The sequence below is a fragment of the Mytilus trossulus genome, chromosome 12 (assembly GCF_036588685.1).
Source record: "Mytilus trossulus isolate FHL-02 chromosome 12, PNRI_Mtr1.1.1.hap1, whole genome shotgun sequence".
Lineage (NCBI taxonomy): Eukaryota > Metazoa > Mollusca > Bivalvia > Mytilida > Mytilidae > Mytilus > Mytilus trossulus.
The window spans coordinates 58,405,381-58,549,559 of record NC_086384.1 but is presented as its reverse complement, the minus strand read 5'-3'; the positions used below and the strand labels follow the sequence as shown (position 1 = coordinate 58,549,559).

The window sequence follows — 144,179 nt, the reverse complement described above, 5'->3', positions numbered from 1 at the left end:
AAAGTGATATGAACGCTCCATATGAGAGTTATTTCCCCTTATGCATTTGATATAAGTGATATGCATTTCTATCTTGTAAACCATAAGTGCTAGAGACCTAGGATCTTTTGATTTGAGGTCCTTGGTCCAAAAAAATGAAAATTAGGTCAAGGTCAAAGGTCAAGGTCATATTCAAATTTTTGAATTTGGCTTAATCTCTCTTATTTCCTTAAACTGTATAAGATAACGACAAATTATTTTACCTAAATTGTTTGTTGCGACATGTCGTTACACGTAAATTTTGATTGCAAGGGTACGTTGAACGTAAAAGGGAGTTTTCTCCCCTCTTGATTAAAAAATATGCGTATGGTGATATAACTCATTAACCAACTATAAATAAGGCTTATAGTCTTTTGATTTGAGGTCCTTGGTTTGTGACCTTGAAATTGAGGTCAAGGTCATAGGTTAATTGGACGTTCCATATTTTGACCATCTCTTTAAATTCATATAAATACATCATAAAGCCATAGGAAGTAATATTATTAACTGATTTTTACTATATCAATATCAAAATAGATCTTTACTAGTGGAAAGACCTTCAATTGTTCTCTGAACAATTGGTTTTTAATTTTAATTTTTTTTCTTTGCTCTCAAACGTTTCATACGTTGTACCCACAGATGTAACATCGAATAACTACTTTTTTTATAAAATTTTAATCACACTTCAATAACTGATTGACAACGGATATATTAATCGAAAATTCGCTTGAATACAGAAATATAAAAAGAGAATCATGAAATATCTGCAGCAATTGAAAACAAACGGCGGCATTTGATTTCGCATATTTAATCAAGCTTCATTCCCGGGGAGCGCTTGGGTATATCGACTCTTGAGAATGTTTTTGGGGGATATGTTAAATTGAAAGGAAAGATAATTTAATGAAGAGCACGCATTAACTAACAAAACTGACAGAGATTAAAATGTTATTAGTAATTGCACTTATTCCAACAAATCCTCAGAAATAAACAACATACAAAAAGATATACCATCTAATCGTTACTATTCTTTTAATGCTAGTGATGCATAACGAGAAGCACAAGTCGATATTAAAGAATCGAATGACGAAATGGAAACAATCTCATTTAAAACATTTAAAGAAAAGTACTGTTGTTATACACAGCTACTTTTGCATAGGTACTTTTTCTGTACTAAAAATCTGTAGTGCTGGAAATCTACTTTTAATATTCAGTACTATATTGCTACTTTAAAATCATTGTTATATTTAGATACCTGTATTTTACAGTACTTAATTTGTACTTGGAATTTAGGTACTACAGATTTTGGGTTACTACCGTTACATTTTCAGCATTTTGAAAGTTTTCTATTTCAAATCTCTTAAAATCATGATTTTCAAACATGGAATATTGTAATACTTCTGTACCAAAATATTTAGTACAAATAGTACTAAATATTAAAAGTAAATTTCCAGTACTACATATTTTAAGTACAGAAATAGTACCTAATAGATGCAAAAGTAGCTGTGTATCATTTAGAATAGGTTGATACATTGGATAACATTAACATATTATCGAGTAACGTACACGTAAAGTCGGCGAAACTGCTCAGATACACAATTATTCATGGTCGTCTATGGGGACCTAGATGTTAACAAAAGTGTCGATCTACTTACCCGTGCACCTTAAATTCAGACGCCAAGCCGACTAAATACCACAGAGCATTTGTGAAGTTGTCTTCATTCGACCTAAGGAAAATGGTTAATAAGAAACTTTTAAACTTGAATGACTCCTAGTATAAAACGTGATGTAAAATTTTACAATAACTGTCCGTATGGTCTTTTAAATATGTGAAATCAAAATGATTGAAAATAATCTCTTTGCATTTCGATATCCACATCATGTCGTAAATATTGCTGAAAGAGCTTTTTTATCTTTATTAATTTCGAGACTTTCATGTAAAGTAATGCATTTGTAAAGTAGCCACGAATAAAAAAAAGAAAATTAGTCAAACAAGTGCAACTAATGTATCAATGTTTTCAACCTTTAGATAACCGACATAATATATAAAAATTTACGGAGTTAGAAGTTCGACCTCATGTTTCTTACGGTAATATCACCGAATACAACTTTTAGTAATATTTTAGAATAAACCTGAAAATTTAACCAATCTGCACTCGGTTGATGATTTATCACTATCTATCCGATTTAAAGCATGTGTCACGATACATGTAGGAACCGATAACCGCTATACTATCAAAGTTGACGTGCCATAATTTCGACCTCATGTTTCTTACGGTAATGTCACCGAATACAACGTTCAGTAACATTTTAGAATAAAGCTGATTAATTTACTTATTGCGCTTAGTTGACGATTAATCACTTTTCATACGATTTGAGCTTATTTCACGATACAAGAAGGAACCGAGGATTCTTTAAGTAGAATGTGTGTTTGTTTAATTGTAATTTGTCATTGAACACGACGTTGTCTGTATAATTCGCTTAATTGTATGACATTAGCCGCCTTAGCTATATATATATATCATTCTTTTCTTTCTCTGAATTACTAAATGATATCCAGGTAGATTGATGATATTTTCATTTATCCATTTACAGCTCCTAGAGAATTTGAGATAGTTGAATGCACTGATTGTTCAATAACCATTGAATGGTTTGTTGATGTTCAAGACGAGTGTCTTTCGTATGAGCTTGAACTTCGATCTCCATAGGAACATATAACCTGCCTGTCAGGACTTTCTCTTCTAAAGATGTAATGGAAGGGGAAAATGGACAACGCATGTACATACTTCAGAATCTGCTACCTGAAACATGTTATGAATTTAAACTGCGTTTTGTTTATAAAGATGTAAAAAGCCATCATTCGGAGTCTAAAACCAAGCAGACACTAACTGATTGATACCGGATATATTAATCGAAAATTCGCTCGAATATAAAAATAGAAATAGAGAATCATGAAATACCTGCATCAAAACGGCATTTGATTTCGCTTATTTGATTAATTTTTATTCCCGGCGAGCGCTTCGGTGTGTCGGCTCTTGAGAATGTTTTTGGGGACATATAAAATTGAAAGAAAAGACAATTTAATGAAGAGTACTAATTAATTAACAAAACTGACAGAGATTTAAATTTGATTAGCAATTGCATTTATCCCAACAAATCTTCAGAAATAAACAACCTAAAAACGTTATACAATCTAATCTTTACTATTCTTTTGATGCTAGTGATGCATAACAAGAAGCACAAGTCGATATTAAAGAATCGAATGACGAAATGGAAACAATCTCATTTAAAACATTTAAAGAAAAATTCTGTTGTTCAATCATTTGGAATAGGTTGATACACTGGATAACATAAACATATTATCGAGTCGGAGAACAATTAACGTACACGTAAAGTAGGCGAAACCGCTCAAATACACCGTTATTCATGGTCGTGTATGGAGACCAAGATGTTAACAAAAGTGTCGATCTACTTACCCGTGCAGCTTAAATTCAGACGCCAAGTCTACTAAATACCACAGATCATTTGTGAAGTTGTTTCCATTCGACATATGGAAAATTGTTAATAAGAAACTTTTAAACTTGAATGACTCCTAGTATAAAACGTGATGCAAAATTTTACAATAACTGTCCGTATGATCTTTTAAATATGTTAAATCAAAATGATTGAAAATAATCTCTTTGCATTTCGATATCCACATCATGTCGTAAATCTTGCTGAAAGAGCTTTTTATCTTTATTAATTTCGAGACTTTCATGTAGAGTTATGCATTTGTAAAGTAGCTACGAATTAAAAAACAAAGAAAATTATTTAAACAAGTGCAACTAATGTATCAATGTTTTTAACCCCAAGATAACCGTCAGAAGTTCGACTTTATGTTTCCTACGGTAATATCACCGAATACAACTTTTTGTAATATTTTAGAATAAACCTGAAAATTTAACCAATCTGCACTCGGTTGATGATTTATCACTATCTATCCGATTTAAAGCATGTGTCACGATACATGTAGGAACCGATAACCGCTATACTATCAAAGTTGACGTGCCATAATTTCGACCTCATGTTTCTTACGGTAATATCACCGAATACAACGTTTAGTAGGATTTTAGAATAAACTGATACATTTACTAATCTGCGCTCGGTTGATAATTAATCTCTATTCATACGATTTAAGCTTATTTCAAAATACAAGCAGGAACCGAGGATCCTTTAACATGTTTCAGGAGAATGTGTGTTTGTTTGATTTTAATTTGTCATTGAACACGACGTTTTCTGTATAACTCGCTTAATTGTATGACATTAACCGCCTTATATCATTCTCTTCCTTCTCTGAATTACTTAATGATATCCAGGTAGATTGATGACATTTGCATTTATCCATTTACAGCTCCTAGAAAATTCGACATTGGTGAATGCACTGATTGTTCAATGACCATTGAATGGTATATAAATGACCAAGACGAGTGCCGATCGTATGAGCTTGATCATCGACATCCTCAAGGAACAGATAAACTGCCTGTCAGGACTTTCTCTTCTAAAAATGTAATGGAAGGGGAAAATGGACGACGCATGTACACACTTCAGAATCTTCTACCTGAAACATATTATGAATTTAAACTGCGTTCTGTTTATAAAGATGTAAAAAGCCATTATTCGGAGTCTAAAACCAAGCAGACACTAAAACTAGGTAGTGAAAGCTTTTATTGTTATTTAAAATTAATCGATTGTTTAACGTGACAAATTGATATGTTTTGACACCATCCGGATTCTTTTTTTTTTTACAAGTCTCAAATTTAGCTATGGCAGTTGTTCACCGTAAATGTATATCGGTTTAAATTTTAAGAGATTTTACATACATGTAATACCGTTGAAGTTTTTTGATTTTTTTTTCTTTGCTCTCAAACGTTTTATATTTTGTACCCACAAATATAGCACCGAATAACAACTTTTTTTTTAATTGATATCACGCTACAATAACTGATTTATATTGGAACTATTAATTGAAAATTCGCTAGAATACAGAAATAGAAATAGAGAATCATAAAATATCTGCAGCAAATGAAAACAAACGGCATTTGATTTCGCATATTTGATTAATGTTCATTCCCGGGGAGCGTTTTTGTATGTGGGCTCTTGAAAATATTTTTGAAAATATGTAAAATTGAAAGCAAAGATAATTTATTGAAGAATGTTATTAGCAATTGCACTTATCCCAACAAATCCTCAGAAATAAACAACCTAAAATATCCATACAATCTAATCGTAACAATTCTTTTGATGCTAGTGATGCATAACCTAAATAAGACAGACTAACTTTCCAACAGAGACTTTTAAAGATCAGCAACTGTTACCAAATTCCGCAAATGGAAAATAATAATACAATGAGACTTTCCAAAAAAAAAAGACAGAGAATCTAAGACTCATGACATCAGACAGGCAAACAGACTTTCAGATTAAACAATTGTGCTTTAGACCAGAATACATGCCAGTACCATAATTCATGAAAGCTAAGGGTTGGTTTATATGGTCACAAATACAACTGACAATAAACAAAAAAATGTTTTTTCTTTTCGTTTTTACGTAATTTGTACCTGAAATAAACTTAATCTTGACCATTTAAGATTGAGATATAATGATTGATTGTTGATTGTTGGTTGCATGTTAAGGACATGTTAAGGATATCAAACTAACAATACATCGGAGGTCGGGATGAAGGTCGGGGATATTTAGTCTGCCACGGGAAAACGAGGGTATATTGGATAGGGACAGAAATTTAACCTTACCACTGGCCACCTACGAACCGCTCAAAGCAAGTATTACTGACGTGCAAAGATCGAGACACTCGCTTTACACTGGGCTTCAGGTCTAACGTCCCCAATCTGATCGGACGTGACTGCGTACTAGATAAATCCCGCACAGTCGAATGGACGCCCATCTTTGCAGGGATTTTACTGTCGGTCGGAGGAAGACCTATAGGGACCATATTTCTATTCTCCTTTCACCCTTGTGGAAGTCATAATGATTATGTGGATTATTTATTTTCGTGGATTGCATGTCATTGTCGTACATTCGATTCAACGTCATAATTCTGAACTGAGGTGGACGTGTATATATACATCCCACATAACTACATGAAAACCTCCGAGGCGACACCTTTGTTCTTAAACAGAGAGATTTGCGCCGATTTCTCTATCGTGGTTAGTTGGGGGCTCATCGAAAGACAGCATGTACTAAGATGTGCATAATTATAATATGTATGTTCTCCCCAATCATTAAAAACAATATTTATCAAAAAATTTTTTCACGAAACTTAACATCGGCCACAACAATATGCAGATACATGTTTCAAGACTTTTAAGGTCATAAAAAGATCAATTTATGAATTGTAGTTTGCTTTACGTTCAGTGTTAAATATTTCATTCATTTTCAAGAAAACAAATTCGGAATACTTTTAAAATGCAAGTACTGTAAAGTGAAATAATTTAAAATGGAAAAAACTGCTCCACTAGTCAACACAGTTGATGTGTTTCGACCCATTCAATTCGGATGATTCTTGTCTTTACAAATAAAATGCATGCTAAATAAAGTTAAAGGTAGTAAAGACCACAAATGGAGGGAAGGTGTCTCAACATGGGACTGTTGATACAGACGTGCAGCGCAGCTGGTACTTTAAAAATCCCTTTTATACATTAACATTTCACGTCCCATAAATTTAATTTATTTCATAACACATGTATTACCCGTTCAAATAATGCTTAGTTATCAGTACATTTTTTTTTTTAATTTTTTCAAAAGTGGAATCACATGTATACAGATATTCAATAAAAAGATAAAAAATATATACCAATTTACATTTTACATGTTTTACCTGGGTAGAAGTAAAAAATACCAAGCTCCGAGGATAATTCTAAACGGAAAGTTCCTAAGCAAAGGTCAAAATAAAAAGCACATACACATCAAACACATCAAACGTATGGATAACAACCCACTGATATATTTGATATATAAAAAACCACCTATCCTAGCGAAACCTCTTGTAAATCCTTAATATAGAAAGAGATCCCCCTTTTTTCCGTTATTCGGATAAATGAAGTCAAACATATATTGTTACCCCGATTTTATTTTTTGTCCATGGATTTTTGAGTTTTGAACAGCGGGATACTACTGTTGCCTTTATTTACTGTATTGGTGAATCAAGTGCATAACTGTGCTCTGCTCTACATGTTTCTGTTTATCAATATCTGTCATTTTACACTTTTTATTTTAACTTTTGTACGATTTTCTCTGAATAATACGAGTTCAAAGTGACAATTATTCAACTAAATAGTTAACACTGGAGAGAAAATTTGAGGTGGTGAAACAAATCAATTATAATACAAAATATAGAATTATTTGTTTCAACTTTAACTGTAAATTGTAAACTGCATTATAAATAAGATAATCGATTGGTGAAAATAACCAATTCAATCCTTGATTATTTATTTTAGAAAATGAACCAAACAAAGAAGTTCAGGATCAATCATCTGTCAAAACCAACCTTCCTAATTCTGTTACTTTGCGCAAACAGTTAACTATAAAAAATGAACATCAGTTCATTTCTAGCTGTATCAAAATAGACAATATATTCGTGTTCACCGACTGGGGTAATAATAACCAACTTATTATTTGTAATTCAGACAGTACTGATATTCATCACATTCCTCTGTCCTGTATACCACGTTATATAACAGACGTAGACAGTAGTACTGTAGCCGTATCCAGTTTAGGCAGTACCATACTGATAATAAATATATCTACACGTTCTGTCACAAGTACAATCAAAACCAGTGGTTACTGCTACGGAATATCATATAATGATAATGATAATAACCTGTACGTTGTTATTAAAAGGAGTATAATACATGTGATGGAACTGACAGGTAAAGTAATACGTACTATACCGGTACCTTCAGACGGTATCGACGGCATTACAGTAGACAGAGACAGGTTGGTCTGTATAGACAAAACATCAATATACTGCTGCTCGTTATATGGAAAACTAATGTGGAACTTTAAAAATGATAAATTTCAAGATTTAACTAGTGTAACAACAGATGATGAGGGGAACGTCTATGTGACTAATGCGAGGACACACACTGTAATAAGTGTATATGATGATGGTCAACATCACATAACACTTTTTACTAAATCAAGTGGATTGAGAGACATGCGTGGAATTTATTTTGACAAAAAAGAAAATAGTCTGCTTGTTTGTAATGATTGGGAAGCTTTTCTTTTTGACGTCAAACAACAATAGAAATAAACATGAATACATCTTTTAGACTATGAGGTTATATGGATTCGGATCTGTTTGTGTATTTCGTCATAAAAAAACACCTTCTGTTTACTTTTGTTTTATTTACTATCTACCTTTTTAAATTGATTGTCAAGATCTGTACAGTTGTAGTCTGTGTTTAGGTAAAAGACAATATTAACACATTTGTTATGTAGATGTTTGGTGTGCTCAACGCTTTGTGTGTGACAACAAATCAACGTTATATGGGAATGTAAAGTAATGCTGCAGATATGTGTTGTTCTTTGATACACATCCACTAACTGTGTGATGTTTGAAACAGGAAACAAAATTCAAATTATATAGCATGATATCTTTTAAAACTATATATACATTGTTTAAGAGGATATTATTATTCAAGTCATAAGCATATCCTCAGCATTATTTTTGGTATTCGAAACAAACATTCTATACAAATGTGTTGGTTTTAAATAAAATTGAAACAGATTAATAATTATATTGTGTTGTTGGGTTGCTGTCTCATTGACAGGTTTCCGTTTTTTATCCTGGAAGATTTACATTCAATATAGACTGCCCATTTGTTCTCGTACTGAATAGGCATGACATATTTGCCACTATTATAACGCTATTAGAAGTTCTATTTATATTAAACTGTATGCAATGTTTTGAGTGAATTATAGTGTTATAGTGTTCATATTTAAAAAATAGGGAAATATATATAAAAAAGAGGATGATGTATGATTGCTAATGAGAAAACGCTCCACAAGAACCAGAAATGACAAAGAAATTAACAACTATAGGTCACCGTGAGGCCTTCAACAATGAGCAAAGCCCATACCGCATAGTCAGCTATAAAGGACCCGAAATGACAGTGTAAAATAATTCAAACGAAAAAACTACTGGCCTCATTATATATATAAAAATGAACGAAACACAATTATGTAACGCATACACAAACGACAACCACTGAATTACAGGCTCCTGACTTGGGACAGGCACATACAAACATAAGGTGGCGGGGTCAAACATGTTAGCGGCATCCCAACCCTCCCCTAACCTGGGACAGTGGTATAACAGTACAATAAAAGAACTGACAAAAATCAATTGAAAAGGGCTTAACTCATTAGATTGACAAAAATACTAATGATGGTGTCCGGGAACGTGTACATCCAAACAACAAAAAGACACTATGAACAGATCTGAGAGTACTTGCAGTTAAGTGACAGCTAGTTCAAAGCCGCTAACAACTAGTAAAAAAAATCATGCATCTGAGACTAAATTATCAATCTGTACACATCCAGCATCCAATGGATTTAGTGTAAAAACGTCATAAACAGTCAGAGGAAAACGACTTTGTGCAATGCCAAGATACAGGTATCGACAGATTATAGATCTATAAATGTGTATATGTAAACCTTACTTAGTAATGACCTTAAGGTTCAGATAGCAAGCAAGCTAACCAAAGATATTACCTTTACCTACACCCTCAATGCAATCGGCTGTAATTTGTTAATTTGATTCAGATTTGTTTACATAGAGTCATTCGAAATGAATTTAGGGGTTTGTGCTATCAACCGAATACAAATTCAACTTAATCAATTATGATTTGTATCACAGAATTAATACAATACTATCTTAAAGGTTCAAAATTTGTTTTTAACTAAATGCATATAGTTGTTCATGTTTGTAATACATGATTGGCGCTTAAAGAAACAGCTATACATGCTATTTGTTGAACATTTTGCATACGACGTGTTGTTAATGGCTCATTTTAGTGCATCCTTTAAGAACCCGCAACTATTGTTGTATGTACATATTATTAATTTGATCTTTTTGAAAAGTTGTATGTTTTTTGCAATAAAGATTATGATAGAAAATTCAATCATATGTGTGTATGTCTTTAATCCTATACTCTACTCAATATAAAAACTTAAAAATTTAAGTTTGTCCTTATTATTCTTCAGTTCATTGTCCCTTATATCATTAACAACAACCAAACCCAACCTCATGTCGGTTTTTGTTGACATAAATGTGCGAAGAACCTCAATTTCCTCATGTCTGGTCCTATATTTGCCACTAAACGTTGTAGAAACCACCTTAAATATTTCACATCCTTGCGCAAACGAAGACCAGAGAAAGAAACAACAATTTATTTTTAACGACCTTGACTGGCTATACAACCCTTGCACGGTCGGAAGAGAAAGAAAGCCAAAGTTGTATACGTCAATGACATCATACGCCAACGAAAAATGATATGTGAAATATACGTCAGTGATAAAGTACATCATGACCACAAAACATAAGAAAAAAGATGTGATATATGTGAAGGAGTCAGAAACAAAACGACAAAAAAAGGAAAAAGGTTTGTCATCGATCAAATGTATTCGTTCAGTGTATGTTCACTTGAGTTAATATGTCGTGTGATTGAGTTAAGACATGTCAATTCATATGTTATAGTGTGCAATTGTTTGCACCTCTCCTTAGTCAGGAATCATCTGATTTACAATATGTGTCGATTGTTGTCGTGCTTCATACGCATTTCTCGATTTTTCTTAAGATTAGACCGTTGGTTTAAATTGATTTCAACAAGTAAGCTCCGTGTTGAAGACCGTACTTTAACCTATAAAGGTTTACTTTTTAAATTCTTGCTTTGATGGAGATTTGGCTAATTGGCACTCATACCACATCTTCAATGAGACTAAACCCTTACGACGCAGACAATAAAGAAGATGGTGAATGTACGTCAATGAGACTATACCCTTACGACGCAGATAATAAAAAAATTTGGAATATACGTCAAGGAGACTATACCCTACCGACGCAGATGATTAAAATATTGAAAACAACACGTTATTAATTTCTTGCGTCCGAACCGCTTTTCTGGATTTACCTTCATCAGGAACGCTCAAAGCCAAACATTTGAAATCCGAAGATGTATAAGTACCGAAACCGTTGAAGACATGTGTAATATACGTCAATGAGACTATTCCCTTACGACGCAGATAATAACAAGATTGGGAATATACGTCAAGGAGACTATACCCTACCGACGGAGATGATTAAAACATATGCAATATACGTCAATGAGACTATACCCTTACGCCGCAGATAATAAAAAGATGTTGAATGTAGGTTAATGAGAGTATACCCTTACGACGCAGATGATTAAAACATATGTATTATACGTAAATAAGACTATACCCCATACGACGCAGATAATAAAAAGATGTTGAATTTACATCAATGAGGCTATACTCTTTCGACCCAAATAATAAAAGGATGTGGAATATACGTCACTGAGACTATACCCTTACGACGCATATGATTAAAACATATGTAATATACGTCAATGAGACTATAATCTTACGACGCAGATAATAAAAATATTTTGAATATACATACATGAGTTATACCCTTACGACGCAGAAAAAAAACTATGTGGAATATATATCACTGATACTATACCCTTACGATGCAGATAATAAAAAGATGTGGATTATACGTCAATAAGACTATTTCCTGGAACAGATAATAAAAACAATGTGGAATATTCGTTTATGAGACTACTGTGGATTCATTATTATTCGTTGAATACCAATGCTCGTGGATTCCGTGGGGACAGGAGAACAACGAGTTCCAATGTTCAACGAACTACAGATTTTCTAAAGGAATGTATACAGAATTTGCCAAAACAACGAATTTACATATCCACGAATATGCAAGTTTTCATCTATCAACGAAAACTGGTACCCACGAAAAAAAATGAATCCAGAGTATACCCTAATGACACAAATAATAAAGATATGTGGAATATATGTTAATAAGAATATACTCTTACGACGCAGATATTAAAAAGATATGTAATATGCGTCAGTGAGGCTATACCCTAACGATGCAGCTAAAAACAGTTGTTGGATATACGTCACTGAGACCTTACCCGTAAGAAGCAGATTATACAAAGATGTGGGGTATACGTAACTGAGAATATACCCTTAAAACGCAGATAAATAAAAGATTTGTAATAAATGTGAATGAGACTATACCCTTATGACAGATAATAAAAAAAGATGTGGAATATACGTCTTTGAAACTATACCCTTATGACACAGATAATAAAAAGATGTTGAATATACGTTACTAAGACTATACCCTTACGAAGCAGATAACAAAAAGTTTTGGAATATTCGTCAATAAGACTATACCCTTACGACGCAGGTAATAAAAAGGCAAATGAAATACAACATTGTCAACACAAGGACTAGCAGTGAAACAGCTACGTTTTTTTTAATGTGAAAAGGGTAAACGAGACATCTCATAGAATATCATGTATCATAAATCAATGACAAAGAAATTATAGCACAGATGTGTCATGTAACTCATTGGCAAATATACAAACAATGTGGCATTAACGCCAATGGTTGATTGGTTGTTGCTTAAGGACCAGTGGAACACTATTACATTTTCAGACGTAAACAAATTTGCAGTACAAAAGGTAGGTTTTAAAAAAGAAGCAGTCGAAGTGTTCTGGCTGTCTCTAAAAATAAGAATAAAAGCGGATTAGTACATAATTGCCACCGACATGTACGAATGTGCAGAGATCATGGTGTTAACTGGACATATTCGTCAATGGGACAGTAACCAAACAAGTCAACGTCGGGTGCCACATGTGGATCAAGGTCTGCTTACCCTTCCGGATTACCTGCTATCATCCCTTGTTTTTGGTGGGATTTGTGTTGTTTATTCTCAGTTTTCTATGTTGTGGCATGTGTACTATTGTTTGTCTGGTTTTTTTTTCATTTTTAGCCATGGCGTTGTTAGTTTGTTTTAGTCTTATTCGTTTGACTGTCCCTTTGGTATCTTTCGTCCCTCTCTTTCACACAAAGAGCAGCATAAGATACTAGGGGGACAGTCACACTCATAGATTGAAAATAAGCTAATAATGCCATGGATAAAAAAAAGACAGACAAATAATAGTAAAGAAAACAACATATCAAAGTAAAGACCAAACAAACATGTGTTCCGGAAGGATAAGCATATCCTGTTCAACATGTGACACCCGTCGTGTGGCTTAGATAATTACAAATCCGGTAGATAATCTAATTTGGTAGGTCACATTCGTGATAATTTTGGGAATGGTATTATAGTAACAACATAAGGAACATATATGATATCATTTGTGAAACGGTTATTCCATAACGGTCAACCAACTCGTGATGGCGTCCGTAAAACTTACGAAGGGATTACTTCAACTTCACCATTTGGAACTCTTCGTTATCTTCCTTGTGAGCAACAAACCTCTATCAAGGAAATTTCGAAATCATGATAGGAAACGCAAGCCTAGGAATATCGTATCAATTAAGGGATATACACTCCGTATACAGGTGTTGCTAAAATGTTACTACATATAAATAGAAAGTTTACAATTGGGAAGCTAAACTGTTGCACTAATACGTCAACTAGACAATACTTGAAGGACACAACAAAAACGTGGCATATAGGTTTTTGTAGCATTTACTTATATAGGATGTGTCGTATATATCAATGACACATTTCCCAATTGACACAAATAAATGAAATACGACATATACGTCAACCAGACCATACCTTATCGACACCAATAATAAAGGAAATATAGGGTACTGTCTTATCGGGTACTGTACCACTGTTTTCGCTATATATGAAATGTTCGTCAATGACACAGCATCTTAATGTGGACAAGTTCAATTATATACATATTATCTATTTGATATTATTCCCAACTTTGTACTTAGTTTATAACTATTTTACGCTATACTATAATGCTCTTATCATATTGAACATATTTTGTGTTATATGGTTCAATGAATCCAAATTAGTCTATTTGGGCTCTTTAATATTAACTCACCACTGGCTATTGGACAAACTACTTTATTTAATAGTTGTTTTATCTGGTTTTATCTAGTTAAACAGTTCACCGTTTGACTATTTTGTATTGTACTTTTTAACTATATTGTCAATGCAGAAAAAGCAACAACACTAACAACATTAAGAGCCGTAGCCAGCATTCTAAGGTATTAACATTTAAGAGGTTTTTTTTCAAATTAGGTTACGGTTAAATGTTTTTGACTTAGATATTTTATTGAGTTTCATTTACTTTGCTTATTGTATTTTAAACTTTATATTTTCTTTTTTTTATCTGCAATTAACTTTCAATGTTATATAGTATTTTATATAGTAGTATGGTCAACTTACTTTAGTGAACAGTTTTCATTAGCATTGATTAACAAATTGTTTACATTCAGAGTGGTCATTTAACTGTATTTTGCATTATGTTTTATTTGCAATTGTGTAATTAAACGTAATAAACATTATTTGCTACAAAATGATATATTCATATGCGTTTATATGTAAAGTTGTATTTATTTGTCATTATCTGTTAATTTCAGATCTATCGTTGCCTCTATTCTATGTTATATTTATTAAAATATATGAACGTTCTGTATTCAATTTATCTGAGCCTTATTCCACCTGGTCACATTAAAGACAAAAATATGATGTTGCATATTCGTTCTTGGGACAGGACCATAACGTCACAGATCTATAACAAGATGCTCCGCATGGCGCAGCTTTATACGACAACAGAGGTCGAACCTTGAACAGTTGGGGTAAGTATGGACACAAGCTTGATACAGCTCTAAATTTGGATTGTGATTAAATAGTTGACACAACATAGGTTTCTGACACAGAATGAATGTGTTATAAGAACTTAAACTGAAAAACTTGAAAATTTAAAAATGGACATTTACCTATTAGCTCCAAATTTCTAAATACATGGTTAGATTCAGCATATCATAGAACCCCAAGAATTTAATTTTTGATGTAAACAAATAATGCCCAATTTTAGACCCTTTAGACCTCAATGTGGACCAATTTGATAACCGGGCCCAAATATTAAAAAATCTAAATACATTGTTAGATTCACGTGACATGCCCGTCTTTAAAATGGTTCCCCATACTGGTCGTCAGAGAAACTGTCGTACACTAGTACATGCTTTATCAAAGACGTAAAACTAAGTAGCTTGTGAGATGGGCTAATACACTTATTGATACATGTAAAGCCTTTAAACGGTCCCAGTGTTGTAGTTCGAGTTGACCCGGGCCAAGGATTTTGCCCCTTTGGTGATGATTCATATTCAAAACAACTCAATTTATCAATTGGAATCGGCCGTGTTAAAAATCGGAGCAAAAATCCAGTTGCCGATAATGCCATCGCTGTGCTCGAAGACGAGTTACTTCGTGAGGAACAGGATCATTCTCCTCTATCTGAAAATACACTAGTTATTGCTACTACATGTACTACACATGCACAATTGGCAATTTCTGACATGAACCTTATTCGCGCACAGCACGAGGCACGAAATAAAAATCACGGATTTAGCGAAATTTCTTAATGCAGTCGACTTTGTCGTCAGACCCTGATATTACTATAGGGGATTAGGTTTATTTTTAAATAACGAAATGTCAAAGATCCAATCGCGAGATCGGTTCCTTGTTGTAGCGCGTGATGGTGAACGGTCGTTCATCAAAATATTCGCAGGCAATCATCTCCGCGCCTCGTCCTACAAAGTAAAACTTTCGGAATGTTATAAAGTTTTAAGCACTATAAGTGTCCAGAAAAATCCGAGATATTCTCAGAACGTGTACAATCGGTAGTCGGATTCAGATGACCATGGCGAGGATAGCCTTCCTGGGACTATCCGTGACCTACCACCAGATCGCGCGGAGCCCCCGCCTATTCTTATTTGCGAAAATATCGACGATGATGAAAATCAGGACGAGCCAACTGCGCAACCTGACAATAGTTTCGAACATGACTTGACACTTAGTTACCCGAGCACTGCACAAGATAATAAGCGTGTTCTCCGTAAGCGCTCCGAATTGAAAACGCCATCGTGGTTTATTTTATTTCCTTTTAAATTTAATGCTCACTCGTCACCTTGGGTTAATTGTTTACTTAGAGATACGTCATATTTCTTTCTATGATTAGTTTCAGATACTTATAAATTAACCAGCATTCAAGTCATAAATGTCATATTAACTTCTCGACATAATCACATATCAGTGTTTCAGCTTAGTCGTTTTCACAGGGCGGTCCGTCCCCCTTCCCCATGTGCTGCTCTGTGCCCTTTTTTTTTTATGTAATCATGATGTTTGGACAAGTTCTCTATCCCAGCAGCGATTCATCGCTACCACCATTCATTACATGGAGAATTAGCAAGAAAGTTAAGAACAAACCACAATAAAACGAATTGATTTTAACATTAAACATATAATAGATATAGGAAGATGTGGTGTGAGTGCCAATGAGACAACTCTCCATCCAAATAACAATTTAAAAAGTAAACCATTATAGGTTAAAGTACGGCCTTCAACACGGAGCCTTGGCTCACACCGAACAACAAGCTATAAAAGGCCCCAAAAATATACTTTCTTCTTAAAAAAAAACCTGAATCACATCATGTCGTAGTTGAAACATTTGTACTTTAGACTTATTGGATTGACAGGTGATCACGGCCAACACTCGGCTAACCGAGAGATTGGTCGGTTAATCTATATTGAGAATGCGGTTATATCGGCGGTTGGTCTGTTAATCGGTTTGGCTATAGTCTGTTAATCAGGTGTTATCGATACAAATCATTGGACGTTCAGTATGTTTCATTGAATAACTATTTAAATATATTTTTATCAAAAAAAAATATTCATGTCTGACAAAACAATTCAATGTACTGAATCCAGTGGTGTAATTATTTTGTTTCTAGCTTCGATAAACGATCTATTAAATGACAAGGCGGGTTACTCATCAATGAATTTATACACATTTTACACACACGGATGTATAATACCCGGTCTGTTAATTGGTCTGTTAAGAGTTATGAATGGCAAAATAAAAAGCATAATTTTATTGCTATATGGGGTGTTATCGGATCAAATGGGTAGGCTTAAGACGAGCGGCTAAAATATACGGAAACAACACATGAACAATAAAACATACAAAAAATACGGAAACACTACAGGAACAATGAACAATTTAGACAATGGAAATTGAAAAGTGTTAAAAATGGTTTCAAAAAGTGTAATATTAAAGTAATATTAATTGCATCCAAGAATGGTCTCAAATATCATGTGGATTTTGTGTAATTGTCATGAATGACACCAATTTGTCATCTACATTGGCAACCAGTGTATAAATCAGAGATACACGTCGTGATGTAACTAAACATCAGTAAGTAAAATATGTTGGGGTGCTAAAATAGAAAGAATAATGAGTAAGATTAATTAAATGTAGAGAAAAGTGACATAACAATTAAAAAAATACAGATTAAAAAAAAAAAAACACCCAAATCCGGACTCTCATGGTATACACGAGAATCTGGATGGAGACGCAGAATATCGAATAATAGATAAGGACAGTAGAGAGTGACGCAATGCTACAACAGAGAGAGACAAATAATAATTGTTTAAGAATACAGACATGAAACACCCCTGGGTGTTGAAACAGTAAAGGATTGCGATGTACTCAATTGGTGACAAAAGCTAGAAGTTTACTTGCGGACAACTGCAGTTCTCCTCTGCGCTTATGTAGAAAGGAACTAAACGGAATAAAATTAATTAAAACTTAAGATAACCGAATGTAGTTGCATTCGCCCCTTTCCATTTACTTCTTTAGAATGATTTCTAAACAACATATGATTAAGTAATAGAAGAAAAGAACCAATTGAATGATGCTGACGAATTAGGGTTTAACGTCCAGTGACAAATATCATGTGCATATGTTAACTACAATATGTTATATGTAGTATGTGTTGTATTAGAAAGACACTTCAAGTCGGATTTTAGAACGTGCTACTCTGAACAGACACAAAAATTAAGGCTGATTGCAAACTTTAATAATAAATTCATGTATATTGTAACGGCCAATCCATATCACGCTATATTGAAGTGACACACCCTCCAATACAATGCAAAGAAAGTCAAAAATAAAAATGCTCTTACTAGAAGGATACTGTTGCACCGTATTGTCATTTTTTTTACAAAACCAAATTTCATTCTTAAAGTCATATTTAACCCCAAACTAAAAAAATATGCATATGTTTTTTATAACTAAATGGATAGTGTTCATTATAAACGTTATGTACATATACTTTTTCTGAAGAAAATTCTTTAGTTTGTCCACATTTAGAAGACTTGCTTAATTGCTTGCTTCCTCGTAAAAATCCGGTCATCGCAAAACGCACGGATCACTCATTAAAATAAAAAAAAAATATCTGATTATAAATGTAAAACACGTGCTCAATATCCATGCTTCTTTGTTGATTGTTTACTATAAGGCGACAATCGGTAAACTACGGCTTTAAAACACGACAATTAAATAGCTGCCATCTTTTACCTTATAACAAAGAGAAAAACAAATAATTATATGATATATTTGCGTAACAAATGACAAAATCGTGCACAGAAGACTAAGTTTATGATATATACATGCATTGGATCAAGAAATGGATAAACATTATGTTTCACCAGTCACTCGTTTCATATGACTTTAACTTTTTCAATGGGGAAAAAAAGGTAGCAAAACTATTGTTGTGGCTAAAAAACTCTCAACTGACAAATTATTAATTGTCCAACCCTTTTACAGACAGATTTCCTAAAATTAAAAACAACGAATACGATAAATTGTATGAACTCGCAGACCTTTTGTCTGAAATAGATTCAGTTAAACAGAATGAAAAATATAAATTAGTTTTGGCGTACTTCGACGCTTCATATGGAGTTAATGAAATTGTAACAACACTGCCATATGTCATGCAGACTAGATGGATTGACCACGCCAGCAAGTACAAGCTCAACAATTCAGTGATGTATCCACCATTTAGAACTTTTGCAGAATTTATTCATTCTTTAGCAGTAAAAAGTAAAAACACAAAAATACTGAACTCCGAGGAAAATTCAAAAAGGAAAATCAAAAATCAAAAGGCAAAATCAAAAGTCTAAACACATCAAACGAATGGATAACAACTGTCATATTCCTGACTTGGTACAGGCATTTTCTAATGTAGAAAATGGTGGATTGAACCTGGTTTTATAGCTAGCTAAACCTCTCACTTGTATGACAGTCGCATCAAATTCCATTACATTGTCAACGATGCATGAACAAAACAAACATACTCAAAGAGTAAAAATGTCAAAAATAGGGGTACAACAGTCAATATTGTGTTATCATCTTAATATCACTACATAAACAACAAATTTTAACAAAGTAGCACAAAAAGGCATACATAAAATTTAACATTCTCATTTTGCTTTTCTTATACGGCTGAATGTATCTATGTAAAGTCTACCCATAAATGAAAGAAGGTTTTTATTACTGGTGTAAATTTCCGCGTTTGAAATTCGCACATGTAGACATAAAAATAATTTTCTAGTTCTGGTGGGTATATTAATGGAATCCAATCAGAAAAGTTCGGATTGTTAATGGAAATAACATCATCAATATATCTGAAAGTGAAATTAAATAACCTGGCTTCTTTGATCTTCTTGTTTTTGACAAGTGTCTGAAGGAACTCCGATTCATATGAAAATAAGAAGAGGGCGGCAAGGAGAGGCGCACAGTTCGTTCCCATAGGAATGCCGACAATTTGTTGAAAAAATCTACCTCTAAATTCAACAAATATGTTGTCAATAAGAAACTCCAGCATACTGATCACTTGTTCCTCTGTGTAGTATGTTTTACCCTTTTGTTCCTTATTAACAAAATATGCCTTATGGTATCCCAAAGTGATAAATTTATAGCGTATGCTACCATTTTTATTATGAAAAGCATTGTGAATTATTTCTATTAGACGGGTTTTCAATTTCACATGGGGAACGGTTGTATACAAGGTTGAAAAATCAAAAGTTTTAATAGAACTAATTTCAGAAAAAGACCGAGATTTAAAATTATCCAGAAGTTCTTTAGAGTTTTTTCAGAATCCACATATGGTTAATACCACTACGTGAGTAAACAGTTTCACAGTATATCTGAAGACCCTCTTTAACTGCGGACAGAATTTTAGTCAATCTAATGGACAATTCTTTAGTAGAACAAGCAGATGAGCCGGCAATGTACCGTTGTTTGTACGGAATTTTGTGAAGTTTAGGTATCCAATACAAACAAGGTAAGTCGTCCGATTTGTTGTTCAATGCAATATTCATAAAAGCCATGAAGGACTTATGATTCGCCAAAATCTCATCCTTGTCAAATGATATGTTTTTGTATGTGGGATTACCTGAGTGTTCATTTATTCCTAATTCTTTTATAAGACACTCGTAGTAATACGATTTACATACAAAGACAATATTATTTGAAGCTTTGTCCGCAGGAACAACAACATACTTATCTTGAAGAGATGATAGACATTTCACAGCCTCTTTGTCACTGAAAATGGACTTAGGTCGATCATTCACACAGTTTTTCAACTTATGAATGCGACGTTTTATCAGAGACCTGATTGTTTTGACCCATTCTGACAAAGTGTCCAGTTGAACTTCTTCTCGCTTAGCACATGCTCTGGCGTAGTTCTCAATGGAATCCATAATTATTTTGAAGTTATGGTTCCAATTGATGTGTTGGGGTTCTTTAAACTTAGTGTTGAATTATGTTTAGATACCCAGTAGTAACATGGCCAGAGGGGCTGTAATTTTAAGGCGAGTTAGAACAGTCACATGTCAGAGGTTTATTTAGGTATTGTTCTAAGTCAAGGTCCTGTAATGCTTGTTTATAGTTAAATATTTTGGGTGCAATGGTTTTGGTGTAACTGTAGGATACAATAGGAATAGACTGATTTTGAAAATAAATAGGAATTTTAGATGTTAGCTCCTTGTGATGTAGAACGTTGCTGATGTTGATTGTATCAATTCCTCTATTGTTAAAGTGAACAGGAAGGAATTTCCTCTTTTCCTCATGTAAAGGTTCCGATCTTACTGGTTTAAAGAGACGGAAAAGAGCTACATCACAAATAGTTTAGTAAAGATGAACGACCCAAGTTTTAATTTTCAACAGACTGAATCCGGTAGTAACCGAAAAGATCCTGAAAAGCAGAAGTTTAACAATAGAAATGCATTAAATAGACAAGTATTAAACACAAAAAAGACTAAAGTAGAAAATCAGAACTCAAATGACTTTAAGTGTCCAGTACACGAAGAAGGGAAACATAGTTTAGTAGAATGTCGATCATTTCCTACCAAACCCCTTGCAGAAAAAAGGGAGATAATAAAGAAACATGGTATTTGCTTTAAATGTTTAAAAGGCAAGCATCTGGCTAAAGACTGTTCAGCACAGGTTAAATGCGAAAAATGTGGAAACTCATCACACTGCACAGCGTTTCACATCGAACGTCAGGGACCATTGTTAGATAATGGCGAGGAACGAAAGAAGATAGACAATGATATCCCAAAAGTAGGATCATTATGTACAGAAATTTGTGGCGACGCAAATCAGTTTAATGGAAAGTCATGTGCAAACACATTACTGATAAACCTATATCCAAAGGGAAAACCAGAACAACGTGTTAAAACATATGCCATATTTGATGACCAAAGTAACAGGTCTTTAGCTACCTCTGAATTTTTTGATACTTTTAGCGAACACTATGATACTATACAGTATACCTTGTCAATGTGGTCAGGAAAATCTGCACAGTCTGGGCGTCGTGCCACAGGATTCATATTTGAATCATTCGATAGAAATACTCAACTCGAGTGCACATCACTAATAGAGTGTAATGACATTCCAAATTCCAAACAAGAAATAGCTACACCTGCTGTAGCCAGACAGTATAGTCATCTAGAGTCAATAGCAGAATTTATCCCTGAATTGGACCATGACGCCAACATTTCACTTCTTATAGGAAGGGACATGATAAGTTGTCATCACATTTTGGACCAGATAATTGGTAAAGATGATGAACCATATGCTCAGCGCCTACGGTTAGGATGGACTATTATTGGAGAAGCATGTCTTGGTCTAGTGCATACGTCTGATGTCATAACTGTCAACAAAACATCAGTTTTACCAAATCAGGAAATAACCCTGAAACCTTGTGAATATAACTTTAAGGTCAAGGACACAAAACTAGAACAAAAATCTGAATATAGTGATATATTCGAACAGACTGAAGAAGATAATGAAGTGGGATTATCCCGTGAAGATAAGGAGTTTAAATGGAAAATGGAGTAAGGAAGGAATCAAATGGTAACTTCAGTGCACCTCTGCTTTTTCGCAAAGATGGTACAACACTAAGTAATAACTATGAACAAGCACGAAAAAGAGCAGAAAACTTAGGAAGGAGTCTAAAGAGGGACCCGAAAAAGTAAGAGGATTTTGTTCAGTTCATGGAAAAGATACCTAAGAACAACCATGCAGAATTGGCACCCCCTATCAAGGATGGGGAAGAAGTATGGTATTTGCCTATTTTTGGAGTCTACCATGCTAAGAAACTGTCTAAAATAAGAGTAGTATTTGATTCGTCGGCAAGGTACCATGGGATTTGTCTAAATGACGTACTGCTTAAAGGACCAGACTTAACAAACAATCTAGTTAGTGTATTATCAAAGTTCAGAATAGGTCAGTTTGCAGCTATTGCTGATGTGGAACAAATGTTTTTTAACTTTGAAGTTCAGGAGAATCACAGAAACTTTCTCAGATTTATTTGGTTTAAGGACAATGACATTGAAATGCCACTTGTAGAGTATAGGATGCGAGTCCATGTGTTCGGAAACTCTCCGTCTCCATCAGTTGCAAATTAGTGTTTACGAAAGGCTGTTTGTAATCATGAAGGAGAAGAACCGTGTGACAACGTATGTAAATATGTGAAAGAACACTTCTATGTTGATGATGGACTACTTTCTAGTGACAGTGAAAAAGACATTGCTAGTCTTATTAAAAGAACACAGGATAGACTAATGACGGGTGGTAATATTCGATTACACAAAATCTTATCGAATAGTAACAAAGTGCTTTCTTTCTTTCCACAAAAAGACTTAGCAAAGAATATTACGGAAATAGACTTCGATTCTGACGCATCTTGTTTACAGCGTAGTTTAGGCTTAAGCTGGGACGTCATTCGAGACATATTCACATATCAGCTATCAGCAGAAGAGAAACCTTACACAAAAAGAAGAGTACTCTCAGTCATAAATAGAATTTTTGACCCTATAGGTTTTGTAGCGCCTGTAATCTTAGGAGGGAGAATTATAATGAGACAAGCTTTACAGAACGCAAGTGTAGAATGGGATGATCCATTACCAGAATATTTGATGAATGATTGGCAGGTCTGGAAACAATCATTAAAGGACTTAGAAACATTAGAAATCCGAAGATGTTTCACTGAAACATATGTAGGCGACTGTTCAAAATGTGAACTCCACATCTTTTCAGATGCAGCCAAAGATGATATAGCCTCAGTAGCTTACATTTGCACATTCAATAACAATGGACATTCTCAGTTGGGATTCGTATTAGGAAAATCAAAATTAGCACCTAACCATGGTCACAGACTTGAGTTGTGTGCAGCCGTTCTAGCAACAACACTATTGAGTCATTCATTCAGAAGACTCTTGATATACCTTCATCTGCCAGATACTTTTATACAGACAGTCAAGTGGTCCTAGGTTATCTATATAATGAGACTAGGCGATTTTACGTGTATGTCAGCAGTCAAGTTGACCGAATTCTGAAGGTTTCTACAAAATTGCAATGGAACTATGTGCCAACAAGCTACAATCAAGCAGATCATGGTACAAGACCATTGGAAGTTAACAGTCTAAGACAATCAAAATGGTTAAGATGGACAACAGAATACTTACACAATCTTCAACTCGGGAAAAATTGGGAAGTTGAAAGCCGCAATCTATGTAAGGTTGATATTGTGCTCATGATTGATGATACTCTGCATAGGAATCAGTGGTTAACAGGAACTATAGTTGAAGTTTATCCGAGTTCAGATGGTTTGGTTCGTAAAGCATTAGTACGTGTCATCAAGAATGGCGAACCAACAACTTACATTCGTCCGATTTCTAAACTTGTGTACTTATTTTCTGATTAGAATCAGTTTGTGAATGAATGAACAATTATAAGGATGTTGAAATCATTTATTATCAGACAATTGTAGAAATTATGGTTTGAATTTGTTTGTTTCTTTTTAAATGTAGTGATTTTGTTATGTAAAAATCAGGCGGGGAATGTAGTGTTTCACTTTTTTGGTATAGAGTTATCCTTCTTTGTACAGGTTTAGAGTAAACGCATTTTGGGGTAGTTCCCATCCCCTTTCCATAATAGCTCTCAAAATTCAGCCATAGAACACGTTTTCAGTTCGATCAAAACAAAATTAGAATAATAGAAGTCCCCCACAGAGTAAGTTTATTTCCCTGCCTGATTATATTTTTATTATGTATTTAGAAGTATGCACAAATAGTGCAAGGTATACATTTTTGTGTTTTCAACCCGTAAATAAGGGTTCTATTTTTTTGGTTCATACGAACTGAATTTCTAGCTTGGTCAAGGCAATACACACTTTGTAAACCTATATAAAAGTATTTTAAATACTTACCTTCATAGACAAATATATTTTTTAGGTGTTTTGCATTTATTTTATTACACACACAAAAGTAAAATTCTCTGTCGAGGTTACCAACCATTATCTTTTCTTTCATGTAGTGATAGGCACACTTACACACTAGGAATTGTTGGTTATGCATATTTACACCTTAGGAATGCTTATATGCTAGTTTGTAGTCATGGTTTAGGCATGCATATATAAACATGTAACATATTTATAGGCACATGTTTTATAGGACACTTTGCAAGTGTTTAACTAGGATTTAGATGTGTGAGCTTTTGTCTGATTGATTGATTGCTTTTGCAAATGTACTATTTCTGTTCTAAAAATATGTATTATACTTTTATTATTTATCAATTATGGACTTTTAACGACGTTAATCCGTTATGAATGGACCTGTTTTGATTATATTGAACAATGACCAAAGTTATATATAATCTAACAGGTCCAAATATAACGTGTTGACTGATTTAAAGTCCTTTTTTTTATATTTCATATGAAGTTCATAGCGTAAATTTGTTTCTTCTTAGATTATGTGTTTCTGTTGTGTCGTAGTTCTCCTCTTATAGTTGATGCGTTTCCCTCAGTTTTAGTTTGTAAACTGTTTTTTTTTTTAATCGATTGATGAATTTCAAACAGCAGTATACTTCTGTTGCCTTTATTTGATAAAAAATTGACTCGCTGTTACTTTCTTTTTTTTAAATGATATTGACGCTATGTTAATATTTTTAGTCAATATCATTTCTTAATATAAATAAAGTCAACAGTAGTATACCGCTGTTCAAAACTCGTAAATCCATGGACAAAAAACAAAATCGGGGTAACAAACTAAAACTGAGGGAAACGCATCAAATATAAGAGGAGAACAACGACACAACACCGAAACGCAACACACATAGAAACGGACCAAGCATCAGACAAAATCCCACTAGAATAACAAATATAATAACGTCGAGTCAATATGACAAAATACAAAACAGACTACATAATACAGAAATATATTGATAATTCATACATGTTACACTCCTTATTAACAAGGTGTTACATAATGATTATTCCAGTAAGGCACATCTCATGTTAACAAGCGATGAAATTGACATCGGAGTTACAAGTTCTTTTTAAAAAAGTGCTTGACATTTTAATCACACACTCCTTCTGTGTATATCTACTACTGGCTACTTAACATATGGTATCAACATGTCTAATGACGGCTATACTAACTGCATTTTTCATAAAACTTTAAATATATCAGAAAGGCTTGTGAAGTCAGTATTATTAAATTCTCAAAAGTTTAAAATATTCGGGAGATAACTCGTGTTTAATTAACAATATTGTTGGTCGGCTATAAAAAAAATCAAAGTACTTAAGTAAAAAAGGCCTTCAAATTGTGTCCAACAGCTTATATTTTATAATACAAATATGCAGATAACCAGATGCAAGACTTATCGGGCTGTATGTGCAAATTTTGGAAGTGTTTTCTTACTTTAACCAGCAACCGAGCATGATTTGATGAGTTCGGGTCAAACTTATCAATGTCGGTTCAAATATACACAAAGAAAAAAATTAAGCACCCCTTTATATATTGCATGAGATTTTTTTTACCAAAATGTTGATTTGAATATAAATATAGATTTTGACAAGATCATTGTTTTTTTAAAAAAGATGTGAACATACAGGTTTGACCGGTTATTAAGATATCGACGTATCATGCACGTGAACCATGCCTCCCATGCAAATTACAAAATACAGTGTCCCCGCGTTGCATATTTGAGTATATTATTCACAGTCTGTGAACATGGTACGAAGACGAATATCGAAGGCTCAAAGATGGCAGATTATCGGCATGCGGTCATCAGGGTTATCTTAAAAAGCTATTGGATATCAGATGGGCCTCCATTATACTGTAGTCAGCAGGCTTGTGCGGAAATACATCCTAACCAATAACGCTACAGACTTGCCAAGATCCGGTAGACCATTGGTAAAATGCTCGAAGACAGGGCACTGCAACGCCTTAGACGAATGTCATTCGCAACAAGTCCTGTTCTTAAAAGAGAATGGTTTCAACCAGAACATTGAGGAACCGGTTGAAATCAGCAGGACTGAGGACACGAAGGGTAGTCAGACATGCCATGCTAACTGACCGACATCAACAACTGCATTTGGTATGGTGCTTAGCTCGTCGTGTTTGGAACTTGGGGAACTGGCGCAAGATCCATTGGTCAGAAGAGAACCGGTTTCTTCTGCATGTAACAGATGGAAGATTGAGAGTTTGGAGACATAAAAATATAGCATATACCCCAAGACTGTTCCTTACGATGGAATCTCTGTGATGGTATGGGGATTCATCTCTCATGACTGCAAATTGAACTTGGTCACTACTGTAAACCAACTTATTTTCGCGGATACTTTATTTCGCGTTTTACCCTTTGTAAACTAATTCGCGGCTATTTAATTTCGCGATATTCTAATTTCTGGATATAGATTAATAAGGAAAGATCTAAGTTTGACATATTCGCGACGATTTATAATCGCGTTCATTTTCTACTTGCGAAAGTCGCGAAAATAAATCGCTCTCGAAAATAAGTTGGTTTACAGTATAAGAGAAAATCTTAATGGTGATCAATACATCAGAGATGTTCTTCGCCAGTAGTTTTACTGCATTTTGATAACCACCCATTACCTGTGTTTATGGATAACAACGCTAGGCCGCATCGTTCAGGGTGGTTACCGCATTTCTGCAAAGCGAAGCAGTCACTGCTCTTCTATGGCCTGCCTTTAGCCCGGATTTAAATCCGATAGAGCATATTTGGGACACGTTAGGCCGTCGGGTACAGGCAACCGAACCACCTGTACAAAACTTACGTCAGTTGGAAGTAGCGTTGCACCTGGAATGAAGACGACTTACTGGAGTGATGAGACGCAGGTTGAGGCCTGCATCCATTCACGTGGTTGTTTCACCCAATGTTGAATACTGAACTATGGAGAACGTAAACAGACTTGTAATGGACGTTTTCTAAGTGAAATGACATCAGTATCATGCGTACTTAAAATAGACACTGTTTAGTGTTAAAACTGGACTCGTTGTTGTGTTACAATCTATTTATTAAATTATCATTTGTGTTGCAATTTGTTGTGTATTTCTTAAAGTAAATGATATGTCCTTACAGTCTGCATTACTAATTATGGCACCAATTGTCCCAGGATCCCATGTCCGATGGCTACTTACAAAACATGTAACATGATGGTATCTAATAAGGGCTATGCTAACTGCATTTTTAATAGGGTTGCGAATATATCAGAAAGACTTGTGAAGTCAATGCTATTATATCCTCAAAAGTTATAATACAAATATGCAGATTACTGGATAAAAGACTTATCGGGTTGTATATGCATCTTTTGGGAGTGATTTCTTAGTTTAACCAGCAACCGGGAGATGACTTGATGAGTTCGGGTCAAGCTTATCAATGTCGGTTCAAGTATTATGTCGCTGATATACCGAATATCACAAGTAGAATTCCAGTTCCACTGATGTTTTGGTACAGAAATAGTTCCTAAGCAAACGAAGCTGATATAAAAAAAGTATATATACTTAAACGAAATTTCACAATACATAATACAGAAATATATTGATAATTTATACATGTTACATTCTTTTTCAACAAAGTGTTACATAATACTTATTCCAGTAAGACATATTTCATGTTTACATGCGATGAAATTGAAATGTACTTTAAATAAAAAAAAAAAAGGCCTTGACATTTTAATCCCACACTCCTTCTATTTATATCTACTACTGGCTACTTTCCGTATGGTATATAATTAGCTATAACTACATTTATCATAAAGTTGTAAATATCATCAAAAAGACTAGTGAAGTAAATACTATTAAAATTTAAATTATGATTTCGTGTACGTGTAAACTAAATTTCGTTGTAGAGGAGTCTTAATACAGCACAAATAACATTTTACAAAAGACAAAAAAAGTGCAAAAGTATATTTATACATAACGTATTTGACTTAAAGGTAAAAAAACTGGTGTTCGTTTATTAAACCATGTGGACTGCCATTGACAATCGCCCAATAAATTGATCACAAGTTTAAAAGGGTAGACATTGCCAAAAAATAACAATAAAACGAACCAATGTAAAATATTTCGGATAACAGATATCCTCCATCAGTATTATCAGGATGTGATATGAATCATGTTAATCTATTCTGATTATAAAAAAATCACAATCTTGAAATGTATACAAAAAACAACAGTTTAAGCGAACATCAGAGACGCTGGTACAATTTAATAATTTCAAACACGACACAAAGACTGCAAAATAAAGGCAATAGTATACCGCTGTTTAAAACTCGTTAATCTATGGACAAAAACAAAATCGGTGTAAAAAACTAAATTTGAGGGAAACGCATTAAATATAAGAGGAGAACAACGACACAACATTAAAATGTGAAACACACAAAAACGAATCATTAGACAAAATTCGATGAGAATAACAAAGATATGCCAAAATATAAAATAGTAATGTGCGATATGAACTGATACCATTCCAGGACTTCAAATTTGACGACAGTTAAGACGTTACAACTGCGTGGAAATACAGTCCGAATAAACTGCCCTGACCAATTGAAGCTGGTATAATAATTATTGTTTGCAACGGTAGAGCGTACTGCGTATTCAAACATCCAAAATAAGTAGCGGTTTGATATATACTGATTAGAAAAATGAGTAATAAATATTGAGTGAGGTTAAATAATTGAACGTGACTGCATTCTGATACACCCCTTCCAATCCTGTAATTTAAACTAGTATAATGAAAACAATCCGAAATACACTGCTAATTTTGCATAGGTACTTTTTCTGTACAAAAAATCTGTAGTACTGGAAAATTACTTTTAAAATATAGTACTATTTTAGTACTTTAAATTTATTGTAATATTTAAGTACTTGTTTTTTACAGTACTTGATTTGTACTTCAAATTTTAAGTACTCAATTTGTACTTTAATTGTGTAGTACTAAATGTGTACCTCAAATATTAGGTACAAATCAAGTACTGTAAAAAACAGGTACCTAAATATTACAATAAATTTAAAGTACTAAAAAAGTACCATATTTTAAAAGTAATTTTCCAGTACCACAGATTTTTTGTACAGAAAAAGTACCTATGCAAAAGTAGCAGTGTAGGAAGCGATTTTTACGGCATTGCCATTTCTTTTCTCTAGGAAAAGTCTTGAGAGATATCTGCACCACGTTGTTTTATGAACCTTTAGTACATGTATGCCCTGCTGACTGCACATTTTGGGGTCGATTAGACTTGTAGTTTCAGAGTATAACTGATAAGAAGGATGTGGATTTTTTTTCCAGAGGAGATGTAAGAACAATATTGAAATTCAATTCTTCTTGAATAATTGATCATAGGTCTTTCTTTCCATATTGTTTTAATGAAACTGTCATAAATAAACGGTCATACATATTGATTGATTGGTTGGTTGGTTGGTTGGTTGGTTGGTTGGTTGGTTGGTTGGTTTATTACTTAAACACTTGGGATAGGGTCTCTTGAAGCAACCGGAAAAAACTGAGATCTTGAACCCCGTATTGAACACACGAGACGGAAACATGCACTGATTTATTGATTGATTGATTGATTGGTTGGTTGGTTGGTTGGTTGGTTGGTTAAACATGTTGATTGGTTGATTAAACACGTTGGTTGGTTGGTTAAACACGTTAGATAGTGTTTCTCGAAACAAGCGAGAAAGAAACTAATGAGATCGTGGACTCCATATTAAACACATGAGACGGAAACATGCACCGATTGGTTGGTTGGTTGGTTGGTTGGCTAAACATGTTGATTGGTTGATTGAACATGTTGGTTGGTTGTTTGGTTGGTTAAACACGTTTGATAGTGTTTCTTGAAACAAGCGAGAAAGAAACAGATGAGATCGTGGACTCCATATTAAACACATGAGACGGAAACATGCACTGATTGGTTGATTGATTGATTGGTTGGTTGGTTGGTTGGTTGGCTAAACATGTTGATTGGTTGATTAAACACGTTGGTTGGTTGGTTAAACACGTTGGAAAGTGTTTCTTGAAACAAGCGAGAAAGAAACAAATGAGATCGTGGACTCCATATTAAACACATGAGACGGAAACATGCACTGATTGGTTGATTGATTGGTTGGTTGGTTGGCTAAACATGTTGATTGGTTGATTAAACACGTTGGTTTATTGGTTGGTTGGTTGGTTGGTTAAACAACACGTTTGATAGTGTTTCTTGAAACAAGCGAGAAAGAAACAAATGAGATCGTGGACTCCATATTAAACACATGAGATGGAAACATGCACTGATTGGTTGATTGATTGGTTGGTTGGTTGGCTAAACATGTTGATTGGTTGATTAAACACGTTGGTTTATTGGTTGGTTGGTTGGTTGGTTAAACAACACGTTTGATAGTGTTTCTTGAAACAAGCGAGAAAGAAACAAATGAGATCGTGGACTCCATATTAAACACATGAGACGGAAACATGCACTGGTTGGTTGGTTGAACACGTTGATTGGTTGATCAAACACATTCATTTGTAAGTGGGGGTAAAAAAAGGGGGGGGGGTCCTAGGGATTTTTTTTTTATATAAACGGAACAGAATGGTTAAAATTGTCGTTTTACAATTTAAATCAATTGCTTCTAAAAAAACAATTGTAAACGGTCTTGCCCCCCCCCCCTTTTGAAACATGATTGATTGTTATGTGTGTGTGTGTGTTTGTTTGTCTGTCTGTTTGTTTGTTTGTCTGTTTGTTTCTGTAAGGGGTCTATATTATTCCGGGGAAGTTTCATGTTAAGTTCGGAAAGTTTTTATTTTATTTCAGGTCCAGCGCGCGCGCCAGATTGAGGAGACATCACGTGACGCGGGTTGATAATAACGAAAACTCAGTCTTTTTATTTCTTTTCAGGTGGAGACGTTGAACAGACAACATCTATAGAGATGGAATGTGCACAATGTAATTTCTTTTGTCATTGTAGGAAATTGACATTTCGGTCACAGTTCATCCGGTGTAACTTTAAAACACGCGTTGCATGCTTATTTTCTTGTAATGTACATTTTTCAGCACCAGTTTGTAACACAGATAAGTATTTTAATCTAGGAGCGAACATTTTATTTTAGAATTTCACTGAGATTTACGGCCCTGCACTGCTAATTTTGCATAGGTACTTTTTCTGTACAAAAAATCTGTAGTACTGGAAAATTACTTTTAAAATATAGTACTATTTTAGTACTTTAAATTTATTGTAATATTTAAGTACTTGTTTTTTACAGTACTTGATTTGTACTTCAAATTTTAAGTACTCAATTTGTACTTTAATTGTGTAGTACTAAATGTGTACCTCAAATATTAGGTACAAATCAAGTACTGTAAAAAACAGGTACCTAAATATTACAATAAATTTAAAGTACTAAAAAAGTACCATATTTTAAAAGTAATTTTCCAGTACCACAGATTTTTTGTACAGAAAAAGTACCTATGCAAAAGTAGCAGTGTAGGAAGCGATTTTTACGGCATTGCCATTTCTTTTCTCTAGGAAAAGTCTTGAGAGATATCTGCACCACGTTGTTTTATGAACCTTTAGTACATGTATGCCCTGCTGACTGCACATTTTGGGGTCGATTAGACTTGTAGTTTCAGAGTATAACTGATAAGAAGGATGTGGATTTTTTTTCCAGAGGAGATGTAAGAACAATATTGAAATTCAATTCTTCTTGAATAATTGATCATAGGTCTTTCCTTCCATATTGTTTTAATGAAACTGTCATAAATAAACGGTCATACATATTGATTGATTGGTTGGTTGGTTGGTTGGTTGGTTGGTTGGTTGGTTGGTTGGTTTATTACTTAAACACTTGGGATAGGGTCTCTTGAAGCAACCGGAAAAAACTGAGATCTTGAACCCCGTATTGAACACACGAGACGGAAACATGCACTGATTTATTGATTGATTGATTGATTGGTTGGTTGGTTGGTTGGTTGGTTGGTTAAACATGTTGATTGGTTGATTAAACACGTTGGTTGGTTGGTTAAACACGTTAGATAGTGTTTCTCGAAACAAGCGAGAAAGAAACTAATGAGATCGTGGACTCCATATTAAACACATGAGACGGAAACATGCACCGATTGGTTGGTTGGTTGGTTGGTTGGCTAAACATGTTGATTGGTTGATTGAACATGTTGGTTGGTTGTTTGGTTGGTTAAACACGTTTGATAGTGTTTCTTGAAACAAGCGAGAAAGAAACAGATGAGATCGTGGACTCCATATTAAACACATGAGACGGAAACATGCACTGATTGGTTGATTGATTGATTGGTTGGTTGGTTGGTTGGTTGGCTAAACATGTTGATTGGTTGATTAAACACGTTGGTTGGTTGGTTAAACACGTTGGAAAGTGTTTCTTGAAACAAGCGAGAAAGAAACAAATGAGATCGTGGACTCCATATTAAACACATGAGACGGAAACATGCACTGATTGGTTGATTGATTGGTTGGTTGGTTGGCTAAACATGTTGATTGGTTGATTAAACACGTTGGTTTATTGGTTGGTTGGTTGGTTGGTTAAACAACACGTTTGATAGTGTTTCTTGAAACAAGCGAGAAAGAAACAAATGAGATCGTGGACTCCATATTAAACACATGAGATGGAAACATGCACTGATTGGTTGATTGATTGGTTGGTTGGTTGGCTAAACATGTTGATTGGTTGATTAAACACGTTGGTTTATTGGTTGGTTGGTTGGTTGGTTAAACAACACGTTTGATAGTGTTTCTTGAAACAAGCGAGAAAGAAACAAATGAGATCGTGGACTCCATATTAAACACATGAGACGGAAACATGCACTGGTTGGTTGGTTGAACACGTTGATTGGTTGATCAAACACATTCATTTGTAAGTGGGGGTAAAAAAAAGGGGGGGGGGGGGGGGTCCTAGGGATTTTTTTTTTATATAAACGGAACAGAATGGTTAAAATTGTCGTTTTACAATTTAAATCAATTGCTTCTAAAAAAACAATTGTAAACGGTCTTGCCCCCCCCCCCCCCCCCCTTTTGAAACATGATTGATTGTTATGTGTGTGTGTGTGTTTGTTTGTCTGTCTGTTTGTTTGTTTGTCTGTTTGTTTCTGTAAGGGGTCTATATTATTCCGGGGAAGTTTCATGTTAAGTTCGGAAAGTTTTTATTTTATTTCAGGTCCAGCGCGCGCGCCAGATTGAGGAGACATCACGTGACGCGGGTTGATAATAACGAAAACTCAGTCTTTTTATTTCTTTTCAGGTGGAGACGTTGAACAGACAACATCTATAGAGATGGAATGTGCACAATGTAATTTCTTTTGTCATTGTAGGAAATTGACATTTCGGTCACAGTTCATCCGGTGTAACTTTAAAACACGCGTTGCATGCTTATTTTCTTGTAATGTACATTTTTCAGCACCAGTTTGTAACACAGATAAGTATTTTAATCTAGGAGCGAACATTTTATTTTAGAATTTCACTGAGATTTACGGCCCTGCACTGCTAATTTTGCATAGGTACTTTTTCTGTACAAAAAATCTGTAGTACTGGAAAATTACTTTTAAAATATAGTACTATTTTAGTACTTTAAATTTATTGTAATATTTAAGTACTTGTTTTTTACAGTACTTGATTTGTACTTCAAATTTTAAGTACTCAATTTGTACTTTAATTGTGTAGTACTAAATGTGTACCTCAAATATTAGGTACAAATCAAGTACTGTAAAAAACAGGTACCTAAATATTACAATAAATTTAAAGTACTAAAAAAGTACCATATTTTAAAAGTAATTTTCCAGTACCACAGATTTTTTGTACAGAAAAAGTACCTATGCAAAAGTAGCAGTGTAGGAAGCGATTTTTACGGCATTGCCATTTCTTTTCTCTAGGAAAAGTCTTGAGAGATATCTGCACCACGTTGTTTTATGAACCTTTAGTACATGTATGCCCTGCTGACTGCACATTTTGGGGTCGATTAGACTTGTAGTTTCAGAGTATAACTGATAAGAAGGATGTGGATTTTTTTTCCAGAGGAGATGTAAGAACAATATTGAAATTCAATTCTTCTTGAATAATTGATCATAGGTCTTTCCTTCCATATTGTTTTAATGAAACTGTCATAAATAAACGGTCATACATATTGATTGATTGGTTGGTTGGTTGGTTGGTTGGTTGGTTGGTTGGTTGGTTGGTTTATTACTTAAACACTTGGGATAGGGTCTCTTGAAGCAACCGGAAAAAACTGAGATCTTGAACCCCGTATTGAACACACGAGACGGAAACATGCACTGATTTATTGATTGATTGATTGATTGGTTGGTTGGTTGGTTGGTTGGTTGGTTAAACATGTTGATTGGTTGATTAAACACGTTGGTTGGTTGGTTAAACACGTTAGATAGTGTTTCTCGAAACAAGCGAGAAAGAAACTAATGAGATCGTGGACTCCATATTAAACACATGAGACGGAAACATGCACCGATTGGTTGGTTGGTTGGTTGGTTGGCTAAACATGTTGATTGGTTGATTGAACATGTTGGTTGGTTGTTTGGTTGGTTAAACACGTTTGATAGTGTTTCTTGAAACAAGCGAGAAAGAAACAGATGAGATCGTGGACTCCATATTAAACACATGAGACGGAAACATGCACTGATTGGTTGATTGATTGATTGGTTGGTTGGTTGGTTGGTTGGCTAAACATGTTGATTGGTTGATTAAACACGTTGGTTGGTTGGTTAAACACGTTGGAAAGTGTTTCTTGAAACAAGCGAGAAAGAAACAAATGAGATCGTGGACTCCATATTAAACACATGAGACGGAAACATGCACTGATTGGTTGATTGATTGGTTGGTTGGTTGGCTAAACATGTTGATTGGTTGATTAAACACGTTGGTTTATTGGTTGGTTGGTTGGTTGGTTAAACAACACGTTTGATAGTGTTTCTTGAAACAAGCGAGAAAGAAACAAATGAGATCGTGGACTCCATATTAAACACATGAGATGGAAACATGCACTGATTGGTTGATTGATTGGTTGGTTGGTTGGCTAAACATGTTGATTGGTTGATTAAACACGTTGGTTTATTGGTTGGTTGGTTGGTTGGTTAAACAACACGTTTGATAGTGTTTCTTGAAACAAGCGAGAAAGAAACAAATGAGATCGTGGACTCCATATTAAACACATGAGACGGAAACATGCACTGGTTGGTTGGTTGAACACGTTGATTGGTTGATCAAACACATTCATTTGTAAGTGGGTGTAAAAAAAGGGGGGGGGGGGTCCTAGGGATTTTTTTTTTATATAAACGGAACAGAATGGTTAAAATTGTCGTTTTACAATTTAAATCAATTGCTTCTAAAAAAACAATTGTAAACGGTCTTGCCCCCCCCCCCCTTTTGAAACATGATTGATTGTTATGTGTGTGTGTGTGTTTGTTTGTCTGTCTGTTTGTTTGTTTGTCTGTTTGTTTCTGTAAGGGGTCTATATTATTCCGGGGAAGTTTCATGTTAAGTTCGGAAAGTTTTTATTTTATTTCAGGTCCAGCGCGCGCGCCAGATTGAGGAGACATCACGTGACGCGGGTTGATAATAACAAAAACTCAGTCTTTTTATTTCTTTTCAGGTGGAGACGTTGAACAGACAACATCTATAGAGATGGAATGTGCACAATGTAATTTCTTTTGTCATTGTAGGAAATTGACATTTCGGTCACAGTTCATCCGGTGTAACTTTAAAACACGCGTTGCATGCTTATTTTCTTGTAATGTACATTTTTCAGCACCAGTTTGTAACACAGATAAGTATTTTAATCTAGGAGCGAACATTTTATTTTAGAATTTCACTGAGATTTACGGCCCTGCACTGCTAATTTTGCATAGGTACTTTTTCTGTACAAAAAATCTGTAGTACTGGAAAATTACTTTTAAAATATAGTACTATTTTAGTACTTTAAATTTATTGTAATATTTAAGTACTTGTTTTTTACAGTACTTGATTTGTACTTCAAATTTTAAGTACTCAATTTGTACTTTAATTGTGTAGTACTAAATGTGTACCTCAAATATTAGGTACAAATCAAGTACTGTAAAAAACAGGTACCTAAATATTACAATAAATTTAAAGTACTAAAAAAGTACCATATTTTAAAAGTAATTTTCCAGTACCACAGATTTTTTGTACAGAAAAAGTACCTATGCAAAAGTAGCAGTGTATGCAAGAGTCTAGTACTAAATGAGAGTTCGTAAAGTGCTAACAGACTTGCTTGGGAAAGGTCATTAAAGAAAAGTCCCTCATTTTCCCTACCATCACTTGAATCCAAAATACCAAAAAAATAATTTGAAAAAAGCAATCGGGTTTATGCACAAGTTTTCAATAAAACACGAGGATAAACTTTACATATCCAATGCTCAACACACATTTTGTAGACTCAAGTGATATGGCTGAACATTGTATCAATATCAATAAATAAAAAAAGTTGTCAAACCGGTCCTCAAATTATTTCTTCAAAATATGCAATCCATCATTTAAGTGCCTCTTAAAATATATGTTGCCTATCATTTGCATACATTAAATGAGTCACGTCATTTGTATTTTTTTAGTTGTTATGTTAATGTGTTTCAGTTGAGATCTTTTAAATTGACACGTGATAGAAAAGAAACTTGATCAGCATATAATGTTAATATAAATTGATGTTTTTCACTGAGTTACATATGTACATACAGTTATGTTCCAGAATTACAATATGTCTGCATGGAAATCTGTTGGTATAATTTTCATCATATTTGTTGTGGCTATAGAGGCTAGACACCATAAAAGACGTCGTTATTCCTGTAAGTCATTTCTTATCTTATTTCAGTTTTCAATATCAACTGCAGTTTTCAATACAAATTGAAACATAAGTATTAAAAAAAACATATTTTATATTTTATTTACAAAGATAAAATCATATAAGGAGAGTCACTGGTTCATTTCTTTTATAACAATTTGTATGTATAACATTTAAAAGAAAATGCACCAACGAGAGTCGCAAAATGATAGCAAGGAGTCTGTAAAAAGTAGAATCACAAACGCACTGAACTTCGCATAAAATTAAAAAAAAAAAGGAAAGTTCCTAATCAAATGACAAACTCAAAAGCTTAAACACATGTTTTATAGCTAGCTAAATCCCTCACTTGTATACAGTGATGTATTGTGTGTCGTTGGTTGCAGTTTATAGCATCTCTGCTTTTGTTTTTCCACTTGAAACCTTTGGTTCTAGTTTGAACGATTTAACATTTTGTCACGCTGGTGCTTGTTGTCGCTAACTATTTACATAATGAATTGTTCTGACTATTGAAGGCCTAAATCTACATCATTCGGTCTTTAGGGATATTTGAACGATGACAATCCTACAATATCTTCTTTTATGAAGCTTTTTGGCATAATAACTTTTGTAAGTATCGATTATCAGGTTGTCAGTATGTTGACGATGTTAATATCAGCTGTGAGTCACAAAATGACGTGTTTTGTAGAGTGATCGCAGCGAACGAGACACAAAAGCATTCATATTGTGTCGAACAGCTAATATTATATATATAATATAGTATTTATAATACCAATATGCAGATAACCTAATATAAGACTTATTTGAGTGTAGTTGCATCTGTTGGGAGTTTTTCCTTATTTCAACCAGCAACCACAAGATGACTAGATAAGGTCGGGTCAAACTTATCAACGTCGGTTCAAATATTATTTCGCTGATATACTGAATATCAAAAGTAGAATTCCAGTACTACTAACTTTTGGTACAGAAATAGCTCCTATGCAAAAGTAGCTGTGTATTAAAACATAGATATAATATTTATGGTATAAGTTACTTTTTATGTCATATAAGATATATATATACTTATACGAAATTTCACAATACATAATACAGAAATATATTGAAAGTTTATACATGTTACACTCCTTTTCAACAAGGTGTTACATAATAATTATTCCAGTAAGACATGTTGCATGTTAACAAGCGTTAAAATTGAAATCGGCGTAACGCGTACTTTAAGACAAAAATGGCTTGCCATTTTAATCACACACTCCTTCGATTTATATCTGTGAGACTCAAATCTATGATGGGTTCCAAATCTATGGCAGATTCCTAATCTATGGCAAATAAGATGTCATGCCATTCCAATTATATGGCAGATTTTTAAAAATCCTAATCTATGTCAAGTTTTGTAACTTCCTAATCTTTTGCGATATTTTATTGTGTCCACGTCTATGGAAAATAAATTGCAACAAGTGAACATGTACGACAACGGAAGCATGTCTATAAACATTTGTGAAATAAACAGTAAATACTAGTCAACAAAATAATGGCGGCAAAAACACGTAAATGATGAATTCATAACATAAATACAGACTTCAAGATTGAAATGATGTGCCTTGTAAAAATAAACATTTTCTAATCTGTGCATTTATTTAACCAACTAGTAATGAAGGTCAATGAACGTTATGTCCCTTAACAAACAAGAAGGTGGATTTTTAATAAATAAAAAAAGGGGAAAAAATAAAAATGAACAGTTTGAACGTTCAAATAATGTGTTATTCATCGTTATGGCCTCTTTTTTATTTTATGACAATCTAAATAAAATTGGTATCCGTTAATTTCATGTTTCACTTTATAAACTTTGCCAACCGTAGACAGTTAAATGTTTACTTTAATAACTCCTTTTCTGAAATATCCGCTAGTGAAAAAGCTCGGTGTCCTTGTTCATAGCGGACTTCGACCGGTACAACACATTGTGTCCCTTTTCTGGCGTATGGGTCGCATCTTCATGTAAACAATCGTCAAATTGTTGTCATCTAGAATGCTGTTCAAATCTATGGGTTCTGCCATCGTTTGCGGCGGTGACGATGTAATATGGCGTTATTGAATTGTGACGTTATATGTTAGATCTGCCATAGATTTGGAGAAAACAAAAATCTGCCATAGATATAGGAAGATGTGGTGTGAGTGCCAATGAGACAATTCTCCATCCAAATAACAATTTAAAAATTAAACCATTATAGGTTAAAGTACGGCCTTCAACACGGAGCCTTGGCTCACACCGAACAACAAGCTATAAAGGGCCCCAAAATTACTAGTGTAAAACCATTCAAACGGGAAAACCAACGGTCTAATCTATATAAACAAAACGAGAAACGAGAAACACGTATATATTACATAAACAAACGACAACTACTGTACATCAGATTCCTTATAGATTTGAGTTGTTTGACGTTTGTAACGTCATATATGCCATATATTAGGAATCTGCCATAGATTTGGAACCCGCCATAGATTTGAGTCCTACATATCTACTATTGGCTACTTTCCATACGGTATATTATAAAGACTATAACTGCACTTGTCATAAAATTGTAAATATCCAAAAAGCCTTGTGTAGTAAATATGATTAATTCTTTAAATTATAATTGCGTTTGATAAAAACCGCCATCTTTATACGTATGTGTGTAAAACAAATTTCGTTGTAGAGGAGTCTAAAAACAGCACAAACAACATTTTTCAAAGGGCAATAAAGTGCAAAAGTATATTGTAACAAAACGCATTTGACTAACAGGTCGAACAACTGGTGTTCTTTTTAGTCAACCATGTTCACTACAATTGACGATTGCCAAATAAATTGATCACAAGTCTAAAAGGGTTTTTACATTACCAAAACATAACAAAAAACGAACAAATGTAAAATATAACAGATAAAAGATATTCTTCATCTGTATAATCACGTTTTGAAATGAATCCTGTTAATCTATTTTGATTATAAAAACTATCACAATCTTGAAATGTAAACAAAACATCCAGTTTAAGAGAACATAAGTGAAGCTGATACAATTCAAAAATTCCAAACACGACAAGAAGACTGCAAAGATAGGCAAAAGTGTGTATAGTAATTTGCTTTATGAACTAGTACCACTCTAAAACTCCAAATCGACCACAGATAAAATTTTACAACTGCGCGGTAATACAGTCCAAATAAACAGCCCTGACCGATCTAAGCTAGTATAATATTTTAAATTTTACACGGGTAGAGCAGATACAACATGTACTGCGTATTCAAACATCCAAAATAAGTAGCAGTTTGATAATGATTACAAAAATGAGTAATAAATACTGCATTCTTATACATCTCCGCCAATCCTTTTATTAAACTCGTATGTTTAAAACAATCCTAAATGTGTAAAAGTCCAGTCCAAAAACGAGGGTTGGTTTCGGGCCGACAGACTTGCTTGGAAAAGGACATTGATGAAAAATCATAGAACGAGTCACTCATGTTCCCTACCTACCATCAATGATTTTTCGGCTATCACTTGTATCAAGTAAAAAGTAAAATCAAACAAATACTGAACTTAGAGGAAAATCAATTCGGAAAGTCCATAATCACATGGCAAAATCAAAAAACAAAATGCATCAAAAACGTATGGACAAGAACTGTCATATTCCTGACTTGGTACAGACATTTTCAAATATAGAAAAAAAGTATTTGAAGCTTTTTAAAGTGTTTTCTTATTTTAACCAGCAACCAGAAGATGACTTGATAAGTTCGGTTCAAACTTATCAAAGTCGGTTCAAATATTATGTCGCTGATATACTGAATATCAAAAGTGGAATTATAGTACTACTGATTTTTGGTACAGAAATAGTGCCTATGCAAACGTAGCTGTGTAAATAAATAAAGATATAATATTTATGGTATAAGAAATTTAACTTATATAATAAAAGTATATACTTAAACGAAATTTTACAATACATTATACAGAAATATATTGATAATTTATACATGCTACACTCCTTTTCAACAAGGTGTTACATAATAATTATTCCAGTAAGACATTTTTTCATGTTTACAAGCGATGTCATTTAAATCGGCGTAACGTGTACTTCTAAAAAAATGGTTTGACATGTAAATCCCACACTCCTTCTGTTTATATCTACAACTGGCTAATTTGCATATGGTATATTATAAGGACCATATCTGCATTTGTCATAACGTTGTACTAGTGTTTAATGAATAATATTGTTGGTCGGCTTTAAAAAAAAAAACATTTTGAACTTAATCAGCAATGCCACTTTCATATGTTTCCAAAAGTTTGTTCAATGTTCTTTTATGTATGTTTCTTGTGAAAGGAGGAATTATACAAACCATACATACCGATAGAGAAAATAAATATTTCATGAAAACCTAGGAGTAAAATTAAAGGACTAAAAAGAAATGGAAACCGAGTGGATAGGGTCGGAAAAGCAAAAGAAGATATAAAAAGGGACAAACAATACTTTCGCCTTCCTTTTATTCATTTGTAGCAGAAGTCACAAATGTCCTAGAATAACGAAATTCTTTGAAGAAAACATGGATATATGACGTTCAATCCATATTATAAAAGTAACAAATGATACTATATAGAGTCAGTTTTTTCAGGGACACGACACCTTAAACATAATCTTAAAATAACATACATGATTATTCTTCAAACAGAAAGTTGTATCCTGGAATTAGTACGCACAATCTAATGGTTTTATTTCATATTGGGGCAATCAGGTAACATAAAGATTTCATATTTAAATGTTTACTAAACTTAGTATTTTCTGATGTATATTTTAAAGCGAGGTCATGTGATGATGTAGCTATAATAGGAGCCGGTATAGCTGGAACATACGCTGGATGGAGACTCAGAAACCTAAATAAACACATAACTGTGTACGAATACTCTAACAGAGTAGGAGGAAGATGTTACACGATGAAATTTCCAGATATTCCTGACATAAATATTGAGCTCGGCGCTATGCGATTCTTTGCAACACGTAAGATTAAAAAAAGTATAGAGTCAAATTTAAAAAAAAAATCATCAACTAAAATTATAATTCTAAATTTCAGCTTCTTTATATTCGGAAAGAACAATTCATTTTTTTTTCCTTATAGATCATCGGTATATGTTTTCCCGAGCAACATTTTCTTATACTTTGCCAAAATGAAAATTTACACTGCTCTTTACAATTATATAATAAAAAGGATGGTTCACCTTGTTATTGTTCGTTAGGCGTTGAAAAGTGTTTATTGAGTAGGAAATAACAAAAATAAAATAGAAATTTTTTGATCTGCAAGGGGGGATAAACTGTTGATACATTTGAATAAATAATCACTATAACATTGCATTATCTAATTAAATATTGAAATTTAGTTATCAAAATAATGCATTGATATGATTTAAACTGATCTTACTACTTATTACATATTTTTATATAATATGTATATTTTCAGCACACAAATTACTGTATGATACAATACGAGAACTAGGACTTCCGGTTCAAAAATTTGTTTTAGGCAGTGGAGCATCAGCTGATACTACTGTACACGTACGCGGAGCACATCTTCGATACAAGGATTTAGGGGGTACCAGTACTCCTTACAAACTACTTCCGAATGAGCAGAAACCAGTTAGTCAACTTCAATGGTACATTTTACCTAAGTTGTTGCTTACATTTATCAGATCTGTATCCCTGAATAAGTTTTAACTATCAAATGTAATCATGAACAATTGAAATAGTTCACTTGTCCGACCTTTGCAGAAATACGTCATTAATTAGAAAACTTAAAGAAATGCCATAAATTAGAAAACAACACGAACTCCTAATCAGGTAGTGAAATCAAGTGCTCCGGAAGGGGTAAGCATTTCCCGTACCGTATACGGCACCCATCGTGTTACTTCTTTGTTCAGTTCGGTAATGATCTAAGTTATTAAGACTGCGGAAGAAAATCATATTTTGATTCTGACACACTTTTATCATTATTTGCCAATCAGCTCATGATGACGACCGTAATATTTCTTGATTGATGATCTTAATTTAAAATTATATCATGCCCATTCAATATAATAATTATACTAATTTATGAATAAATGATACCTTTAGATATTCAAAGTACCCCATCATAAATGTAATTCAATTATACTTTATATTTTGTACAAAACTTTGATGATAAAAAATAGTTGGTTATTTACTTATCAAAATCTGTTGTAAAAATTTCAGGAAAATGTTTACGAATTATACCGACGTACTAACGACTAATGTCCCTGAAGATGATAAACGATTTCAAATTAAAGATGATGATGGACTTCAAATGTACAAGCAAAGGTAATATCTTATTTTGTTTTATTGATATCAATTATTCAAAATTAATGCGTGAGTGATGGTGAATAAAACAAAATGTCTGAAATATAATAGTTCAAAAGTGTCAAAATCAAGGAAAGTTAAGCATCAATTTAATGAATTAAGAATGTTAGATCAAAAATAATATAAAAGATCCGACTTAAAAGGATCTATTGTTTATACGTCCGTCAAACCGCAGCTTAACTATAGAATCAATTTCAAGACGTTTCTACACAAAGATCAACAAACAATATTTGGGCGAGTTTGAGTGTGACAAGTTTTTCTTTTAATGTGTTTTAATGTGTTATGAGGTCTAATAAACACCTATTTCCACTTCCGTTAGAAAATATGTTAAAAGAGCAAATACATAGAGAGAAAATGTATAGGACCAAGAATAAATACCTATTTCAATTTCCGTTAGAAAATATATTTATAGAGCAAATACATAGAGAAAAATGTATAGGACCAAGAATACACACCTATTTCAACTTCCGTTAGAAAATATATTAATAGAGCAAATACATAGCGAAAAATGCATAGGACCAAGAATAAATAACTATTTCAATATATTTCTCAAAGATCTTATTTTTGAGTCTTAAAACAATAATTTGATGGGGATGTGAATTGTCATAACCCCTGCCTTGACTGACAGATGGAATGATCGGCATTTAATTTAGATGAATATATTAGAGAAGAAGAACTAATTTCTGCCCAAAAAAGGTTTTATCTACTCTTTGGTCGGGTTGTTGTCTCTTTGACACATTCCCCATTTCCATACTCAATTCTGTTTGTAATTGAAGAGAAAATGAAATTTAACTGTCATAGAGACTTTCCTTTTCTTCGGTATTTATGTGATTTTACGTTTTATCCTCCAACTGTTAATCTTACTTTATAATGTAAGAATCGTACATGTTTTTGACGAAAGGAAAACTCATTAATTTTAAAAGCTTTAATAAGTATATCAGTATGTCAGGGGAAAAACCCGGACCGGAATTAAAACGAAAATAACAGTCGAACACACGTGAGTGGAAAATATTACTAAATTGCATTTCATATTTGTGTTCTATTTTTGTAGTATCAATTCGTTGTACCATAAATTCCTTAGCTCAGAAGCACAGAATTATATCAGAGACACAGCTTCCTTCATTAGCTTAGGTTTAAGTGCATCGGCAAAGGTTAATACATCGCCTCCGTCTCATGCAGAGAATGAAGTTTTAACAGTTACATCAGGATTTAGTTCTATACCTGAAAAGCTTCTTGAAGAGTTCCTTCGGGCGAGTCGAAGGTGAGTTCAAAATGAGAAAGGTGATAGCAACATCAAAGTAAAACTGAAGAAATCATGATCAAATATAAAAACAATAAAACGACAACTGTCCCAAAATCATCACACATAAAACTAGCGAATGAGAAAACGAACACAAATAAAATTCTAAGGTAAACTTTAATGTTTCTCTATAGTGGCAAACAGATCCTGATTCACTCATGACATTCCTTCAAATCTTATATGTAGAAGTTAGATCATGCTTCACTCATGGAACTCGTTCAAATCTTAGATGTAGAAGTTAAGATCCTGCTCCACTCATGGGACTCGTTTAAAGTCTTATATGTAGAAGTTAAGATCATGCTTCACTCACGGCATTCGTTCAAATCTTATATGTAGAAGTTAAGATCATGCTTCACTTATGGCATTCGTTCAAATCTTATATGTAGAAGCGAAGATCCTGCTTCACTCATGGCACTCGTTTAAATCTTATATGTAGAAGTTAAGATCCTGCTCCACTCACGGCACTAGTTCAAATCTTATATGTAGAAGTTAAGATCCTGCTTCACTTATGGCATTCGTTCAAATCTTATATGTAGAAGTTAAGATCATGCTTCACTCATGGCACTAGTTCAAATCTTATATGTAGAAGTTAAGATCCTGCTTCACTTATGGCTTTCGTTCAAATCTTATATGTAGAAGTTCAGATCATGCTTCACTTATGGCATTCGTTCAAATCTTATATGTAGAAGTTAAGATCATGCTTCACTTAAAGCACTCGTTCAAATCTTATATGTAGAAGTTAAGATCATGCTTTACTCATGGCATTCGTTCAAATATTATATGTAGAAGTTAAGATCATGGTTCACTCATGGAACTAGTTCAAATCTTATATGTAGAAGTTAAGATCCTGCTTCACTTATGGCATTCGTTCAAATCTTATATGTAGAAGCGAAGATCCTGCTTTACTCATGGCACTCGTTCAAATCTTATATGTAGAAGTTAAGATCATGCTTCACTTAAAGCACTCGTTCAAATCTTATATGTAGAAGTTAAGATCATGCTTTACTCATGGCATTCGTTCAAATATTATATGTAGAAGTTAAGATCATGGTTCACTCATGGAACTAGTTCAAATCTTATATGTAGAAGTTAAGATCCTGCTTCACTTATGGCATTCGTTCAAATCTTATATGTAGAAGCGAAGATCCTGCTTTACTCATGGCACTCGTTCAAATCTTATATGTAGAAGTTAAGATCCTGCTCCACTCATGGAACTAGTTCAAATCTTATATGTAGAAGTTAAGATCCTGCTTCACTTATGGCATTCGTTCAAATCTTATATGTAGAAGTTAAGATCATGCTTCACTTATGGCATTCGTTCAAATCTTATATGTAGAAGTTAAGATCATGCTTCACTCATGGAACTAGTTCAAATCTTATATGTAGAAGTTAAGATCCTGCTCCACTCATGGAACTAGTTCAAATCTTATATGTAGAAGTTAAGATCATGCTCCACTCATGGAACTAGTTCAAATCTTATATGTAGAAGTTAAGATCCTGCTTCACTCATGGCATTCGTTCAAATATTATATGTAGAAGTTAAGATCATGCTTCACTCATGGAACTAGTTCAAATCTTATATGTAGAAGTTAAGATCATGCTTCACTTATGGCACTCGTTCAAATCTTATATGTAGAAGTTAAGATCATGCTTCACTCATGGAACTAGTTCAAATCTTATATGTAGAAGTTAAGATCCTGCTCCACTCATGGAACTAGTTCAAATCTTATATGTAGAAGTTAAGATCATGCTCCACTCATGGAACTAGTTCAAATCTTATATGTAGAAGTTAAGATCCTGCTTCACTCATGGCATTCGTTCAAATATTATATGTAGAAGTTAAGATCATGCTTCACTCATGGAACTAGTTCAAATCTTATATGTAGAAGTTAAGATCATGCTTCACTTATGGCACTCGTTCAAATCTTATATGTAGAAGTTAAGATCATGCTTCACTCATGGAACTAGTTCAAATCTTATATGTAGAAGTTAAGATCCTGCTCCACTCATGGAACTAGTTCAAATCTTATATGTAGAAGTTAAGATCATGCTCCACTCATGGAACTAGTTCAAATCTTATATGTAGAAGTTAAGATCCTGCTTCACTCATGGCATTCGTTCAAATATTATATGTAGAAGTTAAGATCATGCTTCACTCATGGAACTAGTTCAAATATTATATGTAGAAGTTAAGATCATGCTTCAATCATGGCATTCGTTCAAATCTTATATGTAGAAGTTAAGATCATGCTTCACTCATGGCATTCGTTCAAATCTTACATGTAGAAGTTAAGATCATGCTTCCCTCAGGGCATTCGTTCAAATCTTATATGTAGAAGTTAAGATCATGCTCCACTCATGGAACTAGTTCAAATCTTATATGTATAAGTTAAGATCATGCTTCAATCACGGCATTCGTTCAAATCTTATGTGTAGAAGTTAAGATCATGCTTCACTCATGGCATTCGTTCAAATCTTATATGTAGAAGTTAAGATCATGCTTCACTCATGGAACTAGTTCAAATCTTATATGTAGAAGTTAAGATCATGCTTCACTTATGGCACTCGTTCAAATCTTATATGTAGAAGTTAAGATCCTGCTTCACTCATGGCATTCGTTCAAATCTTATATGTAGAAGTTAAGATCCTGCTTTACTTATAGCATTCGTTCAAATCTTATATGTAGAAGTTAAGATCCTGCTCCACTCATGGAACTCGATTAAAATCTTTTATGTAGAAGTTAAGATCCTGCTCCACTCATGGATCTCGATTAAAATCTTATATGTAGAAGTTAAGCAACATCTTGGCCGATACCCTTATTAGTTCATTAACTTTATTATGTAAATTTCTCCTTCACACATCATTATCTCACACGTTTTCATTTGTCAGTTGAGCTGTAGATAAAACATTGTGTTTGGAAAATATCGTAAATTTAAGTAAAACATCGCGTGAATAACACAATAATAACTGATCATGTGTTTTTGTAATATCAATGTAACGATCAAGTGTACAACTGAGCGAATGCAGATATTTCATTTTATTTTACTAAATTGATGAAACAACTTATATTTTCGTTCCATGAAACGAAGCAAATATAAGACAAAAGCCAACAAGGAAAAATCAATTCTCAAATTCATTGCATCTGAACTAAATTAAAAATATATATGTAATATATTTAAACAACAGGCACAATGTTAAGCTGAATCACCACTTAAAAGCAATTAAGAAAATGAGAAATGGTTATTACAACTTGTACTTCGAACGTACGATTACAAGAAATGGACGGACAAGCATTGTAAAGGTAATTGATGTATCAAAATACTATTTAAATGTATAATGGAAAAACTATATTGGTTTTCAAAGGTATCAGGATTATAATTTAATACGCGAGACGCGCATTTCGTCTATATACGATTTCATTAGTGACGCTCATATCAAAAAGGTTTAAAAGCCATAAAACATGTACAAGTTAAGACTTTAAGAGCATTAAGGACCCAAATTCCCAAAAGATGTCCCAAATACGACTAAGGTAATCTATTTCTTGGATAAGAAAATCAATAGGTGTTTAGAAGGGGAAAAAATTTTAACAGGAAATTTATCAAAATGACCATATAATTGGTATTCATGTCAACACCGAAGTGCTGACTACTGAGCTGGTGAAATGTTAACTAGCAATGGCATCTTATAAAACAATATTAATTTATATAAACTCATTATAATACAAATGTGTAAAGGAGTATGTTCGATAAGGTCCTAAAATGGCCCCCTTTTTTAGCGTAATTTTCAAATTCGGATTTATTGACCAATATCACGAGAAATTATAGCTAATACATTGACTAGATAGGATATAAGCCATTTTGTTGAAAATTTTACTTTGCTGCGTTTCATTATGACGTCACAAGTTGTACTCATATTGATTTTTCACGATAAAATCAATGAAAATGGGTAAATTGCCATAGATGATTGGACAGGAAACATAGAGCGCATATGTCGACAAAAAAGATCTTTTAAAATAACATTTGTGAAGACATTTCACATGTCTTATTAGAATATTAAGCTTGTCGATGCCTGCGCTCTATGTTTCCTGGTCCTTCATTTGGTTGAAATCCAGCTGATTTGGTCAAATTTCACCAAAATTCCTTATCTTGACCTTTTTGGAAATAAAAATCAACGTGTTAGAATTAAACTTCGACAAAAACAGTTCTGTTTAACTTTCTCACATGTCTTTAAGGCAACTTTAAACATTAATTGTCTTGTAACTATGAACTTTGTAATTGGGGCCAAATATGGCCCTTACCGAACTTACTCCTTTTGTCTTATGCATAGTCCGTTTCTGTGTGTGTTACATTTTTATGTTGTGTCGTTGCTCTCCTCTTATATTTAATGCGTTTCCCTCAGTTTTAGTTGGTTATACCCCGATTTTTTGGTCCATCTATTTACGAGTTTAAAAAAGTGGTATACTCCTTGATTTGTAAACTTTGTGTCGCGTTTGTTGTTGTTTTCTTAACGCTACAAAAGTAGAAAAATACATTGTTTAATAAGACCTTATTTACCCTTTTTTTTAACTTTCAATAACTGAATAATGCATGTACATGTTATTTGTAATCAGACTTTTTACAAACGTAGAAACAAATACTTCGTTTAATCTGTTTGAAGTTAGAAACAAATGTAGCGTTTTAGCAAACAAACGACAAGCAACAAGGCGCATTTGTAGCGTTTGCATAGTTTGTCAAATTGTATGTCAACTTTACAAACGTATTTTAGAAACAAATAATCAACACATGTGCGCGCTTAGTCGTTTGTGTAGTTTGTGTTAGAAAGTCAACGCCTACAGTTTGTTGTTCATCTTGTGTTAGAACAAACGCTACCATTGCTTCTAACTTCACCATGATTGAACGTTATTTTTACTTTTAAGTCTGTTTACCAACAACACGTGGATGCGTTATCATGGTTATTGAAAGTTCAAATAGGGTCAGTAAACAGTGATTAAACGATGTGTTTGTTTCTACATTTGTAGCGTGTATATAACAAACGCCACATAACGTTTAAGAAATTTTGGTTAGCAATGAATGCACTCTGAATTAAAGTACCATATTTCATACCCTTAATAAAAACAAAGGTATATGGTGAAATGTACACAACATTTTACAATCAGAGCTGCTCATGAAACCACCTGTGTTAAGCGAGTAAAAATGTTGTGTTACCATAATCTAAAGTTCGGGTCTTATAAATTTCAAATAAATTGAACCTGTATTAGCCGTGATTGATTTTCACACGGAAGGCAGATACAGAACCACTGACATTGGTTACTTATACATACAATACTCTTGTTTTCACTATAAAGTATATTAAACAATATGCAAATACATTAAAATAAATGTTTTGTTTTCAGAATAAACCTTTGATAAAGAAGTGTGCTAAAAAGATCATCCTTGCAGTCAATAGATTATCACTTGAAAGGCTGAACTGGAAAGGTTTGCACCAACCTCATATCAGAGAATACATAACCAAATCAGTGAAAGATGTCAGCGCTGGGAAACTTTTTCTAGCTTGTAATATCCCTTGGTGGAGAAATTCTCCGGTTTACTCCAAATATGCTATATCAGATACCCCATTAAAGCAAACTTCCGATTTCGGTACATCAAAAGCTAATCCTACAAAGTCCATACTACTACCCATGTACACCGATAGTGAAATGTCATACTGGAACGAACTAATTGAAAGGGAACATGGTAATATAAATAATAGGGATGTGGTCTTCTCCGTTGGAAAAGAAATTGTCAAAGTTACAAACAAATATTTGTCTGCCATATATCGACTTCCACTTTCAGACATACCACCACCAATAAATGGAATTTTCGGTTATTGGCAGAATTATCCATATGGTGGGGCGTGGCAGCTATGGATGCCAGGATATATATGGCCGGAAGTTGAAAAACAGATGACAAAACCGTCAAAGAATGATGATGTGTTTGTAGCTGTAAACGCATTCAGTTCTCGCTCTTCGTTCTCTAACTCAGCGTTGCAAGTAGTGGAGCTCGTTATGCCATATTTTGGTTTAAAATGTAGAGAGTAAAACTATTACTTTATTTTTGTAGTATGTGCTTTTTCCTTTTCAGGACTTTGCAATTAAGAAATAAAACCTGTTCGTCATAACTGTGTTGTAATGAATTCTTTTAATCTGAAATGATGAACCAAATATATAAACTAAATTATTTGCACTTAAAGATCTATAACTGCTTAAATTGCACCCATAATTTTCTTTTATTCTCATTTTTAAACGATATATTAAAGCAAAGAGAAAAGAAAGACGAAAGATACCAACAGGGACAGTCAAACTCATAAATCTAAAACAAACTGACAACGCCATGGCTAAAAATGAAAAAAATACAAACAGAAAAACAATAGTGCACATGACACAACACAGAAAACTTAAGAATAAACAACACGAACCCCACCAAACCTAAGGGTGATCTCAGGTGCTCCGGAAGGGTAGCAGATTCTGCTCCACATGTGGCACCCGTCGTGTTGCTTATGGGATTTCAAATCCGGTAAATAGTATAATTCGGTTGATCACGTTCATGAGGAACATATCCGATATCATTTGTGAAACGGTTATTCCATAACAGTCAACCAACTCGTGATGGCGTCTGTAAAATTTACGAAGGAATGATTTCAATTTCACCATTTGGAACTCTTGGTTTAATAGCTTCCTTGTGAGCAGTAACCCTCTATCAAGAAAATCGTGATAGGAAATGCAAGCACGGGAATATCGAATCAATTGGGAGATATATACCCCGTATGCAGGTGCTGCTGGAATGTTGCTACTGTTGCCTGTCAGATTTGCTTTAAATGCTTTGCTTTGGTTTTTGAGGTTTTAGCCAAACACTGGATTTTACCTCATGTTTTAGCCATGGCAGCCATGTTTTATTAAAGAAACAGAAAATAAAACACAAACTTTATTCTAGATAACCCAAGGGCCATTCAGCTCAAATTTGGTTTGAATTGGTTCAGTAGTTTTAGAGAAGATTTTTTAAAGTTAGAAAATATGATAAACAAATTGTGTAAAATTGTCCTTAAATGGCAAATACCCTTTAAGGGGTCAATTAAAAAATTTTGTCATACGAATCTATTTGTAGAACCTACTTTGCTGAACATATTTGCTTATCGTTACAATTAATACTATTCAATATAATAACCAAAACCTCCAAAATGTCCTTAGGGTGGTACCTAACACTACAGGGAAATAACTCTGTAAAATCAGCTACACGTTTTTAGTACGATGTATTGTTAAAGGCCAGGAAAAGAGTATAAATAGCAGCCTATGAACGAAATAGTGGTAAATTGAAATTTCTTTGCCACATTCATATCAGGGACATATTTTTTAAAGAATAACCTTGTTCAAAGAGTGATTTTTAGAAAAAAAAATTGTCACAGAGCCTAGAACTGAACTATATATTCTGTTGCAAGAAAAATAAAAATTATTAACTAATTCTATTTTGTTATATTCCTAAAACAAATCATGAAGCAGAGGAACTTTTCATTTGAAATATACCTTGATTGATAGCTGGGCGGATACATATTGTTTTTGTTTACACAGGAAGTAGATGTTGCCATGCATGCAGCCATGCTTCCATGCACAATATCAACAAAGACCTTAACTGTTGTGATAAATTCATTCCATTCCTATTTAATCCTCATATCCATTTTATATTTCTTTCATAATTCAAAGAACCAAATAAATATGCAGCTAATTTGCCCAAAAATGCAATTAGAGTCATAATATTGAATTTTATCCAGTGACAATCATTTTCCCTCCAAAACTGTGTTATATACAGAACAAAGGATTTCGATATAATTAATAAAACATCCTGCAGGAGAATACAAAAAAACTATTCCCACATGTTTCCCATATATGAAAACCCACCAGGATTAGGAAACCAACAACGCTCAAGTGTCACAACACATTTTGGCATAATGTCTTTCTTGTGCCAGTCAAATATTTGGCTTCTGTGGTCCATGGTCATGGCATCTGCTTTCATAAGCATATATCTATCACCATTCCAGGCACTACGATGGAGAGGCATAGTCCAAAATCTTTTGTTGTGTTCCTTTCTCAAATTTGAGTGTCTTTGATGGGCTTCTTCTGACTGACCATGCCACCACATTTGTCTGTATTGATCATCAGTAATGCATGGCTTACAAAAGCAATATCTGCATTCTCCTTTGTACGGGTCTTGCTGTATAACAAATTCAGGCTGGTCATTGTCTTCATCATCTTCATCTTCATCATTATTGTCTGTTTGAGTACTCTGTTCTGTGGTCATTTGTAGATTTTGTGCATTCCCGCCATTTTCAATAGCAACAGTAGAGTCATCAAGAATTTTAATTTCCCAATCATTATGCCCAAATAAATGTTTTATAGTTTCTAATTGAAGATCACTTAATTCCATAGTAACTTTCTTATCACTCATTTTTAGGATTATTTAGAAAGCACACAAACAAAATATTTATACTGACTTCAAAGATAATTTGGTCTTAATTTTATCCCCAGGTTATTTGTACAGAAAGTTGCTGACTCTGCAGGTGACCTCATAAATTTGTTCAATAGATATAAACAAGTCCAGAGGCAAATAGGGGATTGCATGTCAATTCCAGAGGCAATTAGGGGATTACATGTAGTTATTCACTTAGCAAGAAATTAAATACTATTTTTTTACAACAAATCACAGAAATTTATAAAAAATAAAATAAAAATTAATTTATTGAAAAAGCCATGTAAAGATCAAAGAAATTTGCATAGATCACTTTTATTTATACAAAAATCAATTATTATAAAACCTTCAGACACATTTTTCTAAGTTGATACTGAATATCATGAAACATAATCTACTAATAATTTCATATCCAATATCTGCTCATTCCTTCAGTTTCTTTCATGGTCAGTCATGGCTACTGAGAAACAAAATTCTTCACGAAAACGTCCACCCAATTTTAGAAGAGAAATTCCTGGTGACGAAACTGTCAAAAGTAGAATTTTGGAAAAACGTCAAAATAGTAAAGGGTTATTTGACTTCAACTTTGAATAAGCCAGCTAACAATAGTTTAATTATAGAGAAACTTTTAGACTTTTGGATTAAACAACAACTTGGAAGTGACAATTCGAAAGAATTTCATTCATTTCCATCCACCTATTTCCAAACAAGAAGCCAGGATGTAGACCAAGGATTATTTGTAACTGCAGAAAAATCTTTGGAAACATATGGAGAACTCTTTTAGGCACATACCAGTATGTGTAATGGAAAGCTAAAAGTATTTAAAAGAACTATGAAAGGACATGTAGCATCTGTAAGACTGATGTGTACCAAGGAGAAATCACATTCCTGTGTATGGTCGTCATCATCTTACCTTCCGAATGATGAGTTCTTGGTCAATCACAGGATTTGTCATGCATTTTATAGCAGTGGACTTTTGTCAGTTCATTACACTAGATGTGTTAATGGGGTAGGAATTGGCTTTAAAGAGAGAAGATCGAAATAAACAATTTAACCCTGTCAGATTTGCTGTAAATGTTTTGGTTTTTTAATTATAAGCTTTCTTTAAGTTTTTTAAATTAAAAACTGCATGTTAACCCCTTTGGTTGGTTGTCCGGGTCACCGGACAAAGATTTTAAATAAGACTCCCCAATAATGATTTTGACCATGTTTGGTTAGATTTGGCCCAGTAATTTCAGAGCAGAATATTTTTGTAAAAGTTTACGAACAACGGTGATATTTCAGGTGAGCTAAAAAAGGGATATAAAAATTTACATTATAGAAAGCGTTGGTAGCTAAAAGAAAAAAATCACACGAAGAATTCGGTAGCAAATTCTGTCATGTGCAATCAATATATACTGATTTATGGACAAATGATACCTCCAGGGATTCGTTTCACCCGTCATAAAAGTAATGCAATTATATAGTTTTTTTTAACCCTTTTCTAACATTGAATAACCATCAGTTTGTTCATAGCAGCACTATTATATTTTTATAACATTGTGGAGCAGGATCTTCTGAGCACCTGATTTTTGGTGGGACTTGTGTTGCTGAGTCTTTAGTTTTTTTATGTTCTGGTGTTTATCTGATGGTCTTTTTTTTTTTAAACTGTTTTGCTGTTTTTTCTGGTGCTGTTGCTTGTCTGTTTGTCTAATTGTTTTAACCATAATAGCATTGTCTGACTATGCAGTATGGGCTTTGCTCATTGTTGAAGGCCATACGGTGACCTATATTTGTCCCTTTGGTATCTTTTGCCTGTTTTCTGTGTATGAATGATTTTTTTTTTGATTTTTTTGTCTAGTTAATAGAACAACGATTTCAACATTTGTTCAAGTACATCTTTGTACTTTTAAAGTTCAATTTTCATTGCAAATTGTCCTATTTCTGATTTTGCTGCTAGGAGTAATACTGAAGCTGAAGGTTAACACCAACATTCAATAAGTAGACAAATGTCACATAAAAAATCTCCAAAACTACTGGTTCATTGATATCTGCTTGTTTAATTTCCAGTAGCAAATATTATATATATTTTCAGGACCAAAAAAAAAAATCAACAATTAAACCAATAGGTACATTTTATTTTAACAGGAGATAGGCCTTGTAATGCATGAAATGAGGACTGCCATTGCAAAATAATGGTGGATTGGATAAGGAAAGAAATATTGCTTCGCAACAGGTGAACAAGACGGAAACTTTATCGAGTTGTTCCTGTTGTTCATGTTGTTCATTTTGACAGTGATATTGTTGGCTATTTTCAAAACTACCTCTACCCTTTTTTTATTGGAAAAATATGCATCATTATCATCAAATTTGGAAATTTTATATAAACCAAGAATTTGACTTAAACTTCAATTGACATACCCATTTTTTTAAGATTTAAATCCTGCTTTAAAATAAGACTACATTTTGTCAGTGATGGTACATAAATAGACCCTCATATAGTCATTTTAGGCATGAAAAATGTTTAAATGAGTGTTTTTCAGTTTGTTTTCATTAACAATTTCCACTGAGACTTCACTGTTTGGGAAAAAAGTTATCTTTTTGGGAATAATTTTAATTCATTTTTTTAAATTGGGATTCTTCTCCAGAGGTAAAAAGCCTTTTTCTCCACTAATTTAAGGCAAACAATATCACTGTCTGATTTTGTTGTTCCTACTGTTGCAACAATTTCGTAATGCCCAAATATGTCAGGAGTTCTGTTGAAGCAATATTGATTGATAAAAAAATATGTGTCATTTGGTCTCTTGTAAAGATTTATCTCATCAGCCTTCATACCACTTCTTCTTTTTTATATGACAGACAGCAAACCCACAACAAGACTGAAATAAGGGTCTGACATCAACGACTTATCATAAATTACTAAATTTTAATTAGAAAACTATGAATGTCTAAAAAAAGTATGGTTATTTTACATGTTCGAATACAAAATCCTAATTATCAACTGTTCAACACTTTCTTCTGATGCATGTCTTTCAATACACCCTCTGTCACCTCTTTACCTTTCCTTAAAATCTTCTTATGAAGGAGAGATAAGAACAGCTTCACCTGAAAAATAGGAAGCAATCTATATAAGGTAAAAAATTGAGAAAATTGTGATTAATTGCTTTTTGCAAATGTAAAAGAAGGGTGAAAGATGCCAGAGGAAAAGTCAAACTCATGAATTGAAAATAAACAGACAACGCCATGGCTAAAAATGAAAAAGACAAACAGACAAATAATAGTACATATTGAACACAACATAGAAAACTAAGGCCAAAGCAACACCCACCCTCTGAAAAAATTGACGATGATCTCAGGTGCTTTAGAAGGATAAGCAGATTCTGCTCCACATGTGGCACTCATTGTGTTGCTTGTGTTATTACAAATCTGGTAAATACTCTTATTTGGTAGGTCAAATTCATGAAAAGGGAAGGGGATTGTAGTTACGACGTAAGAAAGATATCCAATAGCATCTGTGAATATAAAAAAAAAGATGTGGTATGATTGCCAATGAGACAACTATCCACAAAAGACCAAAATGACACAGACTTTAACAAGTTTAGGTCACCGTAAGGCCTTCAACAATGAGAAAAGCCCATACCGCATAGTCAGCTATAAAATGCACTGATAAGACAATGTAAAACAATTCAAACGAGAAAACCAGAGATGCCAACCCCATTCGACACAATTAGTAACAAACTATCAAATTTTCAGTATTTTTGGAAAGTTTTCAGTAATCAATCATAAACTTGCATTTACCAATAAAAATTGCTGACGAGTGGTTGCAAAATGTTGTGCACTAAAATTTGCCGTTCAACATGTTGTTTGTAGTATGTATTCCATTCATTTATTGTTCAGATGTTCTCGACTCGTACATTTTCGTTTTGTCAAGGAGAAGTAGAGAAAGGGGAAAGCTTCTTCATAAAATGCAAGTTTGCCTCTTCGGAAATCAGTTAGTTCCCAACAATAGGTTGATAACTCTTGAGAAACCGGAAGCATTACATTGGCGTTTTCTAAAAAGCGGACCATTACGAAAAAGTAATGATAAAAATCCGCGTTTTACAAATTTGAACGGCGATGATTTGGAATCCGTTTACTTTTCGAATTTTACCGTAATAGCGTAGTTTTATCGCAAAATCGGAAAAACTACAGAAAAATCGTAATGGGTGGCATCTATGGAAAACTAACGGCCTTATTTGTGTAAAAAAATTTGTAAGGGTTCCACAGAACCCAGTGTCTCGCCTACTTTTGCTGAAAATTGCAGGCTCAACAAAAATGAGAAAAAAAAAATTAATAAAAATAATTCTCTTGATAGTATATCTTATGATTGTTAGAAGCTTCTGTCCAAGTTGTATGTAATGTTAACTGAAAGAAAATCTTAGTCCATTTAAAAGTAAAATACAGAAAAAATGGAGTATTCCTTTCACAAAGTTTACTTCTGGATACTATCTTATTATCATAAATAAGCTTCTGTCCAAGTTTGGTAAAAACACAGGATAGTTTAAGAAAGTTATTAAAATTTTATATACTTTAACCACAGAGTGAATGTAATGTTTCCCTGCAGAAAAAAACTAAGTCCATTTAAAAGTTAAATATGGATAAAATGGATTTATCTTTTCACAAAAGTTACTTATGGATACTATCTTATGATCATAAACAAGCTTCTGTCCAAGTTTGGTAAAAACCAAGGATAGTTTAAGAAAGTTATTAAAATTCTAAAAACTTTAACCACAGAGGGAATGTAATGTTTCCCCGCAGAAAAAAACTAAGTCCATTTATAAGTAAAATACGGAAATAAAAGGAATTTAATATTTACAAAATTTACTTCTGGATACTATCTTATTATCATAAATAAGCTTCTGTCCAAGTTTGGTAAAAACACAGGATAGTTTAAGAAAGTTATTAAAATTTTATATACTTTAACCACAGAGTGAATGTAATGTTTCCCTGCAGAAAATCTAAGTCCATTTAAAAGTTAAATATGGATAAAATGGATTTATCTTTTCACAAAGTTTACTTATGGATACTATCTTATGATCATAAACAAGCTTCTGTCCAAGTTTGGTAAAAACCAAGGATAGTTTAAGAAAGTTATTAAAATTCTAAAAACTTTAACCACAGAGGGAATGTAATGTTTCCCCGTAGAAAAAACTAAGTCCATTTATAAGTAAAATACGGAAAAAATGGAATTTTATATTTACAAAATTTACTTCTGGATACTATCTTATGATCATAAACAAGCTTCTGTCCAAGTTTGGTAGAAATCAAGTATAGTTTAAGAAAGTTATTAAAATTTCAAAAACTTTAACCACAGAGTGAATATTTGTGGACGTCGCCGACGACACCGACGATGACGACGGGATGTAGGATCGCTTAGTCTCGCTTTTTCGACTAAAGTCGAAAGGCTCGACACAAATGAATTTACAGGCTCCTGGCACATACATAAATAATGTGGCGGGGTTAAACATGTTAGCAGGATCCCAACCTCCCCCTAACCTGGAACCTCCTTATCTTTTGCCTTGATTCTCTACTTTGTTATTTTCTTTTCTTACCTGATCAGGTGGTAGCAGTGTATTGAAATAAGCAGGTAATTTCTTTCTACTGATATTCCCTCCCTTAATGATTTCCTCTAACAAGGCCAGGTAATTATTTCTTACCTGATCAGGTGGTAACAGTGTATTGAAATAAGCAGGTATTTTTTTTCTACTGATATCCCCTCCCATAATGATCTCATAACACAGCCAGGTAATTATTTCTTACCTGATCAGGTGGTAGAAGTGTATTGAAATAAGCAGGTAATTTCTTTCTACTGATATTCCCTCCCTTTATGATCTCCTCTAAAACAGCCAGGTAATTATTTTTTACCTGATCAGGTGGTAGCAGTGTATTGAAATAAGCAGATAATTTCTTTCTACTGATATGCCTGCCCTTAATGATTTCCTCTAACACAGCCAGGTAAGTATTTCTTACCTGATCAGGTGGTAGCAGTGTATTGAAATAAGCAGATAATTTCTTTCTACTGATATTCCCTCCCTTAATGATTTCCTCTAACACAGCCAGGTAATTATTCCGGTTTTTACCTGATCAGGTGGTAGCAGTGTATTGAAATAAGCAGGTAATTTCTTTCTACTGATATTCCCTCCCTTAATGATCTCCTCTAACACAGCCAGGTAATTATTTCTTACCTGGTCAGGTGGTAGCAGTGTATTGAAATAAGCAGGTAATTTCTTTCTACTGATATTCCCTCCCTTAATGATCTCCTCTAACACAGCCAGGTAATTATTTCTGTTCTTACCTGATCAGGTGGTAGCAGTGTATTGAAATAAGCAGGTAATTTCTTTCTACTGATATTCCCTCCCTTAATGATTTCCTCTAACACAGCCAGGTAATTATTTCTTACCTGATCAGGTGGTAGCAGTGTATTGAAATAAGCAGGTATTTTTTTTCTACTGATATTCCCTCCCTTAATGATTTCCTCTAACACAGCCAGGTAATTATTTCTGCTCTTTCCTGATCAGGTGGTAGCAGTGTATTGAAATAAGCAGGTAATTTCTTTCTACTGATATTCCCTCCCTTAATGATTTCCTCTAACACAGCCAGGTAATTAGTTCTTACCTGATCAGGTGGTAGCAGTGTATTGAAATAAGCAGATAATTTCTTTCTACTGATATTCCCTCCCTTAATGATTTCCTCTAACACAGCCAGGTAATTAGTTCTTACCTGATCAGGTGGTAGCAGTGTATTGAAATAAGCAGGTAGTTTCTTTCTACTGATATTCCCTCCCTTAATGATCTCCTCTAACATAGCCATGTAATTATTTCTTACCTGATCAGGTGGTAGAAGTGTATTGAAATAAGCAGGTAATTTCTTTCTACTGATATTCCCTCCCTTAATGATCTCCTCTAACACAGCCAGGTAATTATTTGTTACCTGATCAGGTGGTAGCAGTGTATTGAAATGAGCAGGTAATTTATTTCTACTAATATTCCCTCCCTTAATGATTTCCTCTAACACATCCAGGTAATTATTGCCTACCTGATCAGGTGGTAGCAGTGTATTGAAATAAGCAGATAATTTCTTTCTACTGATATTCCCTCCCTTAATGATCTCCTCTAACACAGCCAGGTAATTATTTGTTACCTGATCAGGTGGTAGCAGGGTATTGAAATAAGCAGGTAATTTCTTTCTACTGATATTCCCTCCCTTAATGATCTCCTCTAACATAGCCATGTAATTATTTCTTACCTGATCAGGTGGTAGCAGTGTATTGAAATAAGCAGGTAATTTCTTTCTACTGATATTCCCTCCCTTAATGATTTCCTCTAACACAGCCAGGTAATTATTTCTGTTCTTACCTGATCAGGTGGTAACAGTGTATTGAAATAAGCAGGTAATTTCTCGGTGCCACATGTGGAGCAGAATCTGCTTACAATTCCGGAGCACCTGAGATCACCCCTACTTTTTTTGGTGGGGTTCGTGTTGTTTATTCTTTAGTTTTCTCTGTTGTGTCATGTGTACTATTGTTTTTTTGTTTGTCTTTTTCATTTTTAGCAATGGCGTTGTCATTTTGTTTTCGATTTATGAGTTTAACTGTCCCTTTGGTATCTTTCGTCCCTCTTTTACACATTAAATTATACTTTTTGTGTAGGGCTATTCTTTCTCTTTCATGAGTTTTAAGTGTAATAGTTTTTCAATGACATTAGTAGCGCCGTTTTTTTGTATCCATGGTGTTGTTGTTTGTTTGTTCAATTGATGAATTTATCTACCTTTGGCCATCTAAGAAAATATGCCGCCTTGTAAACACAGATCGTCATTTTCTTAAATGGTTGTCCCACTGTCTGTTTCTTTCTGCTAAGCTCATAAAAAATTACATATCACTGCTTAATGACGTCAAATATTTTGACCTGGCATAAATAACTTAGACCAGGACATATCACCGACGTCATAATGAATTCTCCAGAGATGAAAGGTTTGACCCAAACTTATCATTGAAGAAACATAGAAAATTGTTACTTTCAAAGTTCAATTTCCTCTGCAAATCGTCCTATTTCTGATTTTCCTGTCAAGAGTTAAACTGAAGCTTCAGGTTAACACGAATATTCCAAGAAAGACAAAATACAAATATCACACAAAAATTCTCGACAACTACTAGTTCATTGATAGGTGCTTGTATAATTTCCAGTGGCAAATATTTCATATATTTTCAGGACGAGAAAAAAACTCAACAATTAAACCGACAGGTACATTTTATTTCAACGGGATATAGGCCTTGTAAAGCATGAAATGAGGACTGCCATTGCAAAATAATGGTGGATTGGGAGAAATATTGCCTTGCAACAGGTGACCTAGACGGAAACTTCATCAATTGTTCATTTTGTTCCTGTTGTTCCTGCTGTTTCTGTTGATTTTGTTGTTTCTGCTGTTGCAACAATTGTATAATACTCGAACATGTCAGGAGTTGTATTGAAGCAATATTGGTTGATAAAAAAATATGTGTCATTTGGTCTCTTGTGAAGGGTTGTCTCATTGGCAATCATACCACTTCTTCTTTTTTATACGACAGACAGCAAACCCACTACAAGCACTGAAATAAAGGGTCTGACATCAATAACTAATTAGAAATTACTAACTTTTAATTAGAAAACTATAAATGTCTAAAAAGTATGGTTATTTTACATGTTTGAATACAAAATCCAGATTATCAAATGTTCAACACTTTCTTCTGATGCATGTCTTTCAATACACCCTCTGTCACCTCTTTACCTTTCTTTAAAATCTTCTTATGAAGGAGAGATAAAAACAGCTTCACCTGAAAAATAGGAAGCAATCTTTCTAAAATCTTCTTATGAAGGAGAGATAAGAACAGCTTCACCTGAAAAATAGGGAACAAAAATTGAGAAAATTTAAAACTAAGGACTAAGCAACACCAACCCCGCCAATAATTGAAGATGATATCAGGTGCTCCAGAAGGATAATCAGATCCTGCTTCACATGTTGCACCCATTGTGTTGCTCATGTTATTACAATATAAAAAAGAAGATGTGGTATTATTGCCAATGGGACAACTATCCACAACAGACCAAAATGACACAAACATTAACAACTATAGGTAACCGTTTGGCCTTCAACAATGAGCAAAGCCCATACAGCATAGTCAGGTATGAACGGTCCCTATAAGACAATGTAAAACAATTCAAACGAGAAAACTAACGGCCTTATTTATATACAAAAATTTAATGAAAAACAAATATGTAACACATAAACAAATAACAACCACTGAATTACAGGCTTCTGACTTGGGATAGGCACATACATACATAATGTGGCTGGTTAAACATGTGAGCGGGATCCCAACCCTCCCCTAACCTTGGACATTGGTATAACAGTACAAAATTATAACAAGAGTGCACACACTGAAATGTCTAGCCTTCTTAACTAATCATTGATATTATGTTGATAGTCGTAAGTATAAAGCTTTATTACAACTGTCACATAAACTTAAAATTAACCAAGATAGCTATACAAAGACCAATGAACCATGAAAATGAGGTCAAGGTCAGATGAACCATGCCAGGCAGACATGCACAGCTAACAATGCTTTCACACATTAAATATAGTTGACCTATTACTTATAGTTTAAGAAAAATAGACCAAAACACAAAAACTTAACACTGTGCAATGAACCGTGAAATTAAGGTCATGGTCAAATAAAACGTGCGGGACTGTCATAAAGATCATAAAATATTTCCATACACCAAATATAGTTGACCTTCGGCATATAATATTAGATTAAAAGACCAAAACTCAAAAACTTAACTATAACCACTGAACCATGAAAATAAGGTCACGGTCAAATGACCGCTGCCCGCTAGACATATACACCTTACAATCATTCCATACAACAAATATAGTAGACCTATTGCATAAAGTATAATAAAAACAGACCAAAACACAAAAACTTAACTTTATCCACTGAACCATGAAAATGAGGTCAAGGTCAAATGACATCTGCCCACTAGACATGTACACCTTACAAGCATTCCATACAACAAGTATAGTAGACCTATTGCATAAAGTATAACAGAAACAGACCAAAACACAAAAACTTACTTATAACCACTGAACCATGAAAATGAGGTCAAGGTCAGGTGACACCTGCCAGTTGGACATGTACACCTTACAGTCCTTCCATACGCCGAATATACTAGCCCTATTGCTTATAGTATCTGAGATATGGACTTGACCACCAAAACTTAACCTTGCTCACTGATCCATGAAATGAGGTCGAGGTCAAGTGAAAACTGTCTGACGGGTTTGAGGACCTTACAAGGTACACACATACCAAATATAATAATCCTATTACTTATAATAAGAGAGAATTCAACATTACAAAAAATCTGAATTTTGTTTTCAAGTGGTCACTGAACCATGAAAATGAGGTCAAGGACATTGGACATGTGACTGACGGAAACTTCGTAACATGAGGCATCTATATACAAAGTATGAAGCATCCAGGTCTTCCAGCTTCTAAAATATCAAGCTTTTAAGAAGTGAGCTAACGCCGCCGCCGCCGCCGCCGCCGAATCACTATCCCTATGTCGAGCTTTCTGCAACAAAAGTTGCAGGCTCGACAAAAACCAAACTATAACTACTCAACCTTGAAAATGAGGTCAAGGTCAGATGACACCTGCCAGCTAGACATATATACCTTACCATCATTCTATACACCAAATATAGTTGACCTATTGCATACAAAATAAGAAAAACAGATCAAAACACAAAAACTTAAATATACCCACTAAACCATGAAAATGAGGTCAAGGTCAGATGACACCTGCCCGCTAGACATGGACACCTTACTATCATTCCATACAACAAATATAGTAGACCTATTGCATAAAGTATGAGAAAAACAGACCAAAACACAAAACTTAAATATAACCACTGAACCATGAAAATGAGGTCAAGGTCAGATGACACCTGCCAGTTGGACATGTACACGTTACAGTCCTTCCATACACCGAATATACTAGCCCTATTGCTTATAGTATCTGAGATATGGACTTGACCACGAAAAACTTAACCTTGTTAACTGTTCCAAAAAATGAGGTCGAGGTCAAGTGAAAACTGTTTGACAGGCATGAGGACCTTGCAAGGTACGCACATACCAAATATAGTTATCCAATTACTTATAATAAGACAGAATTTAACATTACAAAAAATCTTAACTTTTTTTTCAAGTAGTCACTGAACCATGAAAATGAGGTCAAGGACATTGGACATGTGACTGACGGAAAGTTAGTAACATGAGGCATATATATACAAAGTATGAAGCATCCAGGTCTTCTACCTTCTAAAATATAAAGCTTTTAAGAAGTGAGCTAACACTGCCGCCGCCGGATCACTATCCCTATGTCGAGCTTTCTGCGACAAAAGTCGCAGGCTCGACAACAAACTATAAAAATCAGTTGAATTATTTCTTACCTGATCAGGTGGTAGCAGGGTATTGAAATAAGCAGGTAATTTCTTTCTACTGATATTCCCTCCCTTAATGATTTCCCCTAACACAGCCAGGTAATTATTTCTTACCTGATCAGGTGGTAACAGTGTATTGAAATAAGCAGGTAATTTCTTTCTACTGATATTCCCTCCCTTAATGATTTCCCCTAACACAGCCAGGTAATTATTTCTTACCTGATCAGGTGGTAGCAGGGTATTGAAATAAGCAGGTAATTTCTTTCTACTGATATTCCCTCCCTTAATGATTTCTTCTAACACAGCCAGGTAATTATTTCTTACCTGATCAGGTGGTAACAGTGTATTGAAATAAGCAGGTAATTTCTTTCTACTGATATTCCTTCCCTTAATGATTTCCTCCAACACAGCCAGGTAATTATTTCTTACCTGATCAGGTGGTAACAGTGTATTGAAATAAGCAGGTAATTTCTTTCTACTGATATTCCCTCCCTTAATGATTTCCCCTAACACAGCCAGGTAATTATTTCTTACCTGATCAGGTGGTGGCAGTGTATTGAAATAAGCAGGTAATTTCTTTCTACTGATATTCCCTTCCTTAATGATTTCCTCTAACACAGCCAGGTAATTATTTCTTACCTGATCAGGTGGTAGCAGGGTATTGAAATAAGCAGGTAATTTCTTTCTACTGATATTCCCTCCCTTAATGATTTCCCCTAACACAGCCAGGTAATTATTTCTTACCTGATCAGGTGGTAACAGTGTATTGAAATAAGCAGGTAATTTCTTTCTACTGATATTCCCTCCCTTAATGATTTCCCCTAACACAGCCAGGTAATTATTTCTTACCTGATCAGGTGGTAGAAGTGTATTGAAATAAGCAGGTAATTTCTTTCTACTGATATTCCCTCCCTTAATGATTTCCTCTAACACAGCCAGGTAATTATTCCTGTTCTTACCTGATCAGGTGGTAGCAGTGTATTGAAATAAGCAGGTAATTTCTTTCTACTGATATTCCCTCCCTTAATGATCTCCTCTAACACAGCCAGGTAATTATTTATTACCTGATCAGGTGGTAGCAGTGTATTGAAATAAGCAGGTAATTTCTTTCTACTGATATTCCCTCCCTTAATGATCTCCTCTAACACAGCCAGGTAATTATTTCTTACCTGATCAGGTGGTAGCAGTGTATTGAAATAAGCAGGTAATTTCTTTCTACTGATATTCCCTCCCTTAATGATCTCCTCTAACACAGCCAGGTAATTATTTCTTACCTGATCAGGTGGTAGCAGTGTATTGAAATAAGCAGGTAATTTCTTTCTACTGATATTTCTTCCCTTAATGATTTCCTCCAACACAGCCAGGTAATTATTTCTTACCTGATCAGGTGGTAGCAGGGTATTGAAATAAGCAGGTAATTTCTTTCTACTGACATTTCCTCCCTTAATGATTTCCTCTAACACAGCCAGGTAATTAGTTCTTACCTGATCAGGTGGTAACAGTGTATTGAAATAAGCAGGTAATTTCTTTCTTCTGATATTTCCTCCCTTAATGATATCCTCTAACACAGCCAGGTAATTATGTCTTACCTGATCAGGTGGTAGCAGTGTATTGAAATAAGCAGGTTATTTCTTTCTACTGATTTTCCCTCCCTTAATGATTTCCTCTAACACAGCCAGGTAATTATGTTTTACCTGATCAGGTGGTAGCAGGGTATTGAAATAAGCAGGTAATTTCTTTCTACTGATATTCCCTCCCTTAATGATTTCCTCTATAACAGCCAGGTAATTATTTCTTACCTGATCAGGTGGTAGCAGTGTATTGAAATAAGCAGGTAATTTCTTTCTACTGATATTCCCTCCCTTAATGATTTCCTCTATAACAGCCAGGTAATTATTTCTTACCTGATCAGGTGGTAGCAGTGATTTGAAATATGCAGGTAATTTCTTTCTACTGATATTCCCTCCCTTAATGATTTCCTCTAACACAGCCAGGTAATTATGTCTTACCTGATCAGGTGGTAGCAGGGTATTGAAATAAGCAGGTAATTTCTTTCTACTGATATTCCCTTCCTTAATGATTTCCTCCAACACAGCCAGGTAATTATTTCTTACCTGATCAGGTGGTAGCAGGGTATTGAAATAAGCAGGTAATTTCTTTCTACTGATATTTCCTCCCTTAATGATTTCCTCTAACACAGCCAGGTAATTAGTTCTTACCTGATCAGGTGGTAACAGTGTATTGAAATAAGCAGGTAATTTCTTTCTACTGATATTCCCTCTCTTAATGATTTCCTCCAACACAGCCAGGTAATTATTTCTTACCTGGTCAGGTGGTAACAGTGTATTGAAATAAGAAGGTAATTTCTTTCTACTGATATTCCCTCCCTTAATGATCTCCTCTTACACAGCCAGGTAATTAGTTCTTACCTGATCAGGTGGTAGCAGGGCATTGAAATAAGCAGGTAGTTTCTTTCTACTGATATTCCCTCCCTTAATGATTTCCTCTAACACAGCCAGGTAATTATTTCTTACCTGGTCAGGTGGTAGCAGGGTTTTGAAATAAGAAGGTAATTTCTTTCTACTGATATTCTCTCCCTTAATGATCTCCCCCTATACAGCCAGGTAATTAGTTCTTACCTGATCAGGTGGTAGCAGGGCATTGAAATAAGCAGGTAATTTCTTTCTACTGATATTCCCTCCCTTAATGATTTCTGCTAACACAGCCAGGTATTTTTTTTTACCTGATCAGGTGGTAGCAGTGTATTGAAATAAGCAGGTAATTTCTTTCTACTGATATTCCCTCCCTTGATGATTTCCTCTAACACAGCCAGGTAATTAGTTCTTACCTGATCAGGTGGTGGCAGGGCATTGAAATAAGCAGGTAATTTCTTTCTACTGATATTCCCTCCCTTAATGATCTCCTCTTACACAGCCAGGTAATTAGTTCTTACCTGATCAGGTGGTAGCAGGGCATTGAAATAAGCAGGTAGTTTCTTTCTACTGATATTCCCTCCCTTAATGATTTCCTCTAACACAGTCAGGTAATTATTTCTTACCTGGTCAGGTGGTAGCAGGGTTTTGAAATAAGAAGGTAATTTCTTTCTACTGATATTCTCTCCCTTAATGATCTCCTCTTACACAGCCAGGTAATTAGTTCTTACCTGATCAGGAGGTAGCAGGGCATTGAAATAAGCAGGTAATTTCTTTCTACTGATATTCCCTCCCTTAATGATTTCTTCTAACACAGCCAGGTATTTTTTTTACCTGATCAGGTGGTAGCAGTGTATTGAAATAAGCAGGTAATTTCTTTCTACTGATATTCCCTCCCTTGATGATTTCCTCTAACACAGCCAGGTAATTAGTTCTTACCTGATCAGGTGGTAGCAGTGTATTGAAATAAGCAGGTAATTTCTTTCTACTGACATTCCCTCCCTTAATGATTTCCTCTAACACAGCCAGGTAATTATTTTTTGCCTGATCAGGTGGTACAGTCCTTGGATGGTGTAAACTTCCCACTAACACCATACACCATAACACCATACACCATACACCATTACACCATACACCTTGTACCATTACACCATACACGTTACACCTTTGCACCATACACCTTACACATTACACCATACACCATTACCCATTCTATCTACACGATCCAAAATTACCCATATTGCAATTAAATTTCCAATATTAAGATTATTATTATTGTTTATGTTTACAATTTGCAAAATCAAAATAAAAAAAAACTTCGTTTTCAACTAATGAAATGTCGTACACCATCATTCACACCATTCTCGATCACACGTTCCACAATCACACCATTCCCCATACACCATTACACCATTCCCCTTACACCATACACCATAACACCATACACCTTACACCATTGCACCATACACCATACACCATTACACCATACACGTTTTTTGGGGAAGTTTACACCATCCAAGGGCTGTAGCAGTGTATTGAAATAAGCAGGTAATTTCTTTCTACTGATATTCCCTCCCTTGATGATTTCCTCTAACACAGCCAGGTAATTAGTTCTTACCTGATCAGGTGGTAACAGTGGATTGAATTAAACAGGTAATTTCTTTCCCTCTGATATTCCCTCTCTTAATGATCTCCTCAAACACAGCCAGGTAATTATTTCTTACCTGGTCAGGTGGTAGCAGTGTATTGAAATAAGCAGGTAATTTCTTTCTACTGATATTCCCTCCCTTAATGATTTCCCCTAACACAGCCAGGTAATTATTTCTTACCTGATCAGGTGGTAGCAGTGTATTGAAATAAGCAGGTAATTTCTTTCTACTGATATTCTCTCCCTTAATGATCTCCCCTAACACAGCAAGGTAATTATTTCTTACCTGGTCAGGTGGTAGCAGTGTATTGAAATAAGCAGGTAATTTCTTTCTACTGATATTTCCTCCCTTAATGATTTCCTCTAACACAGCCAGGTAATTAGTTCTTACCTGATCAGGTGGTAACAGTGTATTGAAATAAGCAGGAAATTTCTTTCTTCTGATATTCCCTCCCTTAATGATCTCCTCTAACATAGCCAGGTAATTATTTCTGTTCTTACCTGATCAGGTGGAAGCAGTGTATTGAAATAAGCAGGTAATTTCTTTCTACTGATATTCCCTCCCTTAATGATTTCCTTTAATACAGCCAGGTAATTATGTCTTACCTGATCAGGTGGTAGCAGTGTATTGAAATAAGCAGGTAATTTCTTTCTACTAATATTCCCTCCTTTAATGATTTCCTCTAACACAGCCAGGTAATTATTTCTTACCTGATCAGGTGGTAGCAGGGTATTGAAATAAGCAGGTAATTTCTTTCTACTGATATTCTCTCCCTTAATGATCTCCTCTAACACAGCCAGGTAATTATTTCTTACCTGGTCAGGTGGTAGCAGTGTATTGAAATAAGCAGGTAATTTCTTTCTACTGATATTTCCTCCCTTAATGATTTCCTCAAACACAGCCAGGTAATTAGTTCTTACCTGATCAGGTGGTAACAGTGTATTGAAATAAGCAGGTAATTTCATTCTACTGGTATTCCCTCCCTGAATGATTTCCTCTAACACAGCCAGGTAATTATTTCTTACCTGATCAGGTGGTAGAAGTGTATTGAAATAAGCAGGTAATTTCTTTCTACTGATATTCCCTCCCTTAATGATCTCCTCTAACACAGCCAGGTAATTATTTCTTACCTGATCAGGTGGTAGCAGTGTATTGAAATAAGCAGGTAATTTCTTTCTACTGATATTCCCTCCCTTAATGATCTCCTCTAACACAGCCAGGTAATTATTTCTGTTCTTACCTGATCAGGTGGAAGCAGTGTATTGAAATAAGCAGGTAATTTCTTTCTACTGATATTCCCTCCCTTAATGATTTCCTCTAACACAGCCAGGTAATTATGTCTTACCTGATCAGGTGGTAGCAGTGTATTGAAATAAGCAGGTAATTTCTTTCTACTGATATTCCCTCCCTTAATGATTTCCTCTAACACAGCCAGGTAATTATGTCTTACCTGATCAGGTGGTAGCATTGTATTACAATAAGCAGGTAATTTCTTTCTACTGATATTCCCTCCCTTAATGATTTCCTCTAACACAGCCAGGTAATTATTTCTTACCTGATCAGGTGGTAGCAGGGTATTGAAATAAGCAGGTAATTTCTTTCTACTGATATTCCCTCCCTTAATGATTTCCTCTAACACAGCCAGGTAATTATGTCTTACCTGATCAGGTGGTAGCAGTGTATTGAAATAAGCAGGTAATTTCTTTCTACTGATATTTCCTCCGTTAATGATTTCCTCTAACACAGCCAGGTAATTATTTCTTACCTGATCAGGTGGTAGCAGTGTATTGAAATAAGCAGGTAATTTCTTTCTACTGATATTCCCTCCCTTAATGATTTCCTCTAACACAGCCAGGTAATTATGTCTTACCTGATCAGGTGGTAGCAGTGTATTGCAATAAGCAGGGAATTTCTTTCTACTGATATTCCCTCCCTTAATGATTTCCTCTAACACAGCCAGGTAATTATTTCTTACCTGATCAGGTGGTAGCAGGGCATAGAAATAAGAAGGTAATTTCTTTCTACTGATATTCTCTCCCTTAATGATCTCCTCTTACACAGCCAGGTAATTAGTTCTTACCTGATCAGGTGGTAGCAGAGTATTGAAATAAGCAGGTAATTTCTTTCTACTGATATTCCCTCCCTTAATGATTTCCTCCAACACAGCCAGGTAATTATTTCTTACCTGATCAGGTGGTAGCAGTGTATAGAATTAAGCAGGTAATTTCTTTCTACTGATATTCCCTCCCTTAATGATCTCCTCTAACATAGCCAGGTAATTATTTCTTACCTGATCAGGTGGTAACAGTGTATTGAAATAAGCAGGTAATTTCTTTCTACTGATATTCCCTCTCTTAATGATTTCCTCCAACACAGCCAGGTAATTATTTCTTACCTGGTCAGGTGGTAACAGTGTATTGAAATAAGAAGGTAATTTCTTTCTACTGATATTCCCTCCCTTAATGATCTCCTCTTACACAGCCAGGTAATTAGTTCTTACCTGATCAGGTGGTAGCAGGGCATTGAAATAAGCAGGTAGTTTCTTTCTACTGATATTCCCTCCCTTAATGATTTCCTCTAACACAGCCAGGTAATTATTTCTTACCTGGTCAGGTGATAGCAGGGTTTTGAAATAAGAAGGTAATTTCTTTTTACTGATATTCTCTCCCTTAATGATCTCCTCTTACACAGCCAGGTAATTAGTTCTTACCTGATCAGGTGGTAGCAGGGCATTGAAATAAGCAGGGAATTTCTTTCTACTGATATTCCCTCCCTTAATGATTTCTTCTAACACAGCCAGGTATTTTTTTTTACCTGATCAGGTGGTAGCAGTGTATTGAAATAAGCAGGTAATTTCTTTCTACTGATATTCCCTCCCTTGATGATTTCCTCTAACACAGCCAGGTAATTAGTTCATACCTGATCAGGTGGTAGCAGTGTATTGAAATAAGCAGGTAATTTCTTTCTACTGACATTCCCTCCCTTAATGATTTCCTCTAACACAGCCAGGTAATTATTTTTTGCCTGATCAGGTGGTAGCAGTGTATTGAAATAAGCAGGTAATTTCTTTCTACTGATATTCCCTCCCTTGATGATTTCCTCTAACACAGCCAGGTAATTAGTTCTTACCTGATCAGGTGGTAACAGTGGATTGAATTAAACAGGTAATTTCTTTCCCTCTGATATTCCCTCTCTTAATGATCTCCTCTAACACAGCCAGGTAATTATTTCTTACCTGGTCAGGTGGTAGCAGTGTATTGAAATAAGCAGGTAATTTCTTTCTACTGATATTCCCTCCCTTAATGATTTCCCCTAACACAGCCAGGTAATTATTTCTTACCTGATCAGGTGGTAGCAGTGTATTGAAATAAGCAGGTAATTTCTTTCTACTGATATTCTCTCCCTTAATGATCTCCTCTAACACAGCAAGGTAATTATTTCTTACCTGGTCAGGTGGTAGCAGTGTATTGAAATAAGCAGGTAATTTCTTTCTACTGATATTTCCTCCCTTAATGATTTCCTCTAACACAGCCAGGTAATTAGTTCTTACCTGATCAGGTGGTAACAGTGTATTGAAATAAGCAGGAAATTTCTTTCTTCTGATATTCCCTCCCTTAATGATCTCCTCTAACATAGCCAGGTAATTATTTCTGTTCTTACCTGATCAGGTGGAAGCAGTGTATTGAAATAAGCAGGTAATTTCTTTCTACTGATATTCCCTCCCTTAATGATTTCCTTTAATACAGCCAGGTAATTATGTCTTACCTGATCAGGTGGTAGCAGTGTATTGAAATAAGCAGGTAATTTCTTTCTACTAATATTCCCTCCTTTAATGATTTCCTTTAATACAGCCAGGTAATTATTTCTTACCTGATCAGGTGGTAGCAGGGTATTGAAATAAGCAGGTAATTTCTTTCTACTGATATTCTCTCCCTTAATGATCTCCTCTAACACAGCCAGGTAATTATTTCTTACATGGTCAGGTGGTAGCAGTGTATTGAAATAAGCAGGTAATTTCTTTCTACTGATATTTCCTCCCTTAATGATTTCCTCAAACACAGCCAGGTAATTAGTTCTTACCTGATCAGGTGGTAACAGTGTATTGAAATAAGCAGGTAATTTCTTTCTACTGATATTCCCTCCCTGAATGATTTCCTCTAACACAGTCAGGTAATTATTTCTTACCTGATCAGGTGGTAGAAGTGTATTGAAATAAGCAGGTAATTTCTTTCTACTGATATTCCCTCCCTTAATGATCTCCTCTAACACAGCCAGGTAATTATTTCTTACCTGATCAGGTGGTAGCAGTGTATTGAAATAAGCAGGTAATTTCTTTCTACTGATATTCCCTCCCTTAATGATCTCCTCTAACACAGCCAGGTAATTATTTCTGTTCTTACCTGATCAGGTGGAAGCAGTGTATTGAAATAAGCAGGTAATTTCTTTCTACTGATATTCCCTCCCTTAATGATTTCCTCTAACACAGCCAGATAATTATGTCTTACCTGATCAGGTGGTAGCAGTGTATTGAAATAAGCAGGTAATTTCTTTCTACTGATATTCCCTCCCTTAATGATTTCCTATAACACAGCCAGGTAATTATGTCTTACCTGATCAGGTGGTAGCAGTGTATTACAATAAGCAGGTAATTTCTTTCTACTGATATTCCCTCCCTTAATAATTTCCTCTAACACAGCCAGGTAATTATTTCTTACCTGATCAGGTGGTAGCAGGGTATTGAAATAAGCAGGTAATTTCTTTCTACTGATATTCCCTCCCTTAATGATTTCCTCTAACACAGCCAGGTAATTATGTCTTACCTGATCAGGTGGTAGCAGTGTATTGCAATAAGCAGGTAATTTCTTTCTTCTGATATTTCCTCCGTTAATGATTTCCTCTAACACAGCCAGGTAATTATTTCTGTTCTTACCTGATCAGGTGGTAGCAGTGTATTGAAATAAGCAGGTAATTTCTTTCTACTGATATTCTCTCCCTTAATGATTTCCTCTTACACAGCCAGGTAATTATTTCTTACCTGATCAGTTGGTAGCAGTGTATTGAAATAAGCAGGTAATTTCTTTCTTCTGATATTCCCTCCCTTAATGATCTCCTCTAACATAGCCAGGTAATTATTTCTGTTCTTACCTGATCAGGTGGAAGCAGTGTATTGAAATAAGCAGGTAATTTCTTTCTACTGATATTCCCTCCCTTAATGATTTCCTTTAATACAGCCAGGTAATTATGTCTTACCTGATCAGGTGGTAGCAGTGTATTGAAATAAGCAGGTAATTTCTTTCTACTAATATTCCCTCCTTTAATGATTTCCTCTAACACAGCCAGGTAATTATTTCTTACCTGATCAGGTGGTAGAAGGGTATTGAAATAAGCAGGTAATTTCTTTCTACTGATATTCTCTCCCTTAATGATCTCCTCTAAAACAGCCAGGTAATTATTTCTTACATGGTCAGGTGGTAGCAGTGTATTGAAATAAGCAGGTAATTTCTTTCTACTGATATTTCCTCCCTTAATGATTTCCTCAAACACAGCCAGGTAATTAGTTCTTACCTGATCAGGTGGTAACAGTGTATTGAAATAAGCAGGTAATTTCTTTCTACTGATATTCCCTCCCTGAATGATTTCCTCTAACACAGCCGGGTAATTATTTCTTACCTGATCAGGTGGTAGAAGTGTATTGAAATAAGCAGGTAATTTCTTTCTACTGATATTCCCTCCCTTAATGATTTCCTCTAACACAGCCAGGTAATTATGTCTTACCTGATCAGGTGGTAGCAGTGTATTGCAATAATCAGGGAATTTCTTTCTACTGATATTCCCTCCCTTAATGATTTCCTCTAACACAGCCAGGTAATTATTTCTTACCTGATCAGGTGGTAGCAGGGCATAGAAATAAGAAGGTAATTTCTTTCTACTGATATTCTCTCCCTTAATGATCTCCTCTTACACAGCCAGGTAATTAGTTCTTACCTGATCAGGTGGTAGCAGGGTATTGAAATAAGCAGGTAATTTCTTTCTACTGATATTCCCTCCCTTAATGATTTCCTCCAACACAGCCAGGTAATTATTTCTTACCTGATCAGGTGGTAGCAGTGTATAGAATTAAGCAGGTAATTTCTTTCTACTGATATTCCCTCCCTTAATGATCTCCTCTAACATAGCCAGGTAATTATTTCTTACCTGATCAGGTGGTAACAGTGTATTGAAATAAGCAGGTAATTTCTTTCTACTGATATTCCCTCTCTTAATGATTTCCTCCAACACAGCCAGGTAATTATTTCTTACCTGGTCAGGTGGTAACAGTGTATTGAAATAAGAAGGTAATTTCTTTTTACTGATATTCCCTCCCTTAATGATCTCCTCTTACACAGCCAGGTAATTAGTTCTTACCTGATCAGGTGGTAGCAGGGCATTGAAATAAGCAGGTAGTTTCTTTCTACTGATATTCCCTCCCTTAATGATTTCCTCTAACACAGCCAGGTAATTATTTCTTACCTGGTCAGGTGATAGCAGGGTTTTGAAATAAGAAGGTAATTTCTTTCTACTGATATTCTCTCCCTTAATGATCTCCTCTTACACAGCCAGGTAATTAGTTCTTACCTGATCAGGTGGTAGCAGGGCATTGAAATAAGCAGGTAATTTCTTTCTACTGATATTCCCTCCCTTAATGATTTCTTCTAACACAGCCAGGTATTTTTTTTTACCTGATCAGGTGGTAGCAGTGTATTGAAATAAGCAGGTAATTTCTTTCTACTGATATTCCCTCCCTTGATGATTTCCTCTAACACAGCCAGGTAATTAGTTCATACCTGATCAGGTGGTAGCAGTGTATTGAAATAAGCAGGTAATTTCTTTCTACTGACATTCCCTCCCTTAATGATTTCCTCTAACACAGCCAGGTAATTATTTTTTGCCTGATCAGGTGGTAACAGTGTATTGAAATAAGAAGGTAATTTCTTTCTACTGATATTCCCTCCCTTAATGATCTCCTCTTACACAGCCAGGTAATTAGTTCTTACCTGATCAGGTGGTAGCAGGGCATTGAAATAAGCAGGTAGTTTCTTTCTACTGATATTCCCTCCCTTAATGATTTCCTCTAACACAGCCAGGTAATTATTTCTTACCTGGTCAGGTGATAGCAGGGTTTTGAAATAAGAAGGTAATTTCTTTCTACTGATATTCTCTCCCTTAATGATCTCCTCTTACACAGCCAGGTAATTAGTTCTTACCTGATCAGGTGGTAGCAGGGCATTGAAATAAGCAGGTAATTTCTTTCTACTGATATTCCCTCCCTTAATGATTTCTTCTAACACAGCCAGGTATTTTTTTTTTACCTGATCAGGTGGTAGCAGTGTATTGAAATAAGCAGGTAATTTCTTTCTACTGATATTCCCTCCCTTGATGATTTCCTCTAACACAGCCAGGTAATTAGTTCATACCTGATCAGGTGGTAGCAGTGTATTGAAATAAGCAGGTAATTTCTTTCTACTGACATTCCCTCCCTTAATGATTTCCTCTAACACAGCCAGGTAATTATTTTTTGCCTGATCAGGTGGTAGCAGTGTATTGAAATAAGCAGGTAATTTCTTTCTACTGATATTCCCTCCCTTGATGATTTCCTCTAACACAGCCAGGTAATTAGTTCTTACCTGATCAGGTGGTAACAGTGGATTGAATTAAACAGGTAATTTCTTTCCCTCTGATATTCCCTCTCTTAATGATCTCCTCTAACACAGCCAGGTAATTATTTCTTACCTGGTCAGGTGGTAGCAGTGTATTGAAATAAGCAGGTAATTTCTTTCTACTGATATTCCCTCCCTTAATGATTTCCCCTAACACAGCCAGGTAATTATTTCTTACCTGATCAGGTGGTAGCAGTGTATTGAAATAAGCAGGTAATTTCTTTCTACTGATATTCTCTCCCTTAATGATCTCCTCTAACACAGCAAGGTAATTATTTCTTACCTGGTCAGGTGGTAGCAGTGTATTGAAATAAGCAGGTAATTTCTTTCTACTGATATTTCCTCCCTTAATGATTTCCTCTAACACAGCCAGGTAATTAGTTCTTACCTGATCAGGTGGTAACAGTGTATTGAAATAAGCAGGAAATTTCTTTCTTCTGATATTCCCTCCTTTAATGATCTCCTCTAACATAGCCAGGTAATTATTTCTGTTCTTACCTGATCAGGTGGAAGCAGTGTATTGAAATAAGCAGGTAATTTCTTTCTACTGATATTCCCTCCCTTAATGATTTCCTTTAATACAGCCAGGTAATTATGTCTTACCTGATCAGGTGGTAGCAGTGTATTGAAATAAGCAGGTAATTTCTTTCTACTAATCTTCCCTCCTTTAATGATTTCATTTAATACAGCCAGGTAATTATTTCTTACCTGATCAGGTGGTAGCAGGGTATTGAAATAAGCAGGTAATTTCTTTCTACTGATATTCTCTCCCTTAATGATCTCCTCTAACACAGCCAGGTAATTATTTCTTACATGGTCAGGTGGTAGCAGTGTATTGAAATAAGCAGGTAATTTCTTTCTACTGATATTTCCTCCCTTAATGATTTCCTCAAACACAGCCAGGTAATTAGTTCTTACCTGATCAGGTGGTAACAGTGTATTGAAATAAGCAGGTAATTTCTTTCTACTGATATTCCCTCCCTGAATGATTTCCTCTAACACAGCCAGGTAATTATTTCTTACCTGATCAGGTGGTAGAAGTGTATTGAAATAAGCAGGTAATTTCTTTCTACTGATATTCCCTCCCTTAATGATCTCCTCTAACACAGCCAGGTAATTATTTCTTACCTGATCAGGTGGTAGCAGTGTATTGAAATAAGCAGGTAATTTCTTTCTACTGATATTCCCTCCCTTAATGATCTCCTCTAACACAGCCAGGTAATTATTTCTGTTCTTACCTGATCAGGTGGAAGCAGTGTATTGAAATAAGCAGGTAATTTCTTTCTACTGATATTCCCTCCCTTAATGATTTCCTCTAACACAGCCAGGTAATTATGTCTTACCTGATCAGGTGGTAGCAGTGTATTGAAATAAGCAGGTAATTTCTTTCTACTGATATTCCCTCCCTTAATGATTTCCTATAACACAGCCAGGTAATTATGTCTTACCTGATCAGGTGGTAGCAGTGTATTACAATAAGCAGGTAATTTCTTTCTACTGATATTCCCTCCCTTAATAATTTCCTCTAACACAGCCAGGTAATTATTTCTTACCTGATCAGGTGGTAGCAGGGTATTGAAATAAGCAGGTAATTTCTTTCTACTGATATTCCCTCCCTTAATGATTTCCTCTAACACAGCCAGGTAATTATGTCTTACCTGATCAGGTGGTAGCAGTGTATTGAAATAAGCAGGTAATTTCTTTCTTCTGATATTTCCTCCGTTAATGATTTCCTCTAACACAGCCAGGTAATTATTTCTGTTCTTACCTGATCAGGTGGTAGCAGTGTATTGAAATAAGCAGGTAATTTCTTTCTACTGATATTCTCTCCCTTAATGATTTCCTCTTACACAGCCAGGTAATTATTTCTTACCTGATCAGTTGGTAGCAGTGTATTGAAATAAGCAGGTAATTTCTTTCTTCTGATATTCCCTCCCTTAATGATCTCCTCTAACATAGCCAGGTAATTATTTCTGTTCTTACCTGATCAGGTGGAAGCAGTGTATTGAAATAAGCAGGTAATTTCTTTCTACTGATATTCCCTCCCTTAATGATTTCCTTTAATACAGCCAGGTAATTATGTCTTACCTGATCAGGTGGTAGCAGTGTATTGAAATAAGCAGGTAATTTCTTTCTACTAATATTCCCTCCTTTAATGATTTCCTCTAACACAGCCAGGTAATTATTTCTTACCTGATCAGGTGGTAGCAGGGTATTGAAATAAGCAGGTAATTTCTTTCTACTGATATTCTCTCCCTTAATGATCTCCTCTAACACAGCCAGGTAATTATTTCTTACATGGTCAGGTGGTAGCAGTGTATTGAAATAAGCAGGTAATTTCTTTCTACTGATATTTCCTCCCTTAATGATTTCCTCAAACACAGCCAGGTAATTAGTTCTTACCTGATCAGGTGGTAACAGTGTATTGAAATAAGCAGGTAATTTCTTTCTACTGATATTCCCTCCCTGAATGATTTCCTCTAACACAGCCAGGTAATTATTTCTTACCTGATCAGGTGGTAGAAGTGTATTGAAATAAGCAGGTAATTTCTTTCTACTGATATTCCCTCCCTTAATGATCTCCTCTAACACAGCCAGGTAATTATTTCTTACCTGATCAGGTGGTAGCAGTGTATTGAAATAAGCAGGTAATTTCTTTCTACTGATATTCCCTCCCTTAATGATCTCCTCTAACACAGCCAGGTAATTATTTCTGTTCTTACCTGATCAGGTGGAAGCAGTGTATTGAAATAAGCAGGTAATTTCTTTCTACTGATATTCCCTCCCTTAATGATTTCCTCTAACACAGCCAGGTAATTATGTCTTACCTGATCAGGTGGTAGCAGTGTATTGAAATAAGCAGGTAATTTCTTTCTACTGATATTCCCTCCCTTAATGATTTCCTATAACACAGCCAGGTAATTATGTCTTACCTGATCAGGTGGTAGCAGTGTATTACAATAAGCAGGTAATTTCTTTCTACTGATATTCCCTCCCTTAATTATTTCCTCTAACACAGCCAGGTAATTATTTCTTACCTGATCAGGTGGTAGCAAGGTATTGAAATAAGCAGGTAATTTCTTTCTACTGATATTCCCTCCCTTAATGATTTCCTCTAACACAGCCAGGTAATTATGTCTTACCTGATCAGGTGGTAGCAGTGTATTGAAATAAGCAGGTAATTTCTTTCTACTGATATTTCCTCCGTTAATGATTTCCTCTAACACAGCCAGGTAATTATTTCTGTTCTTACCTGATCAGGTGGTAGCAGTGTATTGAAATAAGCAGGTAATTTCTTTCTCTGATATTCTCTCCCTTAATGATTTCCTCTTACACAGCCAGGTAATTATTTCTTACCTGATCAGGTGGTAGCAGTGTATTGAAATAAGCAGGTAATTTCTTTCTACTGATATTCCCTCCCGTAATGATTTCCTCTAAAACAGCCAGGTAATTATGTCTTACCTGATCAGGTGGTAGCAGTGTATTGCAATAAGCAGGTAATTTCTTTCTACTGATATTCCCTCCCTTAATGATTTCCTCTAACACAGCCAGGTAATTATTTCTTACCTGATCAGGTGGTAGCAGGGCATTGAAATAAGAAGGTAATTTCTTTCTACTGATATTCTTTCCCTTAATGATCTCCTCTTACACAGCCAGGTAATTATTTCTTACCTGATCAGGGGGTAACAGTGTATTGAATTAAGCAGGTAATTTCTTTCTACTGATATTCCCTCCCTTAATGATTTCCTCCAACACAGCCAGGTAATTATTTCTTACCTGATCAGGTGGTAGCAGTGTATTGAATTAAGCAGGTAATTTCTTTCTACTGATATTCCCTCCCTTAATGATTTCCTCTAACACAGCCGGATAATTATTTCTTACCTGATCAGGTGGTGACAGTGTATTGAATTAAGCAGGTAATTTCTTTCTATTGATATTCCCTGCTTTAATGATTTTCTCTAACACAGCCAGGTAATTATTTCTGTTCTTTCCTGATCAGGTGGTAACAGTGTATTGAAATAAGCAGGTAATTTCTTTCTACTGATATTCTCTCCCTTAATGATTTCCTCTTACACAGCCAGGTAATTATTTCTTACCTGATCAGGTGGTAACAGTGTATTGAAATAAGCAGGTAATTTCTTTCTACTGATATTCTCTCCCTTAATGATTTCCTCTTACACAGCCAGGTAATTATTTCTTACCTGATCAGGTGGTAGCAGTGTATTGAAATAAGCAGGTAATTTCTTTCTACTGATATTCCCTCCCTTAATGATTTTCTCTAACACAGCCAGGTAATTATTTCTTACCTGATCAGGTGGTAGCAGTGTATTGAATTAAGCAGGTAATTTCTTTCTACTGATATTCCCTCCCTTAATGATCTCCTCTAACATAGCCAGGTAATTATTTCTTACCTGATCAGGTGGTAGAAGTGTATTGAAATAAGCAGGTAATTTCTTTCTACTGATATTCCCTCCCTTAATGATCTCCTCTAACACAGCCAGGTAATTATGTCTTACCTGATCAGGTGGTAGAAGTGTATTGAAATAAGCAGGTAATTTCTTTCTACTGATATTCCCTCCCTTAATGATCTCCTCTAACATAGCCAGGTAATTATTTCTTACCTGATCAGGTGGTAGAAGTGTATTGAAATAAGCAGGTAATTTCTTTCTACTGATATTCCCTCCCTTAATGATTTCCACTAACACAGCCAGGTAATTATTTCTTTTCTTACCTGATCAGGTGGTAGCAGTGTATTGAAATAAGCAGGTAATTTCTTTCTACTGATATTCCCTCCCTTAATGATTCCCTCTAACACAGCCAGGTAATTATTTCTTACCTGATCAGGTGGTAGCAGAGTATTGAAATAAGCAGGTAATTTCTTTCTACTGATATTCCCTCCCTTAATGATCTCCTCTAACACAGCCAGGTAATTATTTCTGTTCTTACCTGATCAGGTGGTAGCAGTGTATTGAAATAAGCAGGTAATTTCTTTCTACTGATATTCCCTCCCTTAATGATTTCCTCTAACACAGCCAGGTAATTAGTTCTTACCTGATCAGGTGGTAACAGTGTATTGAAATAAGCAGATAATTTCTTTCTACTGATATTCTCTCCCTTAATGATTTCCTCTAACACAACCAGGTAATTATTTCTTACCTGATCAGGTGGTAACAGTGTATTGAAATAAGCAGGTAATTTCTTTCTACTGATATTCCCTCCCTTAATGATTTCCTCTAACACAGCCAGGTAATTATGTCTTACCTGATCAGGTGGTAGAAGTGTATTGAAATAAGCAGGTAATTTCTTTCTACTGATATTCCCTCACTTAATTATCTCCTCTAACACAGCCAGGTAATTATTTCTTTTCTTACCTGATCAGGTGGTAGCAGTGTATTGAAATAAGCAGGTAATTTCTTTCTACTGATATTCCCTCCCTTTATGATTTCCTCTAACACAGCCAGGTAATTATTTCTGTTCATGATCTGACTGGAAACAGCTAGAGTCTCCTCTTCATTAAAAGCCTGTATGCATGGAAATATATATGTTGTAGTAGGACATGGAACAAATATGAAATAAAAAGAAAATCAACAAAATAATAATTCTATATGCAGTTGTATATATTACACAGAACAAAGTTGCCCTATTAACAATTATATATATAAGAAACAGACCTCATCATGAAACCTTAACATTGATCCATGAATCTAACCATAAGAATGAGGTCAAATATGCAACCCAACAACCCATTGTCCGATTCATCTGAAAATTTCAGGGCATATAGATCTTGACTTGATAAACAATTTAACCCCCATGTCAGATTTGCTCTAAATGCTTTAGTTTCATAGTTATAAGCCAAAATATACATTTTACCCGTATGTTCTATTTTTAGACATTGCGGCCATTTTGGTTGGTTGGCCAGGTCCTGCCACTCAATTTTTAAACAAGATACCAAAATGATGATTGTGGACAAGTATGGTTAAATTTGGCTTAGTAGTTTCAGAGGATAAATTTTTTGTTAAATTTAATGACGGTCGACGGACGCCAAGTGATGAGAAAAGCTCACATGGCCCTCCAAATGCTACTTCTCCTTACCTGATGGTACCATCCAGTTGGGATAATTAACATTTCTCCAGCAGTAACTGTAACCTCTAGATACTGGGCTTTATCAAAATGTGGGTACTTGGTTGAATCTGGCACAAAAGCATCAATTGGGCTGAAAATAAAAAACAGTGAATTTTAGCTAAATATAATATGACAAATTAAAGCTTAATGAAAATTTGCAAAAGCAAGCAAATCTTGTTCAGAAGGCATCATTATAAACAGCTAAATGTTTACTGTCAAATCATTTGTTTCCTTCATATCAATTTTTTACCATTGAAAAATTAAATTAATTTCATCATGTTCATAGTGTTTTCCAAAATATTAAGACTGAACACAAGTGTGGCCACTTCTATTTGAGTCATGAAACGTTTAAAGTTAGCAGTGATACTAAAATTGTGAAGATTTCGGTATTTTGACATGAATTACTAATGTTAGTTCCTGATGCAGGTGAAGTACCATGTCAAATATTTTCCTCTACATACTATAGTGGATTGTAAGAAGCTTCTGTTCTAATTAAGTACAAATCCAAGAAAGTTATTAAAAAAATAATAATAATTCAATAAGGTTGTGTATAGTTCATGAATCTACATGTATCTATAATGTAATGTTAATAATAATTTAAAAGTTACAAAAGTTTAATAATAATTTGAAAGTTGCAAAAGATCAATAATTTTTAAAAGTAAATTGAATGCATGTGTCAAGACAACTCTGAAAAAAAATAATTTTACACTAAATAACACACAAATGGAAAACTATTACAAACGAAATAAAATTAATTGCTACAGCTTCTGTCCAAGTTTGGTACACATCCAAGATACTCTAAGAAAGTCATTAAAATTTTAAATATTTCAACAATGTTGGGTTTTCATGTCCATGAATCTACATTTATCTATGATTTATGGTAAATAATTATTTAAAAGGTGCAAAAAAAAAATTATTTTAAAAAGTAAACTAAATGTGTCAAGATAACTCAGCAAAATACAAATTTTACTGTAACAATTACAAACAAATGGAAAACTTATACAAACAAAATAAAATTCTATTACGATAGTAAATAGATACAAGCTCTTAAAAGCCATACCCGTAGCCAGGGGGTTGTGGCGGTTCTGATGAACCCCCCTTGAAAACAAATAAGCACTGTTAAAGTCAACGTTCTGTTTGAATTGTGACTGTTAAAGTCAAGTTCATGAGTCCAAATAACCCAAATACCCCCTTGAAAATTCCTGGCTACGGGCCTGAAAGCAGTAAATAAATACAAACACCAAGAACATCTTTAAAGAGTGTGTTAGAGGGGTAACGTTACACACAATTAATTATGTACTTTTGAAATATTTCAGGAAAGATTTTATACATAAAATAAAAAATTTAAAAATAAAAATGGGGTATATGCCAGAGAAACAACAACCTGACAAAAGAGTACATCTGAGCCGATTCATATAGAAATCGACCTTATGCAAGTGTCCAATTGTTCATGTATAAGACTTTGATTAATTTTGGAATTTTAAATTTCTATCCCCAGTGAATCGTTACACCACTAATGTGTCTGGAGTACGCATATCACAACCACAAGTGTATAGAATTACAATGTTTTACTCGTAACAAAACGTTACACCATTAATGTGTCTGTAAATGTATACAACAACAATATGTGTATTTATACCTATCATAACGGACACAATCCAGTGGAAAATGACATTTCCTGTTTGGATATATAAATAATAACTCATCCTGTCCTGGTGGAAAAAGCTTGTAAACAAAAATATAAAAATAATTGTCCTTTATTTATTTCAACAGTTTACACATTAGACTATTTCTTGATAAAAACTGACATTTAAATACTGAATAGTCCTGAAAGGAAAATTATCCTAAATAAGAATATAATTTCCTCCCTTTAATTGTTTTAAATTTGTAGTGTCTGGCTTCTAAGCTGACTATGCTCATTTTTGAAGATTGTATGGTGACCTGTAGTTATTAATTTTTGTGTCATTTGGTCTTTTGTGAATACCACATATTTTTATTTTCATATTATATCAATCATCATGCTTATATATTGGAAAACTACTTGCATAAATCAAGTGTTATTACAAATTAAGCTTTGATACATGTCAGAGTAAAGCTAACAATGTTAAGAATTGCACTTGTTTTTTGGTTTAGATTTTTGGGGTGGTGAGCATGATTAAATGTGTAATAAAAACGGAGATTAATGCTTATGATTAAGGTGGTAACTAACACTACAGGGAGATAACTCTGTAAAATCATCTAAACATTTTAATTATATTGTGTAGTAAAGGGTCTCAGTGATCAAAATTGGTGTATGTCAAACTGCTATATAACCAGTGTGATTTTTATGATAAAATGGTTGGTTCAAAACTTTTGAAATTTTATTTTTTTGTTAAAGGATCAAAGTAATTACTTTGTCAAACAGTCAGGGGACATACTGAAAGAATTTAATTTTTAAATCACTTATTTGAGTAGCAAATTCAAGGTTTTGTCACAAATTGGGATTTAGTAGTTTTTTTTTTAAATTTAAACACATAGGTTTAAATAATATCTTTTAATTATCTAAAAAATATGAACTTTTTGCTTCTTTTAAGTAGCAAGGTTTATGCCTTTGATTCTATCATTTAGATGAAAATTCTATTTTAGTTGAAAAAATGCTATAATAATGGCTTTACAACAGGAACTGATACTTTCTTAAAATATTTTTCACAGCAGTGGGAGTATTTTTCCTGTGAAGTTGAAGGTTTCATCTTTCAGATTATGTAATATAATTCTACTGTTCGCGATAAAAATTTCACTGTTCAGGGGTGTTGAAGTTAGTGGGGTTATTAACAGAATGATACTTAAAGAAGTGATTTTTGGGAAGGAAATTGAGGTCTGATACTTAAACAAGTGATTTTTATGTCATTATCCTAGATTCAGTACAAGGTCATCACCTGAAATTACCAGACCTGGTCATCCTAGACAACTTGTGTCTAATCCATTTGTCTCTTTTTGGAACAATAAAATATGTTTAAACTATCCTAGACAACACAGATGTTGGTTCTGATAAGTTTAGAAACATAATTAGTTCCTGGATCATTGGTATTTTATATTTAAAGCTACAATGAAATTAAATCACTTCTTCTAGTGATTAATTTGTACTACCTAAATAGGTGATTATTAAAGAAAGATAACTCTAACTTCCAACCTTTATGGAAATAATGTTACTTGAATCAGAGATTTAGAAAATCACTTGTTTAAGTAAGTCACCTGACTTTATGAAAATTAAACAAGCTAAAGTAGTTTTAATGAAAGTGTTGGGTACCATCTTAAATATTTCAAACATACCACCCTGTTGTTGTAAACATCGATTTATTCATTAAAAAAAGACGTACTGCTTTAACTTGTTGAATGTATATCAGTAGCAATTTAAGTCTAAGTAAGTGTAGCCTAGGTATTCTGTAAAACTTAATCATTTATCTAACTGTGTTTCTGCTTTCTATATCAGCACTACGTGTACTATCAAGATGGTGTTTTTGAACTGATATGTATAAATTAAGAATGGCCAGTAGGCAGGGTAAGCCATTTTGATGGAAAATTTATATAAATAAATGTCAATGTATCTTACCATACATGACTTTTGTCCATAAAATGTACCTTACCATCCATGATTTTTGTCCATACAATGTATCTTACCAACCATGACTTTTGTCCATACAATATATCTTACCATCCATGACTTTTGTCCATACAATACAATATATCTTACCATCCATGACTTTTGTCCTTACAAAACAATGTATCTTACCATCCATGACTTTTGACCATACAATACAATGTATCTTACCATCCATGACTTTTGTCCATACAATATATCTTACCATCCATGACTTTTGTCCATACAATACAATATATCATACCATCCATGACTTTTGTCCATACAATGTATCTTACCATCCATGACTTTTTTCCATACAATGTATCTTACCATCCATGAATTTTGACCATACAATACAATGTATCTCACCATCCATGACTTTTGTCCATACAATACAATGTATCTTACCATTCATGACTTTTGTCCATACGATATATCTTACCATCCATGACTTTTGTCCATACAAAATATCTTACCATCCATGACTTTTGACAATACAATGTATCTTACCATCCATGACTTTTGTCCATACACTGTATCTTACCTTCCATGACTTTTGTCCATACAATACAATGTATCTAACCATCCATGACTTTTGTCCATACAATACAATGTATCTTACCATTCATTACTTTTGTCCATACGATATATCTTACAATCCATGACTTTTGTCCATACAAAATATCTTACCATCCATGACTTTTGACCATACAATGTATCTTACCATCCATGACTTTTGTCCATACAATCTATCTTACCATCCATAACTTTTGTCCATACAATACAATGTATCTTACCATCCATGACTTTTGTCCGTACAATGTATCTTACCATCCATGACTTTTGTCCGTACAATGTATCTTACCATCTATGACTTTTGTCCGTACAATGTATCTTACCATCCATGACTTTTGTCCATACAATACAATATATCTTACCATCCATGACTTTTGTCCATACAATACAATTTATCTTACCATTCATGACTTTTGTCCATACAATGTATCTCACCATCCATGACTTTTGTCCATACAATGTATCTTACCATCCATGACTTTTGTCCATACAATACAATATATCTTACCATCCATGACTTTTGTCCATACAATACAATGTATCTTACCATCCATGACTTTTGACCATACAATACAATGTATCTCATCATCCATGACTTTTGTCCATACAATACAATATATCTTACCATTCATGACTTTTGTCCACACAATACATCTTACCATCCATGACTTTTGTCCATACAATATATTTTACCATCCATGACTTTTGTCCATACAATACAATATATCTTACCATCCATGACTTTTGACAATACAATGTATCTTACCATCCATGACTTTTGTCCATACAATGTATCTTACCATCCATGACTTTTGTCCATACAATCTATCTTACCATCCATAACTTTTGTCCATACAATACACTGTATCTTACCATCCATGACTTTTGTCCGTACAATGTATATTATTATCCATGACTTTTGTCCGTACAATGTATCTTACCATCTATGACTTTTGTCCGTACAATGTATCTTACCATCCACGACTTTTGTCCATACAATACAATATATCTTACCATCCATGACTTTTGACCATACAATACAATATATCTTACCATCCATGACTTTTGACCATACAATACAATATATCTTACCATCCATGACTTTTGACCATACACTGTATCTTACCATCCATGACTTTTGTCCATACAATACAATATATCTTACCATCCATGACTTTTGTCCATACAATACAATGTATCTTACCATCCATGACTTTTGTCCATACAATATATCTTAACATCCATGACTTTTGTCCATACAATACAATATATCTTACCATCCATGACTTTTGTCCATACAATACAATATATCTTACCATCCATGACTTTTGTCCATACAATACAATGTATCTTACCATCCATGACTTTTGTCCACACAATACAATGTATCTTACCATCCATGACTTTTGTCCACACAATACAATATATCTACCATCCATGACTTTTGTCCATACAATGTATCTTACCATCCATGACTTTTGTCCATACAATGTATCTTACCATCCATGACTTTTATCCATACAATACAATATATCTTACCATCCATGACTTTTGACCATACAATACAATATATCTTACCATCCATGACTTTTGTCCATACAATATATCTTACCATCCATGACTTTGGTCCATACAATATATCTTACCATCCATGACTTTTGTCCATACAATACAATGTATCTTACCATCCATGACTTGTGTCCATACAATATAGTATATCTTACCATCCATGACTTTTGTCCATACAATATATCTCACCATCCATGACTTTTGTCCATACAATATATCTTACCATCCATGACTTTTGTCCATACAATATATCTTACCATCCATGACTTTTGTCGATACAATACAATGTATCTTACCATCCATGACTTTTGTCCACACAATACAATGTATCTTACCATCCATGACTTTTGTCCATACAATGTATCTTACCATCCATGACTTTTGACCATACAATACAATGTATCTTACCATCCATGACTTTTGTCCATACAATACAATGTTACTTACCATCCATGACTTTTGTCCATGCAATGTATCTTACCATCCATGACTTTTGTCCATACAATACAATATATCTTACCATCCATAACTTTTGTCCATACAATACAATGTATCTTACCATCCATGACTTTTGACCATACAATACAATATATCTTACCATTCATGACTTTTGTCCACACAACACATCTTACCATCCATGACTTTTGTCCATACAATATATTTTACCATCCATGACTTTTGTCCATACAATACAATATATCTTACCATCCATGACTTTTGTCCATACAATGTATCTTACCATCCATGACTTTTGTCCATACAATGTATCTTACCATCCATGACTTTTGTCCATACAATGTATCTTACCATTCATGACTTTTGTCCATACGCTATATCTTACCATCCATGACTTTTGTCCATACAATATATCTTACCATCCATGACTTTTGTCCATACAATATATCTTAACATCCATAACTTTTGTCCAAACAATACAATGTATCTTACCATCCATGACTTTTGTCCATACAATACAATATATCTTACCATCAATGACTTTTGACCATACAATACAATATATCTTACCATCCATGACTTTTGACCATACAATACAATATATCTTACCATCCATGACTTTTGACCATACACTGTATCTTACCATCCATGACTTTTGTCCATACAATATATCTTACCATCCATGACTTTTGACCATACACTGTATCTTACCATCCATGACTTTTGTCCATACAATACAAAATATCTTACCATCCATGACTTTTGTCCATACAATACAATAAATCTTACCATCCATGACTTTTGTCCATACAACCATACAATACAATGTATCTTACCATCCATGACTTTTGTCCATACAATGTATCTTACCATCCATGACTTTTGTCCATACAATATATCTTACCATCCATGACTTTTGTCCACACAATACAATATATCTTACCATCCATGACTTTTGTCCATACAATGTATCTTACCATCCATGACTTTTGTCCATACAATGTATCTTACCATCCATGACTTTTGTCCATACAATGTATCTTACCATCCATGACTTTTGTCCATACAATACAATATATCTTACCATCCATGACTTTTGACCATACAATATATCTTACCATCCATGACTTTTGTCCATACAATATATCTTACCATCCATGACTTTTGTCCATACAATACAATGTATCTTACCATCCATGACTTTTGTCCATACAATGTATCTTACCATCCATGACTTTTGTCCATACAATATATCTTACCATCCATGACTTTTGTCCATACAATACATTATATCTTACCATCCATGACTTGTGTCCATACAATACAATGTATCTTACCATCCATGACTTTTGACCATACAATACAATGTATCTCACCATCCATGACTTTTGTCCATACAATACAATATATCTTACCATCCATGACTTTTGTCCATACAATGTATCTTACCATCCATGACTTTTGTCCATACAATGTATCTTACCATCCATGACTTTTGTCCATACATTATATCTTACCATCCATGACTTTTGTCCACACAATACAATATATCTTACCATCCATGACTTTTGTCCACACAATACAATATATCTTACCATCCATGACTTTTGTCCACACAATACAATATATCTTACCATCCATGACTTTTGTCCATACAATGTATCTTACCATCCATGACTTTTGTCCATACAATATATCTTACCATCCATGATTTTTGTCCACACAATACAATATATCTTACCATCCATGACTTTTGTCCACACAATACAATATATCTTACCATCCATGACTTTTGTCCACACAATACAATATATCTTACCATCCATGACTTTTGTCCATACAATGTATCTTACCATCCATGACTTTTGTCCATACAATGTATCTTACCATCCATGACTTTTGTCCATACAATACAATATATCTTACCATCCATGACTTTTGACCATACAATACAATATATCTTACCATCCATGACTTTTGTCCATACAATATATCTTACCATCCATGACTTTTGTCCATACAATATATCTTACCATCCATGACTTTTGTCCATACAATACAATGTATCTTACCATCCATGACTTTTGTCCATACAATGTATCTTACCATCCATGACTTTTGTCCATACAATGTATCTTACCATCCATGACTATTGTCCATACAATACAATATATCTTACCATCCATGACTTTTGTCCATACAATATATTTTACCATCCATGACTTTTGTCCATACAATACATTATATCTTACCATCCATGACTTTTGTCCATACAATACAATGTATCTTACCATCCATGACTTTTGACCATACAATACAATGTATCTCACCATCCATGACTTTTGTCCATACAATACAATATATCTTACCATCCATGACTTTTGTCCATACAATGTATCTTACCATCCATGACTTTTGTCCATACAATGTATCTTACCATCCATGACTTTTGTCCATACAATATATCTTACCATCCATGACTTTTGTTTATACACTATATCTTACCATCCATGACTTTTGTCCATACAATATATCTTACCATCCATGACTTTTGTCCATACAATATATCTTAACATCCATGACTTTTGTCCAAACAATACTATGTATCTTACCATCCATGACTTTTGTCCATACAATACAATATATCTTACCATCCATGACTTTTGACCATACAATACAATGTATCTTACCAGCCATGACTTGTGTCCATACAATACAATATATCTTACCATCCATGACTTTTGTCCATACAATATATTTCACCATCCATGACTTTTGTCCATACAATATATCTTACCATCCATGACTTTTGTCCATACAATATATCTTAACATCCTTGAATTTTGTCCATACAATCCAATGTATCTTACCATCCATGACTTTTGTCCATACAATATATCTTACCATCCATGACTTTTGTCCATACACTATATCTTACCATCCATGACTTTTGTCCATACAATATATTTTACCATCCATGACTTTTGTCCATACAATATATCTTAACATCCATGACTTTTGTCCAAACAATACGATGTATCTTACCATCCATGACTTTTGTCCATACAAAACAATATATCTTACCATCCATGACTTTTGACCATACAATACAATATATCTTACCATCCATGACTTTTGACCATACAATACAATATATCTTACCATCCATGACTTTTGACCATACACTGTATCTTACCATCCATGACTTTTGTCCATACAATACAATATATCTTACCATCCATGACTTTTGTCCACACAATACAATGTATCTTACCATCCATGACTTTTCTCCACACAATACAATATATCTTACCATCCATGACTTTTGACCATACAATACAATATATCTTTCCATCCATGACTTTTGTCCATACAATGTATCTTACCATCCATGACTTTTGACCATACACTACAATGTATCTCACCATCCATGACTTTTGTCCATACAATATTGTATATCTTACCATCCATGACTTTTGTCCATACAATATATCTCACCATCCATGACTTTTGTCCATACAATATATCTTACCATCCATGACTTTTGTCCATACAATATATCTTACCATCCATGACTTTTGTCCATACAATACAATGTATCTTACCATCCATGACTTTTGTCCACACAATACAATGTATCTTACCATCCATGACTTTTGTCCATACAATGTATCTTACCATCCATGACTTTTGTCCATACAATACAATATATCTTACCATCCATGACTTTTGACCATACAATACAATATATCTTACCATCCATGACTTTTGTCCATACAATATATCTTACCATCCATGACTTTTGTCCATACAATATATCTTACCATCCATGACTTTTGTCCATACAATACAATGTATCTTACCATCCATGACTTTTGTCCATACAATACAATGTATCTTACCATCCATGACTTTTGTCCATACAATGTATCTTACCATCCATGACTTTTGTCCATACAATACAATATATCTTACCATTCATAACTTTTGTCCATACAATACAATGTATCTTACCATCCATGACTTTTGACCATACAATACAATATATCTTACCATTCATGACTTTTGTCCACACAACACATCTTACCATCCATGACTTTTGTCCATACAATATATTTTACCATCCATGACTTTTGTCCATACAATACAATATATCTTACCATCCATGACTTTTGTCCATACAATGTATCTTACCATCCATGACTTTTGTCCATACAATGTATCTTACCATCCATGACTTTTGTCCATACAATATATCTTACCATCCTCGACTTTTGTCCATACACTATATCTTACCATCCATGACTTTTGTCCATACAATATATCTTATCATCCATGACTTTTGTCCATACAATATATCTTAACATCCATAACTTTTGTCCAAACAATACAATGTATCTTACCATCCATGACTTTTGTCCATACAATACAATATATCTTACCATCAATGACTTTTGACCATACAATACAATATATCTTACCATCCATGACTTTTGACCATACAATACAATATATCTTACCATCCATGACTTTTGACCATACACTGTATCTTACCATCCATGACTTTTGTCCATACAATATATCTTAACATCCATGACTTTTGACCATACACTGTATCTTACCATCCATGACTTTTGTCCATACAATACAAAATATCTTACCATCCATGACTTTTGTCCATACAATACAATGTATCTTACCATCCATGACTTTTGTCCATACAATATATCTTAACATCCATGACTTTTGTCCAAACAATACAATGTATCTTACCATCCATGACTTTTGTCCATACAATATATCTTACCATCCATGACTTTTGTCCATACAATATATCTTAACATCCATGACTTTTGTCCAAACAATACAATGTATCTTACCATCCATGACTTTTGTCCATACAATACAATATATCTTAACATCCATGAATTTTGTCCATACAATCCAATGTATCTTACCATCCATGACTTTTGTCCATACAATATATCTTACCATCCATGACTTTTGTCCATACACTATATCTTACCATCCATGACTTTTGTCCATACAATATATTTTACCATCCATGACTTTTGTCCATACAATATATCTTAACATCCATGACTTTTGTCCAAACAATACGATGTATCTTACCATCCATGACTTTTGTCCATACAAAACAATATATCTTACCATCCATGACTTTTGACCATACAATACAATATATCTTACCATCCATGACTTTTGTCCATACAATGTATCTTACCATCCATGACTTTTGTCCATACAATGTATCTTACCATCCATGACTTTTGACCATACACTACAATGTATCTCACCATCCATGACTTTTGTCCATACAATATATCTTACCATCCATGACTTTTGTCCATACATGTATCTTACCATCCATGACTTTTGTCCATACAATGTATCTTACCATCCATGACTTTTGTCCATACAATGTATCTTACCATCCATGACTTTTGTCCATAAAATGTATCTTACCATCCATGACTTTTGTCCATACAATGTATCTTACCATCCATGACTTTTGTCCATACAATACAATGTATCTTACCATCCATGACTTTTGTCCACACAATACAATATATCGTACCATCCATGACTTTTGTCCATACAATGTATCTTACCATCCATGACTTTTGTCCATACAATGTATCTTACCATCCATGACTTTTGTCCATAAAATGTATCTTACCATCCATGACTTTTGTCCATACAATGTATCTTAGCATCCATGACTTTTGTCCATACAATACAATATATCTTACCATCAATGACTTTTGTCCATACAATATATCTTACCATCCATGACTTTTGTCCATACACTATATCTTACTATCCATGACTTTTGTCCATACAATATATCTTACCATCCATGACTTTTGTCCATACAATATATCTTACCATCCATGACTTTTGTCCACACAATACAATATATCTTACCATCCATGACTTTTGTCCATACAATGTATCTTACCATCCATGACTTTTGTCCATACGATGTATCTTACCATCCATGACTTTTGTCCATAAAATGTATCTTACCATCCATGACTTTTGTCCATACAATGTATCTTACCATCCATGACTTTTGTCCATACAATACAATATATCTTACCATCCATGACTTTTGTCCATACAATATATCTTACCATCCATGACTTTTGTCCATACACTATATCTTACCATCCATGACTTTTGTCCATACAATAAATCTTAACATCCATGACTTTTGTCCAAACAATACAATGCATCTTACCATCCATAACTTTTGTCCATACAAAACAATATATCTTACCATCCATGACTTTTGACCATACAATACAATATATCTTACCATCCATGACTTTTGACCATACAATACAATATATCTTACCATCCATGACTTTTGACCATACACTGTATCTTACCATCCATGACTTTTGTCCATACAATACAATATATCTTACCATCCACGACTTTTGTCCACACAATACAATGTATCTTACCATCCATGACTTTTGTCCACACAATACAATATATCTTACCATCCATGACTTTTGTCCATACAATGTATCTTACCATCCATGACTTTTGTCCATACAATATATCTTACCATCCATGACTTTTGTCCATACAATATATCTTACCATCCATGACTTTTGTCTATACAATATATCTTACCATCCATGACTTTTGTCCATACAATATATCTTACCATCCATGACTTTTGTCCATACAATACAATGTATCTTACCATCCATGACTTTTGTCCATACAATGTATCTTACCATCCATGACTTTTGTCCATACAATACAATATATCTTACCATCCATGACTTTTGTCCATACAATACAATGTATCTTACCATCCATGACTTTTGACCTTGCAATACAATGTATCTCATCATCCATGACTTTTGTCCATACAATACAATATATCTTACCATTCATGACTTTTGTCCACACACTACATCTTACCATCCATGACTTTTGTCCATACAATATATTTTACCATCCATGACTTTTGTCCATACAATACAATATATCTTACCATCAATGACTTTTGTCCATACAATGTATCTTACCATCCATGACTTTTGTCCATACAATGTATCTTACCATCCATGACTTTTGTCCATACAATATATCTTACCATCCATGACTTTTGTCCATACACTATATCTTACCATCCATGACTTTTGTCCATACAATATATCTTACCATCCATGACTTTTGTCCATACAATATATCTTAACATCCATAACTTTTGTCCAAACAATACAATGTATCTTACCATCCATGACTTTTGTCCATACAATACAATATATCTTACCTTCAATGACTTTTGACCATACAATACAATATATCTTACCATCCATGACTTTTGACCATACAATACAATATATCTTACCATCCATGACTTTTGACCATACACTGTATCTTACCATCCATGACTTTTGTCCATACAATACAATATATCTTACCATCCATGACTTTTGTCCATACAATACAATGTATCTTACCATCCATGACTTTTGTCCATACAATATATCTTAACATCCATGACTTTTGTCCATACAATACAATATATCTTACCATCCATGACTTTTGTCCATACAATACTATATATTTTACCATCCATGACTTTTGTCCATACAATATATCTTACCATCCATGACTTTTGTCCATACAATATATCTTAACATCCATGAATTTTGTCCATACAATACAATGTATCTTACCATCCATGACTTTTGTCCATACAATGTATCTTACCATCCATGACTTTTGTCCATACAATACAATATATCTTACCATCCATGACTTTTGTCCATACAATATATCTTAACATCCATGACTTTTGTCCATACAATACAATGTATCTTACCATCCATGACTTTTGTCCATACAATATATCTTAACATCCATGACTTTTGTCCATACAATACAATGTATCTTACCATCCATGACTTTTGTCCATACAATGTATCTTACCATCCATGACTTTTGTCCATACAATACAATATATCTTACCATCCATGACTTTTGTCCATACAATATATCTTACCATCCATGACTTTTGTCCATACACTATATCTTACCATCCATGACTTTTGTCCATACAATATATCTTACCATCCATGACGTTTGTCCAAACAATATATCTTAACATCTATGACTTTTGTCCAAACAATACAATGTATCTTACCATCCATGACTTTTGTACAAACAATACAATATATCTTACCATCCAGGACTTTGGACCATACTATACAATGTATCTTACCATCCATGACTTTTGACCATACAATACAATATATCTTACCATCCATGACTTTTGACCATACACTGTATCTTACCATCCATGACTTTTGTCCATACAATACAATATATCTTACCATCCATGACTTTTGTCCATACAATACAATATATCTTACAATCCATGACTTTTGTCCATACAATGTATATCTTACCATCCATGACTTTTTTCCATACAATGTATCTTACCATCCATGACTTTTGACCATACAATACAATGTATCTCACCATCCATGACTTTTGTCCATACAATACAATGTATCTTACCATTCATGACTTTTGTCCATACGATATATCTTACCATCCATGACTTTTGTCCATACAAAATATCTTACCATCCATGACTTTTGACAATACAATGTATCTTACCATCCATGACTTTTGTCCATACACTGTATCTTACCTTCCATGACTTTTGTCCATACAATACAATGTATCTAACCATCCATGACTTTTGTCCATACAATACAATGTATCTTACCATTCATTACTTTTGTCCATACGATATATCTTACAATCCATGACTTTTGTCCATACAAAATATCTTACCATCCATGACTTTTGTCCATACAATACAATGTATCTTACCATCCATGACTTTTGTCCACACAATACAATGTATCTTACTATCCATGACTTTTGTCCATAAAATACAATATATCTTACCATTCATGACTTTTGACCTTACAATACAATATATCTTACCATCCATGACTTTTGTCCATACAATATATCTTACCATCCATGACTTTTGTCCATACAATATATCTTACCATCCATGACTTTTGTCCATACAATACAATGTATCTTACCATCCATGACTTTTGTCCATACAATGTATCTTACCATTCATGACTTTTGTCCATACAATACAATATATCTTACCATCCATGACTTTTGTCCATACAATACAATGTATCTTACCATCCATGACTTTTGACCATACAATACAATGTATCTCATCATCCATGACTTTTGTCCATACAATACAATATATCTTACCATTCATGACTTTTGTCCACACAATACATCTTACCATCCATGACTTTTGTCCATACAATATATCTTACCATTCATTACTTTTGTCCATACGATATATCTTACAATCCATGACTTTTGTCCATACAAAATATCTTACCATCCATGACTTTTGTCCATACAATACAATGTATCTTACCATCCATGACTTTTGTCCACACAATACAATGTATCTTACCATCCATGACTTTTGTCCATACAATACAATATATCTTACCATTCATGACTTTTGACCATACAATACAATATATCTTACCATCCATGACTTTAGTCCATACAATATATCTGACCATCCATGAGTTTTGTCCATACAATATATCTTACCATCCATGACTTTTGTCCATACAATACAATGTATCTTACCATCCATGACTTTTGTCCATACAATGTATCTTACCATCCATGACTTTTGTCCATACAATACAATATATCTTACCATCCATGACTTTTGTCCATACAATACAATGTATCTTACCATCCATGACTTTTGACCTTGCAATACAATGTATCTCATCATCCATGACTTTTGTCCATACAATACAATATATCTTACCATTCATGACTTTTGTCCACACAATACATCTTACCATCCATGACTTTTGTCCATACAATATATTTTACCATCCATGACTTTTGTCCATACAATACAATATATCTTACCATCCATGACTTTTGTCCATACAATGTATCTTACCATCCATGACTTTTGTCCATACAATGTATCTTACCATCCATGACTTTTGTCCATACAATATATCTTACCATCCATGACTTTTGTCCATACACTATATCTTACCATCCTTGACTTTTGTCCATACAATATATCTTACCATCCATGACTTTTGTCCATACAATATATCTTAACATCCATAACTTTTGTCCAAACAATACAATGTATCTTACCATCCATGACTTTTGTCCATACAATACAATATATCTTACCTTCAATGACTTTTGACCATACAATACAATATATCTTACCATCCATGACTTTTGACCATACAATACAATATATCTTACCATCCATGACTTTTGACCATACACTGTATCTTACCATACATGACTTTTGTCCATACAATACAATATATCTTACCATCCATGACTTTTGTCCATACAATACAATGTATCTTACCATCCATGACTTTTGTCCATACAATATATCTTAACATCCATGACTTTTGTCCATACAATACAATATATCTTACCATCCATGACTTTTGTCCATACAATACTATATATTTTACCATCCATGACTTTTGTCCATACAATACAATGTATCTTACCATCCATGACTTTTGTCCACACAATACAATGTATCTTACCATCCATGACTTTTGTCCACACAATACAATATATCTTACCATCCATGACTTTTGTCCATACAATGTATCTTACCATCCATGACTTTTGTCCATACAATGTATCTTACCATCCATGACTTTTGTCCATACAATACAATATATCTTACCATCCATGACTTTTGACCATACAATACAATAAATCTTACCATCCATGACTTTTGTCCATACAATATATCTTACCATCCATGACTTTTGTCCATACAATATATCTTACCATCCATGACTTTTGTCCATACAATACAATATATCTTACCATCCGTGACTTTTGTCCATACAATGTATCTTACCATCCATGACTTTTGTCCATACAATGTATCTTACCATCCATGACTTTTGTCCATACAATGTATCTTACCATCCATGACTTTTGTCCATACAATACAATATATCTTACCATCCATGACTTTTGACTATACAATACAATATATCTTACCATCCATGACTTTTGTCCATACAATATATCTTACCATCCATGACTTTTGTCCATACAATATATCTTACCATCCATGACTTTTGTCCATACAATACAATGTATCGTACCATCCTTGACTTTTGTCCATACAATGTATCTTACCATCCATGACTTTTCTCCATACAATACAATATATCTTACCATCCATGACTTTTGTCCATACAATACAATGTATCTTACCATCCATGACTTTTGACCATACAATACAATGTATCTCACCATCCATGACTTTTGTCCATACAATACAATGTATCTTACCATTCATGACTTTTTTCCATACGATACATGTATATCTTACCATCCATGACTTTTGACAATACAATGTATCTTACCATCCATGACTTTTGTCCATACAATGTATCTTACCATCCATGACTTTTGTCAATACAATACAATGTATCTAACCATCCATGACTTTTGTCCATACAATACAATGTATCTTACCATTCATTACTTTTGTCCATACGATATATCTTACAATCCATGACTTTTGTCCATACAAAATATCTTACCATCCATGACTTTTGACCATACAATGTATCTTCCCATCCATGACTTTTGTCCATACAATCTATCTTACCATCCATAACTTTTGTCCATACAATACACTGTATCTTACCATCCATGACTTTTGTCCGTACAATGTATCTTACCATCCATGACTTTTGTCCGTACAATGTATCTTACCATCTATGACTTTTGTCCGTACAATGTATCTTACCATCCATGACTTTTGTCCATACAATACAATATATCTTACCATCCATGACTTTTGTCCATACAAAACAATGTATCTTACCATTCATGACTTTTGTCCATACAATGTATCTCACCATCGATGACTTTTGTCCATACAATGTATCTTACCATCCATGACTTTTGTCCATACAATGTATCTTACCATCCATGACTTTTGTCCATACAATACAATGTATCTTACCATCCATGACTTGTGTCCATACAATATAGTATATCTTACCATCCATGACTTTTGTCCATACAATATATCTCACCATCCATGACTTTTGTCCATACAATATATCTTACCATCCATGACTTTTGTCCATACAATATATCTTACCATCCATGACTTTTGTCCATACAATACAATGTATCTTACCATCCATGACTTTTGTCCACACAATACAATGTATCTTACCATCCATGACTTTTGTCCATACAATACAATATATCTTACCATCCATGACTTTTGACCATACAATACAATATATCTTACCATCCATGACTTTTGTCCATACAATATATCTTACCATCCATGACTTTTGTCCATACAATATATCTTACCATCCATGACTTTTGTCCATACAATACAATGTATCTTACCATCCATGACTTTTGTCCATACAATGTATCTTACCATCCATGACTTTTGTCCATACACTATATCTTACCATCCATAACTTTTGTCCATACAATACAATGTATCTTACCATCCATGACTTTTGTCCATACAATACAATATATCTTACCATTCATAACTTTTGTCTATACAATACAATGTATCTTACCATCCATGACTTTTGACCATACAATACGATATATCTTACCATTCATGACTTTTGTCCACACAATACATCTTACCATCCATGACTTTTGTCCATACAATATATTTTACCATCCATGACTTTTGTCCATACAATACAATATATCTTACCATCCATGACTTTTGTCCATACAATGTATCTTACCATCCATGACTTTTGTCCATACAATGTATCTTACCATCCATGACTTTTGTCCATACAATATATCTTACCATCCATGACTTTTGTCCATACACTATATCTTACCATCCATGACTTTTGTCCATACAATATATCTTACCATCGATGACTTTTGTCCATACAATATATCTTAACATCCATAACTTCTGTCCAAACAATACAATGTATCTTACCATCCATGACTTTTGTCCATACAATACAATATATCTTACCATCAATGACTTTTGACCATACAATACAATATATCTTACCATCCATGACTTTTGTCCATACAATATATCTTAACATCCATGACTTTTGTCCATACAATACAATATATCTCATCATCCATGACTTTTGTCCATACAATACAATAAATCTTACCATCCATGACTTTCGTCCATACAATATAATGTATCTTACCATCCATGACTTTTGTCCATACAATATATCTTAACATCCATAACTTTTGTCCATACAATACAATGTATCTTACCATCCATGACTTTTGTCCATACAATGTATCTTACCATCCATGACTTTTGTCCATACAATACATTATATCTTATCATACATGACTTTTGTCCATACAATACAATGTATCTTACCATCCATGACTTTTGACCATACAATACAATGTATCTCACCATCCATGACTTTTGTCCATACAATACTATATATTTTACCATTCATGACTTTTGTCCACACAAGACATCTTACCATCCATGACTTTTGTCCATACAATATATTTTACCATCCATGACTTTTGTCCATACAATACAATATATCTTACCATCCATGACTTTTGTCCATACAATGTATCTTACCATCCATGACTTTTGTCCTTACAATATATCTTACCATCCATGACTTTTGTCCATACACTATATCTTACCATCCATGACTTTTGTCCATACAATATATCTTACCATCCATGACTTTTGTCCATACACTATATCTTACCATCCATGACTTTTGTCCATACAATATATCTTACCATCCATGACTTTTGTCCATACACTATATCTTACCATCCATGACTTTTGTCCATACACTATATCTTACCATCCATGACTTTTGTCCATACAATATATCTTACCATCCATGACTTTTGTCCATACACTATATCTTACCATCCATGACTTTTGTCCATACACTATATCTTACCATCCATGACTTTTGTCCATACAATGTATCTTACCATCCATGACTTTTGACCATACACTACAATGTATCTTACCATCCATGACTTTTGTCCATACAATGTATCTTACCATCCATGACTTTTGTCCATACAATGTATCTTACCATCCATGACTTTTGTCCATAAAATGTATCTTACCATCCATGACTTTTGTCCATACAATGTATCTTACCATCCATGACTTTTGTCCATAAAATGTATCTTACCATCCATGACTTTTGTCCATACAATGTATCTTACCATCCATGACTTTTGCCCATACAATACAATATATCTTACCATCCATGACTTTTGTCCACACAATACAATATATCGTACCATCCATGACTTTTGTCCATACAATGTATCTTACCTTCCATGACTTTTGTCCATACAATGTATCTTACCATCCATGACTTTTGTCCATAAAATGTATCTTACCATCCATGACTTTTGTCCATACAATGTATCTTACCATCCATGACTTTTGTCCATACAATACAATATATCTTACCATCAATGACTTTTGTCCATACAATATATCTTACCATCCATGACTTTTGTCCATACACTATATCTTACTATCCATGACTTTTGTCCATACAATATATCTTACCATCCATGACTTTTGTCCATACAATATATCTTACCATCCATGACTTTTGTCCACACAATACAATATATCTTACCATCCATGACTTTTGTCCATACAATGTATCTTACCATCCATGACTTTTGTCCATACGATGTATCTTACCATCCATGACTTTTGTCCATAAAATGTATCTTACCATCCATGACTTTTGTCCATACAATGTATCTTACCATCCATGACTTTTGTCCATACAATACAATATATCTTACCATCCATGACTTTTGTCCATACAATATATCTTACCATCCATGACTTTTGTCCATACACTATATCTTACCATCCATGACTTTTGTCCATACAATATATCTTAACATCCCTGACTTTTGTCCAAACAATACAATGTATCTTACCATCCATGAATTTTGTCCATACAAAACAATATATCTTACCATTCATGACTTTTGTCCATACAATGTATCTCACCATCGATGACTTTTGTCCATACAATGTATCTTACCATCCATGACTTTTGTCCATACAATGTATCTTACCATCCATGACTTTTGTCCATACAATACAATGTATCTTACCATCCATGACTTGTGTCCATACAATATAGTATATCTTACCATCCATGACTTTTGTCCATACAATATATCTCACCATCCATGACTTTTGTCCATACAATATATCTTACCATCCATGACTTTTGTCCATACAATATATCTTACCATCCATGACTTTTGTCCATACAATACAATGTATCTTACCATCCATGACTTTTGTCCACACAATACAATGTATCTTACCATCCATGACTTTTGTCCATACAATACAATATATCTTACCATCCATGACTTTTGACCATACAATACAATATCTCTTACCATCCATGGCTTTTGTCCATACAATATATCTTACCATCCATGACTTTTGTCCATACAATATATCTTACCATCCATGACTTTTGTCCATACAATACAATGTATCTTACCATCCATGACTTTTGTCCATACAATGTATCTTACCATCCATGACTTTTGTCCATACACTATATCTTACCATCCATAACTTTTGTCCATACAATACAATGTATCTTACCATCCATGACTTTTGTCCATACAATACAATATATCTTACCATTCGTAACTTTTGTCTATACAATACAATGTATCTTACCATCCATGACTTTTGACCATACAATACGATATATCTTACCATTCATGACTTTTGTCCACACAATACATCTTACCATCCATGACTTTTGTCCATACAATATATTTTACCATCCATGACTTTTGTCCATATAATACAATATATCTTACCATCCATGACTTTTGTCCATACAATGTATCTTACCATCCATGACTTTTGTCCATACAATGTATCTTACCATCCATGACTTTTGTCCATACAATATATCTTACCATCCATGACTTTTGTCCATACACTATATCTTACCATCCATGACTTTTGTCCATACAATATATCTTACCATCGATGACTTTTGTCCATACAATATATCTTAACATCCATAACTTCTGTCCAAACAATACAATGTATCTTACCATCCATGACTTTTGTCCATACAATACAATGTATCTTACCATCAATGACTTTTGACCATACAATACAATATATCTTACCATCCATGACTTTTGTCCATACAATATATCTTAACATCCATGACTTTTGTCCATAGAATACAATATATCTCATCATCCATGACTTTTGTCCATACAATACAATAAATCTTACCATCTATGACTTTTGTCCATACAATATAATGTATCTTACCATCCATGACTTTTGTCCATACAATATATCTTAACATCCATAACTTTTGTCCATACAATACAATGTATCTTACCATCCATGACTTTTGTCCATACAATGTATCTTACCATCCATGACTTTTGTCCATACAATACATTATATCTTATCATACATGACTTTTGTCCATACAATACAATGTATCTTACCATCCATGACTTTTGACCATACAATACAATGTATCTCACCATCCATGACTTTTGTCCATACAATACTATATATTTTACCATTCATGACTTTTGTCCACACAAAACATCTTACCATCCATGACTTTTGTCCATACAATATATTTTACCATCCATGACTTTTGTCCATACAATATATTTTACCATCCATGACTTTTGTCCATACAATACAATATATCTTACCATCCATGACTTTTGTCCATACAATGTATCTTACCATCCATGACTTTTGTCCATACAATATATCTTACCATCCATGACTTTTGTCCATACACTATATCTTACCATCCATGACTTTTGTCCATACAATATATCTTACCATCCTAGACTTTTGTCCATACACTATATCTTACCATCCATGACTTTTGTCCATACACTATATCTTACCATCCATGACTTTTGTCCATACAATATATCTTACCATCCATGACTTTTGTCCATACACTATATCTTACCATCCATGACTTTTGTCCATACACTATATCTTACCATCCATGACTTTTGTCCATACAATGTATCTTACCATCCATGACTTTTGACCATACACTACAATGTATCTTACCATCCATGACTTTTGTCCATACCATATATCTTACCATCCATGACTTTTGTCCATACAATGTATCTTACCATCCATGACTTTTGTCCATACAATGTATCTTACCATCCATGACTTTTGTCCATAAAATGTATCTTACCATCCATGACTTTTGTCCATACAATGTATCTTACCATCCATGACTTTTGTCCATAAAATGTATCTTACCATCCATGACTTTTGTCCATACAATGTATCTTACCATCCATGACTTTTGTCCATACAATACAATATATCTTACCATCCATGACTTTTGTCCACACAATACAATATATCGTACCATCCATGACTTTTGTCCATACAATGTATCTTACCTTCCATGACTTTTGTCCATACAATGTATCTTACCATCCATGACTTTTGTCCATAAAATGTATCTTACCATCCATGACTTTTGTCCATACAATGTATCTTACCATCCATGACTTTTGTCCATACAATACAATATATCTTACCATCAATGACTTTTGTCCATACAATATATCTTACCATCCATGACTTTTGTCCATACACTATATCTTACTATCCATGACTTTTGTCCATACAATATATCTTACCATCCATGACTTTTGTCCATACAATATATCTTACCATCCATGACTTTTGTCCACACAATACAATATATCTTACCATCCATGACTTTTGTCCATACAATGTATCTTACCATCCATGACTTTTGTCCATACGATGTATCTTACCATCCATGACTTTTGTCCATAAAATGTATCTTACCATCCATGACTTTTGTCCATACAATGTATCTTACCATCCATGACTTTTGTCCATACAATACAATATATCTTACCATCCATGACTTTTGTCCATACAATATATCTTACCATCCATGACTTTTGTCCATACACTATATCTTACCATCCATGACTTTTGTCCATACAATATATCTTAACATCCCTGACTTTTGTCCAAACAATACAATGTATCTTACCATCCATGAATTTTGTCCATACAAAACAATATATCTTACCATCCATGACTTTTGACCATACAATACAATATATCTTACCATCCATGACTTTTGACCATACAATACAATATATCTTACCATCCATGACTTTTGACCATACATTGTATCTTACCATCCATGACTTTTGTCCATACAATACAATATATCTTACCATCCACGACTTTTGTCCACACAATACAATGTATCTCACCATCCCTGACTTTTGTCCATACAATACAATGTATCTTACCATTCATGACTTTTGTCCATACGATATATCTTACCATCCATGACTTTTGTCCATACAAAATATCTTACCATCCATGACTTTTGACCATACAATGTATCTTACCATCCATGACTTTTGTCCATTCAATGTATCTTACCATCCATGACTTTTGTCCATACAATACAATGTATCTAAAAATCCATAACTTTTGTCCATACAATACAATGTATCTTACCATTCATTACTTTTGTCCATACGATATATCTTACAATCCATGACTTTTGTCCATACAAAATATCTTACCATCCATGACTTTTGGCCATACAATGTATCTTACCATCCATGACTTTTGTCTAACAATCTATCTTATCATCCATAACTTTTGTCCATACAATACAATGTATCTTACCATCCATGACTTTTGTCCATACAATGTATCTTACCATCCATGACTTTTGTCCATACAATGTATCTTACCATCCATGACTTTTGTCCATAAAATGTATCTTACCATCCATGACTTTTGTCCATACAATGTATCTTACCATCCATGACTTTTGTCCATACAATACAATATATCTTACCATCCATGACTTTTGTCCATACAATATATCTTATCATCCATGACTTTTGTCCATACACTATATCTTACCATCCATGACTTTTGTCCATACAATATATCTTACCATCCATGACGTTTGTCCATACAATATATCTTAACATCCATGACTTTTGTCCAAACAATACAATGTATCTTACCATCCATGACTTTTGTCTAAACAATACAATATATCTTACCATCCAGGACTTTGGACCATACAATACAATATATCTTACCATCCATGACTTTTGACCATACAATACAATATATCTTACCATCCATGACTTTTGACCATACACTGTATCTTACCATCCATGACTTTTGTCCATACAATACAATATATCTTACCATCCATGACTTTTGTCCATACAATATATCTTACCATCCATGACTTTTGTCCATACAATGTATCTTACCATTCATGACTTTTGTCCATACGATATATCTTACCATCCATGACTTTTGTCCATACAAAATATCTTACCATCCATGACTTTTGTCCATACAATGTATCTTACCATCCATGACTTTTGTCCATACAATGTATCTTACCATCCATGACTTTTGTCCATACAATACAATGTATCTAACCATCCATGACTTTTGACCATACAATACAATGTATCTTACCATTCATTACTTTTGTCCATACGATATATCTTACAATCCATGACTTTTGTCCATACAATGTATCTTACCATCCATGACTTTTGTCCATACAATCTATCTTACTATCCATAACTTTTGTCCATACAATACAATGTATCTTACCATCCATGACTTTTGTCCATACAATACAATGTATCTAACCATCCATGACTTTTGTCCATACAATACAATGTATCTTACCATTCATTACTTTTGTCCATACGATATATCTTACAATCCATGACTTTTGTCCATACAAAATATCTTACCATCCATGACTTTTGACCATACAATGTATCTTACCATCCATGACTTTTGTCCATACAATCTATCTTACTATCCATAACTTTTGTCCATACAATACAATGTATCTTACCATCCATGACTTTTGTCTGTACAATTTATCTTACCATCCATGACTTTTGTCCGTACAATGTTTCTTACCATCTATGACTTTTGTCCGTGCAATGTATCTTACCATCCATGACTTTTGTCCATACAATACAATATATCTTACCATCCATGACTTTTGTCCATACAATACAATGTATCTTACCATTCATGACTTTTGTCCATACAATGTATCTCACCATCCATGACTTTTGTCCATACAATGTATCTTACCATCCATGACTTTTGTCCATACAATGTATCTTACCATCCATGACTTTTGTCCATACAATACAATGTATCTTACCATCCATGACTTGTGTCCATACAATACAATATATCTTACCATCCATGACTTTTGTCCATACAATATATCTCACCATCCATGACTTTTGTCCATACAATCTATCTTACTATCCATAACTTTTGTCCATACAATACAATGTATCTTACCATCCATGACTTTTGTCCATACAATACAATGTATCTAACCATCCATGACTTTTGTCCATACAATACAATGTATCTTACCATTCATTACTTTTGTCCATACGATATATCTTACAATCCATGACTTTTGTCCATACAAAATATCTTACCATCCATGACTTTTGACCATACAATGTATCTTACCATCCATGACTTTTGTCCATACAATCTATCTTACTATCCATAACTTTTGTCCATACAATACAATGTATCTTACCATCCATGACTTTTGTCCGTACAATTTATCTTACCATCCATGACTTTTGTCCGTACAATGTTTCTTACCATCTATGACTTTTGTCCGTGCAATGTATCTTACCATCCATGACTTTTGTCCATACAATACAATATATCTTACCATCCATGACTTTTGTCCATACAATACAATGTATCTTACCATTCATGACTTTTGTCCATACAATGTATCTCACCATCCATGACTTTTGTCCATACAATGTATCTTACCATCCATGACTTTTGTCCATACAATGTATCTTACCATCCATGACTTTTGTCCATACAATACAATGTATCTTACCATCCATGACTTGTGTCCATACAATACAATATATCTTACCATCCATGACTTTTGTCCATACAATATATCTCACCATCCATGATTTTTGTCCATACAATATATCTTACCATCCATGACTTTTGTCCATACAATATATCTTGCCATCCATGACTTTAGTCCATACAATACAATGTATCTTACCATCCATGACTTTTGTCCACACAATACAATGTATCTTACCATCCATGACTTTTGTCAATACAATACAATATATCTTACCATCCATGACTTTTGACCTTACAATACAATATATCTTACCATCCATGACTTTTGACCATACAATACAGCATTTGTAGCAATGAATGTCCATATATCTTACCATCTATGACTTTTGACCATACAATACAGCATTTGTAGCAATGAATGTCAATATATCTTATCATCCATGATTTTTGACCATACAAAACAGCATTAGTAGCAGTCCAGTTGTAAAGGTCCATATGTAAACTGGACCTAGAAAATTGTGAACCCCACAACATCAAACAGTCCCAATGTCTAACTTCATCTGGGAACAGATTAAAGAAATTTTCTTCTGCATACACCTGTAATTAAACACAGAATAATGTGATTCATAAAGCTAACAATGTTAAGAATTGCACTTGTTGTAGGTTTAGATTTTTTGGGATGAGCATGATTAAACATGTAATAATGATAGAGATCAATAATTATGTTGTAGTATTTCAAACATACCACCTGTTGTTGTAATTATAAAATAAACAAATTTAATTATAAAATAAAATCAAAGTTGGTGTTTTTATATATTCAATTCATTGTCAAATAAGCATTAATCACTTATCTCTAGTTTACTGTATCAAATGTATATGAGACTTATCACAGTTAATATTGGCGAGGTTCACGTTGCTTAGTCTTTAGGTTTTCAATGTTGTGTCTTCTGTACTATCATTTGTCTGTTTGTATTTTTATTTTTAGTCATGGCGTTGTCAGTTTATTTTCAATCTATGAGTTTGATTTCATGACAGTTTAATCTGACTTTAATTTTTGTTTTTTCTATAGTTAATTAAGTGGCAGTATTACTGTACATTACATACATTAGGACCAATATCTTTCTTAAGTTCAGGTCTGGTGACTATAAATAGTTCATCCTCAAGATAGGTCCAACCATTTGGTCCAGAAGTGTCCAGCTCACTTATAAAAGTGTCCATGTCAACTGCTAATGCTGCAGGTTTTCTATTCTGATGGAGAAAAACATAAATCATTCAATTTGTTGCATTTCTTTTCAGCTATTTTAACATGAGTTAGAAACAAACTTTGATAAACTGGACTTCTCAGAAGAAGCACTTTAAAAGAACTACTGTTAAAAAGCAATTGAAAAATGGTGCACATGGCAAAGTATGTCATAGACTGTTTAAAGTAGAGACAATAAGTTATATATATCAAGGCAATCGTACTATATTTCCAATACTGCCTGGCAATGATGTGAATATAGGGCCAATATTTCAAATACGGACTGGCAATTTTTGAATCCTTACATGTTTTTTAGGATTCATTGCCAGTCCATATTGAAATATTGGACCGGTCCGAAAAAGCAATATAGATGACGTGATTTATATGACCATAACAATGTCATCTGCTGTTTTGATAGTATAAGGGCTGTTTTAATCGTATCATCTTAAAAAGTACTCTAATATTGGCGCCTCTGTCTGACTATATTTATTTTGGAGTGAAAAATTGTGGACTATATACATACAACCCTGAATATTGAAGATGCATGCATGTGTTGTGGTTTTTTGTGTTGTTTAATTGCTTGTGGATGTTAACATATATATAAACATTGTACCATGTCTTTTATTTACAAGTCATTTAATTTATCAAAACACAATAATCGATCAAATATTTTATTTGTATCCATGAAGAGACAACTAATGTGAGAGAGAAAAGACTTACTCACCACAACAGCTTCCAAGGAGAGACAACTCATGTGAGAGAGAAAAGACCTACTCACCACAACAGCTTTCAAGGAGAGACAACTCATGTGAGAGAGAAAAGACCTACTCACCACAACAGCTTTCACCATAACTTTTTCATCTGCATAATTTTGTTGAAAGAAACGTTTAGTCCAGTTTATAGCTGGCCATTTATCAACAACATCTGTTATTATCACAGGCCTACAAAACATAAATTCATAATTTATAAAAAAAGTTTCATCATTCAAACAGTTTCAAAGTCAAGGCTTATGAGCTGTTTTTCTTTATTATTCATTGTGTTCTATAGTATTTTTTTGGGATAGTTGTCTCATTAGCTATTCACACCACATTTTCTTATTTTTCAAAATAATAATTACTATGAAAACTAAAGTGCACACACTGAAATGTTTTGCTATCTTTTCTAATCATTGTTATTATGTTGATAGTCCTAAATATAAAGTTACATAACCATGAAAATGATACAGACTCGATAAAAAAACATACATCTTATGACAAGAGTGCACACACTGACATGTCTTGCCTGCTTTTCTGCAGAGCCTATTGGAACTTTGTTCAAAATCTTTAACAAGTTTTTTACAAATTGTTCAATACAAATCATTTCAAATGACAAACTTCCGTTGAAAACACAACTCTACTAAATTTGTCACATTTCTTCTAATGTGCACACAATAATCACAAGTTCACTTCAATACCTGTAGCCAATTTGAACCATTGCAAAAGGCATGAACTTCACAATTTTAACCCCTTAATTAATACAATTTTTATCTTCGAGCATGAATCACATATCATTAAAGCATGTATATGGCTAGAGTGTGTATACACTATTAATTTCTTAAACATATACATACAACAAGACAAAACATTTGTTGATACAACTAAATCCTACCATTTGCCATCATATATGTCCCAGAATTCATCTAAGACAGGCCTGACATCTTTTCTACGCTCCACTGATCAAAAGGTTGGTTATGCAATTCCATATTCATAATGAAGATTATTACTTAAAATTTAAATAATATGTATAACCTTCATCTTAGTCCTCGATATAAGAACAACCAAACCTTACCTCCTGTTTATACTGGTAGACACATTCCCCATTTCCATTTTCAATTTTATAGATGTACGTATTACATTATTATTGTTTCTTCTGATCCTATATGTACCGCTGGGTGTTTTTGAAGCAATCTTGAATATTTAACGTCTTTCAAATATGAAAGCCAAAGAAAGAAAGAAACCCGAAGTTATATACGTCAATGAAACCATAACGCAAACGAATAAATATATGTGAAATATACATCACTAATGCAGTACCTTAAGGACGCAAAACATGTGACATTTTTAATAAGACAGTAACCAAAGTTACCAAACGACAAAAAAAAGAGGGTTGTCATATCGCCAAATACTTAAATAGATAAAAAAGATTGTAAATATACGTCAATGAAAGTTTCCCTTACGACGCAGATGATAAAAATATCTGAAGTATACTTCACTGAAACTATACCCTTACGAGGTAGATGATAAACAGATGTGAACTATACATCAATAAAACTTTATCCTCAAGACGCCGATAATGATATTATGTGGTATATACGTCAATGAAACTATACAATTACGACGTTGATAATAAAAATATGTTGAATGTACGTCAATGGGACTTTATTCTTACGAAGCAGATAATGAAAATATGTAAAATTTACGTCACTTAGATTATACCCTACGAGGCAGATCATAAAAAGATGAGAAATATACATAAAAAAAACTTTATCCGCAAGACGTCGATAATGAAATTTTGTGGAATATACGTCAATGGCACTTTACTATTACGACGCAGATAATAAAAGATGTAGAATGGACGTCAATGGGACTTTATTCTTACGAAGCAGATAATAAAAATATAAACAAATTTACGTTACTGAGATTATACCCTACGAGGCAAATCATAACAAGATGAGAAAAATACATCAATAAAACTTTATCCTGGAGACGCCGATAATGAAATTCGTTGGATCTACGACGATGAGACTATACAATTACGACGTTGATAATAAAAATATGTTGCATGTACGTCAATGAGACTTTATTCTTACGAAGCAGATAATAAATATATGAACAAATTCACGTTAGTGAGATTATACCCTACGAGGCAGATCATATACAGATGTGAAATATACATCAATAAAACTTTATCCTCAAGACGTCGATAATGAATTTCTGTGGAATATACGTCTATGGGACTATACCATTACGACGCAGATAATAAAAAGATGTAGAATGTACGTCAATGGGACTTTATTCCTTCGGAGCAGATATTAAAAATATGTAAAATTTACGTTACTGATATTATACCCTATGAGGCAGATCATGAAAAGATTTGAAATATACATCAATAAAACTTTATCCTCAAGACGCCGATAATATAATTATGTGGAATATACGTCAATGAGACTTTACTATTACGACGCATATAATAAAAAAGATGTTGAATGTACGTCAATGGGACTTTATTCCTACGAAGCAGATAATAAAAATATGTAAAAATTACGTCACTGAGATTATAACCTACGAGGCAGATCATAACAAGATGAGAAATATACATTAAGAAAACTTTATCCTCAAGACGCCGATAATGAAATTCTGTGGAATATACGTCAATGGGACTATACTATTAAGACGCAGATAATAAAAGATGTAGAATGGACGTCAATGGGGCTTTATTCTTACGAAGCAGATAATAAAAATATGAACAAAATTACGTCACTGCGATTTTACCTTACGATGCAGATCAAAACAAGATGTGAAATAAACATCAATAAAACTTTATCCTCAAGACGCCGATAATGAAATTCTGTGGGACATACATCAATGAGACTATACAATTACGACGTAGATAATAAACAGATGTTGAATGTACGTCAATGAGACTTTATTCTTCGAAGCAGATAATAAAAATATGAACAAATTTACGTTACTGAGATTATACCTACGAGGCAGAGCATATACAGATGTGAAATAAACATCAATAAAACTTTATCCTCAAGACGCCGATAATGAAATTCTGTGGAATATACGTCAATGACAATCTTACTCTTACGACGCAGATAATAAAAAAGCTGTTGAATGTACGTAAATGGAACTTTATTCTTACGAGCAGATGAAAAAAAAAACTTTTACTGAGATTATACCCTATGAGGCAGATCATAAAAAAGATGTGGAATATACATCAATAAAACTTTATCCTCAAGACGCCGATAATGAAATTCTGCGGAATATACGTCAATGAGACTTTACTATTACGACGTTGATAATAAAAAGATGTTGAATGTACGTCAATGGGACTTTATTCTTAACGATGCAGATAATAAAAAGTTGTGGAATATGCAGCATTTGTATTATAACCTTCAACGAAGAGAGTAAACAGATATGTATTATACGTCAATAAGACTTAACCCTTACGATACAGATAATGGAAGGATGTAAAATATAAGTCAATGAGACTATTCCCTTACGATGCAGACAATAAAAAGATGTGGAATGTACATCAAAAGGACTTTATTCTTAGGATGCAGATAATAGAAATAGGTGGAATATATGTCAATGAGACTTTAACCTCACCGCGAAGATAATAAAAAATATGTGGAATATACGTCAATGAAACTATACCTTGTCAACGCAGATAATACAATTATGTGTTATACACTTCAATTAGACTTTAACCTTACGACGCAGATAATAACAAGTTGTCGAATATACGGCAATTAGACTATTCCCTTTAACGAAGATAATACACAGATGTATTATATACGTCAACTAGACTTTACCCTTACCACGCAGATAATAACAATATCTAGAATATACGTCAATGAGCCTTTTCCCTTACAACGCAGATAAAACAAAGATATGGAATTTGCCTCAATGAGACTTCACTCTAACGACACAGACAATAAAAAGATATAGAATATACGTCAATTAGCAATGATAAGACTATCCCTTACGACACAGACAATAAAAGCATATGTGGAATATACGTCAATGAGACTATACCCTTACGAGGCAGATATAAAACGATGCGATGCAGGAAATACGTCAATAAGAATATACCATTAGGACACAGATTTTAAAAAGATATGAAGTATCTATCAATGAGACTATAACATAGCCGCGAGGTTGAATGTACGTCACTGAAACTATACCCTTACGACGCAGATAATAAAAAAGAGGTTGAATGTACGTCATTGAAACTATACCTTTACGACGCTGATAATAAAAAAGATGTGGCATATACGTCAATGAGACTATACGCTTACGACGCATGTAATAAAGAGAAGTTAAATATACGTCAAAAATTTACAAAAGTAAAGAAATGTGTTGAATATACGTCAATGAGACTATATAATTACAACACAGGTAATTAGGAGATGATTTCAGCTTTCCAATTCTGAATTTTCGATTTATAAGTAGCAACATTCCAGCAGCACCTGCATACGGTGTATATATCTCCCAATGGATACGATATCCCCGTGCTTGCAATTCCTATCATAATGTTATTGATAGAGGATTGTTGCTGACAAGGAAGCTATTAAATCAAGAGTTCCAAATGGGGAAGTTGAAATTATCTTTTCGCAAATTTTATCGACGCCATCACGAGTTGGTTGCCCGATATGAAATAACCGTTTCAAAATTGATATCGAATATGTTCCTTCAGTCGCAACTACAATCCCCTTCCCTTTCATACCGACTTAGACTATTAACCGCATTCGTTCTCTCAAAAGGAACACGACGGTTGTCAGATTATGAGCAGGGTTTGTTTACTCTTTCGGAGGACCTGAGATCACCTCTAGTCTTTGGTGGGGTTCGTGTATATACAACGAAATAATACTTTTACGACGTAGATAATCAAAAAAATATGGAATATACATCAATAAGACGTTATCCTTAGTACGCAAATTATAAAAACAGATGTGTAATATACGTCAATAAGACTACACTTTTACGACACATATAGTAAACAGATGCAGAATGTACGTCAATGAGACTTTACCCTTACGACGCAGATAATGAACAGATGTGAAATATACATCAATGAGACTATAACCTTACGACGCAGACAATGAAAACAAATATGGACTTTACGTCAATAAGACTTAATCCTTAGTCTGCAGATGATGAGAAAGATCTTTATTACGCAAATAATAAAACAAGATGTGGAATATACGTCAATATGACTATACATTCACGACGTATATAGTAAAACAATATGGAATATACGTCAATAAGACAATATGCTTAGTACGTATATTATAAAAAAAGATGTAGAATATTCGTCATTCTAATGCAACAACGTTTGAAACGTTCATTTTGATTGGATAACGTCACTTATTTACATGGCATCAATTGGAAAATTGATGCTATGGGACGTACGCGCAAGCGCAGACGGCATATGACAGATTTTAAATACATGTTTTAACGTTGTATTATGTAAGTTTCATTAGAATGGAGATAACAATATTGCTAACGCGTCGCCAGTAAACTTAATTTGCGACCATCAAATCCCTGTCCCTGTCACTCAAACAACACACATGATAAAACAGAAATGTAAAAGGTTATTGATGCATATACTTAAGTAGAATGTATCGTATATACCACGGACACAGTACTCATACATGTTCAACACAAATTAAACAAAAATCATATTCGTCATTGTGACAGTACCTTAACGACGCTAAACAAAGTAGAAAGTAGGTCAATCATACCGTACTCAAACCTGTGTGTGACCTTCTGAATGAGACTATTTACCGGATTTGTTATCACATAAGCAACACGACGGGTGTCAAATGTGGAGCAGAATCTGCCTACCCTTCCGTAGCAGCTGAGATCACCCAAATATTTTGGTTGGGTTCGTGTTGTCTTTTCTTTAGTTTTCTATGTTGTGTCATGTGTACTATTGTTTGTCTGTTTGTTTCATTTTCAGCCATGCCGTTGTCAGTTTATTTTAGATTTACGAGTTTGACTGTTCCTTTTGTATCTTGTGTCCCTCTTTTATAATGAGACAGAACACTAACGACACAAGAAAATAAATAAAACTGTGTCAGATACGTCAACTAGACGATATTCTTACGACGCAAATGATAAAGAAAAATGTGGTATATTCGTCAATGAGACAGTGTCTTAATAACACATCTAAAACTGATGGCATAGCCGTCAAAGATACAGTACAAAAACTTACTACATATATAATAAAATATGTTACATACGTTGGTATGAAAAAAAAAATCCCGAAACTGTATTGTGAAAAAACGCTTGTTGATTTTTTCTTCTTCATATTATGGAAAAAAACATGATAAAAACTATATGCGTGACTTACTATAGATACAAATCATACGGATTTTAATGTAGGCCCTCCGTTCAGCTAAACCATATAGCCAAATTCATCAAAGGTCAACAATCTGGACAGTTTTGCTCTTTCAGAATTTCTCTATTTCTCTATTTTGTTTTAATGAAATAGACATACTTTCATTTTATCCATATGTACTTATTATAGCCATGTCGGCCTATTTGATTGGCGGGCGATGATATCGAATTGAATTATCAACGCAATACTCCAATATTGAAAAATGTAGCTAAAATTTCATAGGAGTTTATTGTAAATGTCGCCGACGACGAAGACGGACACCAAGCTACGCATACTTTTTTTTATACCAGTTGATCTGAAAAGACATCGAATATGATTAATCAAAAACAAGCATCGTACTGACAAAAGTTGAAAGCAGAATAGAAAATGGTTTGTTGGTCGGAATTAAAGACAAATAGAATATAAGACGAACTTGGTCATTTGACTGACAATATTCTCAATGTTCTAAATGCAAACATTTACAGATTTTTTTGGGACTGTAGAGAAAACATGCGATATGTTTTCTGAAACAAGTGGAACATGAAATGCTTTCGCTGTTATCGTATAAGCGCATTCAATATCGGAATTAAGATAACGTTGACATACGCTTAGTAATATAGGATGTCAACACCAAAGTTTTCACTAGATTAGGTAAACATTAAATTCATTCAGGTACCGTTACATACTGTTCTGTAATTTCATTCTGAAATAAATCATTCATTTAAAAAACTTGGTCCTACAATAAATGAAAGATTGGTGTTGTGGTGAAGCAATATCCAGACAATGCTTCGAAATTATAAAACGATATTTTTTATAAACCTATATTATTGAAACGACAGAATCAAATTGAACTAACAATACCAACGAGATCTTAAAATCATTTTGATTTTAGATTCATGTTTATTTACGCTCAAGAATTCGGGATGACGTTGTTTTTAATGTTATGAGTTAAACATGAAGTACAACTACAGATGATGAAAGCCTATTCCCAAATCAAGAAAACAAAACGACACACAGATAATTTAAAAAACTTGCCTTTTTTGGAAAGGACATATAGGTCAAATTATTGTCAAAAAAGCTCTATGATATGGCGAGTCTTAGAAGGAGTTTGTAGAATAAGTTTACAAATAGGTTTGTAAAAAGTGTTGATATTCATTTGTGACAATGATTAGAGATGTTATATATGCAATAAACCAGCACCTATACAAAACAACATACACCAAAGACCTAGATGTTAGCTTGCATACATTGCTATATTTGAGATTTCTAAGTTACCATTCAACTACATGTATGAACTGGTTTTTCTAAAAAAAAAAATTAGAAACATTACTTCAATCTTTCAATGAGCATCAGAATAACCATGATAACGAGGGGATCCATATCCTATTCATCAAACTATAATGCAAAGTTAAAAATCCTCATTAAAGTTAATTTATAAGAAATACAGATTTGGAATGACTATTACAATAGGAAGTTTTAAACATTTTAATTCGGAAAATCATGAAATTATCAATGTAATCTAAATTTACAAATGTTGTAACCACTTCTTTTAAATAATACAGAGTTTGCTTTCTCTAAACTGATTGGAAATGGACAAGATTTAGAAACAACAAGGAATTCTAGTTTTACATTATGAATACAAATTAAACTCTGTATAAAATGCAAAATCATATGTCAAAAGACCAACATTTTTTTTTTCTATCTTAAAATTTGAAAAACAAATCCGAATGCCTTTTTTCCTCCATTTTATAAAAATAATGCACCGTATGAAATGTCTACCACCGGGCAAACAGGTTAGTTTAAGGTATTGGTGTTGCAAAAAAATGGTTTGTGGCCTCCATTAAAGTCGTAAAATAAGCACCTTTTTTATCTGTCATTCCACTTATTGTTGTTAACGCCTATGACATAGTCTTTAGAGAAGATTTATTTCAATGACAATCATACCACATCTATATTTCATTTACACGTATTCATGCATGCCAGTCCTTTATCAAATGGCAACATCAAAAGCTCGATTACAGCAAACGAATGTAAAACCACTGTCATATTTTTGACTTGACACAGGCATTTGCAGATGTAGAAAATGGTGGATTATAAATCTGGATTTATTGCTACATAAACCTATCACTTGTATGACGGTCATAACAATGTGTGCCCAAAACAAACAGATTTGATACGACAAAATGTCAAATAAAAAGGGGTGCAGCAGTCACCATTGTGTTAAGGTCTTTATCACTAAAAATAAACTAAAAAAAAATAAACATGGAAATAATAAAATAGTATAAAAATAAAAACACATATGCAAAAATTAAAGATAATGTTACAAAATGTTGACCAAACACAACAAATTAATCAAATATAATCTGGTAAGAAAGATTTTCAGATGGTGATACAAAATGGGGGTATTTTCACTTTGTTTTGTAGTTTTTATCAGTTGGTTGTGTGATTTCCGAGTTTAAAACAACTAAAAAGCCAATAAACTCATATGTTTCCTTAAAATACAACAATATACTGAATAACGTTCATGGCAGAAAGAAGGAAGAAATGTTAAACAACATTTTTTTTAACATGACATTCAAACAAATGTAGATAGATAACGCCAAACAAATAATGTCTCCCACTGTCTGTCCAATACATGACCTGCTCAGCAAATTTCTCTGAAATGTCTCAACATTATTCAATCTTATTCCTTTAATAAGGGGAAGATTCGCTGTGGAATAAATACTTTTCAAAACACTGGATGACAGGAATATTCTTCATATTCGGAGTTCAGTATGACGTCTTTTATCACTGTACTAGTATACATTGTTTTAAGGGGCCAACTGAAGGACGCCTACGGGTGCGGGAGTTTCTCACAACATAGAAGACCCATTGTTGACCTTCGGTTGTTGTTTGTTCGATGGTCGGGTTGTTGTAGCTTTAACACATCCCCATTTCCTTTCTCAATTTTATCTAACTCAACATACTGGGTTCTGTTGTTCAAATTGTCGTTAAATTAAACGAGTCGATAGCTTACATTATTTCAGCAACTACAAAGTATTGATCATTATTGGTTGATACACAATAAGCGAAGTCGGTGATGGTCATTTGATTATCATTTTTATATTTTCAAATATAACTTGATGACCCGAAGTCATATGCAAAATTAAAATTTTGAAATCTATGACATAGTCCTTTTACTGTTCCTAGAACTTAAGTTGGGACGGCTTATAAAAGATAAACTCTTGCAAATTACAAAAACAAAAAAAATAATGTTTCAAAATCCGAACTGTAGATAAAAAGCCTGTGCAATTTAAAATACCTTTGATTTTTAACCCAAAAGTAAGCCCTCCAATCCCAGTTCTTTACTTTTCTTGTTCGGTTTCTAAAAATTATGCCACAAACTTTGAAATTACAATATCAAGTAAGTGAGAAGTTGTAAAAACTATTAAAAACAATCAGTTATTACCTGTACTTAGTAAAACAATTAGTAAATACATGTAATCACTATTTTGACTAGTAATTACAGATATTTACTGAATTGTTACATATACATGTATTACGGAGACCGTAACAGAGGAGCTACAAAATAGACAAACCAGTAACTAACTCAAATTCATCGATCTCAAAAGTTATGTTGTATGATTTCGTACACTGATTATACGGATACCATTATTATTTTGGGGCTGTTGTTCTTTTAACTAAATCATCACTATTACCAAAATCATTTATTTCACACAATAAAGTTATATAAACAAAAAATAAGGCGAAGGCTCGTTTAAAGAGCTACAAATTTATACAACGATACCTGAGAAATTCCGACGAAATGTGGATTAAAAAGACATGTTTATATATTGTGTACAAGTTAATGAAGATGATGTTGTACAGACATGTTTAAATATTGTGTACGAATTAATGAAAGTGGTCATGTAGAAGGATATGTTAATATATTGTGTACAGTTAATGAAAATGATATTGTACAGACATGTTTAAATATTGTGTACAGGTTAATGAAAGTGGTGATGTAGAAAGATATATTTATATATTGCGTACAAGTTATTAAAAAAGTGACGAAAAAGACATGTTAATATATTGCGTACAAGTTATTGAAAATACTGATGAAAAAGACATGTTGATATATTGCGTACAAATTATTAAAAATAATGATGAAAAAGACATGTTTAGTTATTGAAAATACTGACGAAAAAGACATGTTTATATATTGTGTACTGGTTAGTGAAAATGGTGATGTAGAAGACATGTTTATATATTGTGTACAAGTTAATGAAGATGATGTTGTACAGACATGTTTAAATATTGTGTACGAATTAATGAAAGTGGTCATGTAGAAGGATATGTTAATATATTGTGTACAGTTAATGAAAATGATATTGTACAGACATGTTTAAATATTGTGTACAGGTTAATGAAAGTGGTGATGTAGAAAGATATATTTATATATTGCGTACAAGTTATTAAAAAAGTGACGAAAAAGACATGTTAATATATTGCGTACAAGTTATTGAAAATACTGATGAAAAAGACATGTTGATATATTGCGTACAAATTATTAAAAATAATGATGAAAAAGACATGTTTAGTTATTGAAAATACTGACGAAAAAGACATGTTTATATATTGTGTACTGGTTAGTGAAAATGGTGATGTAGAAGACATGTTTATATATTGTGTACAAGTTAAGGAAAATGATAACATTATAAATGAAATAATTATTTATTAGACAGCTTTCATGTTATTTACAGTTATCTGTTTTAACAGTTATATAATGTAAAGCGTGTCGTGAGCAAAGACATAGGTTTCATACAATTTTAGATGATTTGAATTCTACACAACTCCACCCACTACGTAACTACACACTTCCTTGTAAAATATTATTATATCTCATAAACAATCAGGTGTCACTACTTTACATTAAAACTTGACGGAAAACAACGTACATGTAGATTTATATTATCAACTGAGAGTCAATAAAAATAAATAACCGGGCATTTATTTCTCTAACATTTCCTACGTGGCGTTGGCCATCCTTTTACTTAAATTATTCTAGTTATTGAAAGCATTAGCACTTATCTTACTGAATTGTTATTTGAAATATCAATATTAATTTTTAATTGAAGTACAGATGGGTGCGGTCCTAACCTTGACAAAAGTTAACTTAGAGTTAACTTGTTGACTGCTTTTTAAGTTAACTTGAGAATTTTTAAGCAGTCAAGCAAGTTAACTTCGTCGTTGGTGGACCAGACCTACGGTCTGCTTTTTTAGGACTGCTGCAGACCTATCGACAAGTCTGCTCCAGACCAGACCCGTGGACAAGTCTGCTTTTGACCAGTCCTGAGGACAGGTCTGCCCCAGACCAGACCTGTGGACAAGTCTGCTTTTGACCAGTCCTGAGGACAGGTCTGCCTCAGACCAGACCTGTGGACAGGTCTGCTCCTGACCAGACCTGAGGACAGGTCTGCTTTTGACCAGACCTGTGGACAAGTCTGCTATTGACCAGACCTGGGGACAGGTCTGCTTATGACAGTTTATCGTTATAAGAGTTTTCATATCAGACTTGAACTTTAATTAAAATGCGTAAACAACATTCGCATTGTTTTTCCACAGATATCATTTATGATCATTTATTATTTACTCGCTAGACTTTACTAGATATTATACAAATTCTCTTTTTTTTTATTTGATATACATGTATTCTTAAATGAATAGAAAAAATGCCTATACAATCACATAGAGTGTTTTTTTTTATTAGAAGGCGGATAGAAAGGTTGTTCAACGCTTCGGAGCAATATTCACGGGATATCAACAACATTGTCGACGTTGCTTCGTTCCCCGTTGTTTACCTGTCCTTCCTCAATTTTACTTTATGCATAAATGTGTACATGCATGGATATTTCATTGTTATTCAACTTGTTTGCATTGGATTTATACCTATTCTATTTTCCGCAGAATATTCTAACAGAAATTGTACAGCATACGGTGTGGTAAAACTATTAACAATCTCGTCAAATTCGTCAGATTGATCAAGAGATTTGTCTTTGTCGATTAATTGAGATATGGGACGTCCCAGAATTATACTCAATGCATACTTAAATGAAGTAGTTGCCACTTGGGGTTTAACTATAAGCAAAATCAATCAACCGACATAATAGATAAACAGTATACTATTCCCAGGAAGAGAACCTTTTTTTATTAAATCATTGTAACAAGGGTAGTATTTACAAATGAATACACCTTAATATTGCTATTTGTCCGTCATTGCTGGATATCACACAGGTTCCCGTAAAATTTGGATGTCATCCAACAAAATATCTGACTCCACAATTGAAAAGTGATTGTTGTATGCTTTGACGTAGGAAGGCCTCCCAGAAAAAAATAAAAATAGCCTTGCCAGACGTCATAATTATTTGGACTATAATCAGACATGTCAGTGTTGGTACTTTGATGATGCGGCATAATAGTTTTGTTTTACACACCATCATGAACTACTATATATGTAGTGACTGTTATTTTGAATAAAGAGATGAAATGCTGACACTCATGTTATGCAGAATTTTTATTGCATTTATATAGTTAACCAATATTATTGATTACATGTACATTTATGGTCCTACTAAAAACTCCTGATATCAAAAACATTGCTGATCAACTATGCAGGTATATAGATTTACAATTTAAAGTTCACTTATGGTCAGTTTTGGTCGATGCAGTCAAATACTTTTGTTGTACAAGTCAGCATGGAGATATCAAAACTACTGAAATTGTGTAACATATATCAATATTTTGAGTAAAAGGAGGACATGCTGGTATCTTACATTTATGAGAACAAAACTTTGTTGTTATTATATTGCAATATTGCTGTCGATTATAATTATCCATTGAATCCCAACATTAAAAATATGGCTGATTAACTATGCTGGTATATAGATTTACAATTTAAAGTTCACATATGGTCAGTTTTGGTCGATGCGGTCAAATAATTTTGTTGTACAAGTAAGCTTGAGGTATGAAAACTACTGAAAATTTGTTACGTATCAGTATTTTGAGTAAAAAGAGGACATGCTGGCACCCTAAATTTATGCGAATAAAAATTTGTTCTTATTATATTGGAATATTGCTGTTCATTGTATTATACATTGAATCCTGACATAAAAAATATGGCTGATTTACTATGCGGGTATATTGATTTACAAATTAAAGTGCACATATGGTCAGTTTTGGTCAATGGGGTCAAATAATTTTGTTGTACAAGTAAGCTTGAGGTATGAAAACTACTGAAAATTTGTTACGTATCAGTATTTTGAGTAAAAAGAGGACATGCTGGCACCCTAAATTTATGTGAATAAAAATTTGTTCTCATTATATTGGAATATTGCTGTCCATTATATTACACATTAAATCCTGACATAAAAAATATGGCTGATTAACTTTGCCGGTATATTGATTTACAAATTAAAGTGCACATATGGTCAGTTTTGGTAAATGCAGTCAAATAATTTTGTTGTACAAGTAAAATTGAGGTATGAAAACTACTGAAAATTTGTAAAGTATTATTATTTTGAGTAAAAAGAGGACATGTTGGCACCCTAAATTTATGCGAACAAAAATTTGTTCTTATTATATTGGAATACTGCTGTCTATTCTATTACACATTGAATCCTGACATAAAAAATATGGCTGATTTACTATGCGGGTATATAGATTTTCAAATTAAAGTGCACATATGGTCAGTTTTGGTCAATGGGGTCAAATAATTTTGTTGTACAAGTAAGCTTGAGGTATGAAAACTACTGAAAATTTGTTACGTATCAGTATTTTGAGTAAAAAGAGGACATACTGGCACCCCAAATTTATGTGAACAAAAATTTGTTCTTATAATCATGATTATATTGGAAAATTGCTGTTCATTGTATTATACATTGAATCCTGACATAAAAAAATATGGCTGATTTACTATGCGGGTATATAGATTTACAAATTAAAGTGCACATTTGGTCAATGCGGTCAAAAAATGTTGTTGTACAAGTCAGTATGAGGTATCAAAACTACTGAAATTTTGTTACGTAACAGTATTTTGAGTAAAAAGAGAACATGCTGGCACCCTAAATTTATGTGAATAAAAATTTGTTCATATTGCTGTTCATTGTATTATACATTGAATCCTGACATAAACAATATGGCTGATTTATTATGCGGGTATATAGATTTACAAATTAAAGTGCACATATGGTCAGTTTTGGTCAATGCGGTCATATAATATTGTTGTACAAGTAAGCTTGAGGTATGAAAACTACTGAAAATTTGTTACGTATCAGTATTTTGAGTAAAAAGAGGACATGTTGGCACCCTAAATTTATGCGAACAAAAATTTGTTCTTATTATATTGGAATATTGCTGTATTCTATTACACATTGAATCCTGACATAAAAAATATGGCTGATTTACTATGCGGGTATATTGATTTACAAATTAAAGTGCACATATGGTCAGTTTTGGTCAATGGGGTCAAATAATTTTGTTGTACAAGTAAGCTTGAGGTATGAAAACTACTCAAAAATTTGTTACGTATCAGTATTTTGAGTAAAAAGAGGACATACTGGCACCCCAAATTTATGTGAACAAAAATTTGTTCTTATAATCATGATTATATTGGAAAATTGCTGTTCATTGTATTATACATTGAATCCTGACATAAAAAAATATGGCTGATTTACTATGCGGGTATATAGATTTACAAATTAAAGTGCACATTTGGTCAATGCGGTCAAAAAATGTTGTTGTACAAGTCAGTATGAGGTATCAAAACTACTGAAATTTTGTTACGTAACAGTATTTTGAGTAAAAAGAGAACATGCTGGCACCCTAAATTTATGTGAATAAAAATTTGTTCATATTGCTGTTCATTGTATTATACATTGAATCCTGACATAAAAAATATGGCTGATTTATTATGCGGGTATATAGATTTACAAATTAAAGTGCACATATGGTCAGTTTTGGTCAATGCGGTCATATAATATTGTTGTACAAGTAAGCTTGAGGTATGAAAACTACTGAAAATTTGTTACGTATCAGTATTTTGAGTAAAAAGAGGACATGTTGGCACCCTAAATTTATGCGAACAAAAATTTGTTCTTATTATATTGGAATATTGCTGTATTCTATTACACATTGAATCCTGACATAAAAAATATGGCTGATTTACTATGCGGGTATATTGATTTACAAATTAAAGTGCACATATGGTCAGTTTTGGTCAATGGGGTCAAATAATTTTGTTGTACAAGTAAGCTTGAGGTATGAAAACTACTGAAAATTTGTTACGTATCAGTATTTTGAGTAAAAAGAAGACATGCTGGCACCCTAAATTTATGTGAATAAAAAATTGTTCTCATTATATTGGAATATTGCTGTCCATTATATTACACATTAAATCCTGACATAAAAAATATGGCTGATTAACTTTGCCGGTATATTGATTTACAAATTGAAGTGCACATATGGTCAGTTTTGGTAAATGCAGTCAAATAATTTTGTTGTACAAGTAAAATTGAGGTATGAAAACTACTGAAAATTTGTTACGTATCAGTATTTTGAGTAAAAAGAGGACATGTTGGCACCCTAAATTTATGCGAACAAAAATTTGTTCTTATTATATTGGAATATGGCTGTCTATTCTATTACACATTGAATCCTGACATAAAAAATATGGCTGATTTACTATGCGGGTATATAGATTTACAATTAAAGTGCACATATGGTCAGTTTTGGTCAATGGGGTCAAATAATTTTGTTGTACAAGTAAGCTTGAGGTATGAAAACTACTGAAAATTTGTTACGTATCAGTATTTTGAGTAAAAAGAGGACATGCTGGCACCCCAAATTTATGTGAACAAAAATTTGTTCTTATAATCATGATTATATTGGAAAATAGCTGTTCATTGTATTATACATTGAATCCTGACATAAAAAATATGGCTGATTTACTATGCGGGTATATAGATATACAAATTAAAGTGCACATTTGGTCAATGCGGTCAAAAAATGTTGTTGTACAAGTCAGTATGAGGTATCAAAACTACTGAAATTTTGTTACGTAACAGTATTTTGAGAAAAAAGAGAACATGCTGGCACCCTAAATTTATGTGAATAAAAATTTGTTCATATTGCTGTTCATTGTATTATACATTGAATCCTGACATAAAAAATATGGCTGATTTATTATGCGGGTATATAGATTTACAAATTAAAGTGCACATATGGTCAGTTTTGGTCAATGCGGTCAAATAATATTGTTGTACAAGTAAGCTTGAGGTATAAAAATTACTGAAAATTTGTTACGTATCAGTATTTTTAGTAAAAAGAGGACATGCTGGCACCCTCAATTTATGTGAACAAAAATTGGTTCATATTGCTGTTCATTGTATTATACATTGAATCCTGACATAAAAAATATGGCTGATTTATTATGCGGGTATATAGATTTACAAATTAAAGTGCACATATGGTCAGTTTTGGTCAATGCGGTCAAATAATTTTGTTGTACAAGTAAGCTTGAGGTATCAAAACTACTGAAATTTTGTTACGTATCAGTATTTTAAGTAAAAAGAGAACATGCAGGCACCCTAAGTTTATGCGAACAAGAATTTGTTCTTATTATATTGGAATTTTGCTATCCATTATATCATACATTGAATCCTGACATAAAAAATATGGCTGATTTACTATGCGGGTATATAGATTTACAATTTAATGTGCACATATGGTCAGTTTTGGTCAATGCTATCAAATAATTTTGATGTACAAATCAGCATGAGGTATCAAAACTACTGAAATTTTGTTACGTATCAATGTTTTGAATTAAAGGAGGACATGCTGGCACCTGAAATTTATGCGAACAAACATTTGTAGTCATGTGTGTAAATCAATTAAACTATTGCAGATTGTGACTGCATAGTTCAAGGATGTATACTATTACTAACAAGGACGTATACAACTAACATCAAATATACTTCTTTCTAAAAATATACATAATAAAGTGCAAATATGGTTGAATTTGATAGGTATTGGAATATATATATTTAGTGCCCGTTATCATTGTAACCAAGATTGTTTTTATAATTGATAGATTGTCAGATCACAGATAAATTTGTGTTACAAGCAAGTTGTATGCGTACTTAATTTTCAACTAATTCATTTTGTATTTAATACTGTTTATAAAACGGAAGTTTTAATTTTACTTTATTTTCGATGTTTACACAACGAAACAAAGATATGAAAAATATTTTTAAAAAATCGTTTAGAGCGGTCCTGGTTACAAGTTAACTTAGTGTTGAGCAGACCAGTCAAAAGTTAACTTGGGAACAGGTCTGCTTTTGATCGGATTTGTCAAAGCAAAAGTTAACTTATGTTAACTTTGTGACAGGACTGGTTTCGAAGTTAACTTATGTTAACTTTATGACAGGACTGGTTCCGAAGTTAACTTTATGACAGGACTGGTTCCGAAGTTAACTTTATGACAGGACTGGTTCCGAAGTTAACTTTATGACAGGACTGGTTCCGAAGTTAACTTTATGACAGGAGTGGTTCCGAAGTTAACTTATATCAATAGCGGACCTGTTTCCAAGTTAACTTTTTGGCAGACATAAAAACAGTCCTAGGACCAAGTCCGCTTTTCAAGTTAACTAGATTTTGGTCCTAGGACTGGTCAGAGCAGTCCTAAGTTCGGTCACAGGTTAACTTTGACCAGTCCAAATGACTGGTAATCAAGTTAACTTGCTGTACAGGTTAGGACTGCACCCATCTGTATGGTTCCAAAGTTTAAATGTTTACATCTTCGACATTCACCCAATGTAATGATGTAATGCACGATGTATAAGATAAATGCGATCATTTTCTTAAACTATTCAAATACTATCAGAATAAATCAACAGGCAAATCCCGAAAAATAGAAAGACATAAAAACATTGATAGAACCTACCAGGAAATAACGTATACAAACATTATAATGGATGATTCTATTTCCTTAAAAGTGCATTTAAAAGTGATTTACCTGTTTTAAAAGTTGATCGTCGTCTCTTTGTTTTAAAACAAACAATATCAGATATGATCTGAACACGTACTTGAAATTTCGTTTACCAGGATATTTTTATCTCTTTGTTTCAGCTTTTTTAATCGACTGTTTTATATAATGCAAGGGATGATTATTCATTAACAAACAATCCAGGGTCACACTTGTAGAAAGGTAAGGTTATATGTATTCAGAACAACTTTTCAGACTAGTTAAAGTTTGCATATAAAGGGTTTAAATTGTAAATTTTACCAAACAGCGCTTCTCTCCATTACAGTTTGTAATCATCATTCCATATATATATAAGTATAAGTGTGGCTTAAATTATAAAAGTTTGCTTAAACATCCCTCTGAATTTCATCTCTAAAATGCACTACCTTAACTTAAAAGTATAAGTGTAAACTGGCGTAAACAGAATATTGGGAGGACGTTTGTTATTTCCATCGTTGTTTCATTAAAAACGCATTTTAATTTCCATACTTTGAATTTGTTTTTTATTTTGTCATATCGGAGTCACTTTTATCTTTTTATTCTGTACGATATAGATTTTGATAATGTCTGAAGACTGTATGGTGACCTATAATAGTGACCTTGAAGCTCTCAGATGTTTGCTCTAATCGTTATGGTCTTACAATCGACAACCAGGAATTTGACGCAAAAACAATTCCCATTGAACAAGAGAGAAAAAGGAAGGTTGAGATTACTAAAACTGGGGTTAACCCGCCATATATGTCTGTCATCGTGACTGCCTTATGACTTCTATTCATGTGGTTATCATTCCATATAGAAGTTTGGTATCAGTTCCCGTCAGATTCAATATCCGGTTTAATTTCATCTTTAAAATTCACATCTTTAAAAAGTAAATAATATTCCTGACTAGGTAGATGTATTTCTGTGTGTAATAAATGCTGGATTGAACCTCTCATTTGTATGACAGCAGTCATTAACTTTAACTTCTTAGTGTTAAGTAGCAGGACAGAAATTGAGGAGAAGTTTGTAACCTTTTGTATTTTTCATTGGTGCGGTGATAGTTCGTGTTGTTTCACATGTTTTTGTACCGAAGCTCTTTTTAGCTTACTGTTAACTATTGGTTATGCTCATTATTGAAAATCGTACGGTGAACTATGAAACCTCAAGTGTTTGCGCTATAGTTGTTTAATTGGCAATATCCTTATTTTTATATCGACGTAATTTGATTGTTTAGCTTAAACAAATAAAATAAACCTACACTGAAACCTGTCTCACGTAAAACGTTTATATGTTCAAATAATGTACCAGGTATCAAAAGGAAAAAAAAGCAACTTTGGATAGTAACACTTGATTACCAGAAAATTAAAGTATTAAAAATGGTGCTAGGTTTGTAATGATGATTAGTAACGTTGTGTTTCAATTTCTTTAAAATGTAGTTATATATTTTATTAAGTAGATTTTCACTCGATACGTAGTTTTTGTTCTCTATGTGTTAAAACACAAAACAAGAGACATGATCTAAACAAGTACTTTATCATCCAATTACAAGGAAGGTTTTTTTCTCATTGTTTCAGCTTCCCCGTCGGCTGCTTTCTAAAATTAAATTTGAAGTCAGGTATTAAGCAACGCATTTGAATGTAGAATTTACAACATATATCATATTGTCATTTCACACGTTCATATTCAGCAAATCGATTGGTTTAAAATGTTCGCAATGACACAGAAATTAACAACTTTAGGTCACCGTACTGCCTTCAGGTCTATTCCCTCATCTCTTCTTTGCCCCGTTTCTCTATGCACCAGTTTCTCTATGGCATCCCTAAATGTCCTAACTAACGAAACATATTTATTTTGGGTTTTTTTATTCCCTAAAAATCAATATCATGTCTTTGTTGTTTAAACGTATCTAAAAAAAATACGATGTAAAGATAATTATTAGAAAGCAAACACTTATCTATAATGGTTTACTTTTATGAATTGTGACTTGAATGGAGAGTTGTCTAATTGGCTCTCATACCAAATATGCCTATATCTACTTATTTTGCTTGTTTTGTTTTTAAAAGTGGTACGGATTATGATAAAAACACATTTTATTTGGCTCTAATCGTTACTGGTGAAGTTTATCCAGAAAAGAATGAAATTTATAACGTGTCGATTTCTTTCTTTAAAACAAACAACACATTTACAATGTCCATGTACACATGACTGTACGTTTGGTAAGGACTTTACCGCAAAATGTCAAGCTAACTACGATCATAAACAGAACCATAAATATGTTCTTAAATGTAAACATGTTTAGAACTGAGACATGTTTAAACCTTAACCTTTGATTATAAATTATTCAAATAAACCTTGTCATCTCTTTTTTTTTAAAGATTAAGTTTATTATTAACGAACAGAAAAGAACAGTTATGTTGTGTGTTTGATTATTAATACTTTTTGAATGCGTCAACACATTCGACTCAGCTTAGCATTAGGTAATTGTTCCTTAGATTTTAAAATATATTAATGATCATTGTTATCTCTTTATATTTACAAAAGGATATTTAATACTGAATATATTTGTCACTACCCTCCTTCAACATTGTTCACGGCTAAAGAAAATATTGATTATCAATATCTCAAGCGAAATGTATACTATATGTATTTAACGTACGTTTAAACATTATAGAATAAAAGTATGTGAGGAAGGATGATATCTTATTTTACCTTTTGATATAAAGAAACAAGGATAATTAACAATGTTATATCCGATATATGTAAAACGTTTTTGGTATGTATTTTTAAATATTTTATCTTTTAGTTTTCAGTTACACCTCTGTCTATGAATAATCGTAATACAATAATAATTCATAAATAATACCAATAGATACACTTACAGTCATATGATACTTTGAATATGTTTAAATGCTTGCTTGAATGGCAAAGTTTTACAACACCCATGATTATTCTTTTAAATTAAATTGATGTTGAATTGAGCAACTTTTTTCGGCTTTAATATTTACAATTTCTGATATAACATTTCGAAATAACATTACTGTTTTACTATCTTCTAGCTGAAATTGCAAACATTTTGATGATGCTATAAATTTGAATTCGTAAAGATCTTCTTACTGGAAGATAATGAAACGACTACTATTACGAACCCCATCGTGACCTTTGAGACATTACTCAGAATAGGAAAGAAGGCTATAGTTGAAAAGGTATTTTGTACTTTGTAATTTTTTTTAGCTGCGAACATTATTATTTGTCGAAATGCATATATGATGCAGTACAATGTATACCGTCTATGTTGTAAATAGAATACAGAGTAGTCTAACAATTATAATCAACTGAGTGAACACACTATACTTTTTTTTTTTAGCTCACCTAACCCAAATGTCCAAATGAGCTTTTCTCATCACTTGGCGTCCGTCATCCGTCGTCGTCGTCTGTAAACTTTTACAAAAATATCCTCTTCTAAAAATACTACGCCAAATTTGACCAAACTTTGCAACAATCATTATTGGGATATCTTGTTTTAAAAATGTGCCCGATGACCCTGTCTGCTAACCAATATGGTCAACAAGGCTTAAACGAAAACAGAGGTAAAATTCATTTTTTGTCTATTTCTTTTTTTTTAACTTTATAAATAGATAACAAAATATAACAAGAGCATAAATGTTCAGTATGTTGAGCTCTACCAACTGCCCCATATACTTTAAAACTGTCATACGACTTTCAGAAAATGACATCTGTGACAAACACAAACTTTTAGCTACTTTTTTCAAGCAGAGCCAAATACAATGAAAGTCCCAACTATGTACTGGCTTTCAAAACTACACAAAACACCTTACAAATATAGATTTATTTCATCTTCAAGCCATTGTTCCACCACTTAATTGTCTATTATACTTACTAAAACACTTGGTATAATCAAAAACCTGATAATCAATTGTTCAAATAAGGCCTTTGAAAATAGTGGAATTTAATTACTTTCATATTTTGAGTGTCAATAATTTATTGGAAGTACTTGATATATTGCATGCATATATTGGTGCTTTTGAATCTGTTCAAAGTTTTGATTTTTCTACCCAATATACCCCTTTGCCTCATATTCTTATTATGAATAAATTGTATTCCTAATTAATTGGCCATTTAAAAAGTGAATGCGAGTACACATGTTCAAACTATTTTAGGTCATTTTAGTAGCGACAAACAAAAGAACTATGTCAATTGGACATGCTTTGATACTATATCTGCGCTTGCATTTTTACTTGATAACATTTTTGTTCGCTTTGGAGATTCCGTATAGCGTCAAGTTATTGGAATTCCAATGGGGACTTATTGTGCATCACTTATTGCGGACCTGTTTTTGTATTGTTATGAATTACGATTTTTGACTAAAATTAGCAAAAACCCAACGAAAAAACATTTGATATAAATATTTTACAATACTTTAAAATATTTGGATGTTATATTGACTCTCAATAATGACGACTTCAGTATGTATACTAAAGAAATTTATCCTGTTGAACTTACTTTAAATAAAGTTAATACTAACAATGACCACTGCCCTTTCCTCGATCTTGATATCTTTATCATTAACGGGAAGCTTAGTACAAACATTCAGGATAAAAGAGATGATCTTTAATTTCCTATCTTTAATTAAAATTGAGAATGGAAATGGGGAATGGGTCAAATAGACAGCAACCTGACCATAGAAAAAACAACAGCAGAAGGTCACCAACAGGTCTTCAATGTAGCAAGAAATTCCTGCACCCGATTGCGTCCTTCAGCTGGCCCCTAAACAAATATATACTATTACAGTGATAATGAACGATTTTTAGATGGTGACGTTCCCCTGTCAACATCTTATGGTGTTTATATATCTCAACTTGCCCGATTCGCTTCTGTATTAGATTTTAGCGAGAGAAATTAATGTATTACTGAAAAGTTATTACACCAGGGTTTTCTATATCACAAACTATTTAAAACATTTACTTAATTGTATTAATGGTATAAGAAAATAATTCGTAAATATAACTCAATATGCAGACATCTTATGCGTTCAAGTATTTCACATTCAATCTGTAATGGTAATATTCTTTACAACGCACAAAAAGTCAGTTTTCATCTCAAAAGCTAACAACACCTTTAAACAGACTTATTAAAAACGGATATAGTTACGATGCTGTTGTCGGGTCATTAAAGATTGCATATGTTGGCTTTAATATTGATTCAATTTTATGGTCTTTGCATCGAAATTAAACTCATTAATTATAAAATCAGTTGTTGGCATGACACGGGTTATGTTCTACTCATATATTTCATGATGGTATAATACTAAACCCCTAACCGGTGGATTGTGTATGATATTGATATGATGTATAAATGATCATTCAATCAGTGTAACTGAGGTCGGGAACTGGCATGTCAGTAACTGCTAGTAGTCTGTTGTTATTTATGCATTACTGTCATTTTGTTTATTTTCTTTTGTTTTCATATTCTGACATCGGACTCGGACTTCTCTTAAATTGAGTTTTACTGTGCGAATTAGTGCGTTTGTTTTTCTACATTGGCTAGAGGTATAGGCGGAATTTTACCATTTTTTTACGTTTTGCCTTCAATGATGATAATTTTAATCATGATAAAAGATAATTACACCTTTTCATCACAACAATGATCAGCAAAAAAAGATCTACTAACAAGTCAATGTTTGCCGATATAGGTATTAGAATGTCACTCTTTTGTGTGTGATTACCTTTAAATGAGGATTCGTTGACCCTCTATTGTGTTATGAGCAAAAACAAAAGAAGAGAGAGAGAAACTTATCAAACTAAATGACCAACTAAAACTTAACAAGATATTTTTGTCATAAATTTGATTCTCGTCTATAATGAGCCTTATTATTGTATGAATTTTAATTTTAGTTCATTCAATGTTTTGTAGTTTAGTATGACGTCCATTTTCACTGAACTAGTGCACATTTTTTTTAAGGGCCTTTGTCTCACTTTTTTGAAGACCCACTGTTTTCATTCTACATTTTATTATAATATAAAAAAAAACTTAAGTTGAATCATTTTGAGAATGAGTCATAAAAACATGGTCAAGAAACACAAGCAGAGAGAATATATGTTGATAAAATATGATTTAAAATTAGTGTGAAATGAATTTGTATGTGCATCTCGAACTGATATATTCGAGATTTAACTTAGACACACAATAGTTGGCCAAGTGACGTGTATAAAATATTAATAGTTCTTTCGGTACGTGACTTGATGAAACACATTTGATGTTAACTTCAGAAAATAAGATATAGTGCAAATATTTAAACTAAGTAGACACTATTTTATGGTCTGTATTTATCTTTTATGGATTATATGTTAGACAAAGTAATATATAACTTATCTTGGTCGGCCTTCAAATATTCAAAATGGAGAATTGACTAGATGTTACAAATGTTTAAAGATGACAAACGTGTTTATTTACAAATTTTTTTATGGTTTATGAATAAACATATTTTGAGTCTTACATAAAGTACTCGTTTCTATTAGTCTAATACAGTTAAAACATTTCACTATTAAACAGAAATAAACGTACATTAGTCAATAGAATCTACTGACATTTCAAAAATAAGTACAGACATATATTTAACAATACAATTGACTTAAGATACCAATTTTATATTTTACGCAGTTGTGTTACAATTTCTTAAACCAAAAGACAAAACGCCAGATTCAATTATATATCAGTTTATAAAGATTGTACTGATATACGAACAATTTAATGATAAGAGTCATATCAATATACATGATGTGGTGCTGAAATGTATATGAATGTTTATAAAAAGCAAAAGATATAGACAACCGTCTAGTTATAGCTAATCGGGGAAATTATTAGGGAGTATTGACATTAACTTCAAACGTTTGATTTATTTGATTTTCCGCACATGTGGATTTTTTAGTGTACACATCCATGTCAATACAGTAACTTCATTGGCAAATGATTGTAAGAAGATCGTTCTTATTTTTAAACAACCTCAACCACTACTGTTATTCAAGAATATTCTTTTGTCAAAGTATAACTAGAAAAAACCCTGATCATTTAGGATAATTCTATTAATAAGTGTCAACAATACTTTATTGATGTTCAATTCTCGTAATTCAATAAACAATATACAAAAAGGAAAGATTAACCTACACGGAATGCATGTAGTAAAATGGAAGAAGTCTAGTTGTGTCGACACGGTCGCCATTAAAGTTATCACAATCATAAAAGATATGTACACATTTACCAATCCGTTTACATTTACTTCGGTGCATACAACTGTAACCACCCGCTAGGGTAACATGAAAAAGAAATACGGTCACTCTCTATTGGTCTATTCCGGTCTAGATGGCTCATTGATTTTGAAGTACATGTATATATAAATGATCCATACTTTATACAATTGGTTAATTGTCACTTTAAAGAATACAAGGTGAGAAGATTAAAGCTGATTTGCATGACTATAAAAGACCCAATATTAACCTGTAGCTAAGGTTTGTATAGGTTTTGGACTTGTCCCTTAATAGTTAATTTAACTGCACATACTTATAATGCTAATGTTAATCCTTCATAAGTTTGGCCCTTGTATTGATAATTTTTGTCTTCTGTTTACTGCTGTATACCCCTTTTTCAATAGTCAATGGAGAATTTTTTTGCATTTTTATATTTGTAATTGTATACCATGATGAAATTAGGACTCTGATGATGTATATAGATATAATTTCAAAATCTGCATTAGGGGACAGTTGGTCTTATAACAAAGAAATATGAATAATGTTCGAAAATTATTCTAAAAGCGTCAAGTAAATCTTGTGAACTCGACCCAATCCCGACTACGCTTTTGAAAACTAGTGTAAACAGCATTGCCAGCAATATTACGATGATCATAAACAAGTCATTATCAACTTCTACTGTACCAGTATCGTATACAAAACATGAATGAAACACAAATATGTAACACATAAACAAACTACAACCACTGAATAACAGGCTACTGACATGGGATGGGCACATACATAATTCATGTGGCGGTCTTAAACATGTTAGTGGGATCCCAACCCTCCCCAAAACCTGGAACAGTGGAATAACATTTCAATATAAGAAAGAACTAAAACCAAACTTTTTAGGGCTTTCCTTGAAATTTGACAACCCTGTCGCCTTAAAGTAAAACAAAATGAATACCGATCTCTGAGGACAAACGCAAGAAATCAGGCACATAAGGTACCAGCTTCGTATTACATTTCCAGTTTCCGGTGCATGTCAAAACATGGAGATACATTAAAAGTGGAAGGACATCATTTTACTTGAAGTGGTGCGGCCTAGTGACTCCAAGGTTACTTAACTTTTAATTCTTTGTGGCAAACCCCACTTTTTTTTCGATTCAATCGCAACTTCACTTTACAATATACATGATTTGAACATGAACAAAGTTTTCTATGCAAATGTTTGTCTCTAAAGATAAACATTTTTGCATGTAAGAATATGGAGCAGTACATTGTAACACTGTGACCTGCATCGGCTTTTTTCATATGATAATTGCAAAGAAGTAGCTCAAGTGGACTTTTGTGTGCCCAGAATGACAAAACATCATGATTAAAAAACTTTTTGAGAAATAAAAATCATGGGGTATCAAATTACACTGACATAACTGAAACACTGAAAATATGTTACACTTATGATTTGTCATTACAAGACATCATTCAAAAGTATAACAACTTAAAAGCACTAAAAATACCGAACTCAGAGGAAAATTTAATTGGAAAGTCCATAATCACATGCCAAAATCAAATGACAAAACACATAAAAACACATGAATTGGGAATTGGTTTATCCGAGCAAATATCTGAAGCCAATACCTACATGTGAAAAGCATACATGTGCAATCTGTCTACCATGTTTCAAATTGGAGTATTTAATTTGTTTTATGATGATAATACAATAGAAAAAGATTGGAAGTTTGAAATTGAAGGATCAGATATAAAAGTCCTCGACAAGACAAATAGTGGAATAATTCAAACACAAAAAATCAACAGTCAGCGACCAACGCAAACCACTAAACTGCATGCTCCAGAATTTGAAAAGACATATACATAATTTGTTGGGGTTTAACAAGTTGTTAATCAATTGACCATTAACTTACTTGGACAATATTATAACAACAATACATATGTAACACTCCCACACGTTTTCGATTCCCAAAATGTGTCTTTTTCCCCAAACGTGTCCGTAATAAACAATATCCCTAAACGTGTCCGATTTCTGAACCCCCAAACGTGTCCGGTAATTGTTATTCACCAAAACGTGTCCACTATTACACGCCAGAACATCTCACGTCTTTTTGTATCATGAATTAACTTTTGTCTGTATTACTTAATGGCCAATTGCTAGTATTTCATTCTGATTTTGAGCGAACATAAAATAATTCTTGTTGAAAAAAGACACACGAACAAGAGACGTAACGTCCAGTGTCAAATATTTCATGAATAATTCGAACGATATTATGTTAGCAAAAATACATTTATCCTTTCCGGGGCCTTTTAGATCTGTTTATGTGGTATAGTGTTACTTATTGTTGAAGGTCGTACGGTGACCTTAAGTTGTTAATTTCTGTGTCATGTGGTCTTTTGTGGAGAGTTGTCGCATTGACAATCACACCACATCTTCTTTTTGATACTGTAGATAGGTTCTATTATCATATTAGGAATTGAGGATTGAACTAAATTCTTACGGCTTTTCGGGATTAACGTTTACACTAGTTTATTTTTTAATTTAAAAAAACTCAAGAGCGATCAAAAACGATTTTTTTTATAACTTTAGTTATAATTGCGCAGTGAGTTGGAAATGCACCCTACACGAAGTATCTGATTTTATATCTACAATTAAACTGAGCATAGCTGATTACATTTACATCAAACTTAGCTTAACGAACGTCCCCACTTTTACCCAGGTTATTCTGCCGGTTAAGAAAAACAGGTTTTCTATTTTTTAATGAAGTAGCAAAATGAGTATTTGTTAATGAAAAAGCAATAACCAAATAATCTACGTATGTATAAGGTTGACAATCAACCGGATTTGTAATCACATAAGCAACACGACGGGTGCCGCATGTGGAGCAGGATCTGGCCACCCTTCCGGAGCACCTGAGTTCACCCCTAGTTTTTGGTGGGGTTCGTGTTGTTTATTTTTTAGTTTTCTATGTTGTGTCATGTGTACTATTGTTTTTCTGTTTGTCTTTTTCATTTTTAGCCATGGCGTTGTCAGTTTGTTTTAGATTTATGAGTTTGACTGTCCCTTTGGTATCTTTCGTCCCTCTTTTGACATGTTTGACACGAATGACATTTTCCATTAAAAAAAAAAATTTGGACACATTTGGGGGATTGGACACGTTTGGGTGTTTATCAAAAATGAACACGTTTGGGCGTTTATACAAATGACATGTTTTGGCGCTGTTTACAACTGGGGGGAAGGACACGTTTCTGAGTGTTACACATATAAGAAATATTTGTAATAAAAACCCGACTGACTCATCAAATATGCATGAATTGTATAAACAACTATCATAGAGACAAAAGACACAATGTACCGATACATAAGTACTCGCAGTTATATAATTAGGGAAAAGCTGGGGGTATGGCGGCTGAAATTTGTTTCCTACTTGACATTTTTGTTCATTTTTTTCATTTGTTGCTACGAATGATTTTTCTGCGGCTTTCTAAATCGTCTTATTTTAATATCCGACTCTGAATTAACCTTATCAATGCGACATATAAATGAGGTCAGGTCAGATAAAGTCTGCCACACAGAGATGTACACCTTGTTACTATTCCATAAACCAATTGTATATGATATATCACCGCAAATTAACCTTGTTCACTGATCAATGAAATTAGGTACAGACTCAGGTGAACCATATCTGACAGTCATATACAACTGGCTAGGGTACAATAAAATTTTGAATGGACATGGGGAATGTGTCAAAGAGACAACAACCTGACCATAGAAAAAACAACAGCAGAAGGTCACCAACAGGTCTTCAATAAAGCGAGAAATTCCCGCATCTGTGTCCTTCAGTTGGCCCCTCAACAAATATATTACAGAGTTCATCAACGTGCAAGATATGCAAAATGTGGGACACTTCTTTATTAAAGAAATTTGAGTCAAACGTCTTATAACTGTTCGGTCAAGATCATCTTATTTATTATTCTGAGGCGTCTGAACTTATAAATAAAGGTGTAAACTTGATACAATTTTATATAAAAAAATAGCTCCATTTAGTGGTTTTGTCAATTTGTGTACAAATTAACGACGGACGATGGATGACGACGACGGACGCCAAATAATGGCCAGGTGAGCTAAAATTATGTTGTGTGTAAGGGATGGTGAAAAAGAAAATTGACCGAGAAGGGAAATAAAATTGACAAATTACTAACATGACGCATTGACCTTTCGCCCTTTTTTGAAATCTAAGAATTATTAACTCCATCAGATTATATTCTATGTCCGTTTCGGTCATATATAGATATAGGAAGATATGATATGAGTACCAACGAGACAACTCTCCATCCATGTCACAATTTTAAGTAAACAATTATACATCAAGGTACGGTCTTCAACACGGAGCATAGGATCACACCGAACAGCAAGCCATCAATGGCCTCAAAATAATTACTTGTGTAAAACAATTCAAACAGGAAAACCAATGGTCTTGTCTAGCTATTTAACTGATTCAGCTTTACACATCCCTGGCTTTCTAATACTTGCAAATATATCCAGATGATAAATTATAAAGTGTTTTTTCTTTTATTTATTTTTATAGAAATATATGTGTCATATCATTCATTGAATGTTTTAAGTAATACTTAAAATGAATACGTAAACCAGTATGGCAAAACATTTTATTTCCCAGATGTCATTTTTCTAAATAGACTCATCATATATACCAGGATTAAAATTTTATATTTACGCCAGACGCGCGTTTCTAAGATGCATTTTAATATTTTGTAACAAAGAAACTCGATATGTCTTAAAAACTTTAGAATATGTATCATGTGTATAGAACAAATCGTTTAGTCACCTGTTCATAAGTTTTAACTTTAATAAATATATGTAATTGGGGAGTAAAACATGTATTGGTTAATTTTCAACATCATGTTTTTACATGTTAGGCAACTACTTTTTTGAAAATACATTTTAAGGATAAACCATCAAATAGGTGTAAAAAGAGTTTATATTAATTATAAATATTCAATTGTGTTACAATTTTGAAAAAAAACTTATCCATAATAAGTCATGATCATTTATAGAAGTAATACCAAAGCCGAAAACCAAGTTAATTGAAACCTTAGTTTTGTTTTGCCATATAACAATAGTGATAACAATCTGAAATTCATGTTATTTATGTTATAAATACCAAGTTAAGTGTTTAATACATAAACATATTTGATTTTTCATAATTTTCCGCATATAGTTGTTTAAATTTTCAAATACGTGTAAATGATTAAAGTTGTGAAACACATGTGTACGCTATCAATCGATTACTTCACCTCATACCCAACGTTATTGTTATACAAATCAGTTTCAAGCTCATTGGTACACCTAATACCAAATGGCAAATCGGCTGCTGTACATAAATCAAACACCTTTTACAGATATGATATGGACGAAAACATGTTCATTTTATTATGCCCCATTTATGGGCATAATGTTGTCCGGTCTGTACGTCTGCTTGTCCGTTTGTCAGTCCGCTTGTTCGTTCGTACGACCGTCCAGTCGTCCGTTCGTCTGTCCCGTTTCAGGTTAAAAGTGTTTGGTCTAGATAGTTTTGATGAAATTGTAGTCCAATCAACTTGAAACTGTGTACACATGCTTCCTATGATATGATCGTTCTGATTGTTATGCCAAATGGGAAAATTTTACCCTTTTCACGACCCATTGAACATAGAAAATGATAGGGACATCCTTGAACT

At 33.5% G+C, this 144,179-nt stretch overlaps 2 protein-coding genes across 2 annotated transcripts; one reads left to right on the top strand and one right to left on the bottom strand.

The window, feature by feature from the left end:
• The first annotated feature begins 37,748 nt into the window (after nt 1–37,748).
• LOC134692635 (aplysianin-A-like) lies at nt 37,749–51,586 on the top strand. Its single transcript, XM_063553093.1, has 7 exons — nt 37,749–37,836; nt 42,645–42,842; nt 43,300–43,492; nt 44,067–44,171; nt 45,262–45,471; nt 48,697–48,811; nt 50,903–51,586. The coding sequence occupies exons 1-7, from the start codon at nt 37,749–37,751 to the stop codon at nt 51,584–51,586; spliced, it is 1,593 nt and encodes a 530-aa protein (XP_063409163.1).
• A 5,395-nt stretch (nt 51,587–56,981) lies between these two features.
• LOC134692633 (uncharacterized) lies at nt 56,982–119,849 on the bottom strand. The gene is made up of 7 exons (XM_063553092.1): nt 119,834–119,849; nt 113,646–113,709; nt 112,831–112,939; nt 111,863–112,006; nt 111,072–111,355; nt 83,370–83,490; nt 56,982–57,089 (listed from the first exon to the last, which is right to left on the bottom strand). The coding sequence occupies exons 1-7, from the start codon at nt 119,847–119,849 to the stop codon at nt 56,982–56,984; spliced, it is 846 nt and encodes a 281-aa protein (XP_063409162.1).
• Nucleotides 119,850–144,179: the final 24,330 nt, after the last annotated feature.

Excerpts from the sequence above, each read along its gene's own strand:
- LOC134692635 (XM_063553093.1), top strand. The coding sequence starts at position 37,749 with ATGTCTGCATGGAAATCTGTTGGTATAATTTTCATCATATTTGTTGTG. Across the intron at positions 37,837-42,644 it reads TAAAAGACGTCGTTATTCCT|CGAGGTCATGTGATGATGTA; the intron begins GTAAGTCATTTC and ends TATATTTTAAAG. Across the intron at positions 45,472-48,696 it reads TTCCTTCGGGCGAGTCGAAG|GCACAATGTTAAGCTGAATC; the intron begins GTGAGTTCAAAA and ends TTTAAACAACAG.
- LOC134692633 (XM_063553092.1), bottom strand. Across the intron at positions 112,007-112,830 it reads TTATGGTGAAAGCTGTTGTG|AATAGAAAACCTGCAGCATT; the intron begins GTGAGTAGGTCT and ends TTTCTCCATCAG. Across the intron at positions 111,356-111,862 it reads AGAAAGATATTGGTCCTAAT|GTGTATGCAGAAGAAAATTT; the intron begins GTATGTAATGTA and ends GTTTAATTACAG.